The sequence below is a fragment of the Hemiscyllium ocellatum genome, chromosome 15 (assembly GCF_020745735.1).
Source record: "Hemiscyllium ocellatum isolate sHemOce1 chromosome 15, sHemOce1.pat.X.cur, whole genome shotgun sequence".
NCBI lineage: Eukaryota > Metazoa > Chordata > Chondrichthyes > Orectolobiformes > Hemiscylliidae > Hemiscyllium > Hemiscyllium ocellatum.
In genome coordinates, this window is record NC_083415.1 from 66,802,498 (window position 1) to 66,943,149 (window position 140,652).

The following is a 140,652-nucleotide window of genomic DNA, read 5'->3' on the forward strand; positions in this document are numbered from 1 at the left end:
GCTAATGGCTTACCACTGCCGGCAACAATCCATTTCCCTGAATATTTTCTCAGCCATTCATCTAATTTGTAGAATCAAATATTTATGTTGCCTCAATTAAAAGGTAATATTTGCCTTACAAAGGTTTTTTTTTTATGTTTCCATGCTCATTTATAGCTCGTTCCATTCAAACAGCAACTCAATACTGGTTAATATTCTTGGATCCAGTATTTAGCACCAACTCAAAAGTGATGCATTCAAGGAGAGTTTTACAGAATGGGTCGGATTGTTATAAAGGAAACACACACAGGGGAATCAACATGGCAGAATACCTCACCGGGACAATACTATTCTGAGGATCTTTACAGTGAACTGTTTCCAATTGTTAATATATCTGCATGAGCTGCTCAGCACAGGCAATGCGTTAGTGTATTGTCCCAAAATCAAAGTGTTCTTGATTCAAATCCCAATCCAGAACTTCAGCATAAATATCAGCAAGAATGTTTCACTGCAGAACTGTTAGAGGGTCAGTGCAGAGGGAGTGCCGCACTGTCGGAGGGTCAGTGCTGAGGGAGTGCCGCACTGTCAGAGGGTCAGTGCTGAGGGAGTGCCGCACTGTCAGAGGGTCAGTGCTAAGGGAGTACCGCACTGTCAGAGGGTCAGTGCTGAAGGAGTGCCGCACTGTCGGAGGGTCAGTGCTGAAGGAGTGCCGCACTGTCGGAGGGTCAGTGCTGAGGGAGTGCCGCACTGTCGGAGGGTCAGTGCTGAGGGAGTGCCGCACTGTCGGAGGGTCAGTGCTGAGGGAGTGCCGCACTGTCGGAGGGTCAGTGCTGAGGGAGTGCCGCACTGTCGGAGGGTCAGTGCTGAGGGAGTGCTGCACTGTCGGAGGGTCAGTGCTGAGGGAGTGCTGCACTGTCGGAGGGTCAGTGCTGAGGGAGTGCTGCACTGTCGGATGGTCAGTGCTGAGGGAGTGAGCACTGTCGGAGGGTCAGTGCTGAGGGAGTGCCGCACTGTCAGAGGTTCAGTGCTGAGGGAGTGCCGCACTGTCGGAGGGTCAGTGCTATGAGAGTACCGCACTGTCGCAGAGTCAGTGCTGAGTGAGTGAGCACTGTCGGAGGGTCAGTGCTGAGGGAGTGCCGCACTGTCGGAGGATCAGTGCTGAGCGAGTGAGCACTGTCGGAGGGTCGGTGCTGAGGGAGTGCCGCACTATCGGAGGGTCAGTGCTGAGGGAGTGCCGCACTGTCGGAGGGTCAGTGCTAAGGGAGTGGTGCACATTGTCAGAGGTTCAGTGCTGAGGGAGTGCTGCACTGTCGCAGAGTCAGTGCTGAGGGAGTGCTGCACTGTCGGATGGTCAGTGCTGAGGGAGTGAGCACTGTTGGAGGGTCAGTGCTGAGGGAGTGCTGCACTGTCGGATGGTCAGTGCTGAGGGAGTGCTGCACTGTCGGAGGGTCAGTGCTGAGGGAGTGCTGCACTGTCGGAGGGTCAGTGCTGAGGGAGTGCTGCACTGTCGGAGGGTCAGTGCAGAGGGAGTGCCGCACTGTCGGAGGGTCAGTGCTGAGGGAGTGCCGCACTGTCGGAGGGTCAGTGCTGAGGGAGTGCCGCACTGTCAGAGGGTCAGTGCTAAGGGAGTACCGCACTGTCGGAGGGTCAGTGCTGAAGGAGTGCCGCACTGTCGGAGGGTCAGTGCTGAAGGAGTGCCGCACTGTCGGAGGGTCAGTGCTGAGGGAGTGCCGCACTGTCGGAGGGTCAGTGCTGAGGGAGTGCCGCACTGTCGGAGGGTCAGTGCTGAGGGAGTGCCGCACTGTCGGAGGGTCAGTGCTGAGGGAGTGCCGCACTGTCGGAGGGTCAGTGCTGAGGGAGTGCTGCACTGTCGGAGGGTCAGTGCTGAGGGAGTGCTGCACTGTCGGAGGGTCAGTGCTGAGGGAGTGCTGCACTGTCGGATGGTCAGTGCTGAGGGAGTGAGCACTGTCGGAGGGTCAGTGCTGAGGGAGTGCCGCACTGTCGGAGGTTCAGTGCTGAGGGAGTGCCGCACTGTCGGAGGGTCAGTGCTATGAGAGTACCGCACTGTCGCAGAGTCAGTGCTGAGTGAGTGAGCACTGTCGGAGGGTCAGTGCTGAGGGAGTGCCGCACTGTCAGAGGGTCAGTGCTGAGGGAGTGCTGCACTGTCGGAGGATCAGTGCTGAGCGAGTGAGCACTGTCGGAGGGTCGGTGCTGAGGGAGTGCCGCACTATCGGAGGGTCAGTGCTGAGGGAGTGCCGCACTATCGGAGGTTCAGTGCTGAGGGAGTGCTGCACTGTCGCAGAGTCAGTGCTGAGGGAGTGCTGCACTGTCGGATGGTCAGTGCTGAGGGAGTGAGCACTGTTGGAGGGTCAGTGCTGAGGGAGTGCTGCACTGTCGGATGGTCAGTGCTGAGGGAGTGCTGCACTGTCGGAGGGTCAGTGCTGAGGGAGTGCCGCACTGTCGGAGGTTCAGTGCTGAGGGAGTGAGCACTGTCGGAGGGTCAGTGCTGAGGGAGTGCCGCATGTCAGAGGGTCAGTGCTGAGGGAGTGCCGCACTGTCGGAGGTTCAGTGCTAAGGGAGTACCTCACTGTCGCAAAGTCAGTGCTGAGGGAGTGCTGCACTGTCGGATGGTCAGTGCTGAGGGAGTGAGCACTGTCGGAGGGTCAGTGCTGAGGGAGTGCCGCACTGTCGGAGGGTCAGTGCTGAAGGAGTGCCACACTGTCGGAGGGTCAGTGCTGAAGGAGTGCCGCACTGTCGGAGGGTTAGCTCCTTTATTCTTCCTGCCAAAGTGTCTCACATAACATTTCTACACATTATGTTGCCTTTGCCAAATTTTCATCCATTCATTTAACTTGTTTATATTCCTTCTGCACTTGCCTCATCCTCTCCATTTGCGTTCCCACCTACTTTTTTATCATCCACTAACTAGGTGATAGTATGATCACTCCCCCAGTCATCCCCCGAGTCAGTAATCGATGTGGTCAATAATCGTGGCCCAGTGCTGATTCCTGTAGCTCTCCACCAGTTACAGGTTGCCATCCTGAAAATGCACCCTTTGCCCTAACTCTGCATTCTATTGTTTAGCCAAGTCTCTATCCATGCTCATATACTACCCCCAACATCACGGGCTCTTCTGAAGTATCTGAATGTGGGATAATTTAGTGAACATTTTGAAAATGTAGATATCCTAGAGCTGTGGGACCCCTGGCTGGGCCAGCGTGTGTTGCTTATCCCTAACTGTTCTGAAGAGGTGACAGTGAGCTGCCTTCCTAAAACTCCTCTGTCCCTGTGCTGCAGCTACACTTGAGCTGCTGTGACTGAGGGAATATCAGCTTTGACTCAGCACACTGAAGGAACAGCGGTGTATTTCCAAGTCGGTATGGTGGGTAGTTTGGAGGGGAACTTGCAGGGAGTGGTGTTCCCATGCACCTGCTGCCCTTGTCCTTCTCGATAGAAGTGGTCAGGGGTTTGGAAGGTGCTGCCTGAGGATCTTTGGTGAATTTCTGCGATACATCTTGTGGATCTTGGGTCTATCGTCACATGTTGGTCTGGTTTGTATGACTGAATCTTAAAGAGCATCAGTGAAACAGGTGACAATTGACAGCCATCATCATTAAACTTCTAATTCAAATTTCACCTTCTGCTGCAGTAGGACTTACAGCTGGTTCCCCAGAGCATTTGCTCGATCTGTGTGTTACTAAACCATGACAATACAACTAGGCCAACACCTCCTCATCACACCAACAAATAATTCATTGACTACAGCTGCATCTTCAATGCTATAATTCCAACCAAACTAGTCTCCAAACTCCAAGACCTAGATCTCTACTCTGCCCTCTGCAACTCGAGCCGTGACTTCCTGACCCACAGACCGTAATGAGTGAGGACAGACAACAACAGATCCTTTGTGATCATCCTCAACACCAGCACCCACAAGGCTCTGTACTCAGCCCCTTACTGTACTCCCTGTACACACACAACTATGTGGCCAAATTCCGTCCTAACTCCATCCACAAACTTATTGGTGACACCAGCGATGTAGATTGAGTCTCAAACAATGATGAAACAGAATACAGGAAAGAGATAGAGTGCTTGGTGGTGTGGAGTAAAGATAACAATCTCTTCCTCAATGTCAGCTAAACAAGAGCTCCTAGTTGACTTCACCCAGTGGAATGGAGGACACACACCTGACTGCATCAATGGGCCTGAGGTGGAGATGATCGAGAGCATCATGTTGCTGGGAATGACAATCACCAACAATCTGTCCTGGTCCACCATCGTGGATGTGATGGTCAAGAAAACACACCAATCCCTCTATATCCTCAGGAGACTAAGGAAATTTGGTCTGTCTGTAAAGACTTCTCCAAATGTTTATAAATGCATTACAGAAGGTATTCCATGTGGATGCATCACAGCTTGGTATGGCAACTGCTCTGCCCAAGACTGCAAAAGACTAGAGAGGTGTGAACACAGCCCAGTCCATCACTGAAACCAGCCTTCCATCCATGGAATCCGTCTCCACTTCCCACTGCCTTGGGAAAGCAGCCAACGTCATCACAGACCCCTCCCACCCTCGTTTATATTCTCATCCAACCTCCTCCCCAGGGCAGAAGATACAAAAGCTTTAATGCATGGGCCAACAGATTCAAGAACAGCTTCTTCCCTGTCGGTATTAAACTTCTGAATGGACCTTTCAAACTGCAAATTTAAAGCTGACTTTGTTCTCTGTGCACCTTCTCTGTGGCTGTAACATTGTATTCCTCGCTCTGTTCTATTAACATAATGCTGTTTATATGGGTATGATCTGCCTGTACTCAATGCAAAGCAAAGCGTTTCACCATTCTGAGATTCGGGTGATAATAATAAATCCAATCCAATCAAAAGAAGACTATTTTGGATCTGCTAGTTGTCTCCGTGTTATAACACTTGGAATGGAGGACGGAAGCTTAGAGCTAGAACAAACAGAGCTTTTATCTCGGGTTTGTTGCCCGTGCTATGTGCTAGCGAGGTGAGGAATAGGGAGAGAGCAGTTGAACACGTGGGGATGGTGCAGGAGGGAGGGATCCAGATGCCTGGATAATTGGGGCTCATTCTGGAGTAGGTGGGACCTCTACAAACAGGATAGTCTTCACCTGAACCAGAGGGGTGTCAATATCCTGGGGATGTTATTTGCGAATGCTCTTCCGGAGAGTTTAAACTAATTCAGCTGGATATGAGAACCTGAATTGTAACATAGGGTTAAGAATAGTGAGGTCATGAATAAAGTCTCACGGTCACAGGAGTGTACCAGCAGGCAGGACGGCGGTTTGAAGTGTGTCCATTTCAAAGCCAGGAGCACCCGGAATAAAGTGGATGAACTTGTAACATGGGTTTGTACTCGGGACTTTGATGTTGTGGCAATTTTGGAGACATGGTTAGAGCATGGACAGGAATGGTTGCTGTAGGTTCTGAGAGTTAGATGTTTCAGTAAGTACAGGGAAGGTAGTAAAAGAGGGGGTGGTGTCTCATTGTTAGTCAAGGAAGGTATTACGGTGGCAGAAAGGACTTTTGATGAGAACTCGTCTACTGAGGTAGTCTGGGCTGAGGTTAGAAACAGGAAAGGAGAGGGCACCCTTTTGGGAGTTTTCTGTAAGCCTCCAAAAGTTACAGTGATGTTGAGGAAAGGATCGCAAAGATGATTCTGGATAGGAGTAAGAGTAACAGGGTAGTTGTTATAGGAGGCTTTGACTTTCCAAATATTGACTGGAAATGCTGTAGTTCAAGTACTTTGGGTAGGTCAGTTTTTGTCCAATGTCTGCAGGAGGGTTTCCTGACACAGTATGTAGACAGGCCAACAAGGGGCGAGGCCATATTGGATTTGGTACTGGGTGTTAGATTTGGAAGTAGGTGAGCACTTTGGTGATAGTGATCACAATTCTGTTATGACGTGGAGGAGCCGGTGTTGAACTGGGGTTTACAAAGTCAAAAATCACACAACGCAGGTTAGAGTCCAACAGGTTTATTTGAAAACATTAGCTTTCGGACCAGTGCTTCCAAATAAACCTGTTTGACTGTAACTTGGTGTTGTGTGATTTTTAACAATCCGGTTATGTTTACTTTAGCAATGGAAAGGGATAGGTACATAGAGCAGGGTAGGAGTTATAGCTGGGGAAAAGGCAATTATGATGCAATTAGGCAAGATTTAGGATGCATAGGATGGAGAAGGAAACAGCAAGGGATCGGCATAATTGAAATGTGGAGCTTATTCAAGGGCCAGCTACTGCATGTCCTTGATAAGTATGTACCGGTCAGGCAGGGAGGAAGTGGTCGAGTGAGGGAGCTGTGGTTTCCTAAAGAATCTCTTGCCAAGAGGAAGAAGACGGCTTATGTTAGGATGATCACGTGAAGATTCAATTAGGGCATTTAAGAGTTACAGGTTAGCCAGGAAAGACCTAAAGAGAGAGCTAAGAAGAGCCAGGAGGGGACATGAGAAGTTATTGGTGGATAGGATCAAGGAAAACCCTAAAGCTTTCTCTAGGTGTATCAGGAAGAAAAGAATGACTGGAGTAAGATTATGGTCTATCAAGGACAGTGTTGGGAAGTTGTGTGTGGATTCTGAGGAGATTGGAGATGTACATATATCCCTGAAAGTTGCCACCCAGGTTGATAGGGTTGTTAAGAAGCCATATGGAGTGTTAGCTTTTATTGGTAGAGGGATTGAGTTTCAGAGCCATGACGTTATGCTGCAGCTGTACAAAACTCTGGTGCGGGCGTACTTGGAGTATTGTGTAAGATTCTGGTCACCACATTATAGGAAGGATGTGGAAACATTGAAAAAGGTGCAGAGGAGACTTACCAAGATGTTGCCTGGTATGGAGGGAAGGTCTTATGAGGAAAGGCTGAGGGACATGAGGCTGTTTTCATTAGAGAGAATAAAATTGAGAAGTGACTTAGTAGAGACATACAAAATGATCAGAGGGTTAGATAGGGTGGCGAGTGAGAGCCTTTTCTCTCGGATGGCAATGGCTATCATGAGGGGGCATAGCTTTAAACTGAGGGGTGATAGATATAGGACAGTTGTCAGAGCTAGGTTCTTTATTCAGAGGGTAGAAAGGGTGTGGAACGCACTGCCTGCAACAGTAGTAGACTCACCAACTTTAAGAGCATTTAAATGGTTATTGGATAAACATATGGATGATAGTGGAATAGTGTAGATTAGGTAGGCTTCTGATTGGTTTCACAGGTTGGCGTAACATTGAGGGCTGAAGGGCCTGTACTGCGCTGTAATGTTCTGTGTTCTATGTTCCATTTGGTCACACGCCAAGAACAGGTTACTATACAGTTCGAGTGTAGCGAGGAATGGCTGATTTTCCAGCAGGTTTCCGCTGGGCTCTGACACACTGCCCTGCCAATCCACATTGGTTGTGAAATGATGTTGTGGAAATGCTTAACCTAATACTCAGTGATCGCCTGGTGGAAATGTTCTCCGCCACAGTGACCTCAGAACCTGAGCTGCGAAATGAGAAGGAACGTATTTCGTTGTTCGTGACGTCCTCATAGACTCGGGGCTCAGAATGCCTGAGTCATTTCTCTACGAAAGCCAAGAGGAGGTGAGTAACTATATGTGTAAATATTCCATCAGCATTTGAAACATGACCGCAGGTAACCCTTCACCTCCTCCTCTTCCTGCTGCCAAACCCATCACCAAACGTGGCACAGGGTAAGATACATAGATTTTTTGGAACGAATTTTGAAGAAATTGAAGTTTTGAGCAATTCAAGGAGAGGCAGAGTTTTTAACCATGTGACCTTTATAATGTAAAGGTCAAAATTGGAACTCTGCTTTGCTTTATTTAGTGCTTGCAAAAGGTCAAGTGACCTTTGGAAAAACAGAGCTGTTGAGAGAGATTGTTTTTTGTTAGATGAACCAGGGACACTGGGCTGCAGAGTGCGCAACAATTTTTGAACTAATAGTCCCTGTTTTGTTCACAAGGAACCTTACCAACTTTGACAGATGCACCATCGAAAGCATTCTATCCAGGTGCCTCACAGCTCGGTACAGTAACTGCTCTGCCCAGGGTCATGAGAAACTACAGAGAGTTGTGAACACAGCCCAGTCCATCACATAAACCCAACCTCCCATCCATGGAGTCCACCTACATGTCTCGCTGTTTCAGAAAGGCAGCCAACATCATCAAAGACCCCTCCCATCCCAGTTACAATATCTTCCATCAGGCAGCTTAAACACACGCACCAACAGGTTCAAGGACAGCTTCTTCCCCACTGTTATTAGATTGATGAATGGACTAATTTCAAATTTAATCATGATCTTATATCTGTGCACCTCCTGTGCAGCTGTAGACCTATAGCCCTCGCTCTGTCGAAGCTCCCTGTGATCTGTAGGTCCTTGTTTGCTATGATCTGCCTGTACTGCTCGCAAACCAAAGCTTTTCACTGTACTCAGTATATATGGCTATTATAAATCAAATCAAATCAAATCAAACATGATGCAGTTGAAAAGAGACCTCCAAAAACCTACATCCAACACATGATTCGTTCCCACCTGGAAGAGGAAGCAAAATCTTTAGTCAAGGAGAGGTTTGTAATGTAGTAGTGCTCTCTATCTCTCTCACTCACCCTCTGTCTCTGGGAATAAAAGACTATACTCAAAGACTCAGAAAACAGAACTGAAACTCATTAACAGACCTGGGTCTAACTGACCAGCCACCTGAACGGACGGTTTCCCACCAACCTGTGGCCAACAGCAATGTGGTCTTGTTGATGGAAACTAAACAAAGTGTGAGAGAGTCACCTTGTTCCACCCATGTGGGTTGTATTCCTGATATATATTCTCTCTTTGCCTATTTTATTCCCACACATAATAACTCTCCCAACATGTCCTGCTTATGTAGGAATGTGGGCTTAAACGTCGATTCTCCTGTCCTTTGATGCTGCCTGACCTGCTGCGCTTTTCCAGCAACACATTTTTAAGCTCTGATCCCCAGCATCTGCAGTCCTCACTTTCTCCGATGTAGGAATGTGTACTTGTATGGGTTTAAAGGGAATATAGTTTAAAGTTGCATAGTAAGAGTTAATAACCAGTTTTATCACTTAGTGAAGATTATGTCTGATCATGATAAATAAGAATTTATATTATTGTTGAATCTGTCACGAACTTCTGCCCTAAATAACAGTAAAACGTCCTCTTGTGGTACAGTGGTTATGTTCCTATCCCTGGACTGGGAGTGCCAGCTTCAAGTCCCTCCAGAGGTATGTAATAACATCTCTGAACAGGTTGATTAGAAAAACATGTTAAACTAAGTAAAAGCAAAGCAAATGAACATCTTGGTGATTTAAATCTTGGGGATATCTTGTGGATCTTGCTTTCCAGGAACCTCTAGATTTGGAGCATGGTGGAGAAAACAGGGGAACCATGAGTATCCCAAACTCCAGGGTAATTCAAGCGTATGCAAGACTTGAACCTGCTCCTTACGTATGTGGAGAACAAGTCCCTGTGTGTGAATGAGCAGAAGCATAATGAGGTTAATGATTCCAGCAGCCTGTTTGTCCTTTACACAGAAACGTAGAAACTAGAAGCAGGAGTAGGCCATTCGGTCCTTCGAGCCTGCGCCAGCATTTTTTATGACCATGATTCATCCTCCATCTCAGCACATCTTCTCACTTTCTCCCCAAACCCTGAAACATTTTAGAATATTTACACATCCATTCAGAAGAAAAGAAAGGTTGTTCTATATTCTACAAAACTTCTCGATGGCATTAAGGAATATTTGTACAGGATGACGAATGGCCACTGCAATCCATCAGGCCCGTCCCAGGAACGTCCTGGGAAAATGGGAACTAAGTTCTGATCAGCAGCAAGAATCCTGATTGATATTTCTCTTCAGGTTTGAGACTCACTGAGGTTAATTACAGCTTCCATCTAGTTACCAGTGGTGTGCCATAAGGATCTGTTTTGGGACCACTGCTGTTTATCATTTTTATAAATGACTTAGACTCAGGCATAGGTGGATGGGTCAGTAAGTTTGCAGATGACACTAAAGTCGGTGGAGTAGTGGATAGTGTGGAAGATTGTTACAGGTTGCAGGGGGACTTGGATAAACTGCAGAATTGGGCTGAGAGGTGGCAAATTGAGTTCAATGCAGCTAAATGTGAGGTGATTCACTTTGGGAAGAATAACAGGAAGGCAGAGTACTGGGTCAATGGAAATATTCTTGGTAGTGTGGATATGCAGAGGGATCTTGGAGTCCATGCACATAGATCCCTGAAAGTTGCCACCCAGGTGGATAGTGCTATTAAGAAGGCCTACGGTGTGCTAGATTTTATTGGTAGAGGGATTGAGTTCTGGAGCCATGATGACATGCTGCAACTGTACAAAACGCTAGTGTGATCGCACTTGGAATATTGTGTACAGTTCTGGTCGCCCCATTACAGGAAGGATGTGGAAGCATTGGAAAAGGTGCAGAGGAGATTTACCAGGATGTTGCCAGGTCTGGAGGGAAGGTCTTATAAGGAAAGGCTGAAGGACGTGGGTCTGTTCTCATTGGAGAGAAGAAGGCTTAGAGGGGATTTGATAGAGACATACAAGATGATCAGAGGATTAGATAGGGTGGACAGTCCTATTCCTAGGATGATGACGTCAGCGTGTACGAGGGGGCATAGCTACAAATTGAGGGGTGATAGATTTAAGACAGATGTCAGAGGCAGGTTCTTTACTCAGTGGTAAGGGCGTGGAATGCCCTGCCTGCCAATGTAGTTAACTCAGCCACATCAGGGAGATTTAAACAATCCTTGGATAAGCAGATGGATGATGATGGGATAGTGTAGGAGGACGGGCTCAGATTAGTTCATAAATCAGCATAACATCAAGGGCTGAAGGGCCTGTTCTGCGCTGTATTGTTCGATTTCATCTCAGTGTCTTGGCTAATCCTGAAGAAGGGCTTATGCCCGAAACATCGACTCTCCTGCTCCTTGGATGCTGCCTGACCTGCTGCACTTTTCCAGCAACACGTTTTTCAGCTCTGATCAGTGGGCAGGCAAAGCTTATATGAGTTATCTGTTTGTGTAGCAAACTGCTACTCCTTTCAAACATCATTCCATCCATGAAGGGCTTTGAGATTTGTATGTTGTGTAAAAGTGGAGGTATACATTCTTCTGGTAGGAGTTGGCCTGCATGTTAATGGTTTAGGTTAGACATTTTACACTGAGTTTTTGTTGAATGATTGGATGGTGATGGGAAGAGTATGTGGGACAGCTGACTGTATAACACAGTTACAATATCCGTGGTTAAGAGGGAAGATTCAGCAGTTACATGATCAGAGCTCTTTTCTCTCACATTGGGAAGGTTAATGGGTGACCTGGTAGAGACCTTTAAAATGATAAAAGGGTTTGATAGGGCTGATGTTGAAAGGATGTTCATCTTGTGAGGGATACCCTGAACCAGGGGCCAAAAATAGAAGGAATTGCGCTAAATATAATGGGAAATTCAAATCCTTACCCAGAGATGGAGGAATACTGCTCCCACATGGCAAGGTGAATAACATCGATGGATTTAAAGGAGATCTGGGGACAAACAAAAGGAGAGGGCAGGAGGCCACACTGAAGGAATGCAATCAGTTAGATCGATTCTGCCCGTTCCTACCTTGTAAATTAAGCGTCTTTTTATATATTTCACTAATGCTAGTCATTTTGTGTGAATTACAGTTCTCAGACATTTACACTGATTCTGACCCACTGATGTTTATAATAAAACAGAAATTGCTGGAGAAACTCAGCAGGTCTGGCAGCATCTGTGGAGAGAATCAGAGTTAATGTTTGGGGTCTAGTAACCCTTCCTCAGAACTTCTGCTGTTTATTAATTCCTTCATGAGATGACATTGATTAATATTCCTGAGAATATTGGAAACCCCACTTCTCTGGGGCTAGCCCTGTCAGACTGACATCTCCTTGTTCTTCCCAGTAGTCACCTTGTCGTTTATGTCAGATTAGAATTTGATAATTTGCTTTCTCTCAGATGGTCAGTTTCAGGTCTGACAGTGATGTGGTGTGTCACGGTTAATGAGGGAGACTGGAAGGTCATGTGTAATTAATGTTACCAACCCAGCATTTTCAATTTTAGATTAGACCCACATACCACAGCTTGTCATTTAAGGGAAATTGAGATGGTTTGGTGTCGATTCAGACTCTGTGCAATAAAGTGAAACCGGTGAGAGTGAATCAGCAATCTGGGTTCCACCCCTTCCCCCTTCCCACCAACCTCAATGGAAATCTGAAAGCAGAGAGCAGGAGACCGAGAGAATGTTGCAACTTTCTCAACATGATTTAGACATGGACAATAAGTGTAAGCATTGCTAACAAAGCCCATACTCCATGATCAAATCTGAAATTGTGAAACGGTTTGATTCACTGTCAATGTTTCCCATTACTATGGAGTTCACAGCTACCCTACCCTGCACCTTGACAATCTGACCATGGCAACCCTGGGCTGCTTGAGAAAGGAAAAGGTTAGTTTCAGTTACACGTGTCACACTGAATCACATGACAGCAAAACTATGTCATTGAAATAGGCCATTCATCCTGGCTATCTATGCTAGTCCTGATTCTGCAGCCGACCCATTGTCTCAGCATGCTCCTGCCCCACTGAACTTATCTCTACCCTCTGCCCTGATTCTGCCATATACCATATTCACTTACACAACTCCTCAGGCCCTGTTCTCTAACCCTGCTTTTCCTTCTCCTTCATGAATTTTCTTCTTTATTTGTTCATGAGATGCAGGTGTTCTGCTTCGGACTCTCTGAGCATTTGTTGACTCTAACTGAGTGCTTTGTTATGCTTGGGGCTTGGATAGATAGGGAGAAGCTGTTCCCACTCAGAAAAGGATCAACAAGGAGAGAACAATGTTAAAGGAATTTGAAAATGAAGTAAATGCAAGAGAAGAAAAGAAAATGCTTCAATGTAGTGGTTGGTTTGAGTTTGAAAATATAGTGGAGGCAGATTCAATTAAGGCATTGAAGAAGGAGGTGGGATGGTTATTTAAACAGGAACAATGGACAGGGTTATGGGCAAAAGGCAGGTGAGCTGCAAATGTGTTGCTGGTCAAAGCACAGCAGGCCAGGCAGCATCTCAGGAATAGAGAATTCGACGTTTCGAGCATAAGCCCTTCATCAGGAATAAGAGAGAGAGAGCCAAGCAGGCTGAGATAAAAGGTAGGGAGGAGGGACTAGGGGGAGGGGCGATGGAGGTGGGATAGGTGGAAGGAGGTCAAGGTGAGGGTGATAGGCCGGAGTGGGGTGGGGGCGGAGAGGTCAGGAAGAGGATTGCAGGTTAGGAGGGCGGTGCTGAGTTGAGGGAACCGACTGAGACAAGGTGGGGGGAGGGGAAATGAGGAAGCTGGAGGAGCCTCTTCGTAGGATATGTGGAGTTGCCATGGGCACCCGCATGGGCCCCAGCTATGCCTGCCTCTTCGTAGGATATGTGGAACAGTCCATCTTCCGCAACTACACTGGCACCACCCCCCACCTTTTCCTCCGCTACATCGATGACTGTATCGGCGCTGCCTCGTGCTCCCACGAGGAGGTTGAACAGTTCATCAACTTTACTAACACCTTCCATCCCGACCTGAAATTCACCTGGACTGTCTCAGACTCCTCCCTCCCCTTCCTAGACCTTTCCATTTCTATCTCGGGCGACCGACTCAACACAGACATCTATTATAAACCGACTGACTCCCACAGCTACCTGGACTACACCTCCTCCCACCCTGCCCCCTGTAAAAACGCCATCCCATATTCCCAATTCCTTCGTCTCCGCCGCATCTGCTCCCAGGAGGACCAATTCCAACACCGCACAACCCAGATGGCCTCCTTCTTCAAGGACCGCAGATTCCCCCCAGACGTGATCGACGATGCCCTCCACCGCATCTCCTCCACTTCCCGCTCCTCCGCCCTTGAGCCCCGCTCCTCCAACCGCCACCAAGACAGAACCCCACTGGTTCTCACCTACCACCCCACCAACCTGCGCATACAACGTATTATCCGCCGCCATTTCCGCCACCTCCAAACGGACCCCACCACCAAGGATATATTTCCCTCCCCTCCCCTATCAGCGTTCCGCAAGGACCACTCCCTTCGTGACTCCCTTGTCAGATCCACACCCCCCACCAACCCAACCTCCACCCCCGGCACCTTCCCCTGCAACCGCAGGAAATGTAAAACTTGCGCCCACACCTCCACACTCACTTCCCTCCAAGGCCCCAAGGGATCCTTCCATATCCGCCACAAGTTCACCTGTACCTCCACACACATCATCTATTGCATCCGCTGCACCCGATGTGGCCTCCTCTATATTGGTGAGACAGGCCGCTTACTTGCGGAACGCTTCAGAGAACACCTCTGGGCCGCCCGAACCAACCAACCCAATCACCCCGTGGCTCAACACTTTAACTCCCCCTCCCACTCCACCGAGGACATGCAGGTCCTTGGACTCCTCCACCGGCAGAACACAACTACACGACGGCTGGAGGAGGAGCGCCTCATCTTCCGCCTGGGAACCCTCCAACCACAAGGTATGAATTCAGATTTCTCCAGCTTCCTCATTTCCCCTCCCCCCACCTTGTCTCAGTCGGTTCCCTCAACTCAGCACCGCCCTCCTAACCTGCAATCCTCTTCCTGACCTCTCCGCCCCCACCCCACTCCGGCCTATCACCCTCACCTTGACCTCCTTCCACCTATCCCACCTCCATCGCCCCTCCCCCTAGTCCCTCCTCCCTACCTTTTATCTCAGCCGGCTTGGCTCTCTCTCTCTTATTCCTGATGAAGGGCTTATGCTCGAAACGTCGAATTCTCTATTCCTGAGATGCTGCCTAACCTGCTGTGCTTTGACCAGCAACACATTTGCAGCTGTGATCTCCAGCATCTGCAGACCTCATTTTTTACTAAAAGGCAGGTGAGTGCAGGCACTGAAACAGCATCAGGGTCATTTAGAGAATCAGTGTAGTCACAATGGGCCACATCCATCCTATTGAATCCCTTTTGAATTTTTACGAGTTCTATCTGATCTTCCCTTTAGCAAATGGAGAAATGCCCTGCCTGCTGAATTTTCCCTCTGAGTTGAATTGACTCAGTTGCAACAATGTCATTGTAAATTTTCCCTGCACCTTCTGCAGGATTTTAAATGATGCTAACTGAGGAGGACGGCCGTCTGAAAGAATCCCGCTGCACCGTTTTGAAGAAGAACTGAGTATTCTTCCTACTTCCCAACTGAGATGTTCCCTCCAGCATCAGGGCCAATCAACTGCTCAAACACCTGACTGTGGGATCCTGCTGTGCTTGGAATAAACGATAGTGACACTTCACAAGCAATCCAGAGTTGTAAGGCCATGAGGTGACATGATGTGTTTTACAAAAATTGTAAATTCTTCCTCCTTTTAATCCTCTCATGGAACATGTATTTATTGCCCGTCCCTAGTTGCCCCTGGAGAAGGTGGGGGGGGGGGGGAGCAGCAGACTGTGTGCTGTCGGCAGGTATTCCCTGACACTGAATGGTGTGACAGTGAATTGATGTGTTTGTCATAGAGGCATTGACATGTACAGCACCTCGATGGTGCGCCAACCTGTGGACCCAATCTGAAGCTCATCTAACCTACACTAATCCATTTTCATCCATATGCCTATCCAATGACCATTTAAATGCCCTTAAAGTTGGCGACTCTATTACCGTTGTAGACAGTGCGTTCCATGCTGCTACTACTCTCTGAGTAAAGAAACTACCTCTGACATCTGTCCTATATCTATCACTCCTCAATTTAAAGCTATGTCCCCTCATGCTAGCCATCACCATCCCAGGAAAAAGGTTCTCCCTGTCCACCCTATCTAACCCTCTGATTAGTCATCTCTCAACCTTCTTCTCTCTAATAAAAACAGCCTCAAGTCCCTCAGCCTTTCCTCGTAAGACCTTCCCTCCATACCAGGCAACATCCGAGTAAATCTCCTCTGAACCCTTTCCAAAGCTTCCACATCCTTCCTATAATGCGGTGACCAGAACTGTACACAATACTCCAAGTGTGACCGCCCCAGAGTTTTGTACAGCTGCAGCATGACCTCATGGTTCCGAAATTCAATCCCTCTACCAATAAAGGCTAACAACTGTAAGCCTTCTTAACAGCCCCATTAACCTGGGTGGCAACTTTCATCCATCTATGTACTGGACACAGAGTAGCGTACACTCTCTGCTCATCTACACTACCAAGAATCTTACCATTAGCCAAGTATTCTGTATTCCTGTTACTCCAAAATGAATTACCTCGCACTTTTCCACATTAAACTCCATTTTCCACCTCACAGCCCAGCTCTGCAGCTTATCTGTGTCCTTCTGTAACTTGCAACACGCTTCTGCATTATCCACAACTGTACTGATCTTAGTGCCATCCACAAATTTACTAACCCATCCTTCTATGCCCTTATCCAGGTCGTTTATAAAAATGACAAACAGTAGTGACTCCAAAACAGATCCTGCAGTACACCATAGTAAGTGAACTTCAGGATTAATATTTCCCATCAACCACCACCCTCTGTCTTCTTTCAGCTAGCCAACTTCTGATCCAAACCGCTAAATCCCCCTCAATCCCATGCCTCTGTATTTTGTGCAATAGCCTACCATGGGGAACCTTATCAAACCCCTTACTGAAACCCACATACACCACATCAACCACTTTACCCTCATCCACCTGTTTGGTCACCTTCTCAAAGAACTCAATAAGGTTTGTGAGGCATGACCTACCCTTCACAAAACCGTGTTGACTATCCCTAATCAACTTATTCCTTCCTAGATAATTATAAATACTATCTCTTAGAACCCTTTCCAAAACATTATCCACAACCGAAGTAAGTTTCACTGGTCTATAATTACCAGGGTTGTCTCTACTCTCCAGTTTTCTGGCACTATTCCTGTCGACAATGACAACATAAAGATCAAAGCCAAAGGCTCTGCAATCTCCTCCATGGTTTCCCGGAGAATCCCAGGATAAATCCCATCCAGCCCGGGGGACTTATCTATTTTTACACTTTCCAGAATTGCTAACACCTCCTCCTTGTGAACCTCAATCCCATCCAGTCTGGTAACCTGTATCTCAGTAATCCCCTCGACAACATTGGCTTTTTCCAGTTTGAACACTGATGAAAAATATTCATTTAGCACTTCCCTTATCTCCTCGGACTCCATGCACAACTTCCAATTACTATCCTTCATTGACCCCAATCCTACTCTCATAATTCTTTTATTCCTGATATACCTATAGAAGGCCGTAGGGTTTTCCTTGATCCTATCCACCAACGACTTCTCATGTCCTCTCCTGACCCTTTCATACCTTCCTCATTAATGCAATCGGATAAGGAGGAATGTTTTCTAAAATTGTAACTGTCAGAGAATTGAGTCCAACTGAACAGAGACCACACAAGTGCAAATCGGGTGAAATTGCCAGGTTGTTTATTACAAGCGATATTGATATCGCTGGAAGAGAAATTGACTCGGCTGACACAGGACTGACAGTCTGTATAGGGTTTCCTTCCCTGAACTGAGATTCAAGCCAGTTTTTATAGGAATACAGTACAATGATGCTAATTAAAACTAGTGAAAATACAATAGTTTTGATAGTCAAATAATCCAGTTACAATGATGATAATCACAAAGCAGTTATCGGAAGAATGTCCTGAATCTACATACAATGAAGCTTCCAGCAGCATCAATCAGTTCTTCATGAGATCAGGAGATTCCAGCTCTCTTCCAGGGGAGGTGAGAATGCCCTCTTTTCTTGGCAGTGAGGTGTTCCCATTGTTGCTCTTGTGTGAGCGAGGTATTCCGGTGCCTCTCCGTCTGACCTGAGCTTTCTGTGGCTTTAATATCACTGAGGCACGAGGCTGCCTTTAGGGCTTTGGGACAGCTGTGTTTATTGGGTCCAGGAGCTTATTGTCAGTTTGTCTTGGGAAGTGTATTCCATAGTCTGCGATTTGGGGATGTGGGTGTTAGATTGGGGTGTACAAAGTTAAAAATCACAGAACATCAGGTTATAGTCCAACAGGTTTAATTGGAAGCACTAGCTTTCGGAGCGACGCTCCTTCATCAGGTGGTTATGGAGGATACAATTGTAAGGCACAGAATTTATAGCAAAAGTCTACAGTGTGATGTAACTGAAATTAGACATTGAAAAATACCCTGACTGTCTGTTGAGTTTTTCATCTGTTTGAATACCATGATCGTTTCACTTCTTTCATGTGTAAATCACAATTTTTTTTTAAAAAGTTACATTCTCGGGTTAATTGTAACTATTGGTGTGAGCCAGATAAGATGTTGAAGGTGTTAGCCCCCTGTGTTCCCTGTCAGTGCCATAATGTTTAGGATGATTCTAATCTAAAAAGTGAGTTAACAGAGTCTTACATGGATTCATGCAGTTTTTGAGCAAAGTACAATGTAACTCTGCAAGGACAAATTTGGACAATGGCTTGAGCTGGACTCGAATCCTTCCCTGAGCTAATCGACAGACTGGGCTGTTGCTGATCGCAATGTTAGTGGAACCCGATTAATTTTAGTGTCTTATTGTTAATGCCACGATCAGAATAGGTCAGCCACTAACTGTGCTGTGCCCAAACTCCTCAGCTGTTTTAGTTCAATGTTAATTCCAACCATATTAGTGTTTATTCTATATCTCAAATACAAAATATTATTCCTTTACATTTGATCAGTAATAATGGTTTCAAGTATCAGGTGACTGACTCTCTTGCCAAGGTAACACAACAACAACTTGAACGCAGTTAGGAAGACAAATGTAATGTTAGCATTAATTCCGAGAGAGTTAGAATACAAGAGGAGGGGTGTGCGGCTGAAGCTATCTCAGGGTCTGGTCAGACCGTGTTTGGAATATTGGGAGCAGTTTTGATCCCCATATCTGAGGGGGGATTGTGCTGGACTTGGATGGAGTCAGGAGGAGATTTACAAGAATGATCCTGGAGATGATGGGCTTGTCATATGAGGAATGGCTGAGGACTCTGGGTCTGTAATCAATGGAATTTAGAAGGATGAGGGGGGGATCTGACTGAAACTTACAGAATACTGAGGACCCTGGATAGAGGGAACATGGAGAGGATGTTTCCACCAGGAGGAGAGACTAGGACCCGAGGGCACAGCCTCAGAATGAAGGAGATGACCCTCCAGAATGGAGATGAGGAGGAATCTCTTCAGCCAGAGGGTGGGGACTCTGTGGGACTCATTGCTGCAGAGGGTTGTGCAGGCCAAGTCATTCAGTGTGTATTTAAACCAGGGATTAATGTGGACTTCAACAGTTTCCTCATTTAACCCTACCTCCTGCAAAAATGCCATCCCGTATTCCCAATTCCTCCACCTCCACTGTATCTGCTCCCAGGACAATCAGTTCCACCACAGAACACACCAGATGGCCTCTTTCTTTAGAGACCACAATTTCCCTTCCCACCCAGTTAAAGATGCTCTCCAAAGCATCCATCAAAGTTTTATCTGCACATCCACCAATATCATTTATTGTATCTGTTGCTCCCGATGCGATCTCCTCTACATTGGGGAGACTGGACGCCTCCTGGCAGAGCGCTTTAGGGAACATCTCCGGGACACCCGCACCAATCAACCACACTGCCCCGTGGCCCAACATTTCAACTCTCCCTCCCACTCTGCCGAGAACATGGAGGTCCTGGGCCTCCTTCACCGCTGCTCCCTCACCACCCGACGCCTGGAGGAAGAATGCCTCATCTTCTGCCTTGGAACACTTCAACCCCAGGGCATCAATGTGGACTTCAACAGTTTCCTCATTTCCCCTTCCCCCACCTCACCCTAGTTCCAAACTTCCAGCTCAGCACTGTCCCCATGATCTGTCCTACCTGCCTATCGTCCTTTCCACCTATCCACTCCAGCCTCCTCTCTGACCTATCACTTTCATCCCCTCCCCCACTCACCCATTGTACTCTATGCTACTTTCTCCCCACCCCCACCCTCCTCTCATTTATCTCTCCACCCTGCAGGCTCTCTGCCTTTATTCCTGATGGAGGGCTTTTGCCCAAAATGTTGATTTCCCTGCTCCTTGGATGCTGCCTGAACTGCTGTGATTTTCCAGCACCACTGATCCAGAATCTGGTTTCCAGCATCTGCAGTCATTGTTTTTACCTAGTTGATTTGAACCCCATTGAGTGTGTATTTAAAGCAGAGGTAGATAGGGTCTTCATTAAAAAGTTGGGGGTGGGGATCAAGGGCTACAGGGAGAAGGCAAGAGAATGAGGTTGAGAAACATATCAGCCATGATGGAATGGAGATCAGACCCAATGGGCCAAATGGCCTCATCCTGCTCTTATATTTTATGGTCTTATGCTCTGATGGATTTATTTTGCGTTATATTCTGGATAAGACTTTACACTTAAGCACTGTCTGCGTTACTCGGTGAACAGAGAGCATTCAGTGAAATCTCTTCAGTAAGGGACATGCTCTGGCTAATTTTTATCCATCCACCTGCATCATAAAACTGCCAAGCTGCTCGGAAATCATCAAGCTTACTGTGGGAGCTTCCTGCACACCAATGCTTCCGTCCACCTGAAAAAAAGATCTGCATTTATATAGCATCTTGACGATTTCATGGCAGCACTGAGGGGTTTACAGCCAATTGAATAGGAAATATAACAGCCATTTTGTACACAGGAAGATGCCACAACTGAGATACTCGAGTGAGCAAACAATCTGTTCTGGGGATGTTGACTCAGTGATAAATATTGGCCCAGGGCACCTTTGAGAAAAATCTCGATTTTGTTGTCTGGCGTTGACCCTCTGACAGTGCAGTGCTCCCTCAGCACTGACCCTCCAACAGTGCAGCACTCCCTCAGCACTGACCCTCGGACAGTGCGTCACTCCCTCAGTACTGACCCTCAGACAATGTGGCACTGCCTCAGTGCTGACCTTTGGACAGAGTCGCACTCCCTCAGCACTGACCTTCTGAAAGTGCGGCACTCCATCAGCACTGACCCTCCGACAGTGCCCACTCCCTCAGCACTGACCCTCTGACAGTGCAGCACTCCCTCAGCACTGACCCTCCGACAATGCGGCACTCCCTCAGCAGTGACCGTCCGACAGTGCGGCACTCCCTCAGCACTGAACTTCCAACAGTGCGGCACTCCCTCAGCACTGAACCTCCGACAGTGCGGCACTCCCTCACCACTGACCCTCCGACAGTGCGGCACTCCCTCAGCACTGACCCTCTGACAGTGCCCACTCCCTCAGCACTGGCCCTCCGACAGTGCGGCACTCCCTCAGCACTGACCCTCCGGCAGTGCGGCGCTTCCTCAGCAATGTCCCTCCGACAGTGCAGCACTCCCTCAGCACTGACCCTCCGACAGTGCAGCACTCCCTCAGCATTGCTGGTGGAAATGCCGGCTTGGATATTTGTGTTGGAATCTCTGGAGTGAGACTTGAGCAGAGAATGCACTGACAGAGACAGGGGGCTACCCGTTTAGTCATGGCCGGCACCATTTTAAAGTACTTTATTGACTGAGACTGTGAAATGCAATATTTATATGCAATTTCTTTCCTCATATACACATTATACATAAATGAACATGTATCAATCAAAAGACACACACACATAAATGTAATTGTCCTGTTGTAAGAATCTTTCCAGATCTGTGCTGAATTCTGCAGCTGACATCTATTACTCACAGTCATTAGTTTGCATATGATTAATTATCCCCATTATAATTAACAGAGAAAAAGATATTTTTTCTTGGCAGCAACTAAGCATTAATCATACTGCAACAAACACAAATACAAATAGAATCAAGAAGACTTGTTTTTTTAATTTGTCGGAACATAATGAGAGGGGATTGGATTGTGAACGCCTGACACAAGATTTCTTTGTTCCTGTCAGTACAGGAACATGATAAACAATCTTGGCAAAGATTCACATGGCCTCCTGTTAATACATTAACGAGACACATTGGATGTGTGACTGAGAGTCAGTTGCTGCTGGTTTACAGGGAGTTTTCCCCCAATTTCTGGTTTTACAAAGCCATGAGGGAGGAGCTGGCCAGAGTTGATTGGGAAGGGGAGCCGAGCGGGGAAGATGGTGGAGCAGCAATGGCAGGAGTTTCTGGGCGTAATTCGGGAGGCCCAGCAGAAACTCATCCCGAGGAAGAAATAACACACTAAGGGGAGGATGAGGCAACTGTGGCTGTCAAAGGGAATCAGGGAGAGATAGAGGCGAAAGAGAAAGCATCCAACGTGATAAAGATTAGTGGGAAGCTAGAGGGTTGAGAAGTCTTTAAAAACCAGCAGAGGGTAACGAAAAAAAAGGAGAGAGAAGATGAAATATGAGAGTAAGCTAGCTAGTAATATAAAGGAAGATTGCAACTTTTTTAGATACATATAAAAGGTAAGAGAGAGGCGAGAGTTGACATTGGACCACTGGAAACTGAGGCTAGAGAAGTAATAATGGGCAACATAGAAATGCCGGGGGAACTGAATAAGTACTTTACAACAATCTTCACAGTGAAAGACACCTGAAGCATAGCAGACCATCAAGAGAGTCAGGGACAGAGGTGAGTGTAGTGTCCATCACTGAGGAGAAGGTGCTGGGGAAGCTGAAAGGTCTGAAGATGGATAAATCACCTGGACCAGACGGACTGTACCCCAGAGTTCTGAAGTAGATAGCTGAGGGGATGTAGAGGCATTGAGGGTGATCTTTCAGGAATTACAGGAGTCAGGGAGAATCCCAGAGGACTGGAAGATGGGTAATGAGACATCCCTGTTGAATGGAGGCAGAAGAATGGAAACCATACGCCAATTAGCCTGGCCTTGGTTGTTGGTAAGATTTTAGAATCTATTATTAAAGATGAAATTGTAAAGTACTTGGAAGTGCACGATAAAATAGGGCAGAGTCAGCATGGCTTCATCCAGGGGAAGTCATGTCTGACAAATCTGTTTGAATTCTTTGGGGGGGGTTAATGAGCAAGTTGGATGAAGGAGAGCCAGTGGGTGTGATATATTTGGATTTCCAATGGTCTTTGACAAGGTGCTGCAGAGGAGCCTATTCCACCATCAGTAAGGTCAGAGCTGACCTGATTATGGTCCTCTCTGTGGTTTCCTGCCTGCCTCCCCACCTCAGGCTACACCTTCCCAACCCCCCTTCCCAGATAATGCCTGACCCCCTTGTCAATCAAAAATCTGTCTAAAACAAACAAAAAGTGAAGGTGCTGGAGAAACTCAGCAGATCTGACCCTTCTGTTGAACAGAGGGAATTTCTGTCTGAGCCTGCACTGTTCTCTGGGGAACAGTGAGCTTTGGGACAGTTACAGACTACAGGATGAGGGTGGGTTTCCCTGATGAAAGGACTTTGGTGGCTTTTTTTAATAACAATCTGATAGCGTCACAATATTTGTGGACATTTGATATTTTCTCTCCATAAAAGGCTATTATTTGGTTGAGGTTTCACACCTGAGATGGATCAATTGATTTGCTTGCAGTGCCACACAGCACCGACAAAGTGGCACCACCCAGCGTGGGTTCAATTCCCACACCAGCTGGGGTTACTGTGAAGGGCACTCCTTCCCAACCTCTCCCCTCACCCTGAGTCACGGTGACCCTCAGGTTAAACCACCCCCCTGGGTTTGTCCTTGAGAGACAGCAGCTCAATGGCGCAGTAGGGACGTTGCTACTCTCACCCTAGAGGTGAGGTACAGATCAACCATGATCTAACTGAATAAACAACTGATGTTTCTATGTCCACAGCCACAAACCATTCAATTTTACAAAGAATTAATTCCACATGTTGCGATGTTGGGTATTGAACCCAGTCTGTCTTGCAAGTGCATACCCTGTGTGAGAATCTCTGGCTATGTCGAAGGCATCTTGAAACCCATTGTACAGAGGACCCCCAGGTTCTGTCACGACACTACAGATTTCTTAAAGAAAACTCAGCACCCACGAACTGGGAACATTTCTCGTCACAATGGATGTTTCCACACTCTACACCAGCATCCCCCACAATGACATCATCGCGACAACAGCCTCAGTACTCAACACCAACAACTGCCAAACTCCAAACACCATCCTACAGCTCATCTGCTTTATCGTCGATCACAACGTCTTCACCTTTGACAACCAGTTCTTCATCCAGACACATGGAACAGCCATGGGGACCAAATTTGTTCCCCAATATGCCAACATTTTTATGCACAGGTTCAAACAAGACTTATTCTCTACCCAGGACCTCCAACCAACATTGTACACCAGGTACATTGACAACATTTTCTTCCTCTGGATCCATGGCGAGGAGTCACTGAAACAACAACACAGTGATATCATCCCGCCATCATACTTACTATGGACTGCTCTCTAGTATTTGTCGCACTCTTGGACACATGCATCTCCATCAAGGACGGACACCTCAGCACCACACTCTACCGCAAACCCACAGACAACCTCACAATGCTACACTTCTCCAGCTTCCACCTGAAACATATTAAAACAGCCATTCCCTATAGACAAACCCTACACATATACCGGATCTGCTCAGATGAGGAGGAACGTGACGGACACCTGGAAGTACTCGGGGATGCCCTCATAAGAACGGGGTACGATGCTCAACTCATTGACCGCCAGTTACAGCGTGCCACAGTGAGGAACCGTAATGACCTCCTCAGGAGACAGACACGTGCTGCAACCAACAGGGTACCCTTCGTTGTTCAGCATTTCCCAGGAGCCGAAAAACTACACCATTTTCTTTGCAGCCTGCCACACATTATCAATGAGGCTGAGCACCTCAACAAGAGCTTCCCCACAACTCCACTTCTCACCTTTAAACAGCCACCTAACCTCAAACAGATCATTGTTTGTAGCAAACTACCTGGCTTACAGGACAACTCCATACAGCCCTGTCACGGTAAGCGTTGCAAGACGTGTCAGAGTGTGGACATGGATACCACCATTACACGTGGGGACACCTCCCACAATGTATGTGGCAGGTACTCATGTGACTCAGCCAACGTTGTCTATCTCATACACTGCAGGCAAGGATACCCTGAGGCATGGTACATTGGGGAAACCCAGCAAAGGCTACGGCAACAGATGAATGGGCACCACACAACAATCAACAGACAGGAGGGTTCCCCCCAGTTGGGGAACACTTCAGTGTCCAGGACATTCAACCTCGGACTTTCGGGTGACCATCCTCCAAGGCGGACTTTGGGACAGGCAACAACAAAAAGTGGCCGAGCAGAGACTGATAGCTGAGTTCGGTACCCATGGGAATGGCCTCAACCAGGACCTCGGGTTCATGTCACATTACAGGTGACCCCACTGCACTACACACACACACACAGACACACACACACACACACACACACACACACACACACAGAGACACACTTTATTTGCTCAAAACCTGCATGAATCCATTACGATTCTGTAAATCCATTTTAGATGAGAATCAGTCTGCCCATTGTGGTACAGACAGCCTCACACAGGACTGCTCACACCTTCAATGCATTATCTGGGCCGACATGACACCAATTGTTAAAGTTCACTTCAGAATGTAACTTTTTAGAAAGTTTTGTGATTTACATATGAAAGAACTGAAACCAACATGGTCATTCTAACAGATGAGAGACTTAACAAACAATCCAGATCCTTTTCAATATATAATTCCAGTTACATCACACTGTAAACATTTGCTATAAATTCTGTGTCTTACAATCTTATACTCCACAACCACCTGAAGGAGCAGCGTTCTGAAAACTAGTGCTTCCAAATAAACCTGTTGAACTTTAACCTGGTGTTGTGTTCATTTGGAGATGCCGGTATTGGACTGGGGTGGACAAAGTTAAAAATCACACAACACCAGGTTATAGTTCAACAGGTTTAATTGAAGCACTAGTTTTCAGAACATTGCTCCTTCAGGTGGTTGTGGAGTATAAGATTGTAAGACACAGAATTTATAGCAAATGTTTATACTGTGATGTAACTGGAATAATACATTGAAAAATAACCTGATTGTTTGTTGTCTTTTTTCTGTTCGAATACCATGATAGTTTCACTTCTTTCATGTGTAAATCACAAAACTTACATTCTCAGGTTAACTGTAACAATTGGTATTAGCCGGATAAGATGTTGAAGGTGTTAGCCCTGTGTTTTCTGTCGGTGTTGAGACTGATTCTAATCTAAAAAGTGAGATAACAGAGTCTTACATAGATTCATGCAGTTTTTGAGCAAAGTACAATGTAACTCTGCAAGGCGTATATGTATATGTGTGCATATGGATCTTTGTGTGTGTGTGTCTGTCTGTCTGGGGGGGCGGAGGGGTGGGGGGGAAGGAGGGTTGTGAGTGTGAGAGAGAGTGTATATGTGTAGAGTCTCTAAGTCTGTGAGGTGGTGCATTTGTGAGTGTAGGAGTGTGTGTCTGTAGGAGTATATGTGTGCTTGCGTGTGGCTGGAGTGGGGGATTGTGAGTGTCTGTCAGACAGTGTACATGCATGCGCATGAGTGTAGAGTGGACTAAGTCTCTGAAAGGATGCATGTGTGAGTGTGGGAGTGTGTGTGTCTGGGGTGGGGGGTTGTGAGTGTCTGTGAGAGAGAGTATATAAGTGTGTGCATGAGTGTAGACTGGTCTAAGTCTCTGAGAGGATGCATGTGTGAGTGTGGGCGTTTATGGCACAGACAGAGAACTGAGGGGGCTAACACCTTCAACATCTTATCTGGCTAACACCAATTGTTACAGTTAACCTGAGAATGTAACTTTTTTTGAAAAAAGTTTTGTGATTTACACATGAAAGAAGTGAAACTATCATGGTATTCGAACAGATGAAAGACTCAACAAACAATCAGGGTATTTTTCAATGTATTATTCTAGTTACATCACACTGTAAACTTTTGCTATAAATTCTGTATTTTACAATTGTGTCCTCCACAACCACCTGATGAAGGAGTGACGCTCCAAAAGCTAGTGCTTCCAATTAAACTTGTTGGACTATAACCTGGTGTTGCGTGATTTTTAACTCTGTACACCCAGTACATACTCATTGATTAAAATCTAACTTGCTGCTCACAATTCAAACTAGGATTACACTACAGATTATGAAAGTTGCCTTAATTTAACCTGACAGGTATCCACTCTTCTTAAATATTTTAATGGGAACGCAGTCTGTTTGCTTTGTGATGGATGTAATTTAATATCAAGCTGTGATATTTCCCTTTCTTTCTGCTGCCCCTGAGTTATTGGAGACCAACCCCCTGATCCTGCCCCCTCCAACTCACCCTGACAATTAAAACCCATTCTTCCGTTACTGAGGGACAGCATTGAATGTTCTCTGCATGCATTGTTTTGGAGGCAATTTGTTATCACCTTGGGATGGCATCCCTAACACATGCAAATGTCAGTTGTTTCCTGCGCTTTGTAATCCCATTGGCACCTAGCAGAGCTTTTATTTCTTTGCTAATATGTCTTTTCATTTTTGTGGATTGAGTTTTGTTTGCAGTCTGTGGGGTTGATGTAGATTGGCACTGACTGGCTGCTAATCTGATAGAGCACCACCTCTAGCTTTATAGATCCTGCTCTATTAACAATCCATGGCATGGCCCTCACCAGGTCACTGTCCTAACAGTGACGATTTGGAGCAACATGAGCATCATCATCACCTGACTACTCTCCCTGTGTAAATCTGAGCAGACAGCCTCAGCAAACTCTTATCTTTGGATAGAATATTGGATTTCCTCCGGGTGCTCCGCGTTCCTCACACAATCCACAGATGTGCAGGTCAGGTGAATTGGCCATGCTAAATTGCCCATAGTGTTAGGTGCATTAGTCAGGGTTAAATATGGGGAATGGGTTTGGGCATGGGTTTCTCTTCAGAGGGTCGGTGTGGACTTGTTGGGCTGAAGGTAAAAAAAACAATGACTGCAGATGCTGGAAACCAGATTCTGGATCAGTGGTGCTGGAAGAGCACAGCAGTTCAGGCAGCATCCAAGGAGCAGCGAAATTTCCATACTATAGGGAATCTAATCTAATCTAATCTAATAGGATGCTCACTGAGACAGCACTCACACCACAGGCAGCTTGGTGACTCAGTGGTCAGCACAGCTGCTTCACAGCACCAGGGACCGGGGTTCAATCCTACCCTTGGCTGACTCTCTATGTAGAGTTTGTTTATGGAGTGCGGCCCCTTCGTCAGCAGTTCTCTGAAAGCCACTGTGCTTCCAATTAAACCTGTTGGACTATAACCTGGTGTTGTGTGATTTTTAACTTTGTACACCCCAATCCAACACCGGCATCTCCACAACATGTGTGGGGTTTGCACATTCTCCCCGTGTCTGTGTGGGTTTCCTCCGGGTGCTCCAGTTTTCTCCCACAGTCCAAAGATGAGCAGGTCAGGTGAACTGACCATGCTAGGTGGGTTAACCATGGGAAATGCAGGGATAAGGTGGAGGGGCTGGGTCTGGGTGGCAGGCTCTTCAGAGAGTCAGTGTGGACTCGATGGGCCCAATGGCCCATGGTTTAAAAGAAAAAGGGAACAAAAACTAAGGGAGCTCTGACTGGCCCTGACATACTCATTGGGATTATCACTGGGCCAGGAATGATGTGGGTTAGAGATTTAAATCTTGTCATGTCAGATGGTGATATTTGAATTCAATAAAGAAAATCTGGAATTTAATAGAAGCTACTCTCATTGTGGCCACGTAACCACTTGTGGTTCAAAACCTACCTAGGTGACCAATGCACTTTAGGGAAGAGCATCTTCCAACTTTATCCAGGCTGGCCTATGTATAACTCAAGACCTATAGGAATGTGGCTGACTCTCAACTGATTTAGGGATGGACAATATATACTGACCCAGATAACATGAACAAATTTGTAAAAATGGTAATGATAAAAGATGTCATTATTAATCATCTCCGAAGCTGAATTGATTCATGCATTCCTCCATAATTCCTATTTGGGAAGCTCAGTTACTGAGTACAGGTCATACTGGGAACACATCATCTCTCCCCTGGGGTTGGCCAGAGATGGTGAGAATATATTTACTAACTCACATTGTCAAACCCAGGGTTAGAGCTCATTCATTTGTAACCGTTTAAAAGTAATCATTTACAAAATCTTTTACTGGCTTGGTGACTTTATTGTCAGACATAAATAAATCAAGTTAGAACATAGAACATAGACATAGAAAAGTACAGCACACAACTTTGGCCCACAACTTTGTGCCGAGGATTATTCATAATCTAAAATAAAATAACCTAACCGACGCACCCCTCAATTCACTGCTGTTCTTCAATATTTCCCATTGTCACAGCTGGGATGAGGAGAATCTCAGATTTAATGTCCAGACCATTACTGAGCTTGGGAGCAAATCCACAATTCTGACCATTACCCCAGGAATCTCCACTAGACAACGTGTGAAGCTTTTAGTTTGTTCATGGGATGTGAAGGGGTCACTGGCTGGACCAGCATGTGTTGTCCAGAGGACTGTAACTGCATTGCTGTGGGTCTGGAGTCACGTGTAGGCCAGTCAGGGTAAGGAAGGCAGATTTCTTTTCCCTAAAGGGTCATTGGTGGACCAGATGAGTAGGTACAGCAGACTCAAGGTGCTCGATGGCCTACTGCTGTATGTTCTTGTTTACTCAAACTGTGAAGAACACAGCAACAACACGAGGCAGTATCCCCCTGGGTGGGAGAAGATTAAAAGTGCAAGCACACATGCATCACTGTGAAGTTTCCAAACTTTTCACGGAATGATTTCTGATATAAACCAGGGTTAGAATGCCTGATCTTGTGAAACTTTTCAGTGAAAACAAAAACAAACAAACCTGGTGAAACAATTCATCTCCAGCACAGATCCAGATGATGAGCTGAGTAGGCACACTGCAGAACCAGAGAAATCAATACAATGGTCAGGTTCGGATGAGTTTTACAGCTGCAGGCATCCATAATATATCAGTTCAGTGTCCAGAAATAGCCTCAGTGGCATTCATTAAAATGGAATAGTAAGGTGCAAAGTACCTTCAGTCGAAAGCACTGCCCCTCCCTAGGCTGGATTATTAACAAGAAAAACACAAACAGAGACTACTTTTGTTTCTCTTCTTCAAAACAGGCCTGAAGGAGAGGCTGGTTGGCATGTGCCCCAGAGAGAAAGCTCTCTCCCTCTCTGTCTCTCCCTTTCTGTCTCTCTCTCTCTCTCTCTTTCCCTCTCTGTCTCTCTCCCTCTCTGTCTCTCTCTTTCTCTCTCTGTCTCTTTCCCTCTCTGTCTCTCTTCCTCTCTCCCTCTATCTCTGTCTCTCTCCCTGTCTCTCTTCCTCTCTCCCTCTCTCTACCTCTCTGTCTTTCTCCCTCTCTATCTCTCTCTCTCTCCTTCTCTGTCTGTCTCTCTCTCTGTTTCTTTCCCTCTCTGTCTCTCTCCCTCTCTCCCTCTCTGTCTCTCTCCCTCTCTCCCTCTCTCTCTCTGTCTCTCTCTCTCTCTCTCTCTGTCTCTCTCCCTCTCTGTCTCTCTTCCTCTCTCCCTCTCTCTCTCTGTCTCTCTCTCTCCCTCTCTGTCTCTCTCCCTCTCTATCCCTCTCTGTCTCTCTTGCTCAGTCTAGTTATATTACTGGGCTAATAATGCACAGAATATAGGAATTCACGTCCTGACAGCACAGTGTAAAAAAGTGAACTCTCTTTTAAAAAATGTTGCCATGTGTTGATTGTCATAAAAACTAAACTGTTTCATTTATGTCGTTTCCTGATTATTTCTCTATCCGATGCTACACCAATCCGGTTCACTCTGAACGGGTCACTGAAGTTGCCAAGAGAGGCATTGGGGCCCAGTGCCAGCGCAAACAGAAACTAGCAGGAGGCTGGAAAGGCCAATTTGCTGATCTCTGAGCACGGTCAAATTGAGGGATCTTCACTTGTCCAAGAATTACAAAAAGGTTAACCAGGAGGAAGAAATGAGAGGTGAGAGGAAGCCCACCAGGAATATTAAAATGGAACACATCTTTAAACACGATAGAGTGAGTGAGTGAGTGTTGAGAATGGGGAATGGAGAGTGAGAATGGGGAATCAATAGCAGATAATCTGAAAATAGTAGATGAAGTGTTTATAAATCTTGCTTCTGACTCTGCCATCTTACCTCAGTTGTAGTTGGCAGGTATTGTCTGGTGCTCTAGGACCTGGGGGGCTCTGCCTATTGTGCTCTTCTACATATCTCTTCATCCTGAACTAATGGAGGTGATTCACAGAGAGGGAGGGGGAAAGGATGGGCACCCTCAGAGTGCCCCGATATACCAATCCTTGAGTGGTTGGATTCTCTCCCTGTCAGTGTGTGATGACCCCTCCCTCACCTGGTCAAGTAGATGAAAGGTGAAAATAGGAAAATGTGTGACTGAGATATTTGTGTTACATTTATAGTGAAGCCACGTTTTGTGGTTGTGTCCAAGGCTTTGGTGAGAATCTGACGGAGGTGTACATTCCCCTGGTTATGATGAGTGGTGAGTGTAGGAGCTGATGAGAGTTGAAGCACTTCTCAGTGTTGGAGTGTGAACCCTGGCAGTTGTGCAAAAGACAGTGCCGCTGTGGTACCAGTTGTGTCACCCGCAATGAAGCGTTGATTGTACAAGAGGCAACTGATGGAGCTGCCTGGCACTAACCTCATGCCTGACAGTCCTTTCAGTGCCAACGTTACAGTGTTAACTCACCCTGATAGGGACATGAAACATTGGGTAGACGGTGGGACAGACCCTGGCAGATCATTCAATCTCTTGGACGTTACCCGCAGACGCTGACCTCCACAGCCTCCTGTGTCCAGGCTGGCTCCATCAGTCAGGGTCACACCTTGTGGATGTCCTGAAGGAAGGAAGTATCATTAAACTGTTTGGTATCTGACCTCTCCAGGGTAGGGTAGAGGAGGAGGAGTAGATGTGGGGGTAACAGCTGGAGTTGAAACATGAAGCAGGCATTTTAAAGCCCTGAGTGAAACGTGTTCTACACAGAAGTCAAGAGTGTGTTGCTGGAAAAGCACAGCAGGTCAGGCAGCATCCGAGGAGCAGGAGAATCGACATTTCGCACAAAAATCCTTCATTAGGAAGGGCTTCCTGATGAAGGACTTTTGCCTGAAAAGTCAATTCTCCTGCTCCTCGGATGCAGCCTGACCTGCTGTGCTTTTCCAGCACCACACTCTCGACTCTGATCTCCAGCATCTGCAGTGTTCACTTTCTACCTATTATACACAGAAACCTGTTATACCCAGAAACTAGTGTCACCTCCATCAAACCCAAATATTCCCCATACAATAAACTGTTTTCCATTTTGTTTTGCTTCATCTCATTAAAACAGGAGGGACAGGCCTTTGTTCCACTGCTTCCCATTCAACAATTTGAGCAGCTACACATTTTCCCATGCTGCAACTCTCTATATATCTGGAATGATAAGAGCAAAGTAATTTATTTTGCTCATGTAGCAGATTGCTTCTTTCATGTGGCTGTTTTCGTTATGGCTGTAACAGAAGGACTGCACTGATAATCAAACCCTGCTACTCCTCCATTTGGGTAAAGTTGTACATTCAGTCCTAAAATTGCCAATTGCTTCTCAAATGTATGACTATCAAAAATAAAATAAATATCATCAGGCCTCTTTAATGAACTCAAAATAATCCAATCATTATGAACAAAATCTGTTCTTAAAGCAAGTGACTGACTCTGGTTAAGGCTTAATGTATCATCCAGAATTAAAATGGATTCTCTTAATCCCTTACACTCACAAAGACAAGACAAGTTTCTGCAGATAAGATTCTTTTAAAATAAAATGGGGGAAAATAACAACTCCTGTGGGACAAAGGTCTGGAAACAAAGGATAAAATATGATGATTTGTCACATCCACTGAACTTCCTGTTGAAAAAGTGAAATTGCTGGCAGCTGTAATTTATTGATAGATGTCCAGTTCAGATTTTGTAGGTAAGACAGAAAGACTGATATTTGCAAACTATCATAAAAACATCTTCTAAGAAACAGGATTCAGGAAAGCAACTCCACTTCCGGGGTTGCCTTCCTCACTGTCAGAACGTTGAGACTACAAGACAGAATTCTCAGAACAGAGGGGTTGCATTAACCCTGAGGTGTTTCAAAGCCAGGTTTCTTTTCAATAATTACAGCAATGTCTTTCATCCTTGAAAACTTCATTGAGCAGATTTTCCAAAGTCCCTGTTTCCCTGAGGAATGAGGGCTTACAGCACTCCTTAAACCATGAGCTTCATTTCCAAGAAATCACATGACTCACCCTCTATGCACATCGTATCCAAATAGTCCAAAATCTTTCAGTATTTCTTGGATGGTCTTTAATTATAGTTGTGTTCCTAGCAGTCTCCCCATCATCATTGAAGATTGAATGTTAAACCTGGAGAATTCCCACCATGGGGTGTGTCCTGCCAATGACATCAGAAATGGAGTCAAGCTGAAAACCATCACTATCAGCTTCCCTTGGTCACCAGCGGCCAACTTCATCCCTTTAATGTGAAGAGGTGAATCAATCTCAGTCATAGTAGATGAAAATAGTAGATGAAGTGAATATAAATCTTGCTTCTGACTCTGCCATCTTACCTGTAGTTGGCAGGTATCGTCTGGTGCTCTAGGACCTGGAGGGCTCTGCCTATTCAGCACACCATGTCTACATACATCCCATTAGGCCCATAGCTTTAAATCGTATAACACCTCAAGTGCCCATCCAAGTGTTTTTTAAAGGGTTCCCTCTTCAACTACCCTCCCAGGTCCTAACTATGTTCTGGGTGAGGGGAAATCACAGTTTGATTAAATCACAAGTACAGTGACAGACTGGCACTGTCTGTCAGTCTGGTTCCTGGGCCTTGGAGCTCAGGAAAGCATGGGGAGGCAGGAAAGCCAAGGTTCTGGAAACGCTGCAGTGTCAGAGCCTTCCTCTTTCCACACTGAGCCGGGTGTTTGATGTGCTGGCATCAGCTGTCACTGTGGAAAATGCTCTGTGAAGAATTAATATTACATTATCATTATGTGAAAAATCATCAGAATTAATGAGCAGAAAATAATTCAGCAATTAGATGGCTCGCTCTATTGTTTGTATGTAAACCCCACCTGGACTTTCAGACTGGACTTTGTCTATATTGAACAAAGAAGAAAGAACAGCACACACAGGAACAGGCCCTTCGGCCCATTAAGACTGCACCAATACACGATGCCTTTCAAAAATAAAAACCTCTTGCCTCTACACGATCCATATCCCTCTCTTCCCTGTATCCCTCCCTTCCCTGTATCCCTCTATTCCCTGTATCCCTCTGTTCCTGTATCCCTCTATTCCCCGTGTCCCTCTGTTCCTGTATCCCTCTGTTCCTGTATCCCTCTATTCCCTGTATCCCTCTATTCCCTGTATCCCTCTGTTCCTGTATCCCTCTATTCCCTGTATCCCTCTATTCCCTGTATCCCTCTGTTCCTGTATCCATCTGTTCCTGTATCCCTCTGTTCCTGTATCCCTCTATTCCCTGTATCCCTCTATTCCCTGTATCCCTCTGTTCCTGTATCCCTCTATTCCCTGTATCCATCTGTTCCTGTATCCCTCTGTTCCTGTATCCCTCTATTCCCTGTATCCCTCTGTTCCTGTATCCCTCTGTTCCCTGTATCCCTCTATTCCCTGTATCCCTCTGTTCCTGTATCCCTCTGTTCCTGTATCCATCTGTTCCTGTATCCCTCTGTTCCCTGTATCCCTCTGTTCCCTGTATCCCTCTATTCCCTGTATCCCTCTGTTCCTGTATCCCTCTATTCCCTGTATCCCTCTGTTCCTGTATCCCTCTGTTCCTGTATCCCTCTATTCCCTGTATCCCTCTGTTCCCTGTATCCCTCTGTTCCTGTATCCATCTGTTCCCTGTATCCCTCTGTTCCCTGTATCCCTCCCTTCCCTGCATCCCTCTGTTCCCTGTATCCCTCTATTCCCTGTATCCATCTGTTCCCTGTATCCCTCTGTTCCCTGTACCCCTCTGTTCCCTGTATCCATCGGTTCCCTGTATCCCTCTGTTCCCTGTACCCCTCTGTTCCCTGGATCCCTCTATTCCCTGTATCCCTCTGTTCCTGTATCCCTCTGTTCCCCGTATCCCTCCCTTCCCTGTATCCATCTGTTCCCTGTATCCCTCCCTTCCCTGTATCCCTCTGTTCCCTGTATCCCTCTGTTCCCTGTATCCCTCCCTTCCCTGTATCCCTCCCTTCCCTGTATCCATCTGTTCCCTGTATCCCTCCCTTCCCTGTATCCCTCTATTCCCTGTATCCATCTGTTCCCTGTATCCCTCCCTTCCCTGTATCCCTCCCTTCCCTGTATCCCTCTGTTCCCTGTATCCCTCTGGTCCCTGTACCTCTCTGTTCCCCGTATCCCTGTGTTCCCTGTATCCATCTATTCCCTGTATTCCTCTGTTCCTCGTATCCCTCTATTCCCCATATCCCTCTGTTCCCTATATCCCTCTATAACTGTATCCCTCTCTTCCCCGTGTCCCTCTGTTCCCTGTATCCCTCTGTTCCCCGTATCCCTGTGTTCCCTGTATCCCGCTGTTCCTGTATCCCTCTGTTCCCTGTATCCCTTTGTTCCCTGTATCCCTCTGTTCCCCGTATCCCTGTGTTCCCTGTATCCCTTTGTTCCCTGTACCCCTCTGTTCCCTGTATCCCTCTGTTCCCCGTATCCCTTTGTTCCCTGTACCCCTCTGTTCCCTGTATCCCTCTGTTCCCTGTATCCCTCTGTTCCCCGTATCCCTGTGTTCCCTGTATCCCTGTGTTCCCTGCCTATTCCTGTATCTGTCCGACTGCCCCTTAAACATTCTGATTGTACCCACCCCCCTCACGTCCTCTGGCAGTGCATTCCTGGCACTTACCGCTCTCTGTGTTAAAATAACACACCTCTCACCTCTCCTTTAAACTTTCCCCTTTTACCTTAGATCTATGTCCCCCAGTGATTGACTTTTTTACCGTGGGGAAAAGACTTGAACAATCCATACTGTCCCAGCCTTTCATTATTTTGTAAACTTCTATCAGGCCCCCCCCCCTTATCTTTTGACATTCAAGTGAAATCAAACCAAGTTTATCCAATCTCTCTCATATCTTAATAAATTAATAACTGTGAACAGTCACAGAGTTCAATTACTTGATAGAGGTGTACAAGATGATTAGGGGTTTAGATAGGGTTGACCATGAGAACCTTTTTCCACGTATGGAGTCAGCTATTACGAGGGGGCATAGCTTTAAATTAAGGGGTGGTAGGTATAGGACAGATGTTAGGGGTAGATTCTTTACTCAGCGAGTCGTGAGTTCATGGAATGCCCTGCCAGTAACAGTGGTGGACTCTCCCTCTTTATGGTCATTTAAACGGGCATTGGATAGGCATATGGAGGATAGTGGGCTAGTGTAGGTTAGGTGGGCTTGGATCGGCGCAACATCGAGGGCCGAAGGGCCTGTACTGCACTGTAATTTTCTTTGTTCTATGTTCTATGTTCTCAGTATTGCAGCCACAGAAAATCTTGACAGAGACTGGGTTTTATTTTGAAGGTAAGCAGCTAAATTCCCCACTGTCAAAGCGAATTGTTGCTTTTACCGTGAATGGAGTTTGGGCCAATACCAGCAGGGCACTTCCTTCATCCTCACCTCCCTCAGCAACTAACTGCCTCAATCTGTGAAGACCCCATGGAACACTGTGCAAGTGAATCTTTCAGGTCAGGCTACACCTGCCCTCTGAGCTGGATGGAAACATTTGGGAAATTCTTCTCTAGTGCATGTTGTGAATTATTAAAACTGCTCAAAATATGGAAACCGGAGAATTATGCTTGTGCACAATGGTCAGTTTGAATGCACTGTCAGTGAATTGTAACACTCTACGACTCAGTAAAAGACTATTAGATATTTCTTACTGCATTATCAACAACAATGACTTGCAATTATGTAGTGTCTTTAACGTGCAAATCGTTCCAACATGTTCGAAGGAGGGATTATTAAACAAGGGGCAGTATGGTGGCTCAGTGGTTAGCACTGCTGCCTCACAGCACCAGGAACCCAGGTTCGATTCCAGCCTCAGGTGACTGTCTGTGTGGAGTTTGCACATTCTCCCCGTGTCTGCGTGGGTTTACTTCGGGTGCTCCGGTTTCCTCTCACAGTCCAAAGATGTGCGGGTCAGAGTGGATTGACCATGGGAAATTGCCCAGTGTCCAGGCATGTGCAGACTAGATGAATTAGCCATGGGAAATGCAGGGTTACAGGAATAAGGTCAGGGGATATATCTGAGTGGGATGCTCTTTGAAGGGGTAATGCAGACTCGATGGGCCAAACGACCTCTTTCCACACTGTGTGGACTCAATGATTCTAAAATGAGACCCAAAGTCACACAAAGAGATCTTGCAGCAGGAAGCTAAAAGTGTGATCACAGCACAGTGTAAGAATGGTTCTAATGCAGGGGACACAGGTTGAGAGCATGGAGGGAAGTGATGGGTGAACAAGGTCTCTGCGTGAGTTCAGACAGCAGCAGGAGAGTTTCGGATAAGGTCAAATTTGCAGATGTAGAAAGTGGGAGGTCAGCCTGGGGACATTCAGAATAGTTGAAAAGTGTGGTGCTGGAAAAGCACAGCAGGTCAGGCAGCGTCCGAGGAGCAGGAGAATCGACATTTCAGGCAGTAGCCCTTCAGCAGGAGCAGTCAAGCTAAGCTATAAGAAGCAGGAGAAGATTTGATTCAGCAGGTGGGCGAGCTGAGGGAGGGGTAAAGTCAGCTGACCTTAGTGATGGTGCACACGGTACCAGCTGACCTTAGTGATGGTGCACACGGTACCAGCAACTCATCCTGAGGTCACCCATGACACCAAGATCACCAACAGCCTGGCTCAGCCTTCTACAATTAGACAGAGAAACAATAAAAGTAAGTGTTGTGTACATATTACACTGTATTAACAAGAAAGTGGCTGTATTTCAAAAAGTACTCTATTAGCTGAATTAACCAATGGTTTATCATCACATGTATTTTACAATGAGACATAAAACTTAATACAGTGAAAAGCTTTCACTTGTCACCATAATCCAGTGCCATTTTGATCATTTCAGAATAAGAGAAAATGAAATGAAATACCTTCAGGAGAATCCAGCTCCATCCACGATCCGAGCAGGGTCAGACCACCACCGCCTCACTGCCAGGCCCAGGCCCAACCAACACTGATGTCACTGATCCTCACTGCCAGGCCCAGGCCCAACCAACACTGATGTCACTGATCCTCACTGCCAGGCCCAGGCCCAACCAACACTGATGTCACTGATCCTCACCGCTAGGCTGACATCCTATATGTTTGATATGTTCGATATTCTATATGTTCCTTAGGCATGTGTTCCTGTTGTAGCCACATTAAGACAGTGTCACACAGTGTGTGGGTGGGGAAGAGGCTGACTTACATGAGATCCCAATGGGGACAAATGTAACACCTCAATGTAACATATACCTACCATGCAATAAATTACATCTGGTCACGCAAGGCAAGGACAACTTCTCATTAAGACTTATTAGTGGTTTATTGTCTATCTGTACTAAGTACATAGGACATTAGATTCAGTAACGAAAGGGGAGCAATACGTAGGGCTCTTGTGGCCCAGTGGTACTGTCCCTATCTCTGAGCTAGAAGGTCTGGCTCCATATTTCATCTGCCAATGTTGAGTATGTTGATTAAAAGCCTGGACAGGGGGAGCTGCCTTTAGAGACTGGTGGGCTACGAGAAGCAGTTATGTACACAATCACTTCCACCCCCAAACCCCCCCAGCCCCACTCCCCTACCCCCTCACCAACAATGATGTTTTGGTTTGGTGTCTCGTTAGTTTCCACTCTAGTTTTATAAGTTTCCACTGACCATTACATTTTGTTTTGGTTATGATGCCTCACTAGGGGTTGTTTCACTTAAAGATTGTTTCCTTGAACACAGTAGAAAGGCATGGTCTTTAGTCACTTGTAGGACAGGATAATGTCCCCACCTCTGGGCCAGGAGGTGTGAGTTTAAATCCTACCTGCCCTACAGAAGGGGCATAATATTTCTGAGCAGATTAATTAAAAGTATTTAGAAAGAGGGAGCATTAGGGAGCAGTGGGCACCACAGGAACAGGACTGCACTGTTAATTCAGACACTGACCCTTTGATACATTCACGTTGCAGTCTGCAAGTTCCCATTAACCGCTTGCTGTCTGTTTTTGTTACTGTCGCACTCTGTGTGCGTATGTGTGTGTGTGTGTGTGCACATGTGTGTGAGTATGTGTGTGTGAGTATGTGTGTCTGTGTGCGCGTGTGTGAGTGTGAGTGTGTGTGTGTGTGCATGTGCGTTTGTGTGAGCATGTGGGTGTGAGTGTGTATGTGTCTGTGCGCGTGTGTGTGTGTGCACGTGTGCGTGAGTATGTGTGTGAGTGTGTGTATGTGTATGTGTGCGTGTGTGTGTGTGCGTATGTGTATGTGTGCATGTGTGAGTGAGTATGTGTGTGTGAGTGTGTGTGCGCGTGTGTGAGTGTGTGTGTATGTGTGTGTGCGTGCGTGAGTGTGTGTGTGTGAGTATGTGTGTGTGAGTGTGAGTGTGTGTGTATGTGTGAGTGTGTGCATGTGTGCGAGTATCTGTGTGTGCGTATGTGTGTGTGCATGTGTGTGTGTGAGTGTGTGTGTATGTGTGAGTGTGTGTGTGTGTGTGCGCGCGCGTGTGTGTGAGTATCTGTGTGTGCGTGAGTGTGTGTGTATGTGTGAGTGTGTGTGTGTGTGCACGCGCGCGTGTGTGTGTGTGAGTGTGTTTGTTTGTGTGTTTGGGGGAGGAGGGGGGATAGCTGGGGATGTTGCTTAAGCCACTTGTTTAAGATTTACTTAAGAGAATTAGTGGTGGCAAACTGCCCCAACCGTAAATCCCTCCATGTGTAACATAAAGGCAAGACAAGGAGATGAAAATCCATGGATTTATATAAAGATAAAATCATAAAGGAAACTGCATGACAATTTTGGTTGGAATTAAGTCAGTTAAAATAAAAGTGGTCTTGATGTAGTAACACAACATAACCCTCAAACAAAAGTGGGAAACAAAGCCCCAGAAAAGCTCAGTTTTGTCCCTGGATCTTTATTCAAAGTCTCCAATATTACTAATGATAGGCTGTTCTTTTAATGTAATGGATGTAATGTTATTGCACCATGGCCTCTACAGTAATATACTGGTCACTGCCCTGAGGGCTGAGTATTGGTGCTCACAGGAAGACAGTAATTATGTGTGAAAAATCTTGCTGAATGTAATATTGGCTGTGAAATTACTGCCCAGGGTTCAGCAATATTATCTTCACTCCATATTGTTTCTGTGATCACACTCATCCTGCCATCCCTCCAAACCAATTAGCTTCTAGAGTCTACAGATGTGAGGTTGTCATGGCAATGGCTTGCGTTCTCAAAAAAAGAGAAGACAAAGGTTGAATACAATTAGTAGCTGCGAGACTGAAGGAAACGCAACGAGTGTCTCAGCGAGACTGGGTAGCTGTTAGCCGTCTGATTCAAATGCTGCAGTTTACAGCAAAACAATTGCCAGGAAAATCCAATTGAATCAGTCAATTAGTCAAAAAGGATAATTTCCACAGGAACATTCTGGAACTCGGATACGTTCACTATGTCCAGGACGATTATTTCTGTGGATTTTTAAAACTGTTTCCAAAATTTATTTCAAACGAAGGCCAATTGCCATTTTCCCTCACAATTTCCTTCCACTCACTCACACCCTCACTCACTCACTCACACTCTCACACCCTCACTCCCTCACTCACCCACTCACTCACTCCCTCCCTCCCTCCCTCACTCACTCCCTCACTCACTCCCTCACGCAGTCAGTCACTCCCTCACTCAGTCAGTCACTCCCTCACTCAGTCACTCAGTCACTCCCTCCCTCACTCACTCAGTCACTCCCTCCCTCACTCACTCACTCAGTCACTCACTCAGTCAGTCACTCCCTCACTCACTCAGTCACTCCCTCACTCACTCACTCAGTCACTCCCTCACTCACCCCCTCCCTCACTCACTCACTCAGTCACTCACTCACCCACTCACTCATTCGGACCCCTTCATTGACAGGCACACCTCACCTCACTACCCTCACCTCACTACACTCAACTCACTACTCAACTCACTACACTCATCTCACTACACTCACCTCACTACACTCACTTCACTACGCACACCTCACTGCGCACATCTCACTACACTCATCCCAATACACTCACCTCACTACACCTCACCTCACTACACCTCACCTCAATACACTCACCTCAATACACTCACCCCAATACACCTCACTACACTCTCGCCAACACACTCTCCTCAACACACTCACCTCACTACACACACCTCACTACACTCACCAACTCTGCTTAGTTGTTTATTACAACAACTTTATTTTTTGCCCTTTTGTATTCAGCAATTTTGCTCTAATTATTGAAGTCAAAGATCACACAACACCAGGTTATAGTGCAATGTGTTTATTTGGCATCACACGCTTTCAGAGAGTTGCTCCTTCATCTGTCAAAGGGACAGCTTTCCAAAGCCATGCAATTTCTAATAAACCTGTTGGACTCCAACCTGGTGTTGAGTGACCTCTGACCCTGTCTACCCCAGTCCAACACCAGCACCTGCACATCATTTAAATTGGCATAAAACCGCTGGCATTGATTAGCAATTAATGCTTTTTAAATTTACTGATGGGATGTACACATCATTGGTTCAGCCAATCATATTGCCTTCCCTAGTTGCCCTCAAGAAGGGCTTTGATAAAACCTACCTCAATGCACTTTCACGCACAAACCTCCCTCCCATGGATAGATGACATTGTGGCCAAATGGTCTCAAACACAGCCACTGCATCTCAAATAATTCACAGTCTGTGAGATGTTATAGGGTGCTAATACTTAAACACAAAATATATAAATCATTATTAGATTACTTACAGTGTGGAAACAGGCCTTTCGGCCCAACAAGTCCACACTGACCCGCCGAAGCGCAACCCACCCATTCCCCTACATTTACCCCTTAACTAACACTACGGGCAATTTAGCATGGCCAATTCACCTGACCCGCACATCTTTGGACTGTGGGAGGAAACCAGAGCACCCGGAGGAAACCCACGCAGACACGGGGAGAACGTGCAAACTCCACACAGTCAGTCGCCTGAGTCGGGAATTGAACCCGGGTCTCAAGTGCTGTGAGACAGCAGTGCTAACCACTGTGCCACCGTGCCGCCCACAAACAAAACTGCTCAGCATTGAGTTCTCCAATTGACAATGGTCATTAAGATTGCATCCATTATATTCCTTTCCACCCCCACTGTCCCATTTAGTAGCTCCTAAATTTCTGCAGTTTTCAGCTTGACACTCTTCCCTCATTTGCAAAGAATTCATTGCCTCAGTGACCTCTCCCCTTCCTGGTTCCCAGGTAACTGGGTACAGTATTCAGGTTTCCATTGTTGAAAGGTTTAAACTGGGTCCCTTCCCTTCACAAACTCTCTCTCTCCAGAGAGACCCCTTGCTCCCCTTGCAGATTCCTCATATAGACGGTCTCCCCAAGTGTAGACGCTCTCCACCCCCCAGTGTAACCTCTCTTGTCCCATTTCACCCCTGAGAATCCCAATATTGACCACTCATCATCCTGACACATTCAGCATGACCAGGCGACCTTACTCGAAGGTGAGGTAAAAGTGTTTTCTGGATGCAATACTTGGAATCAAGGATGGCATTCCCTTAAGAGCTTTGTCAACAGCTTGCTCTACCTACAGACTAACCTTCAGTGGTTCACTCAGTTGAACACCTAGATCCTTCTAATGTTCGGAACTCTACAAGCATTCATTATTTAAATAATTCACTGCTTTTTCATTCTTCCTGTAACGTGACACTCCATCTCTGAGATTAGCCTCCTGGAAATCCAGAGACAGTACATTAATGACCTCCCCTTGTTCGACAGCACAACTGTTCCTTCAGAGACAGTACATCAACAGGATTTCCCTTTCACAAACTCAGACTTATTCTCCATGATTTTCTTGAGTTTTTCCAAGAGCCCAGACATAATCTCTTTCATGTTCAATTCTAACACCTTCACCAAAAAGACACCAAGCTAATTGACCTGCTGTTTCCTGTTTTCTGCCTCTCTGCCTCCCTTATTGAATAGTGGGTGATATTTGCTAATTCCCAGTTTGATAGACACTTTCCAGAATCTCACGAATTTTGGAAAATTATACCAATGTATCTGCTACTTTATTAACATCTCTTTTCAGTCCGAGAGTCCATCAGGACTCAGAGACTTCTTTACCCAGAACTCTTTCAGTACGTTCAGTGCCACTTCCCTGGTGAATGTAATTACAGTAAGCTTCACTTTTCCTTTAACCTCCTGATTTACAGCTGTTACTGGGTAATATGCAGTGACAATTTTAGGGAGCACAGTTGCTCAGTGGTTAGCACTGCTGCCTCACAGCGCCAGAGATCCGGGTTCAATTCCTGACTCAGGTGACTGTCTGTGTGGAGTTTGCACATTCTCCCCGTGTCTGCGTGGGTTTCCTCCAGGTGCTCCGGTTTCCTCCCACAGTCACAGATGTGCAGGGTAGGTGAATTGGCCATGCTAAATTGCCCGTAGTGTTAGGTGTGTTAGCCAGGGGTAAATATAGGATAGGGAAATGGGTTTGGGTGGGTTTCTCTTCAGAGGGTTAGAGTGGATTTGTTGGGCTGAAGGGCCCGTTTCTATACTGTAGGGATTCTATGATACCAGCTTATTCATTGATGTACTACTAGAGGAAGCCATCAACAATCTAATTGATTTGTAAATGGTATGTTTGTCATATGTAAATCTAAAGCTGCATATAAGAATTCCTTTACATGTCTTTAATGGATTCCATTCCGTCCTTGTGTCAAATGAGCTCCCTTTTCCACGCAGGCCGGCTGTGAAATCAGCTAATGGTCTCTCTCCTACAGTCGACTGCACTCCTGCCTTGACTGGCCAGTCAGCACACAGGGATTCCTACCGTTGTATGTACGTTAAGACTGGGTTTTTTTGGGTACTTCATGAATGAGACTCAAGCCATTTGCTCACCCACACAAGTTTAATGCAGAAATAGAGTACAGCTTGGAAGGATGTTATTAAACTGGAAAGGGTGTAAAGAAGATTTACAAGGATGTTAATGAGATGGGAGGGTTTGAGTTATAAGGAGGGGCTGGATAGGTTGGACCTTTCTTCCCTAGAGCATAACAGACTGAGGGGTGATGTATAAAAGTTTGTAAAATCATGAGGAGCATGGATAGGGTGAATAGCTGAGGTCTTTTCCCCAGGGCAGGGGAGACCAAATCTAGATGGCATAGGTTTAAGGTCGGGGGGGGGGGAAGGCATTCAAGAAAGACCTGAGGGGCAGCTTTTCACACAGAAGATAGTGCGTGTATGGAACGAGCGCCAAGGGAAGTGGTAAAGGTGGGTACGATTACAATATTTGAACAACATTGGACAGGTATAGAGAAAGGGAAGATTTACAAAGTTATGGGCCAAACACAGGTAAATGAGACAAATTCAGTTTACAAAAACCTGGCTAGCATTGATGATTTATACTGAAGGCTCTGTTTCTGTGCTGAATAACTCTTATAATTCTATGACATCAAAGCTATCCTGTGGGATAATGTCTACACTGATTAGATCATTCCTTACCGTGTATCAACATGACCTGGTCAGTTGCTGAGGACAAATTTCCAGAAAAGTGCTCCATCTGCCTCACATTAACTTGGAAAGGGAATGTATCTCCAAAGTTTAAGCTTGGACAAAAATAGTTTGGATAAAATATGTCTTTTTCAGCAATACTCAACTTGATAATACTGAACGATCATTTGCTCATTAGCTTATGGAACCCTTTATGCATCATTCTGCTCTCCATCCATTTCTAACGTAGACCATTCCGACTGATTAGATTCTGGTGTGTACCTCTGTGGGGGGGTTTTTAACAAAGCATAGCTTCATCCTAACACCCTTCAGATTGTGTGGGGGTCGCATTGAAGAAACTAATTTCCAACCAATGAGCTTCAACATCACAAACCATTTAAAGACAGAACAAATCACAAGACATCTAAACGTTGTAAGGAGAGGAATGGCAGTGTAAAGGGAGCACAGCTCGACAAACAGCTGAACAATATTTTAGCTGTCCATTGTCAAGTTAACTTCTCTCATCCGATACGGTGTTGTGAATGTATTAGCAATTTCCATGATGCCATATGATTCATGTCATTCAGAAAATGCAACATGACATATTTCAGACTGTTTTTAAAAATTTCTGAATTACTCTCCACTCAATTTAGGAGAAAGTGAAACTTAACTGGAAATGCCCTGAGTTTTAGCAGGTAACGCCTGTAACTGGGAGTGCCCTGAGTTTTAGCAGGTAACGCCTGTAACTGGGAGTGCCCTGAGGTTTAGCTGGTAACGCCTGTAACTGGGAGTGCCCTGAGTTTTAGCTGGTAACGCCTGTAACTGGAAGTGCCCTGAGTTTTAGTTGGTAACGCCTGTAACTGGAACTGCCCTGAGTTTTAGTTGGTAACACCTGTAACTGGAAGTGCCCTGAGTTTTAGTTGGTAACGCCTGTAACTGGAAGTGCCCTGAGTTTTAGCTGGTAACGCCTGTAACTGGGAGTGCCCTGAGATTTAGCTGGTAACGCCTGTAACTGGGAGTGCCCTGAGTTTTAGCTGGTAACGCCTGTAACTGGAACTGCCCTGAGTTTTAGTTGGTAACGCCTGTAACTGGGAGTGCCCTGAGTTTTAGCTGGTAACGCCTGTAACTGGAACTGCCCTGAGTTTTAGTTGGTAACGCCTGTAACTGGAACTGCCCTGAGTTTTAGTTGGTAATGCCTGTAACTAGAACTGCCCTGAGTTTTAGTTGGTAACGCCTGTAACTGGAAGTGCCCTGAGTTTTAGCTGGTAACGCCTGTAACTGGGAGTGCCCTGAGTTTTAGCTGGTAACGCCTGTAACTGGAAGTGCCCTGAGTTTTAGCTGGTAATGCCTGTAACTGGGAGTGCCCTGAGTTTTAGCTGGTAACGCCTGTAACTGGAAGTGCCCTGAGTTTTAGCTGGTAACGCCTGTAACTGGAAGTGCCATGAGTTTTGGTTGGTAACACCTGTAACTGGAAGTGCCCTGTGTTTTAGCTGGTAATGCCTGTAACTGGAAGTGCCCTGAGTTTTAGCTGGTAACGCCTGTAACTGGAACTGCCCTGAGTTTTAGCTGGTAACGCCTGTAACTGGAACTGCCCTGAGTTTTAGCTGGTAACGCCTGTAACTGGAAGTGCCCTGAGTTTTAGTTGGTAACGCCTGTAACTGGAAGTGCCCTGAGTTTTAGCTGGTAACGCCTGTAACTGGAAGTACCCTGAGTTTTAGCTGGTAACGCCTGTAACTGGGAGTGCCCTGAGTTTTAGCTGGTAACGCCTGTAACTGGGAGTGCCCTGAGTTTTAGCTGGTAACGCCTGTAAATGGGAGTGCCCTGAGTTTTAGCTGGTAACGCCTGTAACTGGGAGTGCCCTGAGTTTTAGCTGGTAACGCCTGTAACTGGAAGTGCCCTGAGGTTTGGTTGGTAACACCTGTAACTGGAAGTGCCCTGAGTTTAGCTGGTAACGCCTGTAACTGGAAGTGCTCTGAGTTTTAGTAGGTAACGCCTGTAATTGGCAGTGCCCTGAGTTTTAGCTGTTAATGCCTGTAACTGGCAGTGCTCTGAGTTTTAGTAGGTAACGCCTGTAATTGGCAGTGCCCTGAGTTTTAGCTGTTAATGCCTGTAATTGGGAGTGCCCTGAGTTTTAGCTGTTAATGCCTGTAACTGGGAGTGCCCTGAGTTTTAGCTGTTAATGCCTGTAATTTGAAGTGACCTGAGTTTAAGCTGGTAACGCCTGTAACTGGAAGTGCCCTGAGTTTAAGCTGGTAACGCCTGTAACTGGAAATGCCCTGAGTTTTGGTTGGTAACACCTGTAACTGGAAGTGCCCTGTGTTTTAGCTGGTAACGCCTGTAACTGGGAGTGTCCTGAGTTTTAGCTGGTAACGCCTGTAACTGGGAGTGCCCTGAGTTTTAGCTGTTAATGCCTTTAACTGGAAGTGCCCTGAGTTTTAGCTGTTAATGCCTGTAACTGGAAGTGCCCTGAGGGTTGTTTGGTAACGCTTGTAACTGGAAGTGCCCTGAGTTTTTGCTGTTAATGCCTATAACTGGAAGTGCCCTGAGTTTTTGCTGTTAATTCCTGTAACGGGAAGTGCCCTCAGTTTTAGCTGTTAATGCCTGTAACTGGAAGTGCCCTGAGTTTTAGCTGGTAACTCCTGTAACTGGGTGTGCCCTGATGGTTGGTTGGTAACGCCTGTAAGTGGAAGTACCCTGAGCGTTGGATGATAACACGTGTAACTGGAAGTGCCCTGAGGTTTAGTTGGTAACGCCTGTAACTGGAAGTGCCCTGAGTTTTAGCTGGTAACGCCTGTAACTGGAAGTGCCCTGAGTTTTAGCTGGTAACGCCTGTAACTGGAGGTGCCCTGAGTTTTAGCTGGTAACGCCTGTAACTGGAAGTGCCCTGAGTTTTTGCTGTTAATGCCTGTGACTGGAAGTGCACTGAGTTTTAGCTGGTAACGCCTGTAACTGGAAGTTCCCTGAGGTTTGGTTGGTAATGCCTGTGACTGGACGTGCCCTGAGTTTTAGCTGTTAATGCCTGTAACTGGAAGTGCCCTGAGTTTTAGTTGGTAAAGCCTGTAACTGGAAGTGCCCTGAGTTTTAGCTGTTAATGCCTGTAACTGGAAGTTTTCTGTGTTTTAGCTGGTAAAGCCTGTAACTGGAAGTGTTCTGAGTTTTAGTTGGTAACGCCTGTAACTGGAAGTGCCCTGAGTTTTAGCTGTTAATGCCTGTAATTGGGAGTGCCCTGAGTTTTAGCTGTTAATGCCTGTAACTGGCAGTGCCCTGAGTTTTAGCTGTTAATGCCTGTAATTGGGAGAGCCCTGAGTTTTAGTTGGTAATGACTGTAACTGGAAGTGCCCTGAGTTTTAGCTGGTAACGCCTGTAACTTGAAGTGCCCTGACGGTTGGTTGGTAACGCCTGTAACTGGAAGTCCTCTGTGTTTTAGCTGTTAATGCCTGTAATTGGAAGTGCCCTGAGTTTTAGCAGGTAACGCCGGTAACTGGGAGTGCCCTGAGTTTTAGCAGGTAACACCTGTAACTGGGATTGCCCTGAGTATTAGCTGGTAACGCCTGTAACTGGAAGTGCCCTGAGTTTTAGCTGGTAACGCCTGTAACTGGGAGTGCCCTGAGTTTTAGCTGGTAACACCTGTAACTGGGAGTGCCCTGAGTTTTAGCTGGTAACGCCTGTAACTGGAAGTGCCCTGAGTTTTAGCTGGTAACACCTGTAACTGGGAGTGCCCTGAGTTTTAGCTGGTAACGCCTGTAACTGGAAGTGCCCTGAGTTTTAGCTGGTAACGCCTGTAACTGGAAGTGCCCTGAGTTTTGGTTGGTAACACCTGTAACTGGAAGTGCCCTGTGTTTTAGCTGGTAACGCCTGTAACTGGGAGTGCCCTGAGTTTTAGCTGGTAACTCCTGTAACTGGATGTGCCCTGAGGTTTGGTTGGTAATGCCTGTAACTGGAAGTGCCCTGAGTTTGAGCTGGTAACGCCTGTAACTGGAAGTGCCCTGAGTTTTAGCTGGTAACGCCTGTAACTGGAAGTGCCCTGAGTTTTAGCTGGTAACGCCTGTAACTGGAAGTGCCCTGAGTTTTAGCTGGTAACGCCGGTAACTGGAAGTGCCCTGAGTTTTAGCTGGTAATGCCTGTAACTGGAAGTACCCTTAGTTTTAGCTGGAAATTCCTGTAACTGGAAGTGCCCTGAGATTTTGCTGGTAACTCCTGTAACTGGGAGTGCCCTGAATTTTAGCTGGTAACGCCTTTAACTGGAAGTACCCTTAGGTTCAGCTGGTAACGCCTGTAACAGGAAGTACCCTCAGGTTTCGCTGGTAACGCCTGTAACTGGAAGTGCCCTGAGATTTTGCTGGTAACTCCTGTAACTGGAAGTGCCCTGAGTTTTAGCTGTTAATGCCTGTAACTGGAAGTGCACTGAGTTTTAGCTGTTAATGCCTGTAACAGGAAGTGCCCTCAGTTTTAGCTGTTAATGCCTGTAACTGGAAGTGCCCTGAGTTTTAGCTGGTAACTCCTGTAACTGGATGTGCCCTGACGGTTGGTTGGTAACGCCTGTAACTGGAAGTACTCTGTGTTTTAGCTGTTAATGCCTGTAATTGGAAGTGCCCTGAGTTTTAGCAGGTAACGCCGGTAACTGGAAGTGCCCTGAGTTTTAGCTGGTAACGCCTGTAACTGGGAGTGCCCTGAGTTTTAGCTGGTAACACCTGTAACTGGGAGTGCCCTGAGTTTTAGCTGGTAACGCCTGTAACTGGAAGTACCCTTAGTTTTAGCTGGTAACGCCTGTAACTGGAAGTGACCTGAGTTTTTGCTGTTAATGCCTGTAACTGGAAGTGCCCTGAGTTTTAGCTGGTAACGCCGGTAACTGGAAGTGCCCTGAGTTTTAGCTGGTAATGCCTGTAACTGGAAGTACCCTTAGTTTTAGCTGGTAATGCCTGTAACTGGAAGTGCCCTGAGATTTTGCTGGTAACTCCTGTAACTGGGAGTGCCCTGAATTTTAGCTGGTAACGCCTTTAACTGGAAGTACCCTTAGGTTTAGCTGGTAACGCCTGTAACTGGGAGTGCCCTGAGTTTTAGCTGGTAACGCCTTTAACTGGAAGTACCCTCAGGTTTAGCTGGTAACGCCTGTAACTGGAAGTGCCCTGAGATTTTGCTGGTAACTCCTGTAACTGGAAGTGCCCTGAGTTTTAGCTGTTAATGCCTGTAACTGGAAGTGCCCTGAGTTTTAGCTGTTAATGCCTGTAACAGGAAGTGCCCTCAGTTTTAGCTGTTAATGCCTGTAACTGGAAGTGCCCTGAGTTTTAGCTGGTAACTCCTGTAAGTGGATGTGCCCTGACGGTTGGTTGGTAACGCCGGTAACTGGAAGTACTCTGTGTTTTAGCTGTTAATGCCTGTAATTGGAAGTGCCCTGAGTTTTAGCAGGTAACGCCTGTAACTGGGAGTGCCCTGAGTATTAGCTGGTAACGCCTGTAACTGGAAGTGCCCTGAGTTTTAGCTGGTAACGCCTGTAACTGGGAGTGCCCTGAGGTTTAGCTGGTAACACCTGTAACTGGGAGTGCCCTGAGTTTTAGCTGGTAACGCCTGTAACTGGAAGTGCCCTGAGTTTTAGTTGGTAACACCTGTAACTGGAAGTGCCCTGTGTTTTAGGTGGTAATGCCTGTAACTGGGAGTGCCCTGAGTTTTAGCAGGTAATGCCTGCAACTGGGAGTGCCCTGAGTTTTAGCTGGTAACTCCTGTAACTGGATGTGCCCTGAGGTTTGGTTGGTAATGCCTGTAACTGGAAGTGCCCTGAGTTTGAGCTGGTAACGCCTGTAACTGGAAGTGCCCTGAGTTTTAGCTGGTATCGCCTGTAACTGGAAGTGCCCTGAGTTTGAGCTGGTAACACCTGTAACTGGAAGTGCCCTGACTTTTAGCTGGTAACGCCTGTAACTGGGAGTCCCCTGAGTTTTAGCTGGTAACGCCTGTAACTGGAAGTACCCTTAGTTTTAGCTGGTAACGCCTGTAACTGGAAGTGCCCTGAGTTTTAGCTGGTAACGCCGGTAACTGGAAGTGCCCTGAGTTTTAGCTGGTAATGCCTGTAACTGGAAGTACCCTTAGTTTTAGCTGGTAATGCCTGTAACTGGAAGTGCCCTGAATTTTAGCTGGTAACGCCTTTAACTGGAAGTACCCTTAGGTTTAGCTGGTAACGCCTGTAACTGGAAGTGCCCTGAGATTTTGCTGGTAACTCCTGTAACTGGAAGTGCCCTGAGTTTTAGCTGTTAATGCCTGTAACTGGAAGTGCCCTGAGTTTTAGCTGTTAATGCCTGTAACAGGAAGTGCCCTCAGTTTTAGCTGTTAATGCCTGTAACTGGAAGTGCCCTGAGTTTTAGCTGGTAACTTCTGTAAGTGGATGTGCCCTGACGGTTGGTTGGTAACGCCTGTAACTGGAAGTACTCTGTGTTTTAGCTGTTAATGCCTGTAATTGGAAGTGCCCTGAGTTTTAGCAGGTAACGCCGGTAACTGGAAGTGCCCTGAGTTTTAGCAGGTAACACCTGTAACTGGGAGTGCCCTGAGTATTAGCTGGTAACGCCTGTAACTGGAAGTGCCCTGAGTTTTAGCTGGTAACGCCTGTAACTGGGAGTGCCCTGAGTTTTAGCTGGTAACACCTGTAACTGGGAGTGCCCTGAGTTTTAGCTGGTAACGCCTGTAACTGGAACTGCCCTGAGTTTTAGCTGGTAATGCCTGTAACTGGGAGTGCCCTGAGTTTTAGCTGGTAACACCTGTAACTGGAAGTGCCCTGAGTTTTGGTTGGTAACACCTGTAACTGGAAGTGCCCTGTGTTTTAGCTGGTAATGCCTGTAACTGGGAGTGCCCTGAGTTTTAGCTGGTAACACCTGTAACTGGAAGTGCCCTGAGTTTTGGTTGGTAACGCCTGTAACTGGAAGTGCCCTGAGTTTTAGCTGGTAACACCTGTAACTGGGAGTGCCCTGAGTTTTAGCTGGTAACGCCTGTAACTGGAAGTGCCCTGAGTTTTAGCTGGTAACGCCTGTAACTGGAAGTGCCCTGAGTTTTGGTTGGTAACACCTGTAACTGGAAGTGCCCTGTGTTTTAGCTGGTAACGCCTGTAACTGGGAGTGCCCTGAGTTTTAGCTGGTAACTCCTGTAACTGGATGTGCCCTGAGGTTTGGTTGGTAATGCCTGTAACTGGAAGTGCCCTGAGTTTGAGCTGGTAACGCCTGTAACTGGAAGTGCCCTGAGTTTTAGCTGGTAACGCCTGTAACTGGAAGTGCCCTGAGTTTTAGCTGGTAACGCCTGTAACTGGAAGTGCCCTGAGTTTTAGCTGGTAACGCCGGTAACTGGAAGTGCCCTGAGTTTTAGCTGGTAATGCCTGTAACTGGAAGTACCCTTAGTTTTAGCTGGAAATTCCTGTAACTGGAAGTGCCCTGAGATTTTGCTGGTAACTCCTGTAACTGGGAGTGCCCTGAATTTTAGCTGGTAACGCCTTTAACTGGAAGTACCCTTAGGTTCAGCTGGTAACGCCTGTAACAGGAAGTACCCTCAGGTTTCGCTGGTAACGCCTGTAACTGGAAGTGCCCTGAGATTTTGCTGGTAACTCCTGTAACTGGAAGTGCCCTGAGTTTTAGCTGTTAATGCCTGTAACTGGAAGTGCACTGAGTTTTAGCTGTTAATGCCTGTAACAGGAAGTGCCCTCAGTTTTAGCTGTTAATGCCTGTAACTGGAAGTGCCCTGAGTTTTAGCTGGTAACTCCTGTAAGTGGATGTGCCCTGACGGTTGGTTGGTAACGCCTGTAACTGGAAGTACTCTGTGTTTTAGCTGTTAATGCCTGTAATTGGAAGTGCCCTGAGTTTTAGCAGGTAACGCCGGTAACTGGAAGTGCCCTGAGTTTTAGCAGGTAACACCTGTAACTGGGAGTGCCCTGAGTATTAGCTGGTAACGCCTGTAACTGGAAGTGCCCTGAGTTTTAGCTGGTAACGCCTGTAACTGGGAGTGCCCTGAGTTTTAGCTGGTAACACCTGCAACTGGGAGTGCCCTGAGTTTTAGCTGGTAACGCCTGTAACTGGAAGTACCCTTAGTTTTAGCTGGTAACGCCTGTAACTGGAAGTGACCTGAGTTTTTGCTGTTAATGCCTGTAACTGGAAGTGCCCTGAGTTTTAGCTGGTAACGCCGGTAACTGGAAGTGCCCTGAGTTTTAGCTGGTAATGCCTGTAACTGGAAGTACCCTTAGTTTTAGCTGGTAATGCCTGTAACTGGAAGTGCCCTGAGATTTTGCTGGTAACTCCTGTAACTGGGAGTGCCCTGAATTTTAGCTGGTAACGCCTGTAACTGGAAGTACCCTTAGGTTTAGCTGGTAACGCCTGTAACTGGGAGTGCCCTGAGTTTTAGCTGGTAACGCCTTTAGCTGGAAGTACCCTCAGGTTTAGCTGGTAACGCCTGTAACTGGAAGTGCCCTGAGATTTTGCTGGTAACTCCTGTAACTGGAAGTGCCCTGAGTTTTAGCTGTTAATGCCTGTAACTGGAAGTGCCCTGAGTTTTAGCTGTTAATGCCTGTAACAGGAAGTGCCCTCAGTTTTAGCTGTTAATGCCTGTAACTGGAAGTGCCCTGAGTTTTAGCTGGTAACTCCTGTAAGTGGATGTGCCCTGACGGTTGGTTGGTAACGCCGGTAACTGGAAGTACTCTGTGTTTTAGCTGTTAATGCCTGTAATTGGAAGTGCCCTGAGTTTTAGCAGGTAACGCCTGTAACTGGGAGTGCCCTGAGTATTAGCTGGTAACGCCTGTAACTGGAAGTGCCCTGAGTTTTAGCTGGTAACGCCTGTAACTGGGAGTGCCCTGAGGTTTAGCTGGTAACACCTGTAACTGGGAGTGCCCTGAGTTTTAGCTGGTAACGCCTGTAACTGGAAGTGCCCTGAGTTTTAGTTGGTAACACCTGTAACTGGAAGTGCCCTGTGTTTTAGGTGGTAATGCCTGTAACTGGGAGTGCCCTGAGTTTTAGCAGGTAATGCCTGCAACTGGGAGTGCCCTGAGTTTTAGCTGGTAACTCCTGTAACTGGATGTGCCCTGAGGTTTGGTTGGTAATGCCTGTAACTGGAAGTGCCCTGAGTTTGAGCTGGTAACGCCTGTAACTGGAAGTGCCCTGAGTTTTAGCTGGTATCGCCTGTAACTGGAAGTGCCCTGAGTTTGAGCTGGTAACACCTGTAACTGGAAGTGCCCTGACTTTTAGCTGGTAACGCCTGTAACTGGGAGTCCCCTGAGTTTTAGCTGGTAACGCCTGTAACTGGAAGTACCCTTAGTTTTAGCTGGTAACGCCTGTAACTGGAAGTGCCCTGAGTTTTAGCTGGTAACGCCGGTAACTGGAAGTGCCCTGAGTTTTAGCTGGTAATGCCTGTAACTGGAAGTACCCTTAGTTTTAGCTGGTAATGCCTGTAACTGGAAGTGCCCTGAATTTTAGCTGGTAACGCCTTTAACTGGAAGTACCCTTAGGTTTAGCTGGTAACGCCTGTAACTGGAAGTGCCCTGAGATTTTGCTGGTAACTCCTGTAACTGGAAGTGCCCTGAGTTTTAGCTGTTAATGCCTGTAACTGGAAGTGCCCTGAGTTTTAGCTGTTAATGCCTGTAACAGGAAGTGCCCTCAGTTTTAGCTGTTAATGCCTGTAACTGGAAGTGCCCTGAGTTTTAGCTGGTAACTCCTGTAAGTGGATGTGCCCTGACGGTTGGTTGGTAACGCCTGTAACTGGAAGTACTCTGTGTTTTAGCTGTTAATGCCTGTAATTGGAAGTGCCCTGAGTTTTAGCAGGTAACGCCGGTAACTGGAAGTGCCCTGAGTTTTAGCAGGTAACACCTGTAACTGGGAGTGCCCTGAGTATTAGCTGGTAACGCCTGTAACTGGAAGTGCCCTGAGTTTTAGCTGGTAACGCCTGTAACTGGGAGTGCCCTGAGTTTTAGCTGGTAACACCTGCAACTGGGAGTGCCCTGAGTTTTAGCTGGTAACGCCTGTAACTGGAAGTACCCTTAGTTTTAGCTGGTAACGCCTGTAACTGGAAGTGACCTGAGTTTTTGCTGTTAATGCCTGTAACTGGAAGTGCCCTGAGTTTTAGCTGGTAACGCCGGTAACTGGAAGTGCCCTGAGTTTTAGCTGGTAATGCCTGTAACTGGAAGTACCCTTAGTTTTAGCTGGTAATGCCTGTAACTGGAAGTGCCCTGAGATTTTGCTGGTAACTCCTGTAACTGGGAGTGCCCTGAATTTTAGCTGGTAACGCCTGTAACTGGAAGTACCCTTAGGTTTAGCTGGTAACGCCTGTAACTGGGAGTGCCCTGAGTTTTAGCTGGTAACGCCTTTAGCTGGAAGTACCCTCAGGTTTAGCTGGTAACGCCTGTAACTGGAAGTGCCCTGAGATTTTGCTGGTAACTCCTGTAACTGGAAGTGCCCTGAGTTTTAGCTGTTAATGCCTGTAACTGGAAGTGCCCTGAGTTTTAGCTGTTAATGCCTGTAACAGGAAGTGCCCTCAGTTTTAGCTGTTAATGCCTGTAACTGGAAGTGCCCTGAGTTTTAGCTGGTAACTCCTGTAAGTGGATGTGCCCTGACGGTTGGTTGGTAACGCCGGTAACTGGAAGTACTCTGTGTTTTAGCTGTTAATGCCTGTAATTGGAAGTGCCCTGAGTTTTAGCAGGTAACGCCTGTAACTGGGAGTGCCCTGAGTATTAGCTGGTAACGCCTGTAACTGGAAGTGCCCTGAGTTTTAGCTGGTAACGCCTGTAACTGGGAGTGCCCTGAGGTTTAGCTGGTAACACCTGTAACTGGGAGTGCCCTGAGTTTTAGCTGGTAACGCCTGTAACTGGAAGTGCCCTGAGTTTTAGTTGGTAACACCTGTAACTGGAAGTGCCCTGTGTTTTAGGTGGTAATGCCTGTAACTGGGAGTGCCCTGAGTTTTAGCAGGTAATGCCTGCAACTGGGAGTGCCCTGAGTTTTAGCTGGTAACTCCTGTAACTGGATGTGCCCTGAGGTTTGGTTGGTAATGCCTGTAACTGGAAGTGCCCTGAGTTTGAGCTGGTAACGCCTGTAACTGGAAGTGCCCTGAGTTTTAGCTGGTATCGCCTGTAACTGGAAGTGCCCTGAGTTTGAGCTGGTAACACCTGTAACTGGAAGTGCCCTGACTTTTAGCTGGTAACGCCTGTAACTGGGAGTCCCCTGAGTTTTAGCTGGTAACGCCTGTAACTGGAAGTACCCTTAGTTTTAGCTGGTAACGCCTGTAACTGGAAGTGCCCTGAGTTTTAGCTGGTAACGCCGGTAACTGGAAGTGCCCTGAGTTTTAGCTGGTAATGCCTGTAACTGGAAGTACCCTTAGTTTTAGCTGGTAATGCCTGTAACTGGAAGTGCCCTGAATTTTAGCTGGTAACGCCTTTAACTGGAAGTACCCTTAGGTTTAGCTGGTAACGCCTGTAACTGGAAGTGCCCTGAGATTTTGCTGGTAACTCCTGTAACTGGAAGTGCCCTGAGTTTTAGCTGTTAATGCCTGTAACTGGAAGTGCCCTGAGTTTTAGCTGTTAATGCCTGTAACAGGAAGTGCCCTCAGTTTTAGCTGTTAATGCCTGTAACTGGAAGTGCCCTGAGTTTTAGCTGGTAACTTCTGTAAGTGGATGTGCCCTGACGGTTGGTTGGTAACGCCTGTAACTGGAAGTACTCTGTGTTTTAGCTGTTAATGCCTGTAATTGGAAGTGCCCTGAGTTTTAGCAGGTAACGCCGGTAACTGGAAGTGCCCTGAGTTTTAGCAGGTAACACCTGTAACTGGGAGTGCCCTGAGTATTAGCTGATAACGCCTGTAACTGGAAGTGCCCTGAGTTTTACTTGGTAACGCCTGTAACTGGGAGTGCCCTGAGTTTTAGCTGGTAACACCTGTAACTGGGAGTGCCCTGAGTTTTAGCTGGTAACGCCTGTAACTGGAACTGCCCTGAGTTTTAGCTGGTAATGCCTGTAACTGGGAGTGCCCTGAGTTTTAGCTGGTAACACCTGTAACTGGAAGTGCCCTGAGTTTTGGTTGGTAACACCTGTAACTGGAAGTGCCCTGTGTTTTAGCTGGTAATGCCTGTAACTGGGAGTGCCCTGAGTTTTAGCAGGTAATGCCTGCAACTGGGAGTGCCCTGAGTTTTAGCTGGTAACTCCTGTAACTGGATGTGCCCTGAGTTTTAGCTGGTATCGCCTGTAACTGGAAGTGCCCTGAGTTTGAGCTGGTAACGCCTGTAACTGGAAGTGCCCTGACTTTTAGCTGGTAAAGCCTGTAACTGGAAGTGCCCTGAGTTTTAGCTGGTAACGCCTGTAACTGGAAGTACCCTTAGTTTTAGCTGGTAACGCCTGTAACTGGAAGTGACCTGAGTTTTTGCTGTTAATGCCTGTAACTGGAAGTGCCCTGAGGGTTGTTTGGTAACGCCTATAACTGGAAGTGCCCTGAGGGTTGTTTGGTAACGCCTGTAACTGGAAGTGCCCTGAGTTTTAGCTGTTAATGCCTATAACTGGAAGTGCCCTGAGTTTTTGCTGTTAATGCCTGTAACTGGAAGTGCCCTGAGGGTTGTTTGGTAACGCCTGTAACTGGAAGTGCCCTGAGTTTTTGCTGTTAATGCCTGTAACTGGAAGTGCCCTGAGTTTTAGCTGTTAATGCCTATAACTGGAAGTGCCCTGAGTTTTTGCTGTTAATGCCTGTAACTGGAAGTGCCCTCAGTTTTAGCTGGTAACGCCTGTAACTGGAAGTGCCCTGAGGGTTGTTTGGTAACGCCTGTAACTGGAAGTGCCCTGAGTTTTAGCTGTTAATGCCTATAACTGGAAGTGCCCTGAGGTTTGGTTGGTAACACCTGTAACTGGAAGTGCCCTGAGTTTAGCTGGTAACGCCTGTAACTGGAAGTGCTTTGATTTTTAGTAGGTAACGCCTGTAATTGGCAGTGCCCTGAGTTTTAGCTGTTAATGCCTGTAACTGGCAGTGCTCTGAGTTTTAGTAGGTAACGCCTGTAATTGGCAGTGCCCTGAGTTTTAGCTGTTAATGCCTGTAATTGGGAGTGCCCTGAGTTTTAGCTGTTAATGCCTGTAACTGGGAGTGCCCTGAGTTTTAGCTGTTAATGCCTGTAATTTGAAGTGACCTGAGTTTAAGCTGGTAACGCCTGTAACTGGAAGTGCCCTGAGTTTAACCTGGTAACGCCTGTAACTGGAAATGCCCTGAGTTTTGGTTGGTAACACCTGTAACTGGAAGTGCCCTGTGTTTTAGCTGGTAACGCCTGTAACTGGGAGTGTCCTGAGTTTTAGCTGGTAACGCCTGTAACTGGGAGTGCCCTGAGTTTTAGCTGTTAATGCCGGTAACTGGAAGTGCCCTGAGTTTTTGCTGGTACCTCCTGTAACTGGATGTGCCCTGATGGTTGGTTTGTAACGCCTGTAACTGGAAGTACTCTGTGTTTTAGCTGTTAATGCCTGTAACTGGAAGTGCCCTGAGTTTGAGCTGGTAACGCCTGTAACTGGAAGAGCCCTGAGTTTGAGCTGGTAACGCCTGTAACTGGAATTGCCCTGAGTTTTAGCTGGTAAAGCGTGTAACTGGAAGTGCCCTGAGTTTTAGCTGGTAACGCCTGTAACTGGAAGTGCCCTGAGATTTTGCGGGTAACTCCTGTAACTGGAAGTGCCCTGAGTTTTAGCTGTTAATGCCTGTAACTGGAAGTGCCCTCAGTTTTAGCTGTTAATGCCTGTAACTGGAAGTGCCCTGAGTTTTAGCTGGTAACTCCTGTAAGTGGATGTGCCCTGACGGTTGGTTGGTAACGCCTGTAACTGGAAGTACTCTGTGTTTTAGCTGTTAATGCCTGTAATTGGAAGTGCCCTGAGTTTTAGCAGGTAACGCCGGTAACTGGGAGTGCCCTGAGTTTTAGCTGTTAATGCCTGTAACTGGAAGTGCACTGAGTTTTAGCTGGTAATGCCTGTAACTGGAAGTGCCCTGAGTTTTAGCTGGTAACGCCTGTAACGGGAAGTGCCCTCAGTTTTAGCTGTTAATGCCTGTAACTGGAAGTGCCCTGAGTTTTAGCTGGTAACTCCTGTAACTGGAAGTGCCCTGATGGTTGGTTGGTAACGCCTGTAAGTGGAAGTACCCTGAGCGTTGGATGATAACACGTGTAACTGGAAGTGCCCTGAGGTTTAGTTGGTAACGCCTGTAACTGGAAGTGCCCTGAGTTTTAGCTGGTAACGCCTGTAACTGGAAGTGCCCTGAGTTTTAGCTGGTAATGCCTGTAACTGGAAGTGCCCTGAGTTTTAGATGGGAACGCCTGTAACTGGAAGTACCCTGAGTTTTAGCTGGTAACGCCTGTAACTGGAGGTGCCCTGAGTTTTAGATGGTAACGCCTGTAACTGGAAGTGCCCTGAGTTTTTGCTGTTAATGCCTGTGACTGGAAGTGCACTGAGTTTTAGCTGGTAAGGCCTGTAACTGGAAGTTCCCTGAGGTTTGGTTGGTAATGCCTGTGACTGAACGTGCCCTGAGTTTTAGCTGTTAATGCCTGTAACTGGAAGTGCCCTGAGTTTTAGTTGGTAAAGCCTGTAACTGGAAGTGCCCTGAGTTTTAGCTGTTAATGCCTGTAACTGGAAGTTTTCTGTGTTTTAGCTGGTAAAGCCTGTAACTGGAAGTGTTCTGAGTTTTAGTTGGTAACGCCTGTAACTGGAAGTGCCCTGAGTTTTAGCTGTTAATGCCTGTAATTGGGAGTGCCCTGAGTTTTAGCTGTTAATGTCTGTAACTGGCAGTGCCCTGAGTTTTAGCTGTTAATGCCTGTAATTGGGAGAGCCCTGAGTTTTAGTTGGTAATGATTGTAACTGGAAGTGCCCTGAGTTTTAGTTGGTAACGCCTGTAACTTGAAGTGCCCTGACGGTTGGTTGGTAACGCCTGTAACTGGAAGTCCTCTGTGTTTTAGCTGTTAATGCCTGTAATTGGAAGTGCCCTGAGTTTTAGCAGGTAACGCCGGTAACTGGGAGTGCCCTGAATTTTAGCAGGTAACACCTGTAACTGGGATTGCCCTGAGTATTAGCTGGTAACGCCTGTAACTGGAAGTGCCCTGAGTTTTAGCTGGTAACGCCTGTAACTGGGAGTGCCCTGAGTTTTAGCTGGTAACACCTGTAACTGGGAGTGCCCTGAGTTTTAGCTGGTAACGCCTGTAACTGCAAGTGCCCTGAGTTTTAGCTGGTAACGCCTGTAACTGGAAGTGCCCTGAGTTTTGGTTGGTAACACCTGTAACTGGAAGTGCCCTGTGTTTTAGCTGGTAACGCCTGTAACTGGGAGTGCCCTGAGTTTTAGCAGGTAATGCCTGCAACTGGGAGTGCCCTGAGTTTTAGCTGGTAACACCTGTAACTGGGAGTGCCCTGAGTTTGAGCTGGTAACGCCTGTAACTGGAAGTGCCCTGAGTTTTAGCTGGTAACTCCTGTAACTGGATGTGCCCTGAGGTTTGGTTGGTAATGCCTGTAACTGGAAGTGCCCTGAGTTTGAGCTGGTAACGCCTGTAACTGGAAGTGCCCTGAGTTTTAGCTGGTAACGCCTGTAACTGGAACTGCCCTGAGTTTGAGCTGGTAACGCCTGTAACTGGAAGTGCCCTGAGTTTTAGCTGGTAAAGCCGGTAACTGGAAGTGCCCTGAGATTTAGCTGGTAACGCCTGTAACTGGAAGTACCCTTAGTTTTAGCTGGTAATGCCTGTAACTGGAAGTGCCCTGAGATTTTGCTGGTAACTCCTGTAACTGGGAGTGCCCTGAATTTTAGCTGGTAACGCCTTTAACTGGAAGTACCCTTAGGTTTAGCTGGTAACGCCTGTAACTGGGAGTGCCCTGAGTTTTAGCTGGTAACGCCTTTAACTGGAAGTACCCTTAGGTTTAGCTGGTAACGCCTGTAACTGGAAGTGCCCTGAGATTTTGCTGGTAACTCCTGTAACTGGAAGTGCCCTGAGTTTAAGCTGTTAATGCCTGTAACTGGAAGTGCCCTGAGTTTTAGCTGTTAATGCCTGTAACAGGAAGTGCCCTCAGTTTTAGCTGTTAATGCCTGTAACTGGAAGTGCCCTGAGTTTTAGCTGGTAACTCCTGTAAGTGGATGTGCCCTGACGGTTGGTTGGTAACGCCAAAACTGGAAGTACTCTGTGTTTTAGCTGTTAATGCCTGTAATTGGAAGTGCCCTGAGTTTTAGCAGGTAACGCCGGTAACTGGAAGTGCCCTGAGTTTTAGCAGGTAACACCTGTAACTGGGAGTGCCCTGAGTATTAGCTGGTAACGCCTGTAACTGGGAGTGCCCTGAGTTTTAGCTGGTAACACCTGTAACTGGGAGTGCCCTGAGTTTTAGCTGGTAACACCTGTAACTGGAAGTGCCCTGAGTTTTAGCTGTTAACGCCTGTAACTGGGAGTGCCCTGAGGTTTAGCTGGTAACACCTGTAACTGGGAGTGCCCTGAGTTTTAGCTGGTAACGCCTGTAACTGGAAGTGCCCTGAGTTTTGGTTGGTAACACCTGTAACTGGAAGTGCCCTGTGTTTTAGGTGGTAATGCCTGTAACTGGGAGTGCCCTGAGTTTTAGCAGGTAATGCCTGCAACTGGGAGTGCCCTGAGTTTTAGCTGGTAACTCCTGTAACTGGGAGTGCCCTGAGGTTTGGTTGGTAATGCCTGTAACTGGAAGTGCCCTGAGTTTGAGCTGGTAACGCCTGTAACTGGAAGTGCCCTGAGTTTTAGCTGGTATCGCCTGTAACTGGAAGTGCCCTGAGTTTTAGCTGTTAATGCCTGTAACAGGAAGTGCCCTCAGTTTTAGCTGTTAATGCCTGTAACTGGAAGTGCCCTGAGTTTTAGCTGGTAACTCCTGTAAGTGGATGTGCCCTGACGGTTGGTTGGTAACACCTGTAACTGGAAGTCTCCTGTGTTTTAGCTGGTAATGCCTGTAACTGGGAGTGCCCTGAGTTTTAGCTGGTAATGCCTGCAACTGGGAGTGCCCTGAGTTTTAGCTGGTAACTCCTGTAACTGGGAGTGCCCTGAGGTTTGGTTGGTAATGCCTGTAACTGGAAGTGCCCTGAGTTTTAGCTGGTAACACCTGTAACTGGGAGTGCCCTGAGTTTGCGCTGGTAACGCCTGTAACTGGAAGTGCCCTGAGTTTTAGCTGGTAACTCCTGTAACTGGATGTGCCCTGAGGTTTGGTTGGTAATGCCTGTAACTGGAAGTGCCCTGAGTTTGAGCTGGTAACGCCTGTAACTGGAAGTGCCCTGAATTTTAGCTGGTAACGCCTGTAACTGGAAGTGCCCTGTGTTTTAGCTGGTAATGCCTGTAACTGGGAGTGCCCTGAGTTTTAGCTGGTAACGCCTGTAACTGGAAGTACCCTTAGTTTTAGCTGGTAACGCCTGTAACTGGAAGTGACCTGAGTTTTTGCTGTTAATGCCTGTAACTGGAAGTGCCCTGAGGGTTGTTTGGTAACGCCTGTAACTGGAAGTGCCCTGAGTATTAGCTGTTAATGCCTATAACTGGAAGTGCCCTGAGGGTTGTTTGGTAACGCCTAAAACTGGAAGTGCCCTGAGGGTTGTTTGGTAACGCCTGTAACTGGAAGTGCCCTGAGTTTTAGCTGTTAATGCCTATAACTGGAAGTGCCCTGAGTTTTTGCTGTTAATGCCTGTAACTGGAAGTGCCCTGAGGGTTGTTTGGTAACGCCTGTAACTGGAAGTGCCCTGAGTTTTAGCTGTTAATGCCTATAACTGGAAGTGCCCTGAGTTTTTGCTGTTAATGCCTGTAACTGGAAGTGCCCTCAGTTTTTGCTGGTAACGCCTGTAACTGGAAGTGCCCTGAGGGTTGTTTGGTAACGCCTGTAACTGGAAGTGCCCTGAGTTTTAGCTGTTAATGCCTATAACTGGAAGTGCCCTGAGGTTTGGTTGGTAACACCTGTAACTGGAAGTGCCCTGAGTTTAGCTGGTAACGCCTGTAACTGGAAGTGCTCTGAGTTTTAGTAGGTAACGCCTGTAATTGGCAGTGCCCTGAGTTTTAGCTGTTAATGCCTGTAACTGGCAGTGCTCTGAGTTTTAGTAGGTAACGCCTGTAATTGGCAGTGCCCTGAGTTTTAGCTGTTAATGCCTGTAATTGGGAGTGCCCTGAGTTTTAGCTGTTAATGCCTGTAACTGGGAGTGCCCTGAGTTTTAGCTGTTAATGCCTGTAATTTGAAGTGACCTGAGTTTAAGCTGGTAACGCCTGTAACTGGAAGTGCCCTGAGTTTAAGCTGGTAACGCCTGTAACTGGAAATGCCCTGAGTTTTGGTTGGTAACACCTGTAACTGGAAGTGCCCTGTGTTTTAGCTGGTAACGCCTGTAACTGGGAGTGTCCTGAGTTTTAGCTGGTAACGCCTGTAACTGGGAGTGCCCTGAGTTTTAGCTGTTAATGCCGGTAACTGGAAGTGCCCTGAGTTTTTGCTGGTACCTCCTGTAACTGGATGTGCCCTGATGGTTGGTTTGTAACGCCTGTAACTGGAAGTACTCTGTGTTTTAGCTGTTAATGCCTGTAACTGGAAGTGCCCTGAGTTTGAGCTGGTAACGCCTGTAACTGGAAGAGCCCTGAGTTTGAGCTGGTAACGCCTGTAACTGGAATTGCCCTGAGTTTTAGCTGGTAAAGCGTGTAACTGGAAGTGCCCTGAGTTTTAGCTGGTAACGCCTGTAACTGGAAGTACCCTTAGTTTTAGCTGGTAATGCCTGTAACTGGAAGTGCCCTGAGATTTTGCGGGTAACTCCTGTAACTGGAAGTGCCCTGAGTTTTAGCTGTTAATGCCTGTAACTGGAAGTGCCCTGAGTTTTAGCTGTTAATGCCTGTAACAGGAAGTGCCCTCAGTTTTAGCTGTTAATGCCTGTAACTGGAAGTGCCCTGAGTTTTAGCTGGTAACTCCTGTAAGTGGATGTGCCCTGACGGTTGGTTGGTAACGCCTGTAACTGGAAGTACTCTGTGTTTTAGCTGTTAATGCCTGTAATTGGAAGTGCCCTGAGTTTTAGCAGGTAACGCCGGTAACTGGGAGTGCCCTGAGTTTTAGCTGTTAATGCCTGTAACTGGAAGTGCACTGAGTTTTAGCTGGTAATGCCTGTAACTGGAAGTGCCCTGAGTTTTAGCTGGTAACGCCTGTAACGGGAAGTGCCCTCAGTTTTAGCTGTTAATGCCTGTAACTGGAAGTGCCCTGAGTTTTAGCTGGTAACTCCTGTAAGTGGATGTGCCCTGACGGTTGGTTGGTAACGCCTGTAACTGGAAGTACTCTGTGTTTTAGCTGTTAATGCCTGTAATTGGAAGTGCCCTGAGTTTTAGCAGGTAACGCCGGTAACTGGGAGTGCCCTGAGTTTTAGCTGTTAATGCCTGTAACTGGAAGTGCACTGAGTTTTAGCTGGTAATGCCTGTAACTGGAAGTGCCCTGAGTTTTAGCTGGTAACGCCTGTAACGGGAAGTGCCCTCAGTTTTAGCTGTTAATGCCTGTAACTGGAAGTGCCCTGAGTTTTAGCTGGTAACTCCTGTAACTGGAAGTGCCCTGATGGTTGGTTGGTAACGCCTGTAAGTGGAAGTACCCTGAGCGTTGGATGATAACACGTGTAACTGGAAGTGCCCTGAGGTTTAGTTGGTAACGCCTGTAACTGGAAGTGCCCTGAGTTTTAGCTGGTAACGCCTGTAACTGGAAGTGCCCTGAGTTTTAGCTGGTAATGCCTGTAACTGGAAGTGCCCTGAGTTTTAGATGGGAACGCCTGTAACTGGAAGTACCCTGAGTTTTAGCTGGTAACGCCTGTAACTGGAGGTGCCCTGAGTTTTAGATGGTAACGCCTGTAACTGGAAGTGCCCTGAGTTTTTGCTGTTAATGCCTGTGACTGGAAGTGCACTGAGTTTTAGCTGGTAACGCCTGTAACTGGAAGTTCCCTGAGGTTTGGTTGGTAATGCCTGTGACTGGACGTGCCCTGAGTTTTAGCTGTTAATGCCTGTAACTGGAAGTGCCCTGAGTTTTAGTTGGTAAAGCCTGTAACTGGAAGTGCCCTGAGTTTTAGCTGTTAATGCCTGTAACTGGAAGTTTTCTGTGTTTTAGCTGGTAAAGCCTGTAACTGGAAGTGTTCTGAGTTTTAGTTGGTAACGCCTGTAACTGGAAGTGCCCTGAGTTTTAGCTGTTAATGCCTGTAATTGGGAGTGCCCTGAGTTTTAGCTGTTAATGTCTGTAACTGGCAGTGCCCTGAGTTTTAGCTGTTAATGCCTGTAATTGGGAGAGCCCTGAGTTTTAGTTGGTAATGATTGTAACTGGAAGTGCCCTGAGTTTTAGTTGGTAACGCCTGTAACTTGAAGTGCCCTGACGGTTGGTTGGTAACGCCTGTAACTGGAAGTCCTCTGTGTTTTAGCTGTTAATGCCTGTAATTGGAAGTGCCCTGAGTTTTAGCAGGTAACGCCGGTAACTGGGAGTGCCCTGAATTTTAGCAGGTAACGCCGGTAACTGGAAGTGCCCTGAGTTTTAGGAGGTAACACCTGTAACTGGGATTGCCCTGAGTATTAGCTGGTAACGCCTGTAACTGGAAGTGCCCTGAGTTTTAGCTGGTAACACCTGTAACTGGGAGTGCCCTGAGTTTTAGCTGGTAACGCCTGTAACTGCAAGTGCCCTGAGTTTTAGCTGGTAACGCCTGTAACTGGAAGTGCCCTGAGTTTTGGTTGGTAACACCTGTAACTGGAAGTGCCCTGTGTTTTAGCTGGTAACGCCTGTAACTGGGAGTGCCCTGAGTTTTAGCAGGTAATGCCTGCAACTGGGAGTGCCCTGAGTTTTAGCTGGTAACACCTGTAACTGGGAGTGCCCTGAGTTTGAGCTGGTAACGCCTGTAACTGGAAGTGCCCTGAGTTTTAGCTGGTAACTCCTGTAACTGGATGTGCCCTGAGGTTTGGTTGGTAATGCCTGTAACTGGAAGTGCCCTGAGTTTGAGCTGGTAACGCCTGTAACTGGAAGTGCCCTGAGTTTTAGCTGGTAACGCCTGTAACTGGAAGTGCCCTGAGTATGAGCTGGTAACGCCTGTAACTGGAAGTGCCCTGAGTTTTAGCTGGTAAAGCCGGTAACTGGAAGTGCCCTGAGATTTAGCTGGTAACGCCTGTAACTGGAAGTACCCTTAGTTTTAGCTGGTAATGCCTGTAACTGGAAGTGCCCTGAGATTTTGCTGGTAACTCCTGTAACTGGGAGTGCCCTGAATTTTAGCTGATAACGCCTTTAACTGGAAGTACCCTTAGGTTTAGCTGGTAACGCCTGTAACTGGGAGTGCCCTGAGTTTTAGCTGGTAACGCCTTTAACTGGAAGTACCCTTAGGTTTAGCTGGTAACGCCTGTAACTGGAAGTGCCCTGAGATTTTGCTGGTAACTCCTGTAACTGGAAGTGCCCTGAGTTTAAGCTGTTAATGCCTGTAACTGGAAGTGCCCTGAGTTTTAGCTGTTAATGCCTGTAACAGGAAGTGCCCTAAGTTTTAGCTGTTAATGCCTGTAACTGGAAGTGCCCTGAGTTTTAGCTGGTAACTCCTGTAAGTGGATGTGCCCTGACGGTTGGTTGGTAACGCCTGTAACTGGAAGTACTCTGTGTTTTAGCTGTTAATGCCTGTAATTGGAAGTGCCCTGAGTTTTAGCAGGTAACACCTGTAACTGGGAGTGCCCTGAGTATTAGCTGGTAACGCCTGTAACTGGGAGTGCCCTGAGTTTTAGCTGGTAACACCTGTAAATGGGAGTGCCCTGAGTTTTAGCTGGTAACACCTGTAACTGGAAGTGCCCTGAGTTTTAGCTGTTAACGCCTGTAACTGGGAGTGCCCTGAGGTTTAGCTGGTAACACCTGTAACTGGAAGTGCCCTGAGTTTTAGCTGTTAACGCCTGTAACTGGGAGTGCCCTGAGGTTTAGCTGGTAACACCTGTAACTGGGAGTGCCCTGAGTTTTAGCTGGTAACGCCTGTAACTGGAAGTGCCCTGAGTTTTGGTTGGTAACACCTGTAACTGGAAGTGCCCTGTGTTTTAGCTGGTAACGCCTGTAACTGGGAGTGCCCTGAGTTTTAGCAGGTAATGCCTGTAACTGGGAGTGCCCTGAGTTTTAGCTGGTAACTCCTGTAACTGGAGTGCCCTGAGGTTTGGTTGGTAATGCCTGTAACTGGAAGTGCCCTGAGTTTGAGCTGGTAACGCCTGTAACTGGAAGTGCCCTGAGTTTTAGCTGGTATCGCCTGTAACTGGAAGTGCCCTGAGTTTTAGCTGTTAATGCCTGTAACTGGAAGTGCCCTGAGTTTTAGCTGGTAACTCCTGTAAGTGGATGTGCTCTGACGGTTGGTTGGTAACGCCTGTAACTGGAAGTACTCTGTGTTTTAGCTGTTAATGCCTGTAACTGGGAGTGCCCTGAGTTTTAGCAGGTAACGCCTGTAACTGGAAGTGCCCTGAGTTTTAGCTGGTAACACCTGTAACTGGGAGTGCCCTGAGTATTAGCTGGTAACGCCTGTAACTGGAAGTGCCCTGAGTTTTAGCTGGTAACGCCTGTAACTGGGAGTGCCCTGAGTTTTAGCTGGTAACACCTGTAACTGGGAGTGCCCTGAGTTTTAGCTGGTAACACCTGTAACTGGGAGTGCCCTGAGTTTTAGCTGGTAACGCCTGTAACTGGGAGTGCCCTGAGTTTTAGCTGGTAACACCTGTAACTGGGAGTGCCCTGAGTTTTAGCTGGTAACACCTGTAACTGGGAGTGCCCTGAGTTTTAGCTGGTAACGCCTGTAACTGGGAGTGCCCTGAGTTTTAGCTGGTAACGCCTGTAACTGGGAGTGCCCTGAGTTTTAGCTGGTAACACCTGTAACTGGGAGTGCCCTGAGTTTTAGCTGGTAACACCTGTAACTGGGAGTGCCCTGAGTTTTAGCTGGTAACACCTGTAACTGGGAGTGCCCTGAGTTTTAGCTGGTAACGCCTGTAACTGGAAGTGCCCTGAGTTTTGGTTGGTAACACCTGTAACTGGAAGTCTCCTGTGTTTTAGCTGGTAATGCCTGTAACTGGGAGTGCCCTGAGTTTTAGCAGGTAATGCCTGCAACTGGGAGTGCCCTGAGTTTTAGCTGGTAACTCCTGTAACTGGAGTGCCCTGAGGTTTGGTTGGTAATGCCTGTAACTGGAAGTGCCCTGAGTTTTAGCTGGTAACACCTGTAACTGGGAGTGCCCTGAGTTTGCGCTGGTAACGCCTGTAACTGGAAGTGCCCTGAGTTTTAGCTGGTAATGCCTGTAACTGGGAGTGCCCTGAGTTTGCGCTGGTAACGCCTGTAACTGGAAGTGCCCTGAGTTTTAGCTGGTAACTCCTGTAACTGGATGTGCCCTGAGGTTTGGTTGGTAATGCCTGTAACTGGAAGTGCCCTGAGTTTGAGCTGGTAACGCCTGTAACTGGAAGTGCCCTGAGTTTTAGCTGGTAACTCCTGTAACTGGATGTGCCCTGAGGTTTGGTTGGTAATGCCTGTAACTGGAAGTGCCCTGAGTTTGAGCTGGTAACGCCTGTAACTGGAAGTGCCCTGAGTTTTAGCTGGTAACGCCTGTAACTGGAAGTGCCCTGAGTTTGAGCTGGTAACGCCTGTAACTGGAAGTGCCCTGAGTTTTAGCTGGTAAAGCCTGTAACTGGAAGTGCCCTGAGATTTAGCTGGTAACGCCTGTAACTGGAAGTACCCTTAGTTTTAGCTGGTAATGCCTGTAACCGGAAGTGCCCTGAGATTTTGCTGGTAACTCCTGTAACTGGGAGTGCCCTGAATTTTAGCTGGTAACGCCTTTAACTGGAAGTACCCTTAGGTTTAGCTGGTAACGCCTGTAACTGGGAGTGCCCTGAGTTTTATCTGGTAACGCCTTTAACTGGAAGTACCCTTAGGTTTAGCTGGTAACGCCTGTAACTGGAAGTGCCCTGAGATTTTGCTGGTAACTCCTGTAACTGGAAGTGCCCTGAGTTTAAGCTGTTAATGCCTGTAACTGGAAGTGCCCTGAGTTTTAGCTGTTAATGCCTGTAACAGGAAGTGCCCTCAGTTTTACCTGTTAATGCCTGTAACTGGAAGTGCCCTGAGTTTTAGCTGGTAACTCCTGTAAGTGGATGTGCCCTGACGGTTGGTTGGTAACGCCTGTAACTGGAAGTACTCTGTGTTTTAGCTGTTAATGCCTGTAATTGGAAGTGCCCTGAGTTTTAGCAGGTAACGCCGGTAACTGGAAGTGCCCTGAGTTTTAGCAGGTAACACCTGTAACTGGGAGTGCCCTGAGTATTAGCTGGTAACGCCTGTAACTGGGAGTGCCCTGAGTTTTAGCTGGTAACACCTGTAACTGGGAGTGCCCTGAGTTTTAGCTGGTAACACCTGTAACTGGAAGTGCCCTGAGTTTTAGCTGTTAACGCCTGTAACTGGGAGTGCCCTGAGGTTTAGCTGGTAACACCTGTAACTGGGAGTGCCCTGAGTTTTAGCTGGTAACGCCTGTAACTGGAAGTGCCCTGAGATTTGGTTGGTAACACCTGTAACTGGAAGTGCCCTGTGTTTTAGCTGGTAATGCCTGTAACTGGGAGTGCCCTGAGTTTTAGCAGGTAATGCCTGCAACTGGGAGTGCCCTGAGTTTTAGCTGGTAACTCCTGTAACTGGGAGTGCCCTGAGGTTTGGTTGGTAATGCCTGTAACTGGAAGTGCCCTGAGTTTGAGCTGGTAACGCCTGTAACTGGAAGTGCCCTGAGTTTTAGCTGGTATCGCCTGTAACTGGAAGTGCCCTGAGTTTTAGCTGTTAATGCCTGTAACAGGAAGTGCCCTCAGTTTTAGCTGTTAATGCCTGTAACTGGAAGTGCCCTGAGTTTTAGCTGGTAACTCCTGTAAGTGGATGTGCCCTGACGGTTGGTTGGTAACGCCTGTAACTGGAAGTACTCTGTGTTTTAGCTGTTAATGCCTGTAATTGGAAGTGCCCTGAGTTTTAGCAGGTAACACCTGTAACTGGGAGTGCCCTGAGTATTAGCTGGTAACGCCTGTAACTGGAAGTGCCCTGAGTTTTAGCTGGTAACGCCTGTAACTGGAGTGCCCTGAGTTTTAGCTGGTAACACCTGTAACTGGGAGTGCCCTGAGTTTTAGCTGGTAACGCCTGTAACTGGAAGTGCCCTGAGTTTTGGTTGGTAACACCTGTAACTGGGAGTGCCCTGAGTTTTAGCTGGTAACGCCTGTAACTGGAAGTGCCCTGAGTTTTAGTAGGTAACGCCTGTAACTGGCAGTGCCCTGAGTTTTAGCTGTTAATGCCTGTAACTGGCAGTGCTCTGAGTTTTAGTAGGTAACGCCTGTAATTGGCAGTGCCCTGAGTTTTAGCTGTTAATGCCTGTAATTGGGAGTGCCCTGAGTTTTAGCTGTTAATGCCTGTAACTGGGAGTGCCCTGAGTTTTAGCTGTTAATACCTGTAATTTGAAGTGACCTGAGTTTAAGCTGGTAACGCCTGTAACTGGAAGTGCCCTGAGTTTAAGCTGGTAACGCCTGTAACTGGAAATGCCCTGAGTTTTGGTTGGTAACACCTGTAACTGGAAGTGCCCTGAGTTTTAGCTGTAATGCCTGTAACTGGAAGTGCCCTGAGTTTTAGCTGTTAATGCCTGTAACAGGAAGTGCCCTGAGTTTTAGCTGTTAATGCCTGTAACTGGAAGTGCCCTGAGTTTTAGCAGGTAACGCCGGTAACTGGGAGTGCCCTGAGTTTTAGCTGTTAATGCCTGTAACTGGAAGTGCACTGAGTTTTAGCTGGTAATGCCTGTAACTGGAAGTGCCCTGAGGTTTGGTTGGTAACACCTGTAACTGGAAGTGCCCTGAGTTTAGCTGGTAACGCCTGTAACTGGAAGTGCCCTGAGGTTTGGTTGTTAACACCTGTAACTGGAAGTGCACTGAGTTTAGCTGGTAACGCCTGTAACTGGAAGTGCTCTGAGTTTTAGTAGGTAACGCCTGTAATTGGGAGTGCCCTGAGTTTTAGCTGTTAATGCCTGTAACTGGAAGTGCCCTGAGTTTTAGCTGTTAATACCTGTAATTTGAAGTGACCTGAGTTTAAGCTGGTAACGCCTGTAACTGGAAGTGCCCTGAGTTTAAGCTGGTAACGCCTGTAACTGGAAATGCCCTGAGTTTTGGTTGGTAACACCTGTAACTGGAAGTGCCCTGAGTTTTAGCTGGTAACGCCTGTAACTGGGAGTGTCCTGAGTTTTAGCTGGTAACGCCTGTAACTGGGAGTGCCCTGAGTTTTAGCTGTTAATGCCGGTAACTGGAAGTGCCCTGAGGTTTTGCTGGTACCTCCTGTAACTGGATGTGCCCTGATGGTTGGTTGGTAACGCCTGTAACTGGAAGTACTCTGTGTTTTAGCTGTTAATGCCTGTAACTGGAAGTGCCCTGAGTTTGAGCTGGTAACGCCTGTAACTGGAAGAGCCCTGAGTTTGAGCTGGTAACGCCTGTAACTGGAAGTGCCCTGAGTTTTAGCTGGTAACGCCTGTAACTGGAAGTACCCTTAGTTTTAGCTGGTAATGCCTGTAACTGGAAGTGCCCTGAGATTTTGCGGGTAACTCCTGTAACTGGAAGTGCCCTGTGTTTTAGCTGGTAACGCCTGTAACTGGGAGTGTCCTGAGTTTTAGCTGGTAACGCCTGTAACTGGGAGTGCCCTGAGTTTTAGCTGTTAATGCCGGTAACTGGAAGTGCCCTGAGGTTTTGCTGGTACCTCCTGTAACTGGATGTGCCCTGATGGTTGGTTGGTAACGCCTGTAACTGGAAGTACTCTGTGTTTTAGCTGTTAATGCCTATAACTGGAAGTGCCCTGAGTTTGAGCTGGTAACGCCTGTAACTGGAAGAGCCCTGAGTTTGAGATGGTAACGCCTGTAACTGGAAGTGCCCTGAGTTTTAGCTGGTAACGCGTGTAACTGGAAGTGCCCTGAGTTTTAGCTGGTAACGCCTGTAACTGGAAGTAACCTTAGTTTTAGCTGGTAATGCCTGTAACTGGAAGTGCCCTGAGATTTTGCGGGTAACTCCTGTAACTGGAAGTGCCCTGAGTTTTAGCTGTTAATGCCTGTAACTGGAAGTGCCCTGAGTTTTAGCTGTTAATGCCTGTAACAGGAAGTGCCCTCAGTTTTAGCTGTTAATGCCTGTAACTGGAAGTGCCCTGAGTTTTAGCTGGTAACTCCTGTAAGTGGATGTGCCCTGACGGTTGGTTGGTAACGCCTGTAACTGGAAGTACTCTGTGTTTTAGCTGTTAATGCCTGTAATTGGAAGTGCCCTGAGTTTTAGCAGGTAACGCCGGTAACTGGGAGTGCCCTGAGTTTTAGCTGTTAATGCCTGTAACTGGAAGTGCACTGAGTTTTAGCTGGTAATGCCTGTAACTGGAAGTGCCCTGAGGTTTGGTTGGTAAAACCTGTAACTGGAAGTGCCCTGAGTTTAGCTGGTAACGCCTGTAACTGGAAGTGCCCTGAGCTTTGGTTGGTAACACCTGTAACTGGAAGTGCCCTGAGTTTAGCTGGTAACGCCTGTAACTGGAAGTGCTCTGAGTTTTAGTAGGTAACGCCTGTAATTGGGAGTGCCCTGAGTTTTAGCTGTTAATGCCTGTAACTGGGAGTGCCCTGAGTTTAAGCTGTTAATACCTGTAATTTGAAGTGACCTGAGTTTAAGCTGGTAACGCCTGTAACTGGAAGTGCCCTGAGTTTAAGCTGGTAACGCCTGTAACTGGAAATGCCCTGAGTTTTGGTTGGTAACACCTGTAACTGGAAGTGCCCTGTGTTTTAGCTGGTAACGCCTGTAACTGGGAGTGTCCTGAGTTTTAGCTGGTAACGCCTGTAACTGGGAGTGCCCTGAGTTTTAGCTGTTAATGCCGGTAACTGGAAGTGCCCTGAGGTTTTGCTGGTACCTCCTGTAACTGGATGTGCCCTGATGGTTGGTTGGTAACGCCTGTAACTGGAAGTACTCTGTGTTTTAGCTGTTAATGCCTGTAACTGGAAGTGCCCTGAGTTTGAGCTGGTAACGCCTGTAACTGGAAGTGCCCTGAGTTTGTGCTGGTAACGCCTGTAACTGGAAGTGCCCTGAGTTTTAGCTGGTAACGCGTGTAACTGGAAGTGCCCTGAGTTTTAGCTGGTAACGCCTGTAACTGGAAGTACCCTTAGTTTTAGCTGGTAATGCCTGTAACCGGAAGTGCCCTGAGATTTTGCGGGTAACTCCTGTAACTGGAAGTGCCCTGAGTTTTAGCTGTTAATGCCTGTAACTGGAAGTGCCCTGAGTTTTAGCTGTTAATGCCTGTAACAGGAAGTGCCCTCAGTTTTAGCTGTTAATGCCTGTAACTGGAAGTGCCCTGAGTTTTAGCTGGTAACTCCTGTAAGTGGATGTGCCCTGACGGTTGGTTGGTAACGCCTGTAACTGGAAGTACTCTGTGTTTTAGCTGTTAATGCCTGTAATTGGAAGTGCCCTGAGTTTTAGCAGGTAACGCCGGTAACTGGGAGTGCCCTGAGTTTTAGCTGTTAATGCCTGTAACTGGAAGTGCACTGAGTTTTAGCTGGTAATGCCTGTAACTGGAAGTGCCCTGAGTTTTAGCTGGTAACGCCTGTAACGGGAAGTGCCCTCAGTTTTAGCTGTTAATGCCTGTAACTGGAAGTGCCCTGAGTTTTAGCTGGTAACTCCTGTAACTGGAAGTGCCCTGATGGTTGGTTGGTAACGCCTGTAAGTGGAAGTACCCTGAGCGTTGGATGATAACACGTGTAACTGGAAGTGCCCTGAGGTTTAGTTGGTAACGCCTGTAACTGGAAGTGCCCTGAGTTTTAGCTGGTAACGCCTGTAACTGGAAGTGCCCTGAGTTTTAGCTGGTAATGCCTGTAACTGGAAGTGCCCTGAGTTTTAGATGGGAACGCCTGTAACTGGAAGTACCCTGAGTTTTAGCTGGTAACGCCTGTAACTGGAAGTGCCCTGAGTTTTTGCTGTTAATGCCTGTGACTGGAAGTGCACTGAGTTTTAGCTGGTAACGCCTGTAACTGGAAGTTCCCTGAGGTTTGGTTGGTAATGCCTGTGACTGGACGTGCCCTGAGTTTTAGCTGTTAATGCCTGTAACTGGAAGTGCCCTGAGTTTTAGTTGGTAAAGCCTGTAACTGGAAGTGCCCTGAGTTTTAGCTGTTAATGCCTGTAACTGGAAGTTTTCTGTGTTTTAACTGGTAAAGCCTGTAACTGGAAGTGTTCTGAGTTTTAGTTGGTAACGCCTGTAACTGGAAGTGCCCTGAGTTTAAGCTGTTAATGCCTGTAATTGGGAGTGCCCTGAGTTTTAGCTGTTAATGCCTGTAACTGGCAGTGCCCTGAGTTTTAGCTGTTAATGCCTGTAATTGGGAGGGCCCTGAGTTTTAGTTGGTAATGATTGTAACTGGAAGTGCCCTGAGTTTTAGTTGGTAACGCCTGTAACTTGAAGTGCCCTGACGGTTGGTTGGTAACGCCTGTAACTGGAAGTCCGCTGTGTTTTAGCTGTTAATGCCTGTAATTGGAAGTGCCCTGAGTTTTAGCAGGTAACGCCGGTAACTGGAAGTGCCCTGAGTTTTAGCAGGTAACACCTGTAACTGGGATTGCCCTGAGTATTAGCTGGTAACGCCTGTAACTGGAAGTGCCCTGAGTTTTAGCTGGGAACGCCTGTAACTGGGAGTGCCCTGAGTTTTAGCTGGTAACGCCTGTAACTGCAAGTGCCCTGAGTTTTAGCTGGTAACGCCTGTAACTGGAAGTGCCCTGAGTTTTGGTTGGTAACACCTGTAACTGGAAGTGCCCTGTGTTTTAGCTGGTAACGCCTGTAACTGGGAGTGCCCTGAGTTTTAGCAGGAAATGCCTGCAACTGGGAGTGCCCTGAGTTTTAGCTGGTAACACCTGTAACTGGGAGTGCCCTGAGTTTGCGCTGGTAACGCCTGTAACTGGAAGTGCCCTGAGTTTTAGCTGGTAACTCCTGTAACTGGATGTGCCCTGAGGTTTGGTTGGTAATGCCTGTAACTGGAAGTGCCCTGAGTTTGAGCTGGTAACGCCTGTAACTGGAAGTGCCCTGAGTTTTAGCTGGTAACGCCTGTAACTGGAAGTGCCCTGAGTTTGAGCTGGTAACGCCTGTAACTGGAAGTGCCCTGAGTTTTAGCTGGTAAAGCCGGTAAGTGGAAGTGCCCTGAGATTTAGCTGGTAACGCCTGTAACTGGAAGTACCCTTAGTTTTAGCTGGTAATGCCTGTAACTGGAAGTGCCCTGAGATTTTGCTGGTAACTCCTGTAACTGGGAGTGCCCTGAATTTTAGCTGGTAACGCCTTTAACTGGAAGTACCCTTAGGTTTAGCTGGTAACGCCTGTAACTGGGAGTGCCCTGAGTTTTAGCTGGTAACGCCTTTAACTGGAAGTACCCTTAGGTTTAGCTGGTAACGCCTGTAACTGGAAGTGCCCTGAGATTTTGCTGGTAACTCCTGTAACTGGAAGTGCCCTGAGTTTAAGCTGTTAATGCCTGTAACTGGAAGTGCCCTGAGTTTTAGCTGTTAATGCCTGTAACTGGAAGTGCCCTGAGTTTTAGCTGGTAACTCCTGTAAGTGGATGTGCCCTGACGGTTGGTTGGTAACGCCTGTAACTGGAAGTACTCTGTGTTTTAGCTGTTAATGCCTGTAATTGGAAGTGCCCTGAGTTTTAGCAGGTAACGCCGGTAACTGGAAGTGCCCTGAGTTTTAGCTGGTAACACCTGTAACTGGGAGTGCCCTGAGTATTAGCTGGTAACGCCTGTAACTGGAAGTGCCCTGAGTTTTAGCTGGTAACGCCTGTAACTGGGAGTGCCCTGAGTTTTAGCTGGTAACACCTGTAACTGGAAGTGCCCTGAGTTTTAGCTGGTAACGCCTGTAACTGGAAGTACCCTTAGTTTTAGCTGGTAACGCCTGTAACTGGAAGTGACCTGAGTTTTTGCTGTTAATGCCTGTAACTGGAAGTGCCCTGAGTTTTAGCTGGTAACGCCTGTAACTGGAAGTGCCCTGAGTTTTAGCTGGTAATGCCTGTAACTGGAAGTACCCTGAGTTTTAGCTGGTAATGCCTGTAACTGGAAGTGCCCTGAGTTTTAGCTGGTAAAGCCTGTAACTGGAAGTGCCCTGAGATTTAGCTGGTAACGCCTGTAACTGGAAGTACCCTGAGTTTTAGCTGGTAATGCCTGTAACCGGAAGTGCCCGAGATTTTGCTGGTAACTCCTGTAACTGGGAGTGCCCTGAGTTTTAGCTGGTAACGCCTTTAACTGGAAGTGCCCTGAGGTTTAGCTGGTAACGCCTGTAACTGGAAGTGCCCTGAGTTTTAGCTGGTAACGCCTGTAACTGGAAGTGCCCTGAGATTTTGCTGGTAACTCCTGTAACTGGAAGTGCCCTGAGTTTAAGCTGTTAATGCCTGTAACTGGAAGTGCCCTGAGTTTTAGCTGTTAATGCCTGTAACAGGAAGTGCCCTCAGTTTTAGCTGTTAATGCCTGTAACTGGAAGTGCCCTGAGTTTTAGCTGGTAACTCCTGTAAGTGGATGTGCCCTGACGGTTGGTTGGTAACGCCTGTAACTGGAAGTACTCTGTGTTTTAGCTGTTAATGCCTGTAATTGGAAGTGCCCTGAGTTTTAGCAGGTAACGCCTGTAACTGGAAGTGCCCTGAGTTTTAGCAGGTAACACCTGTAACTGGGAGTGCCCTGAGTATTAGCTGGTAACGCCTGTAACTGGGAGTGCCCTGAGTTTTAGCTGGTAACACCTGTAACTGGAGTGCCCTGAGTTTTAGCTGGTAACACCTGTAACTGGAAGTGCCCTGAGTTTTAGCTGTTAACGCCTGTAACTGGGAGTGCCCTGAGTTTTAGCTGGTAACACCTGTAACTGGGAGTGCCCTGAGTTTTAGCTGGTAACGCCTGTAACTGGAAGTGCCCTGAGTTTTGGTTGATAACACCTGTAACTGGAAGTGCCCTGTGTTTTAGCTGGTAATGCCTGTAACTGGAAGTGCCCTGAGTTTGGTTGGTAACGCCTGTAACTGGAAGTGCCCTGAGATTTAGCTGGTAACGCCTGTAACTGGAAGTGCCCTGAGTTTTAGTAGGTAACGCCTGTAACTGGGAGTGCCCTGAGTTTTAGCTGTTAATGCCTGTAACTGGGAGTGCCCTGAGTTTAAGCTGTTAATACCTGTAATTTGAAGTGCCCTGAGTTTAAGCTGGTAACGCCTGTAACTGGAAGTGCCCTGAGTTTAAGCTGGTAACGCCTGTAACTGGAAATGCCCTGAGTTTTGGTTGGTAACACCTGTAACTGGAAGTGCCCTGAGTTTTAGCTGGTAACGCCTGTAACTGGGAGTGTCCTGAGTTTTAGCTGGTAACGCCTGTAACTGGAAGTGCCCTGAGTTTTAGCTGTTAATGCCGGTAACTGGAAGTGCCCTGAGGTTTTGCTGGTACCTCCTGTAACTGGATGTGCCCTGATGGTTGGTTGGTAACGCCTGTAACTGGAAGTGCCCTGAGTTTTAGCTGGTAACGCCTGTAACTGGGAGTGCCCTGAGTTTTAGCTGGTAAAACCTGTAACTGGAAGTGCCCTGAGTTTAGCTGGTAACGCCTGTAACTGGAAGTGCCCTGAGCTTTGGTTGGTAACACCTGTAACTGGAAGTGCCCTGAGTTTAGCTGGTAACGCCTGTAACTGGAAGTGCCCTGAGTTTTAGTAGGTAACGCCTGTAATTGGGAGTGCCCTGAGTTTTAGCTGTTAATGCCTGTAACTGGGAGTGCCCTGAGTTTAAGCTGTTAATACCTGTAATTTGAAGTGACCTGAGTTTAAGCTGGTAACGCCTGTAACTGGAAGTGCCCTGAGTTTAAGCTGGTAACGCCTGTAACTGGAAATGCCCTGAGTTTTGGTTGGTAACACCTGTAACTGGAAGTGCCCTGTGTTTTAGCTGGTAACGCCTGTAACTGGGAGTGTCCTGAGTTTTAGCTGGTAACGCCTGTAACTGGGAGTGCCCTGAGTTTTAGCTGTTAATGCCGGTAACTGGAAGTGCCCTGAGGTTTTGCTGGTACCTCCTGTAACTGGATGTGCCCTGATGGTTGGTTGGTAACGCCTGTAACTGGAAGTACTCTGTGTTTTAGCTGTTAATGCCTGTAACTGGAAGTGCCCTGAGTTTGAGCTGGTAACGCCTGTAACTGGAAGTGCCCTGAGTTTGTGCTGGTAACGCCTGTAACTGGAAGTGCCCTGAGTTTTAGCTGGTAACGCGTGTAACTGGAAGTGCCCTGAGTTTTAGCTGGTAACGCCTGTAACTGGAAGTACCCTTAGTTTTAGCTGGTAATGCCTGTAACCGGAAGTGCCCTGAGATTTTGCGGGTAACTCCTGTAACTGGAAGTGCCCTGAGTTTTAGCTGTTAATGCCTGTAACTGGAAGTGCCCTGAGTTTTAGCTGTTAATGCCTGTAACAGGAAGTGCCCTCAGTTTTAGCTGTTAATGCCTGTAACTGGAAGTGCCCTGAGTTTTAGCTGGTAACTCCTGTAAGTGGATGTGCCCTGACGGTTGGTTGGTAACGCCTGTAACTGGAAGTACTCTGTGTTTTAGCTGTTAATGCCTGTAATTGGAAGTGCCCTGAGTTTTAGCAGGTAACGCCGGTAACTGGGAGTGCCCTGAGTTTTAGCTGTTAATGCCTGTAACTGGAAGTGCACTGAGTTTTAGCTGGTAATGCCTGTAACTGGAAGTGCCCTGAGTTTTAGCTGGTAACGCCTGTAACGGGAAGTGCCCTGAGTTTTAGCTGTTAATGCCTGTAACTGGAAGTGCCCTGAGTTTTAGCTGGTAACTCCTGTAACTGGAAGTGCCCTGATGGTTGGTTGGTAACGCCTGTAACTGGAAGTACCCTGAGCGTTGGATGATAACACCTGTAACTGGAAGTGCCCTGAGTTTTAGTTGGTAACGCCTGTAACTGGAAGTGCCCTGAGTTTTAGCTGGTAACGCCTGTAACTGGAAGTGCCCTGAGTTTTAGCTGGTAATGCCTGTAACTGGAAGTGCCCTGAGTTTTAGATGGTAACGCCTGTAACTGGAAGTGCCCTGAGTTTTAGCTGGTAACGCCTGTAACTGGAAGTGCCCTGAGTTTTTGCTGTTAATGCCTGTGACTGGAAGTGCACTGAGTTTTAGCTGGTAACGCCTGTAACTGGAAGTTCCCTGAGGTTTGGTTGGTAATGCCTGTAACTGGAAGTGCCCTGAGTTTTAGCTGTTAATGCCTGTAACTGGAAGTGCCCTGAGTTTTAGTTGGTAAAGCCTGTAACTGGAAGTGCCCTGAGTTTTAGCTGTTAATGCCTGTAACTGGAAGTTTTCTGTGTTTTAGCTGGTAAAGCCTGTAACTGGAAGTGTTCTGAGTTTTAGTTGGTAACGCCTGTAACTGGAAGTGCCCTGAGTTTTAGCTGTTAATGCCTGTAATTGGGAGTGCCCTGAGTTTTAGCTGTTAATGCCTGTAACTGGCAGTGCCCTGAGTTTTAGCTGTTAATGCCTGTAATTGGGAGTGCCCTGAGTTTTAGTTGGTAATGCCTGTAACTGGAAGTGCCCTGAGTTTTAGCTGGTAACGCCTGTAACTTGAAGTGCCCTGACGGTTGGTTGGTAACGCCTGTAACTGGAAGTCCGCTGTGTTTTAGCTGTTAATGCCTGTAATTGGAAGTGCCCTGAGTTTTAGCAGGTAACGCCGGTAACTGGGAGTGCCCTGAATTTTAGCAGGTAACGCCGGTAACTGGAAGTGCCCTGAGTTTTAGCAGGTAACACCTGTAACTGGGATTGCCCTGAGTATTAGCTGGTAACGCCTGTAACTGGAAGTGCCCTGAGTTTTAGCTGGGAACGCCTGTAACTGGGAGTGCCCTGAGTTTTAGCTGGTAACGCCTGTAACTGGAAGTGCCCTGAGTTTTAGCTGGTAACGCCTGTAACTGGAAGTGCCCTGAGTTTTAGTTGGTAACACCTGTAACTGGAAGTGCCCTGAGTTTTAGCTGGTAACGCCTGTAACTGGAGTGCCCTGAGTTTTAGCAGGTAATGCCTGTAACTGGGAGTGCCCTGAGTTTTAGCTGGTAACACCTGTAACTGGGAGTGCCCTGAGTTTTAGCTGGTAACGCCTGTAACTGGAAGTGCCCTGAGTTTTAGCTGGTAACTCCTGTAACTGGATGTGCCCTGAGGTTTGGTTGGTAATGCCTGTAACTGGAAGTGCCCTGAGTTTGAGCTGGTAACGCCTGTAACTGGAAGTGCCCTGAGTTTTAGCTGGTAACGCCTGTAACTGGAAGTGCCCTGAGTTTGAGCTGGTAACGCCTGTAACTGGAAGTGCCCTGAGTTTTAGCTGGTAAAGCCTGTAACTGGAAGTGCCCTGAGATTTAGCTGGTAACGCCTGTAACTGGAAGTACCCTTAGTTTTAGCTGGTAATGCCTGTAACTGGAAGTGCCCTGAGATTTTGCTGGTAACTCCTGTAACTGGCAGTGCCCTGAATTTTAGCTGGTAACGCCTGTAACTGGAAGTACCCTTAGGTTTAGCTGGTAACGCCTGTAACTGGGAGTGCCCTGAGTTTTAGCTGGTAACGCCTTTAACTGGAAGTGCCCTGAGTTTAGCTGGTAACGCCTGTAACTGGAAGTGCCCTGAGATTTTGCTGGTAACTCCTGTAACTGGAAGTGCCCTGAGTTTTAGCTGTTAATGCCTGTAACTGGAAGTGCCCTGAGTTTTAGCTGTTAATGCCTGTAACTGGAAGTGCCCTGAGTTTTAGCTGGTAACTCCTGTAAGTGGATGTGCCCTGACGTTTGGTTGGTAACGCCTGTAACTGGAAGTACCCTGTGTTTTAGCTGTTAATGCCTGTAATTGGAAGTGCCCTGAGTTTTAGCAGGTAACGCCTGTAACTGGAAGTGCCCTGAGTTTTAGCTGGTAACACCTGTAACTGGGAGTGCCCTGAGTTTTAGCTGGTAACGCCTGTAACTGGAAGTGCCCTGAGTTTTAGCTGGTAACGCCTGTAACTGGGAGTGCCCTGAGTTTTAGCTGGTAACACCTGTAACTGGAAGTGCCCTGAGTTTTAGCTGGTAACGCCTGTAACTGGAAGTGCCCTTAGTTTTAGCTGGTAACGCCTGTAACTGGAAGTGCCCTGAGTTTTTGCTGGTAATGCCTGTAACTGGAAGTGCCCTGAGTTTTAGCTGGTAACGCCTGTAACTGGAAGTGCCCTGAGTTTTAGCTGGTAATGCCTGTAACTGGAAGTGCCCTTAGTTTTAGCTGGTAATGCCTGTAACTGGAAGTGCCCTGAGTTTTAGCTGGTAAAGCCTGTAACTGGAAGTGCCCTGAGATTTAGCTGGTAACGCCTGTAACTGGAAGTGCCCTTAGTTTTAGCTGGTAATGCCTGTAACCGGAAGTGCCCTGAGTTTTAGCTGGTAACTCCTGTAACTGGAAGTGCCCTGAATTTTAGCTGGTAACGCCTGTAACTGGAAGTGCCCTTAGTTTTAGCTGGTAACGCCTGTAACTGGGAGTGCCCTGAGTTTTAGCTGGTAACGCCTTTAACTGGAAGTGCCCTGAGATTTTGCTGGTAACTCCTGTAACTGGAAGTGCCCTGAGTTTTAGCTGTTAATGCCTGTAACTGGAAGTGCCCTGAGTTTTAGCTGTTAATGCCTGTAACTGGAAGTGCCCTGAGTTTTAGCTGTTAATGCCTGTAACTGGAAGTGCCCTGAGTTTTAGCTGGTAACTCCTGTAACTGGAAGTGCCCTGACGGTTGGTTGGTAACGCCTGTAACTGGAAGTGCCCTGAGTTTTAGCTGTTAATGCCTGTAACTGGAAGTGCCCTGAGTTTTAGCTGGTAACGCCTGTAACTGGAAGTGCCCTGAGTTTTAGCTGGTAACGCCTGTAACTGGGAGTGCCCTGAGTTTTAGCTGGTAACGCCTGTAACTGGGAGTGCCCTGAGTTTTAGCTGGTAACGCCTGTAACTGGAAGTGCCCTGAGTTTTAGCTGGTAACGCCTGTAACTGGAAGTGCCCTGAGTTTTAGCTGGTAACGCCTGTAACTGGAAGTGCCCTGAGTTTTAGCTGGTAACGCCTGTAACTGGGAGTGCCCTGAGTTTTAGCTGGTAACGCCTGTAACTGGAAGTGCCCTGAGTTTTAGCTGGTAACGCCTGTAACTGGAAGTGCCCTGAGTTTTAGCTGGTAATGCCTGTAACTGGAAGTGCCCTGAGTTTTAGCTGGTAACGCCTGTAACTGGAAGTGCCCTGAGTTTTAGCTGGTAACGCCTGTAACTGGAAGTGCCCTGAGTTTTAGTAGGTAACGCCTGTAACTGGAAGTGCCCTGAGTTTTAGCTGTTAATGCCTGTAACTGGAAGTGCCCTGAGTTTTAGCTGTTAATGCCTGTAACTGGAAGTGCCCTGAGTTTAAGCTGGTAACGCCTGTAACTGGAAGTGCCCTGAGTTTAAGCTGGTAACGCCTGTAACTGGAAATGCCCTGAGTTTTAGTTGGTAACGCCTGTATCTGGAAGTGCCCTGAGTTTTAGCTGGTAACGCCTGTAACTGGAAGTGCCCTGAGTTTTAGCTGGTAACGCCTGTAACTGGAAGTGCCCTGAGTTTTAGCTGTTAATGCCTGTAACTGGAAGTGCCCTGAGGTTTTGCTGGTACATCCTGTAACTGGATGTGCCCTGATGGTTGGCTGGTAACGCCTGTAACTGGAAGTGCCCTGAGTTTTAGCTGGTAACGCCTGTAACTGGAAGTGCCCTGAGTTTTAGCTGGTAACGCCTGTAACTGGAAGTGCCCTGAGTTTTAGCTGGTAACGCCTGTAACTGGAAGTGCCCTGAGTTTTAGGTGGTAACGCCTGTAACTGGAAGTGCCCTGAGTTTAGCTGGTAACGCCTGTAACTGGAAGTGCCCTGAGTTTTAGCTGGTAACGCCTGTAACTGGGAGTGCCCTGAGTTTTAGCTGTTAATGCCTGTAACTGGGAGTGCCCTGAGTTTTAGCTGTTAATGCCTGTAACTGGAAGTGCCCTGAGTTTTAGCTGGTAACGCCTGTAACTGGAAGTGCCCTGAGTTTTAGCTGGTAACGCCTGTAACTGGAAGTGCCCTGAGTTTTAGCTGGTAACGCCTGTAACTGGAAGTGCCCTGAGTTTTAGCTGGTAACGCCTGTAACTGGAAGTGCCCTGAGTTTTAGCTGGTAACGCCTGTAACTGGAAGTGCCCTGAGTTTTAGCTGTTAATGCCTGTAACTGGAAGTGCCCTGAGTTTTAGCTGGTAACTCCTGTAACTGGAAGTGCCCTGAGTTTGGTTGGTAACGCCTGTAACTGGAAGTGCTCTGAGTTTTAGCTGTTAATGCCTGTAACTGGAAGTGCCCTGAGTTTGAGCTGGTAACGCCTGTAACTGGAAGAGCCCTGAGTTTTAGCTGGTAACGCCTGTAACTGGAAGTGCCCTGAGTTTTAGCTGGTAACGCGTGTAACTGGAAGTGCCCTGAGTTTTAGCTGGTAACGCCTGTAACTGGAAGTGCCCTGAGTTTTAGCTGGTAATGCCTGTAACCGGAAGTGCCCTGAGTTTTGCTGGTAACGCCTGTAACTGGAAGTGCCCTGAGTTTTAGCTGTTAATGCCTGTAACTGGAAGTGCCCTGAGTTTTAGCTGTTAATGCCTGTAACTGGAAGTGCCCTCAGTTTTAGCTGTTAATGCCTGTAACTGGAAGTGCCCTGAGTTTTAGCTGGTAACTCCTGTAAGTGGATGTGCCCTGACGGTTGTTTGGTAACGCCTGTAACTGGAAGTACTCTGTGTTTTAGCTGTTAATGCCTGTAATTGGAAGTGCCCTGAGTTTTAGCAGGTAACGCCGGTAACTGGGAGTGCCCTGAGTTTTAGCTGTTAATGCCTGTAACTGGAAGTGCACTGAGTTTTAGCTGGTAATGCCTGTAACTGGAAGTGCCCTGAGTTTTAGCTGGTAACGCCTGTAACGGGAAGTGCCCTCAGTTTTAGCTGTTAATGCCTGTAACTGGAAGTGCCCTGAGTTTTAGCTGGTAACTCCTGTAACTGGAAGTGCCCTGATGGTTGGTTGGTAACGCCTGTAACTGGAAGTACCCTGAGCGTTGGATGATAACACGTGTAACTGGAAGTGCCCTGAGGTTTAGTTGGTAACGCCTGTAACTGGAAGTGCCCTGAGTTTTAGCTGGTAACGCCTGTAACTGGAAGTGCCCTGAGTTTTAGCTGGTAATGCCTGTAACTGGAAGTGCCCTGAGTTTTAGATGGTAACGCCTGTAACTGGAAGTGCCCTGAGTTTTAGCTGTTAAAGCCTGTAACTGGAAGTGCCCTGAGTTTTTGCTGTTAATGCCTGTAACTGGAAGTGCCCTGAGTTTTAGCTGGTAACGCCTGTAACTGGAAGTTCCCTGAGTTTTAGTTGGTAATGATTGTAACTGGAAGTGCCCTGAGTTTTAGTTGTTAATGCCTGTAACTTGAAGTGCCCTGAGTTTTAGTTGGTAAAGCCTGTAACTGGAAGTGCCCTGAGTTTTAGCTGTTAATGCCTGTAACTGGAAGTTTTCTGTGTTTTAGCTGGTAAAGCCTGTAACTGGAAGTGCCCTGAGTTTTAGTTGGTAACGCCTGTAACTGGAAGTGCCCTGAGTTTTAGCTGTTAATGCCTGTAATTGGGAGTGCCCTGAGTTTTAGCTGTTAATGCCTGTAACTGGCAGTGCCCTGAGTTTTAGCTGTTAATGCCTGTAATTGGGAGTGCCCTGAGTTTTAGTTGGTAATGCCTGTAACTGGAAGTGCCCTGAGTTTTAGCTGGTAACGCCTGTAACTGGAAGTGCCCTGACGGTTGGTTGGTAACGCCTGTAACTGGAAGTCCGCTGTGTTTTAGCTGTTAATGCCTGTAATTGGAAGTGCCCTGAGTTTTAGCAGGTAACGCCGGTAACTGGGAGTGCCCTGAATTTTAGCTGGTAACGCCGGTAACTGGAAGTGCCCTGAGTATTAGCAGGTAACACCTGTAACTGGGATTGCCCTGAGTATTAGCTGGTAACGCCTGTAACTGGAAGTGCCCTGAGTTTTAGCTGGGAACGCCTGTAACTGGGAGTGCCCTGAGTTTTAGCTGGTAACGCCTGTAACTGGAAGTGCCCTGAGTTTTAGCTGGTAACGCCTGTAACTGGAAGTGCCCTGAGTTTTGGTTGGTAACACCTGTAACTGGAAGTGCCCTGAGTTTTAGCTGGTAACGCCTGTAACTGGGAGTGCCCTGAGTTTTAGCAGGAAATGCCTGCAACTGGGAGTGCCCTGAGTTTTAGCTGGTAACACCTGTAACTGGGAGTGCCCTGAGTTTTAGCTGGTAACGCCTGTAACTGGAAGTGCCCTGAGTTTTAGCTGGTAACTCCTGTAACTGGATGTGCCCTGAGGTTTGGTTGGTAATGCCTGTAACTGGAAGTGCCCTGAGTTTGAGCTGGTAACGCCTGTAACTGGAAGTGCCCTGAGTTTTAGCTGGTAACGCCTGTAACTGGAAGTGCCCTGAGTTTGAGCTGGTAACGCCTGTAACTGGAAGTGCCCTGAGTTTTAGCTGGTAAAGCCTGTAACTGGAAGTGCCCTGAGATTTAGCTGGTAACGCCTGTAACTGGAAGTACCCTTAGTTTTAGCTGGTAATGCCTGTAACTGGAAGTGCCCTGAGATTTTGCTGGTAACTCCTGTAACTGGGAGTGCCCTGAATTTTAGCTGGTAACGCCTTTAACTGGAAGTACCCTGAGGTTTAGCTGGTAACGCCTGTAACTGGGAGTGCCCTGAGTTTTAGCTGGTAACGCCTGTAACTGGAAGTGCCCTGAGGTTTAGCTGGTAACGCCTGTAACTGGAAGTGCCCTGAGATTTTGCTGGTAACTCCTGTAACTGGAAGTGCCCTGAGTTTAGCTGTTAATGCCTGTAACTGGAAGTGCCCTGAGTTTTAGCTGTTAATGCCTGTAACTGGAAGTGCCCTGAGTTTTAGCTGGTAACTCCTGTAAGTGGATGTGCCCTGACGGTTGGTTGGTAACGCCTGTAACTGGAAGTACTCTGTGTTTTAGCTGTTAATGCCTGTAATTGGAAGTGCCCTGAGTTTTAGCAGGTAACGCCTGTAACTGGAAGTGCCCTGAGTTTTAGCAGGTAACACCTGTAACTGGGAGTGCCCTGAGTATTAGCTGGTAACGCCTGTAACTGGAAGTGCCCTGAGTTTTAGCTGGTAACGCCTGTAACTGGGAGTGCCCTGAGTTTTAGCTGGTAACACCTGTAACTGGAAGTGCCCTGAGTTTTAGCTGGTAACGCCTGTAACTGGAAGTGCCCTGAGTTTTAGCTGGTAACGCCTGTAACTGGAAGTGCCCTGAGTTTTAGCTGTTAATGCCTGTAACTGGAAGTGCCCTGAGTTTTAGCTGGTAACGCCTGTAACTGGAAGTGCCCTGAGTTTTAGCTGGTAATGCCTGTAACTGGAAGTGCCCTTAGTTTTAGCTGGTAATGCCTGTAACTGGAAGTGCCCTGAGTTTTAGCTGGTAAAGCCTGTAACTGGAAGTGCCCTGAGTTTTAGCTGGTAACGCCTGTAACTGGAAGTGCCCTGAGTTTTAGCTGGTAATGCCTGTAACTGGAAGTGCCCTGAGTTTTGCTGGTAACGCCTGTAACTGGAAGTGCCCTGAGTTTTAGCTGGTAACGCCTGTAACTGGAAGTGCCCTTAGTTTTAGCTGGTAACGCCTGTAACTGGGAGTGCCCTGAGTTTTAGCTGGTAACGCCTTTAACTGGAAGTGCCCTGAGATTTTGCTGGTAACGCCTGTAACTGGAAGTGCCCTGAGTTTAAGCTGTTAATGCCTGTAACTGGAAGTGCCCTGAGTTTTAGCTGTTAATGCCTGTAACTGGAAGTGCCCTGAGTTTTAGCTGTTAATGCCTGTAACTGGAAGTGCCCTGAGTTTTAGCTGGTAACTCCTGTAACTGGATGTGCCCTGACGGTTGGTTGGTAACGCCTGTAACTGGAAGTGCCCTGAGTTTTAGCTGTTAATGCCTGTAACTGGAAGTGCCCTGAGTTTTAGCTGGTAACGCCTGTAACTGGAAGTGCCCTGAGTTTTAGCTGGTAACGCCTGTAACTGGAAGTGCCCTGAGTTTTAGCTGGTAACGCCTGTAACTGGGAGTGCCCTGAGTTTTAGCTGGTAACGCCTGTAACTGGAAGTGCCCTGAGTTTTAGCTGGTAACGCCTGTAACTGGAAGTGCCCTGAGTTTTAGCTGGTAACGCCTGTAACTGGAAGTGCCCTGAGTTTTAGCTGGTAACGCCTGTAACTGGAAGTGCCCTGAGTTTTAGCTGGTAACGCCTGTAACTGGAAGTGCCCTGAGTTTTAGCTGGTAACACCTGTAACTGGAAGTGCCCTGAGTTTTAGCTGGTAATGCCTGTAACTGGAAGTGCCCTGAGTTTTAGCTGGTAACGCCTGTAACTGGAAGTGCCCTGAGTTTTAGCTGGTAACGCCTGTAACTGGAAGTGCCCTGAGTTTTAGTAGGTAACGCCTGTAACTGGAAGTGCCCTGAGTTTTAGCTGGTAATGCCTGTAACTGGGAGTGCCCTGAGTTTTAGCTGTTAATGCCTGTAACTGGAAGTGCCCTGAGTTTTAGCTGGTAACGCCTGTAACTGGAAGTGCCCTGAGTTTTAGCTGGTAACGCCTGTAACTGGAAGTGCCCTGAGTTTTGTTGGTAACGCCTGTAACTGGAAGTGCCCTGAGTTTTAGCTGGTAACGCCTGTAACTGGAAGTGCCCTGAGTTTTAGCTGGTAACGCCTGTAACTGGAAGTGCCCTGAGTTTTAGCTGTTAATGCCTGTAACTGGAAGTGCCCTGAGGTTTTGCTGGTAACTCCTGTAACTGGATGTGCCCTGATGGTTGGTTGGTAACGCCTGTAACTGGAAGTGCCCTGAGTTTTAGCTGTTAATGCCTGTAACTGGAAGTGCCCTGAGTTTTAGCTGGTAACGCCTGTAACTGGAAGTGCCCTGAGTTTTAGCTGGTAACGCCTGTAACTGGAAGTGCCCTGAGTTTTAGCTGGTAACGCGTGTAACTGGAAGTGCCCTGAGTTTTAGCTGGTAACGCCTGTAACTGGAAGTGCCCTTAGTTTTAGCTGGTAATGCCTGTAACTGGAAGTGCCCTGAGATTTTGCGGGTAACTCCTGTAACTGGAAGTGCCCTGAGTTTTAGCTGTTAATGCCTGTAACTGGAAGTGCCCTGAGTTTTAGCTGTTAATGCCTGTAACTGGAAGTGCCCTGAGTTTTAGCTGTTAATGCCTGTAACTGGAAGTGCCCTGAGTTTTAGCTGGTAACTCCTGTAACTGGATGTGCCCTGACGGTTGTTTGGTAACGCCTGTAACTGGAAGTACTCTGTGTTTTAGCTGTTAATGCCTGTAACTGGAAGTGCCCTGAGTTTTAGCAGGTAACGCCTGTAACTGGAAGTGCCCTGAGTTTTAGCTGTTAATGCCTGTAACTGGAAGTGCACTGAGTTTTAGCTGGTAATGCCTGTAACTGGAAGTGCCCTGAGTTTTAGCTGGTAACGCCTGTAACTGGAAGTGCCCTGAGTTTTAGCTGTTAATGCCTGTAACTGGAAGTGCCCTGAGTTTTAGCTGGTAACTCCTGTAACTGGAAGTGCCCTGATGGTTTGCTGGTAACGCCTGTAACTGGAAGTGCCCTGAGTTTTAGCTGGTAACGCCTGTAACTGGAAGTGCCCTGAGTTTTAGTTGGTAACGCCTGTAACTGGAAGTGCCCTGAGTTTTAGCTGGTAACGCCTGTAACTGGAAGTGCCCTGAGTTTTAGCTGGTAATGCCTGTAACTGGAAGTGCCCTGAGTTTTAGCTGGTAACGCCTGTAACTGGAAGTGCCCTGAGTTTTAGCTGGTAACGCCTGTAACTGGAAGTGCCCTGAGTTTTAGCTGGTAACGCCTGTAACTGGAAGTGCCCTGAGTTTTAGCTGTTAATGCCTGTAACTGGAAGTGCCCTGAGTTTTAGCTGGTAACGCCTGTAACTGGAAGTGCCCTGAGGTTTGGTTGGTAATGCCTGTAACTGGAAGTGCCCTGAGTTTTAGCTGTTAATGCCTGTAACTGGAAGTGCCCTGAGTTTTAGTTGGTAAAGCCTGTAACTGGAAGTGCCCTGAGTTTTAGCTGTTAATGCCTGTAACTGGAAGTGCCCTGAGTTTTAGCTGGTAAAGCCTGTAACTGGAAGTGCCCTGAGTTTTAGCTGGTAACGCCTGTAACTGGAAGTGCCCTGAGTTTTAGCTGGTAATGCCTGTAACTGGAAGTGCCCTGAGTTTTAGCTGTTAATGCCTGTAACTGGAAGTGCCCTGAGTTTTAGCTGTTAATGCCTGTAACTGGGAGTGCCCTGAGTTTTAGCTGGTAATGCCTGTAACTGGAAGTGCCCTGAGTTTTAGCTGGTAACGCCTGTAACTTGAAGTGCCCTGAGTTTTAGTTGGTAACGCCTGTAACTGGAAGTGCGCTGTGTTTTAGCTGTTAATGCCTGTAATTGGAAGTGCCCTGAGTTTTAGCTGGTAACGCCGGTAACTGGGAGTGCCCTGAATTTTAGCTGGTAACGCCGGTAACTGGAAGTGCCCTGAGTATTAGCTGGTAACGCCTGTAACTGGAAGTGCCCTGAGTTTTAGCTGGTAACGCCTGTAACTGGGAGTGCCCTGAGTTTTAGCTGGTAACGCCTGTAACTGGTAGTGCCCTGAGTTTTAGCTGGTAACGCCTGTAACTGGAAGTGCCCTGAGTTTTAGCTGGTAACGCCTGTAACTGGAAGTGCCCTGAGTTTTAGCTGGTAACGCCTGTAACTGGAAGTGCCCTGAGTTTTAGCTGGTAACGCCTGTAACTGGAAGTGCCCTGAGTTTTAGCTGGTAACGCCTGTAACTGGAAGTGCCCTGAGTTTTAGCTGGTAACGCCTGTAACTGGGAGTGCCCTGAGTTTTAGCAGGTAACACCTGTAACTGGTAGTGCCCTGAGTTTTAGCTGGTAACGCCTGTAACTGGAAGTGCCCTGAGTTTTAGCTGGGAACGCCTGTAACTGGGAGTGCCCTGAGTTTTAGCTGGTAACGCCTGTAACTGGAAGTGCCCTGAGTTTTAGCTGGTAACGCCTGTAACTGGAAGTGCCCTGAGTTTTAGCTGGTAACGCCTGTAACTGGAAGTGCCCTGAGTTTTAGCTGGTAACGCCTGTAACTGGGAGTGCCCTGAGTTTTAGCTGGTAATGCCTGTAACTGGGAGTGCCCTGAGTTTTAGCTGGTAACGCCTGTAACTGGAGTGCCCTGAGTTTTAGCTGGTAACGCCTGTAACTGGAAGTGCCCTGAGTTTTAGCTGGTAACTCCTGTAACTGGAAGTGCCCTGAGTTTGGTTGGTAATGCCTGTAACTGGAAGTGCCCTGAGTTTGAGCTGGTAACGCCTGTAACTGGAAGTGCCCTGAGTTTTAGCTGGTAACGCCTGTAACTGGAAGTGCCCTGAGTTTTAGCTGGTAACGCCTGTAACTGGAAGTGCCCTGAGTTTTAGCTGGTAAAGCCTGTAACTGGAAGTGCCCTGAGATTTAGCTGGTAACGCCTGTAACTGGAAGTGCCCTTAGTTTTAGCTGGTAATGCCTGTAACTGGAAGTGCCCTGAGATTTTGCTGGTAACTCCTGTAACTGGGAGTGCCCTGAATTTTAGCTGGTAACGCCTTTAACTGGAAGTGCCCTTAGTTTTAGCTGGTAACGCCTGTAACTGGGAGTGCCCTGAGTTTTAGCTGGTAACGCCTTTAACTGGAAGTGCCCTTAGTTTTAGCTGGTAACGCCTGTAACTGGAAGTGCCCTGAGATTTAGCTGGTAACTCCTGTAACTGGAAGTGCCCTGAGTTTAAGCTGTTAATGCCTGTAACTGGAAGTGCCCTGAGTTTTAGCTGTTAATGCCTGTAACTGGAAGTGCCCTGAGTTTTAGCTGGTAACTCCTGTAACTGGAAGTGCCCTGAGTTTGGTTGGTAACGCCTGTAACTGGAAGTGCCCTGTGTTTTAGCTGTTAATGCCTGTAATTGGAAGTGCCCTGAGTTTTAGCAGGTAACGCCGGTAACTGGAAGTGCCCTGAGTTTTAGCAGGTAACGCCTGTAACTGGAGTGCCCTGAGTTTTAGCTGGTAACGCCTGTAACTGGAAGTGCCCTGAGTTTTAGCTGGTAACGCCTGTAACTGGAGTGCCCTGAGTTTTAGCTGGTAACGCCTGTAACTGGAAGTGCCCTGAGTTTTAGCTGGTAACGCCTGTAACTGGAAGTGACCTGAGTTTTTGCTGTTAATGCCTGTAACTGGAAGTGCCCTGAGTTTTAGCTGGTAACGCCTGTAACTGGAAGTGCCCTGAGTTTTAGCTGGTAATGCCTGTAACTGGAAGTGCCCTTAGTTTTAGCTGGTAATGCCTGTAACTGGAAGTGCCCTGAGTTTTAGCTGGTAAAGCCTGTAACTGGAAGTGCCCTGAGTTTTAGCTGGTAACGCCTGTAACTGGAAGTGCCCTTAGTTTTAGCTGGTAATGCCTGTAACCGGAAGTGCCCTGAGATTTTGCTGGTAACTCCTGTAACTGGGAGTGCCCTGAGTTTTAGCTGGTAACGCCTGTAACTGGAAGTGCCCTTAGTTTTAGCTGGTAACGCCTGTAACTGGGAGTGCCCTGAGTTTTAGCTGGTAACGCCTTTAACTGGAAGTGCCCTGAGTTTTTGCTGGTAACTCCTGTAACTGGAAGTGCCCTGAGTTTAAGCTGTTAATGCCTGTAACTGGAAGTGCCCTGAGTTTTAGCTGTTAATGCCTGTAACTGGAAGTGCCCTGAGTTTTAGCTGTTAATGCCTGTAACTGGAAGTGCCCTGAGTTTTAGCTGGTAACTCCTGTAACTGGAAGTGCCCTGACGGTTGGTTGGTAACGCCTGTAACTGGAAGTGCCCTGTGTTTTAGCTGTTAATGCCTGTAACTGGAAGTGCCCTGAGTTTTAGCTGGTAACGCCTGTAACTGGAAGTGCCCTGAGTTTTAGCTGGTAACGCCTGTAACTGGGAGTGCCCTGAGTTTTAGCTGGTAACGCCTGTAACTGGGAGTGCCCTGAGTTTTAGCTGGTAACGCCTGTAACTGGGAGTGCCCTGAGTTTTAGCTGGTAACGCCTGTAACTGGAAGTGCCCTGAGTTTTAGCTGTTAACGCCTGTAACTGGAGTGCCCTGAGGTTTAGCTGGTAACACCTGTAACTGGGAGTGCCCTGAGTTTTAGCTGGTAACGCCTGTAACTGGAAGTGCCCTGAGTTTTAGTTGGTAACACCTGTAACTGGAAGTGCCCTGAGTTTTAGCTGGTAATGCCTGTAACTGGGAGTGCCCTGAGTTTTAGCAGGTAATGCCTGTAACTGGAGTGCCCTGAGGTTTGGTTGGTAATGCCTGTAACTGGAAGTGCCCTGAGTTTTAGCTGGTAACGCCTGTAACTGGAAGTGCCCTGAGTTTTAGCTGGTAACGCCTGTAACTGGAAGTGCCCTGAGTTTTAGCTGTTAATGCCTGTAACTGGAAGTGCCCTGAGATTTAGCTGTTAATGCCTGTAACTGGAAGTGCCCTGAGTTTTAGCTGGTAACTCCTGTAACTGGAAGTGCCCTGACGGTTGGTTGGTAACGCCTGTAACTGGAAGTGCCCTGAGTTTTAGCTGTTAATGCCTGTAACTGTAAGTGCCCTGAGTTTTAGCAGGTAACACCTGTAACTGGGAGTGCCCTGAGTATTAGCTGGTAACGCCTGTAACTGGAAGTGCCCTGCGTTTTAGCTGGTAACGCCTGTAACTGGGAGTGCCCTGAGTTTTAGCTGGTAACACCTGTAACTGGGAGTGCCCTGAGTTTTAGCTGGTAACGCCTGTAACTGGAAGTGCCCTGAGTTTTGGTTGGTAACACCTGTAACTGGAAGTGCCCTGAGTTTTAGCTGGTAATGCCTGTAACTGGGAGTGCCCTGAGTTTTAGCAGGTAATGCCTGTAACTGGGAGTGCCCTGAGTTTTAGCTGGTAACTCCTGTAACTGGAGTGCCCTGAGGTTTGGTTGGTAATGCCTGTAACTGGAAGTGCCCTGAGTTTTAGCTGGTAACGCCTGTAACTGGAAGTGCCCTGAGTTTTAGCTGGTAACGCCTGTAACTGGAAGTGCCCTGAGTTTGAGCTGGTAACGCCTGTAACTGGAAGTGCCCTGAGTTTTAGCTGGTAACGCCTGTAACTGGAAGTGCCCTGAGTTTTAGCTGGTAACGCCTGTAACTGGAAGTGCCCTGAGATTTTGCTGGTAACTCCTGTAACTGGAAGTGCCCTGAGTTTGGTTGGTAACGCCTGTAACTGGAAGTGCCCTGTGTTTTAGCTGTTAATGCCTGTAACTGGAAGTGCCCTGAGTTTTAGCTGGTAACGCCTGTAACTGGGAGTGCCCTGAATTTTAGCTGGTAACGCCTGTAACTGGAAGTGCCCTGAGTTTTAGCTGGTAACACCTGTAACTGGGAGTGCCCTGAGTTTTAGCTGGTAACGCCTGTAACTGGAAGTACCCTTAGGTTTAGCTGGTAACGCCTGTAACTGGAAGTGCCCTGAGATTTTGCTGGTAACTCCTGTAACTGGAAGTGCCCTGAGTTTTAGCTGTTAATGCCTGTAACTGGAAGTGCCCTGAGTTTTAGCTGTTAATGCCTGTAACAGGAAGTGCCCTCAGTTTTAGCTGTTAATGCCTGTAACTGGAAGTGCCCTGAGTTTTAGCTGGTAACTCCTGTAAGTGGATGTGCCCTGACCGTTGGTTGGTAACGCCTGTAACTGGAAGTACTCTGTGTTTTAGCTGTTAATGCCTGTAATTGGAAGTGCCCTGAGTTTTAGCAGGTAACGCCTGTAACTGGAAGTGCCCTGAGTTTTAGCTGGTAACACCTGTAACTGGGAGTGCCCTGAGTTTTAGCTGGTAACGCCTGTAACTGGGAGTGCCCTGAGTTTTAGCTGGTAACGCCTGTAACTGGGAGTGCCCTGAGTTTTAGCTGGTAACACCTGTAACTGGAAGTGCCCTGAGTTTTAGCTGTTAACGCCTGTAACTGGGAGTGCCCTGAGGTTTAGCTGGTAACACCTGTAACTGGAAGTGCCCTGAGTTTTAGCTGGTAACGCCTGTAACTGGAAGTGCCCTGAGTTTTGGTTGGTAACACCTGTAACTGGAAGTGCCCTGTGTTTTAGCTGGTAATGCCTGTAACTGGAGTGCCCTGAGTTTTAGCTGGTAATGCCTGTAACTGGAGTGCCCTGAGGTTTAGCTGGTAATGCCTGTAACTGGAAGTGCCCTGAGTTTGAGCTGGTAACGCCTGTAACTGGAAGTGCCCTGAGTTTTAGCTGGTATCGCCTGTAACTGGAAGTGCCCTGAGTTTTAGCTGTTAATGCCTGTAACTGGAAGTGCCCTGAGTTTTAGCTGTTAATGCCTGTAACTGGAAGTGCCCTGAGTTTTAGCTGGTAACTCCTGTAACTGGATGTGCCCTGACGGTTGGTTGGTAACGCCTGTAACTGGAAGTACCCTGTGTTTTAGCTGTTAATGCCTGAAATTGTAAGTGCCCTGAGTTTTAGCAGGTAACACCTGTAACTGGGAGTGCCCTGAGTATTAGCTGGTAACGCCTGTAACTGGAAGTGCCCTGCGTTTTAGCTGGTAACGCCTGTAACTGGGAGTGCCCTGAGTTTTAGCTGGTAACACCTGTAACTGGGAGTGCCCTGAGTTTTAGCTGGTAACGCCTGTAACTGGAAGTGCCCTGAGTTTTGGTTGGTAACACCTGTAACTGGAAGTGCCCTGAGTTTTAGCTGGTAATGCCTGTAACTGGAGTGCCCTGAGTTTTAGCAGGTAATGCCTGTAACTGGGAGTGCCCTGAGTTTTAGCTGGTAACTCCTGTAACTGGAAGTGCCCTGAGGTTTGGTTGGTAATGCCTGTAACTGGAAGTGCCCTGAGTTTGAGCTGGTAACGCCTGTAACTGGAAGTGCCCTGAGTTTTAGCTGGTAACGCCTGTAACTGGAAGTGCCCTGAGTTTTAGCTGGTAACGCCTGTAACTGGAAGTGCCCTGAGTTTTAGCTGGTAACGCCTGTAACTGGAAGTGCCCTGAGTTTTAGCTGGTAACGCCTGTAACTGGAAGTGCCCTGAGATTTTGCTGGTAACTCCTGTAACTGGATGTGCCCTGACGGTTGGTTGGTAACGCCTGTAACTGGAAGTACCCTGTGTTTTAGCTGTTAATGCCTGTAATTGGAAGTGCCCTGAGTTTTAGCAGGTAACGCCTGTAACTGGGAGTGCCCTGAATTTTAGCTGGTAACGCCTGTAACTGGAAGTGCCCTGAGTTTTAGCTGGTAACACCTGTAACTGGGAGTGCCCTGAGTTTTAGCTGGTAACGCCTGTAACTGGAAGTACCCTTAGGTTTAGCTGGTAACGCCTGTAACTGGAAGTGCCCTGAGATTTTGCTGGTAACTCCTGTAACTGGAAGTGCCCTGAGTTTTAGCTGTTAATGCCTGTAACTGGAAGTGCCCTGAGTTTTAGCTGTTAATGCCTGTAACAGGAAGTGCCCTCAGTTTTAGCTGTTAATGCCTGTAACTGGAAGTGCCCTGAGTTTTAGCTGGTAACTCCTGTAAGTGGATGTGCCCTGACGGTTGGTTGGTAACGCCTGTAACTGGAAGTACTCTGTGTTTTAGCTGTTAATGCCTGTAATTGGAAGTGCCCTGAGTTTTAGCAGGTAACGCCTGTAACTGGAAGTGCCCTGAGTTTTAGCTGGTAACGCCTGTAACTGGAAGTGCCCTGAGTTTTAGCTGGTAATGCTTGTAATTGGGAGTACCCTGAGTTTTAGCTGGTAATGCCTGTAACTGGAAGTGCCCTGTGTTTTAGCTGGTAACGCCTGAAACTGGAAGTGCCCTGAGTTTTAGCTGGTAACGCCTGTAATTGGGAGTACCCTGAGTTTTAGCTGGTAATGCCTGTAACTGGAAGTGCCCTGAGGTTTAGCTGGTAACTCCAGTAACTGGAAGTGCCCTGAGGTTTAGCTGTTAATGCCTGTAATTGGGAGTGCCCTGAGTTTTAGTTGTTAACGCCTGTAACTGGAAGTACTCTGTGTTTTAGCTGTTAATGCCTGTAATTGGAAGTGCCCTGAGTTTTAGCTGGTAATGACTGTAACTGGAAATTTTCCGAGTTTTAGTTGGTAACGCCTGTAACTGGAAGTGCACTGAGTTTTAGCTGTTAATGCCTGTAACTGGAAGTGCCCTGAGTTTTAGCTGGTAACACCTGTAACTGGAAGTGCCCTGAGTTTTAGCTGGTAATGCCTGTAACTGAAAGTGCCCTGAGTTTTAGTTGGTAATGCCTGTAACTGGAAGTGCCCTGAGTTTTAGTAGGTAACGCCTGTAACTGGAAGTGCCCTGAGTTTTAGCTGGTAATGCCTGTAACTGGAAGTGCCCTGAGTTTTAGCTGTTAATGCCTGTAACTGGGAGTGCCCTGAGTTTTAGCTGTTAATGCCTGTAACAGGAAGTGCCCTGAGTTTTAGCTGTTAATGCCTGTAACTGGAAGTGCCCTGAGTTTTAGCTGGTAACTCCTGTAACTGGATGTGCCCTGACGGTTGGTTGGTAACGCCTGTAACTGGAAGTACTCTGTGTTTTAGCTGTTAATGCCTGTAATTGGAAGTGCCCTGAGTTTTAGCTGGTAACGCCTGTAACTGGGAGTGCCCTGAGTTTTAGCTGGTAACGCCTGTAACTGGAAGTGCCCTGAGTTTTAGCTGGTAACACCTGTAACTGGGAGTGCCCTGAGTTTTAGCTGGTAACGCCTGTAACTGGAAGTGCCCTTAGTTTTAGCTGGTAACGCCTGTAACTGGAAGTGCCCTGAGATTTTGCTGGTAACTCCTGTAACTGGAAGTGCCCTGAGTTTTAGCTGTTAATGCCTGTAACTGGAAGTGCCCTGAGTTTTAGCTGTTAATGCCTGTAACTGGAAGTGCCCTGAGTTTTAGCTGTTAATGCCTGTAACTGGAAGTGCCCTGAGTTTTAGCTGGTAACTCCTGTAAGTGAATGTGCCCTGACGGTTGGTTGGTAACGCCTGTAACTGGAAGTGCCCTGTGTTTTAGCTGTTAATGCCTGTAATTGGAAGTGCCCTGAGTTTTAGCAGGTAACGCCTGTAACTGGAAGTGCCCTGAGTTTTAGCTGGTAATGCCTGTAACTGGGAGTGCCCTGAGTTTTAGCTGGTAATGCCTGTAACTGGAAGTGCCCTGAGTTTTAGCTTGTAACGCCTGTAACTGGAAGTGCCCTGAGTTTTAGCTGGTAATGCCTGTAACTGGGAGTGCCCTGAGTTTTAGCTGGTAATGCCTGTAACTGGAAGTGCCCTGAGTTTTAGCTGGTAACGCCTGTAACTGGAAGTGCCCTGAGTTTAGCTGTTAATGCCTGTAATTGGTAGTGCCCTGAGTTTTAGTTGTTAATGCCTGTAACTGGAAGTGCCCTGAGTTTTAGCTGTTAATGCCTGTAACTGGAAGTGCCCTGAGTTTTAGCTGGTAATGCCTGTAACTGGAAGTGCCCTGAGTTTTAGTTGGTAACGCCTGTAACTAGAAGTGCCCTGAGTTTTATCTGTTAATGCCTGTAACTGGAAGTGCCCTGAGTTTTAGATGTTAACGCCTGTAACTGGAAGTACCCTGAGGTTTCGTTGGTAACGCCTGTAACTGTAAGTGCCCTGAGGTTTGGTTGGTAATGCCTGTAACTGGAATTGCCCTGAGTTTTAGCTGTTAGTGCCTGTAACTGGAAGTGCCCTGAGTTTTAGCTGGTAACGCCTGTAACTGGAAGTGCCCTGAGTTTTAGCTGGTAATGCCTGTAACTGGAAGTGCCCTGAGTTTTAGCTGGTAATGCCTGTAACTGGAAGTGCCCTGAGTTTTAGTAGGTAACGCCTGTAACTGGAAGTGCCCTGAGTTTTAGCTGTTAATGCCTGTAATTGGAAGTGCCCTGAGTTTTAGCTGGTAATGCCTGTAACTGGAAGTGCCCTGAGTTTTAGCTGGTAATGCCTGTAACTGGAAGTGCCCTGAGTTTTAGCTGTAAATGCCTGTAACTGGAAGTGCCCTGAGTTTTAGCTGGTAACGCCTGTAACTGGAAGTGCCCTGAGTTTTAGCTGGTAATGCCTGTAACTGGAAGTGCCCTGAGTTTTAGCTGGTAACGCCTGTAACTGGAAGTGCCCTGAGGTTTAGTTGGTAATGCCTGTAACTGGAAGTGCCCTGAGTTTTAGCTGTTAATGCCTGTAACTGGAAGTGCCCTGAGTTTTAGCTGGTAACGCCTGTAACTGGAAGTGCCCTGAGTTTTAGCTGGTAATGCCTGTAACTGGAAGTGCCCTGAGTTTTAGCTGGTAATGCCTGTAACTGGAAGTGCCCTGAGTTTTAGTAGGTAACGCCTGTAACTGGAAGTGCCCTGAGTTTTAGCTGGTAATGCCTGTAACTGGAAGTGCCCTGAGTTTTATCTGTTAATGCCTGTAATTGGGAGTGCCCTGAGTTTTAGCTGTTAATTCCTGTAACTGGAAGTGACCTGAGTTTTAGCTGGTAACGCCTGTAACTGGATGTGCCCTGAGCTTTAGTTGGTAACACCTGCAACTGGAAGTACCCTGTGTTTTAGCTGTTAATGCCTGTAATTGGAAGTGCCCTGAGCTTTAGCTGGTAACGCCTGTAACTGGGAGTGCCCTGAGTTTTAGCTGTTAACGCCTGTAACTGGAAGTGCCCTGAGTTTTAGCTGGTAACGCCTGTAACTGGAAGTGCCCTGAGTTTTATCTGGTAACGCCTGTAAATGGAAGTTCCCTGAGTTTTAGCTGGTAACGCCTGTAACTGGGAGTGCCCTGAGTTTTAGCTGGTAACGCCTGTAACTGGGAGTGCCCTGAGTTTTAGCTGGTAACGCCTGTAACTGGGAGTGCACTGAGTTTTAGCTGGTAATGCCTGTAACTGGAAGTGCCCTGAGTTTTAGCTGGTAACGCCTGTAACTGGAAGTGCCCTGAGTTTTAGCTGGTAATGCCAGTAACTGGAAGTGCCCTGAGTTTTAGCTGGTAACGCCTGTAACTGGAAGTGCCCTGAGTTTTAGCTGGTAACGCCTGTAACTGGGAGTGCCCTGAGTTTTAGCTGGTAATGCCTGTAACTGGAAGTGCCCTGAGTTTTAGCTGGTAACGCCTGTAACTGGAAGTGCCCTGAGTTTTAGCTGGTAACGCCTGTAACTGGAAGTGCCCTGAGTTTTAGCTGGTAACGCCTGTAACTGGAAGTGCCCTGAGTTTTAGCTGGTAACGCCTGTAACTGGAAGTGCCCTGAGTTTTAGCTGGTAACGCCTGTAACTGGAAGTGCCCTGAGTTTTAGCTGGTAACGCCTGTAACTGGAGTGCCCTGAGTTTTAGCTGGTAACGCCTGTAACTGGAAGTGCCCTGAGTTTTAGCTGGTAACGCCTGTAACTGGAAGTGCCCTGAGTTTTAGCTGGTAATGCCTGTAACTGGAAGTGCCCTGAGTTTTAGCTGGTAATGCCTGTAACTGGAAGTGCCCTGAGTTTTAGCTGGTAATGCCTGTAACTGGAAGTGCCCTGAGTTTTAGCTGGTAACGCCTGTAACTGGAAGTGCCCTGAGTTTTAGCTGGTAACGCCTGTAACTGGGAGTGCCCTGAGTTTTAGCTGGTAACGCCTGTAACTGGCAGTGCCCTGAGTTTTAGCTGGTAATGCCTGTAACTGGAAGTGCCCTGAGTTTTAGCTGGTAACGCCTGTAACTGGGAGTGCCCTGAGTTTTAGCTGGTAACGCCTGTAACTGGGAGTGCCCTGAGTTTTAGCTGGTAATGCCTGTAACTGGAAGTGCCCTGAGTTTTAGCTGGTAATGCCTGTAACTGGGAGTGCCCTGAGTTTTAGCTGGTAACGCCTGTAACTGGAAGTGCCCTGAGTTTTAGCTGGAAACGCCTGTAACTGGAAGTGCCCTGAGTTTTAGCTGGTAACGCCTGTAACTGGGAGTGCCCTGAGTTTTAGCTGGTAACGCCTGTAACTGGGAGTGCCCTGAGTTTTAGCTGGTAACGCCTGTAACTGGAAGTGCCCTGAGTTTTAGCTGGTAACGCCTGTAACTGGGAGTGCCCTGAGTTTTAGCTGGTAACGCCTGTAACTGGAAGTGCCCTGAGTTTTAGCTGGTAATGCCTGTAACTGGAGTGCCCTGAGTTTTAGCTGGTAACGCCTGTAACTGGAAGTGCCCTGAGTTTTAGCTGGTAACGCCTGTAACTGGAAGTGCCCTGAGTTTTAGCTGGTAATGCCTGTAACTGGAAGTGCCCTGAGTTTTAGCTGGTAATGCCTGTAACTGGAAGTGCCCTGAGTTTTAGCTGGTAACGCCTGTAACTGGAAGTGCCCTGAGTTTTAGCTGGTAATGCCTGTAACTGGAAGTGCCCTGAGTTTTAGCTGGTAACGCCTGTAACTGGAAGTGCCCTGAGTTTTAGCTGTTAATGCCTGTGACTGGAAGTGCCCTGAGTTTTAGCTGGGAACGCCTGTAACTGGAAGTTCCCTGAGGTTTGGGTGGTAATGCCTGTAACTGGACATGCCCTGAGTTTCAGCTGGTAATGCCTGTAACTGGAAGTGCCCTGATTTTTGTTGGGAATGCCTGTAGCTGGAAGTGCCCAGAGTTTTAGCTGTTAATGCCTGTAACTGGAGTGCCCTGAGTTTTAGTTGGTAACGCCTGTAACTGGCAGTGCCCTGAGTTTTAGTTGTTAATGCCTGTAACTGGAAGTGCCCTGAGTTTTAGTTGGTAACGCCTGTAACTGGAAGTGCCCTGAGTTTTAGCTGGTAATGCCTGTAACTGGAAGTGACCTGAGTTTTAGCTGGTAACGACTGTAACTGGAAGTGCCCTGATTTTTTGCTGTTAATGCCTGTAACTGGAAGTGCCCTGAGTTTTAGATGTTAACGCCTGTAACTGGAAGTGCCCTGAGGTTTCGTTGGTAATGCCTGTAACTGGAAGTGCCCTGAGTTTTGGTTGGTAATGCCTGTAACTGGAATTGCCCTGAGTTTTAGCTGTTAATGCCTGTAACTGGAAGTGTCCTGAGTTTTAGCTGGTAACACCTGTAACTGGAAGTGTCCTGAGTTTTAGCTGGTAATGCCTGTAACTGAAAGTGCCCTGAGTTTAAGCTGGTAACGCCTGTAACTGTAAGTGCCCTGAGTTTTGCTGGTAATGCCTGTAACTGGAAGTGCCCTGAGTTTTAGCTGTTAATGCCTGTAACTGGAAGTGTCCTGAGTTTTAGCTGGTAACACCTGTAACTGGAAGTGTCCTGAGTTTTAGCTGGTAATGCCTGTAACTGGAAGTGCCCTGAGTTTTAGTTGGTAATGCCTGTAACTGGAAGTGCCCTGAGTTTTAGCTGGTAATGCCTGTAACTGGACGTGCCCTGAGTTTTATCTGTTAATGCCTGTAACTGGAGTGCCCTGAGTTTTAGCTGTTAATTCCTGTAACTGGAAGTGACCTGAGTTTTAGATGTTAACGCCTGTAACTGGAAGTGTTCTGAGTTTTAGCTGGTAATGCCTGTAACTGGACGTGCCCTGAGTTTTATCTGTTAATGCCTGTAACTGGAGTGCCCTGAGTTTTAGCTGTTAATTCCTGTAACTGGAAGTGACCTGAGTTTTAGCTGGTAACACCTGTAACTGGAAGTGCCCTGAGTTTTAGCTGGTAACGCCTGTAACTGGAAGTGCCCTGTGTTTTAGCTGTTAATGCCTGTAACTGGAAGTGCCCTGAGCTTTACCTGGTAACGCCTGTAACTGGGAGTGCCCTGAGTTTTAGATGTTAACGCCTGTAACTGGAAGTGCCCTGAGTTTTAGTTGGTAACGCCTGTAACTGGAAGTGCCCTCAGTTTTATCTGGTAACGCCTGTAAATGGAAGTTCCCTGAGTTTTAGCTGGTAACGCCTGTAACTGGAAGTGCCCTGAGTTTTAGCTGGTAACGCCTGTAACTGGAAGTGCCCTGAGTTTTAGCTGGTAACGCCTGTAACTGGAAGTGCCCTGAGTTTTAGCTGGTAACGCCTGTAACTGGAAGTGCCCTGAGTTTTAGCTGGTAACGCCTGTAACTGGAAGTGCCCTGAGTTTTAGCTGGTAACGCCTGTAACTGGAAGTGCCCTGAGTTTTAGCTGGTAACGCCTGTAACTGGGAGTGCCCTGAGTTTTAGCTGGTAACGCCTGTAACTGGAAGTGCCCTGAGTTTTAGCTGGTAACGCCTGTAACTGGAAGTGCCCTGAGTTTTAGCTGGTAACGCCTGTAACTGGAAGTGCCCTGAGTTTTAGCTGGTAACGCCTGTAACTGGAAGTGCCCTGAGTTTTAGCTGGTAACGCCTGTAACTGGAAGTGCCCTGAGTTTTAGCTGGTAACGCCTGTAACTGGAAGTGCCCTGAGTTTTAGCTGGTAACGCCTGTAACTGGAAGTGCCCTGAGTTTTAGCTGGTAACGCCTGTAACTGGAAGTGCCCTGAGTTTTAGCTGGTAACGCCTGTAACTGGAAGTGCCCTGAGTTTTAGCTGGTAATGCCTGTAACTGGAGTGCCCTGAGTTTTAGCTGGTAACGCCTGTAACTGGAAGTGCCCTGAGTTTTAGCTGGTAACGCCTGTAACTGGAAGTGCCCTGAGTTTTAGCTGGTAACGCCTGTAACTGGAAGTGCCCTGAGTTTTAGCTGGTAACGCCTGTAACTGGAAGTGCCCTGAGTTTTAGCTGGTAACGCCTGTAACTGGAAGTGCCCTGAGTTTTAGCTGGTAACACCTGTAACTGGAAGTGCCCTGAGTTTTAGCTGGTAACACCTGCAACTGGAAGTACCCTGAGTTTTAGCTGTTAATGCCTGTAATTGGAAGTGCCCTGAGCTTTACCTGGTAACGCCTGTAACTGGGAGTGCCCTGAGTTTTAGATGTTAACGCCTGTAACTGGAAGTGCCCCGAGTTTTAGCTGGTAACGCCTGTAACTGGAAGTGCCCTGAGTTTTAGCTGGTAACGCCTGTAAATGGAAGTGCCCTGAGTTTTAGCTGGTAACGCCTGTAACTGGAAGTGCCCTGAGTTTTAGCTGGTAACGCCTGTAACTGGGGGTGCCCTGAGTTTTAGCTGGTAACGCCTGTAACTGGGAGTGCACTGAGTTTTAGCTGGTAATGCCTGTAACTGGAAGTGCCCTGAGTTTTAGCTGGTAACGCCTGTAACTGGAAGTGCCCTGAGTTTTAGCTGGTAATGCCAGTAACTGGAAGTGCCCTGAGTTTTAGCTGGTAACGCCTGTAACTGGAAGTGCCCTGAGTTTTAGCTGGTAACGCCTGTAACTGGAAGTGCCCTGAGTTTTAGCTGGTAATGCCTGTAACTGGAAGTGCCCTGAGTTTTAGCTGGTAACGCCTGTAACTGGAAGTGCCCTGAGTTTTAGCTGGTAACGCCTGTAACTGGAAGTGCCCTGAGTTTTAGCTGGTAACGCCTGTAACTGGAAGTGCCCTGAGTTTTAGCTGGTAACGCCTGTAACTGGAAGTGCCCTGAGTTTTAGCTGGTAACGCCTGTAACTGGAAGTGCCCTGAGTTTTAGCTGGTAACGCCTGTAACTGGAAGTGCCCTGAGTTTTAGCTGGTAACGCCTGTAACTGGAAGTGCCCTGAGTTTTAGCTGGTAATGCCTGTAACTGGAGTGCCCTGAGTTTTAGCTGGTAATGCCTGTAACTGGAAGTGCCCTGAGTTTTAGCTGGTAACGCCTGTAACTGGAAGTGCCCTGAGTTTTAGCTGGTAACGCCTGTAACTGGAAGTGCCCTGAGTTTTAGCTGGTAACGCCTGTAACTGGGAGTGCCCTGAGTTTTAGCTGGTAACGCCTGTAACTGGCAGTGCCCTGAGTTTTAGCTGGTAATGCCTGTAACTGGAAGTGCCCTGAGTTTTAGCTGGTAACGCCTGTAACTGGAAGTGCCCTGAGTTTTAGCTGGTAACGCCTGTAACTGGAAGTGCCCTGAGTTTTAGCTGGTAACGCCTGTAACTGGAAGTGCCCTGAGTTTTAGCTGGTAATGCCTGTAACTGGAAGTGCCCTGAGTTTTAGCTGGTAACGCCTGTAACTGGAAGTGCCCTGAGTTTTAGCTGGTAACGCCTGTAACTGGAAGTGCCCTGAGTTTTAGCTGGTAACGCCTGTAACTGGAGTGCCCTGAGTTTTAGCTGGTAACGCCTGTAACTGGAAGTGCCCTGAGTTTTAGCTGGTAACGCCTGTAACTGGAAGTGCCCTGAGTTTTAGCTGGTAACACCTGTAACTGGAAGTGCCCTGAGTTTTAGTTGGTAACGCCTGTAACTGGAAGTGCCCTGAGTTTTAGCTGTTAATGCCTGTAACTGGAAGTGCCCTGAGTTTTAGCTGGTAACGCCTGTAACTGGGAGTGCCCTGAGTTTTAGCTGTTAACGCCTGTAACTGGAAGTGTTCCGAGTTTTAGCTGGTAACGCCTGTAACTGGAAGTGCCCTCAGTTTTATCTGGTAACGCCTGTAAATGGAAGTTCCCTGAGTTTTAGCTGGTAACGCCTGTAACTGGGAGTGCCCTGAGTTTTAGCTGGTAACGCCTGTAACTGGAGTGCCCTGAGTTTTAGCTGGTAACGCCTGTAACTGGGAGTGCACTGAGTTTTAGCTGGTAATGCCTGTAACTGGAAGTGCCCTGAGTTTTAGCTGGTAACGCCTGTAACTGGAAGTGCCCTGAGTTTTAGCTGGTAATGCCAGTAACTGGAAGTGCCCTGAGTTTTAGCTGGTAACGCCTGTAACTGGAAGTGCCCTGAGTTTTAGCTGGTAACGCCTGTAACTGGGAGTGCCCTGAGTTTTAGCTGGTAATGCCTGTAACTGGAAGTGCCCTGAGTTTTAGCTGGTAACGCCTGTAACTGGAAGTGCCCTGAGTTTTAGCTGGTAACGCCTGTAACTGGAAGTGCCCTGAGTTTTAGCTGGTAACGCCTGTAACTGGAAGTGCCCTGAGTTTTAGCTGGTAACGCCTGTAACTGGAAGTGCCCTGAGTTTTAGCTGGTAACGCCTGTAACTGGGAGTGCCCTGAGTTTTAGCTGGTAACGCCTGTAACTGGAAGTGCCCTGAGTTTTAGCTGGTAACGCCTGTAACTGGAAGTGCCCTGAGTTTTAGCTGGTAATGCCTGTAACTGGGAGTGCCCTGAGTTTTAGCTGGTAATGCCTGTAACTGGAAGTGCCCTGAGTTTTAGCTGGTAACGCCTGTAACTGGAAGTGCCCTGAGTTTTAGCTGGTAACGCCTGTAACTGGAAGTGCCCTGAGTTTTAGCTGGTAACGCCTGTAACTGGAAGTGCCCTGAGTTTTAGCTGGTAACGCCTGTAACTGGAAGTGCCCTGAGTTTTAGCTGGTAATGCCTGTAACTGGAAGTGCCCTGAGTTTTAGCTGGTAACGCCTGTAACTGGAGTGCCCTGAGTTTTAGCTGGTAACGCCTGTAACTGGAAGTGCCCTGAGTTTTAGCTGGTAATGCCTGTAACTGGGAGCGCCCTGAGTTTTAGCTGGTAACGCCTGTAACTGGGAGTGCCTTGAGTTTTAGCTGGTAATGCCTGTAACTGGGAGTGCCCTGAGTTTTAGCTGGTAACGCCTGTAACTGGAAGTGCCCTGAGTTTTAGCTGGAAACGCCTGTAACTGGAAGTGCCCTGAGTTTTAGCTGGTAACGCCTGTAACTGGAAGTGCCCTGAGTTTTAGCTGGTAACGCCTGTAACTGGGAGTGCCCTGAGTTTTAGCTGGTAACGCCTGTAACTGGAAGTGCCCTGAGTTTTAGCTGGTAACGCCTGTAACTGGAAGTGCCCTGAGTTTTAGCTGGTAACGCCTGTAACTGGAAGTGCCCTGAGTTTTAGCTGGTAATGCCTGTAACTGGGAGTGCCCTGAGTTTTAGCTGGTAACGCCTGTAACTGGAAGTGCCCTGAGTTTTAGCTGGTAACGCCTGTAACTGGAAGTGCCCTGAGTTTTAGCTGGTAATGCCTGTAACTGGAAGTGCCCTGAGTTTTAGCTGGTAATGCCTGTAACTGGAAGTGCCCTGAGTTTTAGCTGGTAACGCCTGTAACTGGAAGTGCCCTGAGTTTTAGCTGGTAATGCCTGTAACTGGAAGTGCCCTGAGTTTTAGCTGGTAACGCCTGTAACTGGAAGTGCCCTGAGTTTTAGCTGTTAATGCCTGTAACTGGAAGTGCCCTGAGTTTTAGCTGGTAACGCCTGTAACTGGAAGTGCCCTGAGTTTTAGTTGGTAATGCCTGTAACTGGACATGCCCTGAGTTTCAGCTGGTAATGCCTGTAACTGGAAGTGCCCTGATTTTTAGCTGGTAATGCCTGTAGCTGGAAGTGCCCAGAGTTTTAGCTGTTAATGCCTGTAACTGGAGTGCCCTGAGTTTTAGCTGGTAACGCCTGTAACTGGAAGTGCCCTGAGTTTTAGCTGTTAATGCCTGTAACTGGGAGTGCCCTGAGTTTTAGCTGGTAACGCCTGTAACTGGAAGTGCCCTGAGTTTTAGCTGGTAATGCCTGTAACTGGAAGTGCCCTGAGTTTTAGTTGGTAACGCCTGTAACTGGAAGTGCCCTGATTTTTTGCTGTTAATGCCTGTAACTGGAAGTGCCCTGAGTTTTAGCTGGAAACGCCTGTAACTGGAAATGCCCTTAGTTTTGGTTGTTAACACCTGTAACTGGAAGTGCCCTGAGTTTTAGCTGGTAACGCCTGTAACTGGAAGTGCCCTGAGTTTTAGCTGTTAATGCCTGTAACTGGAAGTGCCCTGAGTTTTAGCTGTTAATGCCTGTAACTGGAAGTGCCCTGAGGTTTGTTTGGTAACGCCTGTAACTGGAAGTGCCCTGAGTTTTAGCTGTTAATGCCTGTAACTGGAAGTGCCCTGAGGGTTGTTTGGTAACGCCTGTAACTGGAAGTGCCCTGAGTTTTAGCTGTTAATGCCTGTAACTGGAAGTGCCCTGAGTTTTAGCTGTTAATGCCTATAACTGGAAGTGCCCTGAGTTTTAGCTGGTAACGCCTGTAACTGGAAGTGCCCTGAGTTTTAGCTGGTAACGCCTGTAACTGGGAGTGCCCTGAGTTTTAGCTGGTAACGCCTGTAACTGGAAGTGCCCTGAGTTTTAGCTGGTAACGCCTGTAACTGGGAGTGCCCTGAGTTTTAGCTGGTAACGCCTGTAAATGGAAGTGCCCTGAGTTTTAGCTGGTAATGCCTGTAACTGGAGTGCCCTGAGTTTTAGCTGGTAACGCCTGTAACTGGAAGTGCCCTGAGTTTTAGCTGGTAACGCCTGTAACTGGAAGTGCCCTGAGTTTTAGCTGGTAATGCCTGTGACTGGAAGTGCCCTGAGTGTTAGCTGGTAATGCCTGTAACTGGAAGTGCCCTGAGTTTTAGCTGGTAACGCCTGTAACTGGAAGTGCCCTGAGTTTTAGCTGGTAATGCCTGTAACTGGAAGTGCCCTGAGTTTTAGCTGGTAACGCCTGTAACTGGAAGTGCCCTGAGTTTTAGCTGGTAATGCCTGTAACTGGAAGTGCCCTGAGTTTTAGCTGGTAACGCCTGTAACTGGAAGTGCCCTGAGTTTTAGCTGGTAATGCCTGTAACTGGACATGCCCTGAGTTTCAGCTGGTAATGCCTGTAACTGGAAGTGCCCTGAGTTTTAGCTGTTAATGCCTGTAACTGGAAGTGCCCTGAGTTTTAGCTGTTAATGCCTGTAACTGGGAGTGCCTTGAGTTTTAGTTGGTAACGCCTGTAACTGGCAGTGCCCTGAGTTTTAGTTGTTAATGCCTGTAATTGGGAGTGCCCTGAGTTTTAGTTGGTAACGCCTGTAACTGGAAGTGCCCTGAGTTTTAGCTGGTAATGCCTGTAACTGGAAGTGCCCTGAGTTTTAGCTGGTAACGCCTGTAACTGGAGTGCCCTGAGTTTTAGCTGTTAATGCCTGTAACTGGAAGTGCCCTGAGTTTTAGCTGGAAACGCCTGTAACTGGAAGTGCCCTGAGTTTTGCTGGTAACGCCTGTAACTGGAAGTGCCCTGAGTTTCAGCTGTTAATGCCTGTAACTGGAAGTGCCCTGAGTTTTAGCTGTTAATGCCTGTAACTGGAAGTGCCCTGAGTTTTAGCTGGTAACGCCTGTAACTGGAAGTGCCCTGAGTTTTAGCTGGAAACGCCTGTAACTGGAAATGCCCTTAGTTTTGGTTGTTAACACCTGTAACTGGAAGTGCCCTGATGTTTAGTTGGTAACGCCTGTAACTGGAAGTGCCCTGAGTTTTAGCTGGTAACGCCTGTAACTGGAAGTGCCCTGAGTTTTAGATGGTAACGCCTGTAACTGGAAGTGCCCTGAGTTTTAGCTGGTAACGCCTGTAACTGGAGGTGCCCTGAGTTTTAGATGGTAACGCCTGTAACTGGAAGTGCCCTGAGTTTTGCTGTTAATGCCTGTAACTGGGAGTGCCCTGAGTTTTAGCTGGTAATGCCTGTAACTGGAAGTGCCCTGAGTTTTAGCTGGTAACTCCTGTAACTGGAAGTGCCCTGAGTTTTAGCTGGTAATGCCTGTAACTGGAAGTGCCCTGAGTTTTAGCTGGTAACGCCTGTAACTGGAAGTGCCCTGAGTTTTAGCTGTTAACGCCTGTAACTGGAAGTGCCCTGATTTTAGCTGGTAACGCCTTTAACTGGAAGTACCCTAGGTTTAGCTGGTAACGCCTGTAACTGGAAGTGCCCTGAGTTTTAGCTGGTAACGCCTTTAACTGGAAGTACCCTTAGATTTAGCTGGTAACGCCTGTAACTGGAAGTGCCCTGAGTTTTTGCTGGTAACGCCTGTAACTGGAAGTGCCCTGAGTTTTAGCTGTTAATGCCTGTAACTGGAAGTGCCCTGAGTTTTAGCTGTTAATGCCTGTAACTGGAAGTGCCCTGAGTTTTAGCTGGTAACTCCTGTAAGTGGATGTGCCCTGACGGTTGGTTGGTAACGCCTGTAACTGGAAGTGCCCTGTGTTTTAGCTGTTAATGCCTGTAATTGGAAGTGCCCTGAGTTTTAGCAGGTAACGCCGGTAACTGGAAGTGCCCTGAGTTTTAGCAGGTAACACCTGTAACTGGAGTGCCCTGAGTTTTAGCTGGTAACGCCTGTAACTGGAAGTGCCCTGAGTTTTAGCTGGTAACGCCTGTAACTGGAAGTGCCCTGAGTTTTAGCTGGTAACACCTGTAACTGGGAGTGCCCTGAGTTTTAGCTGGTAACGCCTGTAACTGGAAGTGCCCTGAGTTTTAGCTGGTAACACCTGTAACTGGAAGTGCCCTGAGTTTTAGTAGGTAACGCCTGTAACTGGAAGTGCTCTGAGTTTTAGTAGGTAACGCCTGTATTTGGCAGTGCCCTGAGTTTTAGCTGGTAATGCCTGTAACTGGCAGTGCCCTGAGTTTTAGTAGGTAACGCCTGTAACTGGCAGTGCCCTGAGTTTCAGCTGTTAATGCCTGTAATTGGGAGTGCCCTGAGTTTTAGCTGTTAATGCCTGTAACTGGGAGTGCCCTGAGTTTTAGCTGGTAATGCCTGTAATTTGAAGTGACCTGAGTTGAAGCTGGTAACGCCTGTAACTGGAAGTGCCCTGAGTTTTTGCTGGTAACGCCTGTAACTGGAAGTGCCCTGAGTTTTGGTTGGTAACGCCTGTAACTGGAAGAGCCCTGAGTTTGAGCTGGTAACGCCTGTAACTGGAAGTGCCCTGAGTTTAAGCTGGTAACGCGTGTAACTGGAAGTGCCCTGAGTTTTAGCTGGTAACGCCTGTAACTGGAAGTACCCTTAGTTTTAGCTGGTAATGCCTGTAACTGGAAGTGCCCTGAGATTTTGCTGGTAACTCCTGTAACTGGAAGTGCCCTGAGTTTTAGCTGTTAATGCCTGTAACTGGAAGTGCCCTGAGTTTTAGCTGTTAATGCCTGTAACAGGAAGTGCCCTCAGTTTTAGCTGTTAATGCCTGTAACTGGAAGTGCCCTGAGTTTTAGCTGGTAACTCCTGTAAGTGGATGTGCCCTGACGGTTGGTTGGTAACGCCTGTAACTGGAAGTACTCTGTGTTTTAGCTGTTAATGCCTGTAATTGGAAGTGCCCTGAGTTTTAGCAGGTAACGCCAGTAACTGGGAGTGCCCTGAGTTTTAGCTGTTAATGCCTGTAACTGGAAGTGCCCTGAGTTTTAGCTGGTAACGCCTGTAACTGGAAGTGCCCTGAGTTTTAGCTGGTAACGCCTGTAACTGGAAGTGCCCTGAGTTTTAGCTGTTAATGCCTGTAACTGGAAGTGCCCTGAGTTTTAGCTGTTAATGCCTGTAACTGGAAGTGCCCTGAGGTTTAGCTGGTAACTCCTGTAACTGGAAGTGCCCTGATGGTTGGTTGGTAACGCCTGTAACTGGAAGTGCCCTGAGCGTTGGATGATAACACGTGTAACTGGAAGTGCCCTGATGTTTAGTTGGTAACGCCTGTAACTGGAAGTGCCCTGAGTTTTAGCTGGTAACGCCTGTAACTGGAAGTGCCCTGAGTTTTAGATGGGAACGCCTGTAACTGGAAGTACCCTGAGTTTTAGCTGGTAACGCCTGTAACTGGAGGTGCCCTGAGTTTTAGATGGTAACGCCTGTAACTGGAAGTGCCCTGAGTTTTTGCTGTTAATGCCTGTGACTGGAAGTGCACTGAGTTTTAGCTGGTAACGCCTGTAACTGGAAGTTCCCTGAGGTTTGGTTGGTAATGCCTGTGACTGGACGTGCCCTGAGTTTTAGCTGTTAATGCCTGTAACTGGAAGTGCCCTGAGTTTTAGTTGGTAAAGCCTGTAACTGGAAGTGCCCTGAGTTTTAGCTGTTAATGCCTGTAACTGGAAGTTTTCTGTGTTTTAGCTGGTAAAGCCTGTAACTGGAAGTGTTCTGAGTTTTAGTTGGTAACGCCTGTAACTGGAAGTGCCCTGAGTTTTAGCTGTTAATGCCTGTAATTGGGAGTGCCCTGAGTTTTAGCTGTTAATGCCTGTAACTGGCAGTGCCCTGAGTTTTAGCTGTTAATGCCTGTAATTGGGAGAGCCCTGAGTTTTAGTTGGTAATGACTGTAACTGGAAGTGCCCTGAGTTTTAGCTGGTAACGCCTGTAACTTGAAGTGCCCTGACGGTTGGTTGGTAACGCCTGTAACTGGAAGTCCTCTGTGTTTTAGCTGTTAATGCCTGTAATTGGAAGTGCCCTGAGTTTTAGCAGGTAACGCCGGTAACTGGGAGTGCCCTGAATTTTAGCTGGTAACGCCGGTAACTGGAAGTGCCCTGAGTTTTAGCAGGTAACACCTGTAACTGGGATTGCCCTGAGTATTAGCTGGTAACGCCTGTAACTGGAAGTGCCCTGAGTTTTAGCTGGTAACGCCTGTAACTGGGAGTGCCCTGAGTTTTAGCTGGTAACGCCTGTAACTGGGAGTGCCCTGAGTTTTAGGTGGTAACGCCTGTAACTGGAAGTGCCCTGAGTTTTAGCTGGTAACGCCTGTAACTGGAAGTGCCCTGAGTTTTAGTTGGTAACACCTGTAACTGGAAGTGCCCTGTGTTTTAGCTGGTAACGCCTGTAACTGGGAGTGCCCTGAGTTTTAGCAGGTAATGGCTGCAACTGGGAGTGCCCTGAGTTTTAGCTGGTAACTCCTGTAACTGGATGTGCCCTGAGGTTTGGTTGGTAATGCCTGTAACTGGAAGTGCCCTGAGTTTGAGCTGGTAACGCCTGTAACTGGAAGTGCCCTGAGTTTTAGCTGGTAACGCCTGTAACTGGAAGTGCCCTGAGTTTGAGCTGGTAACGCCTGTAACTGGAAGTGCCCTGAGTTTTAGCTGGTAACGCCGGTAACTGGAAGTGCCCTGAGTTTTAGCTGGTAACGCCTGTAACTGGAAGTACCCTTAGTTTTAGCTGGTAATGCCTGTAACTGGAAGTGCCCTGAGATTTTGCTGGTAACTCCTGTAACTGGGAGTGCCCTGAATTTTAGCTGGTAACGCCTTTAACTGGAAGTACCCTTAGGTTTAGCTGGTAACGCCTGTAACTGGGAGTGCCCTGAGTTTTAGCTGGTAACGCCTTTAACTGGAAGTACCCTTAGGTTTAGCTGGTAACGCCTGTAACTGGAAGTGCCCTGAGATTTTGCTGGTAACTCCTGTAACTGGAAGTGCCCTGAGTTTTAGCTGTTAATGCCTGTAACTGGAAGTGCCCTGAGTTTTAGCTGTTAATGCCTGTAACAGGAAGTGCCCTGAGTTTTAGCTGTTAATGCCTTTAACTGGAAGTGCCCTGAGTTTTAGCTGGTAACTCCTGTAAGTGGATGTGCCCTGACGGTTGGTTGGTAACGCCTGTAACTGGAAGTACTCTGTGTTTTAGCTGTTAATGCCTGTAATTGGAAGTGCCCTGAGTTTTAGCAGGTAACGCCGGTAACTGGAAGTGCCCTGAGTTTTAGCAGGTAACACCTGTAACTGGGAGTGCCCTGAGTATTAGCTGGTAACGCCTGTAACTGGAAGTGCCCTCAGTTTTAGCTGGTAACGCCTGTAACTGGGAGTGCCCTGAGTTTTAGCTGGTAACGCCTGTAACTGGAAGTGCCCTGAGTTTTAGTTGGTAACACCTGTAACTGGAAGTGCCCTGTGTTTTAGCTGGTAATGCCTGTAACTGGGAGTGCCCTGAGTTTTAGCTGGTAATGCCTGTAACTGGGAGTGCCCTGAGTTTTAGCTGGTAACTCCTGTAACTGGAAGTGCCCTGAGTTTTAGTTGGTAATGCCTGTAACTGGAAGTGCCCTGAGTTTTAGCTGGTAACGCCTGTAACTGGAAGTGCCCTGAGTTTTAGCTGGTATCGCCTGTAACTGGAAGTGCCCTGAGTTTTAGCTGGTAACGCCTGTAACTGGAAGTGCCCTGAGTTTTAGCTGTTAACGCCTGTAACTGGAAGTGCCCTGAGTTTTAGCTGGTAACGCCTGTAACTGGAAGTGCCCTGACGGTTGGTTGGTAACGCCTGTAACTGGAAGTCCTCTGAGTTTTAGCTGTTAATGCCTGTAACTGGAAGTGCCCTGAGTTTTAGCTGGTAACGCCTGTAACTGGGAGTGCCCTGAATTTTAGCTGGTAACGCCTGTAACTGGAAGTGCCCTGAGTTTTAGCTGGTAACGCCTGTAACTGGGAGTGCCCTGAGTTTTAGCTGGTAACGCCTGTAACTGGAAGTGCCCTGAGTTTTAGCTGGTAACGCCTGTAACTGGAGTGCCCTGAGTTTTAGCTGGTAACACCTGTAACTGGGAGTGCCCTGAGTTTTAGGTGGTAACGCCTGTAACTGGAAGTGCCCTGAGTTTTAGCTGGTAACGCCTGTAACTGGAAGTGCCCTGAGTTTTGGCTGGTAACACCTGTAACTGGAAGTGCGCTGTGTTTTAGCTGGTAACGCCTGTAACTGGGAGTGCCCTGAGTTTTAGCTGGTAATGCCTGTAACTGGGAGTGCCCTGAGTTTTAGCTGGTAACTCCTGTAACTGGATGTGCCCTGAGTTTTGGTTGGTAATGCCTGTAACTGGAAGTGCCCTGAGTTTGAGCTGGTAACGCCTGTAACTGGAAGTGCCCTGAGTTTTAGCTGGTAACGCCTGTAACTGGAAGTGCCCTGAGTTTTAGCTGGTAACGCCTGTAACTGGAAGTGCCCTGAGTTTTAGCTGGTAACGCCTGTAACTGGAAGTGCCCTGAGTTTTAGCTGGTAACGCCTGTAACTGGAAGTGCCCTTAGTTTTAGCTGGTAATGCCTGTAACTGGAAGTGCCCTGAGTTTTGCTGGTAACGCCTGTAACTGGGAGTGCCCTGAGTTTTAGCTGGTAACGCCTTTAACTGGAAGTGCCCTGAGGTTTAGCTGGTAACGCCTGTAACTGGAAGTGCCCTGAGTTTTAGCTGGTAACGCCTGTAACTGGAAGTACCCTTAGGTTTAGCTGGTAACGCCTGTAACTGGAAGTGCCCTGAGATTTTGCTGGTAACTCCTGTAACTGGAAGTGCCCTGAGTTTTAGCTGTTAATGCCTGTAACTGGAAGTGCCCTGAGTTTTAGCTGTTAATGCCTGTAACTGGAAGTGCCCTGAGTTTTAGCTGTTAATGCCTGTAACTGGAAGTGCCCTGAGTTTTAGCTGGTAACGCCTGTAACTGGAAGTGCCCTGAGGTTTAGCTGGTAACTCCTGTAACTGGATGTGCCCTGATGGTTGGTTGGTAACGCCTGTAACTGGAAGTACCCTGAGCGTTGGATGATAACACCTGTAACTGGAAGTGCCCTGATGTTTAGTTGGTAACGCCTGTAACTGGAAGTGCCCTGAGTTTTAGCTGGTAACGCCTGTAACTGGAAGTGCCCTGAGTTTTAGATGGTAACGCCTGTAACTGGAAGTGCCCTGAGTTTTAGCTGGTAACGCCTGTAACTGGAGGTGCCCTGAGTTTTAGATGGTAACGCCTGTAACTGGAAGTGCCCTGAGTTTTTGCTGTTAATGCCTGTAACTGGAAGTGCACTGAGTTTTAGCTGGTAACGCCTGTAACTGGAAGTGCCCTGAGTTTGGTTGGTAATGCCTGTGACTGGACGTGCCCTGAGTTTTAGCTGTTAATGCCTGTAACTGGAAGTGCCCTGAGTTTTAGTTGGTAAAGCCTGTAACTGGAAGTGCCCTGAGTTTTAGCTGTTAATGCCTGTAACTGGAAGTTTTCTGTGTTTTAGCTGGTAAAGCCTGTAACTGGAAGTGCCCTGAGTTTTAGTTGGTAACGCCTGTAACTGGAAGTGCCCTGAGTTTTAGCTGTTAATGCCTGTAACTGGGAGTGCCCTGAGTTTTAGCTGTTAATGCCTGTAACTGGAAGTGCCCTGAGTTTTAGCTGTTAATGCCTGTAATTGGGAGTGCCCTGAGTTTTAGTTGGTAATGCCTGTAACTGGAAGTGCCCTGAGTTTTAGCTGGTAACGCCTGTAACTTGAAGTGCCCTGACGGTTGGTTGGTAACGCCTGTAACTGGAAGTCCTCTGTGTTTTAGCTGTTAATGCCTGTAATTGGAAGTGCCCTGAGTTTTAGCAGGTAACGCCTGTAACTGGGAGTGCCCTGAATTTTAGCTGGTAACGCCTGTAACTGGAAGTGCCCTGAGTTTTAGCTGGTAACACCTGTAACTGGGAGTGCCCTGAGTTTTAGCTGGTAACGCCTGTAACTGGAAGTGCCCTGAGTTTTAGCTGGTAACGCCTGTAACTGGGAGTGCCCTCAGTTTTAGCTGGTAACGCCTGTAACTGGGAGTGCCCTGAGTTTTAGGTGGTAACGCCTGTAACTGGAAGTGCCCTGAGTTTTAGCTGGTAACGCCTGTAACTGGAAGTGCCCTGAGTTTTGGTTGGTAACACCTGTAACTGGAAGTGCGCTGTGTTTTAGCTGGTAACGCCTGTAACTGGGAGTGCCCTGAGTTTTAGCAGGTAATGGCTGCAACTGGGAGTGCCCTGAGTTTTAGCTGGTAACTCCTGTAACTGGATGTGCCCTGAGGTTTGGTTGGTAATGCCTGTAACTGGAAGTGCCCTGAGTTTGAGCTGGTAACGCCTGTAACTGGAAGTGCCCTGAGTTTTAGCTGGTAACGCCTGTAACTGGAAGTGCCCTGAGTTTGAGCTGGTAACGCCTGTAACTGGAAGTGCCCTGAGTTTTAGCTGGTAACGCCTGTAACTGGAAGTGCCCTGAGTTTTAGCTGGTAACGCCTGTAACTGGAAGTACCCTTAGTTTTAGCTGGTAATGCCTGTAACTGGAAGTGCCCTGAGATTTTGCTGGTAACTCCTGTAACTGGGAGTGCCCTGAATTTTAGCTGGTAACGCCTGTAACTGGAAGTACCCTGAGTTTTAGCTGGTAACGCCTGTAACTGGGAGTGCCCTGAGTTTTAGCTGGTAACGCCTTTAACTGGAAGTACCCTTAGGTTTAGCTGGTAACGCCTGTAACTGGAAGTGCCCTGAGATTTTGCTGGTAACTCCTGTAACTGGAAGTGCCCTGAGTTTTAGCTGTTAATGCCTGTAACTGGAAGTGCCCTGAGTTTTAGCTGTTAATGCCTGTAACAGGAAGTGCCCTCAGTTTTAGCTGTTAATGCCTTTAACTGGAAGTGCCCTGAGTTTTAGCTGGTAACTCCTGTAAGTGGATGTGCCCTGACGGTTGGTTGGTAACGCCTGTAACTGGAAGTACTCTGTGTTTTAGCTGTTAATGCCTGTAATTGGAAGTGCCCTGAGTTTTAGCAGGTAACGCCTGTAACTGGAAGTGCCCTGAGTTTTAGCAGGTAACACCTGTAACTGGGAGTGCCCTGAGTATTAGCTGGTAACGCCTGTAACTGGAAGTGCCCTCAGTTTTAGCTGGTAACGCCTGTAACTGGGAGTGCCCTGAGTTTTAGCTGGTAACGCCTGTAACTGGAAGTGCCCTGAGTTTTGGTTGGTAACACCTGTAACTGGAAGTGCCCTGAGTTTTAGCTGGTAATGCCTGTAACTGGGAGTGCCCTGAGTTTTAGCAGGTAATGCCTGTAACTGGAGTGCCCTGAGTTTTAGCTGGTAACTCCTGTAACTGGAGTGCCCTGAGGTTTGGTTGGTAATGCCTGTAACTGGAAGTGCCCTGAGTTTGAGCTGGTAACGCCTGTAACTGGAAGTGCCCTGAGTTTTAGCTGGTATCGCCTGTAACTGGAAGTGCCCTGAGTTTGAGCTGGTAACGCCTGTAACTGGAAGTGCCCTGACTTTTAGCTGTTAACGCCTGTAACTGGAAGTGCCCTGAGTTTTAGCTGGTAACGCCTGTAACTGGAAGTGCCCTGAGGGTTGGTTGGTAACGCCTGTAACTGGAAGTCCTCTGTGTTTTAGCTGTTAATGCCTGTAACTGGAAGTGCCCTGAGTTTTAGCTGGTAGCGCCTGTAACTGGAAGTGCCCTTAGTTTTAGCTGGTAACGCCTGTAACTGGAAGTGCCCTGAGATTTTGCTGGTAACTCCTGTAACTGGAAGTGCCCTGAGTTTTAGCTGTTAATGCCTGTAACTGGAAGTGCCCTGAGTTTTAGCTGGTAATGCCTGTAACTGGAAGTGCCCTGAGTTTTAGCTGTTAATGCCTGTAACTGGAAGTGCCCTGAGTTTTAGCTGGTAACGCCTGTAACTGGAAGTGCCCTGAGTTTTAGCTGGTAACACCTGTAACTGGGAGTGCCCTGAGTTTTAGCTGGTAACGCCTGTAACTGGAAGTGCCCTGAGTTTTAGCTGGTAACGCCTGTAACTGGAAGTGCCCTGAGTTTTAGCTGGTAACGCCTGTAACTGGAAGTGCCCTGAGTTTTGGTTGGTAACGCCTGTAACTGGAAGTGCCCTGTGTTTTAGCTGGTAATGCCTGTAACTGGGAGTGCCCTGAGTTTTAGCAGGTAATGCCTGTAACTGGAAGTGCCCTGAGTTTTAGCTGGTAACTCCTGTAACTGGAGTGCCCTGAGTTTTAGCTGGTAATGCCTGTAACTGGAAGTGCCCTGAGTTTTAGCTGGTAACGCCTGTAACTGGAAGTGCCCTGAGTTTTAGCTGGTATCGCCTGTAACTGGAAGTGCCCTGAGTTTTAGCTGGTAACGCCTGTAACTGGAAGTGCCCTGACTTTTAGCTGGTAACGCCTGTAACTGGAAGTGCCCTGAGTTTTAGCTGGTAACGCCTGTAACTGGAAGTGCCCTTAGTTTTAGCTGGTAACGCCTGTAACTGGAAGTGCCCTGAGTTTTTGCTGTTAATGCCTGTAACTGGAAGTGCCCTGAGGGTTGTTTGGTAACGCCTGTAACTGGAAGTGCCCTGAGTTTTAGCTGTTAATGCCTATAACTGGAAGTGCCCTGAGTTTTGTTGGTAACGCCTGTAACTGGAAGTGCCCTGAGTTTTTGCTGTTAATGCCTGTAACTGGAAGTGCCCTGAGGTTTGTTTGGTAACGCCTGTAACTGGAAGTGCCCTGAGTTTTAGCTGTTAATGCCTGTAACTGGAAGTGCCCTGAGTTTTAGCTGGTAATGCCTGTAACTGGAAGTGCCCTGAGTTTTAGCTGTTAATGCCTGTAACTGGAAGTGCCCTGAGGGTTGTTTGGTAATGCCTGTAACCGGAAGTGCCCTGAGTTTTAGCTGTTAATGCCTGTAACTGGAAGTGCCCTGAGTTTTTGCTGTTAATGCTTGTAACTGGAAGTGCCCTGAGTTTTAGCTGTAACGCCTGTAACTGGATGTGCCCTGAGGTTTGGTTGGTAATGCCTGTAACTGGAAGTGCCCTGAGTTTGAGCTGGTAACGCCTGTAACTGGAAGTGCCCTGAGTTTTAGCTGGTAACGCCTGTAACTGGAAGTGCCCTGAGTTTTAGCTGGTAACGCCTGTAACTGGAAGTGCCCTGAGTTTTAGCTGGTAACGCCTGTAACTGGAAGTGCCCTGAGTTTTAGCTGGTAACGCCTGTAACTGGAAGTGCCCTGAGTTTTAGCTGGTAACGCCTGTAACTGGAAGTGCCCTGAGTTTTAGCTGGTAACGCCTGTAACTGGAAGTGCCCTGAGTTTTAGCTGGTAATGCCTGTAACTGGGAGTGCCCTGAGTTTTAGCTGGTAACGCCTGTAACTGGAAGTGCCCTGAGGTTTAGCTGGTAACGCCTGTAACTGGGAGTGCCCTGAGTTTTAGCTGGTAACGCCTGTAACTGGAAGTGCCCTGAGGTTTAGCTGGTAACGCCTGTAACTGGAAGTGCCCTGAGATTTTGCTGGTAACTCCTGTAACTGGAAGTGCCCTGAGTTTTAGCTGTTAATGCCTGTAACTGGAAGTGCCCAGAGTTTTAGCTGTTAATGCCTGTAACAGGAAGTGCCCTCAGTTTTAGCTGTTAATGCCTGTAACTGGAAGTGCCCTGAGTTTTAGCTGGTAACTCCTGTAAGTGGATGTGCCCTGACGGTTGGTTGGTAACGCCTGTAACTGGAAGTACTCTGTGTTTAGCTGTTAATGCCTGTAATTGGAAGTGCCCTGAGTTTTAGCAGGTAACGCCTGTAACTGGAAGTGCCCTGAGTTTTAGCAGGTAACACCTGTAACTGGGAGTGCCCTGAGTATTAGCTGGTAACGCCTGTAACTGGAAGTGCCCTGAGTTTTGGCTGGTAACGCCTGTAACTGGGAGTGCCCTGAGTTTTAGCTGGTAACACCTGTAACTGGGAGTGCCCTGAGTTTTAGCTGGTAACGCCTGTAACTGGAAGTGCCCTGAGTTTTGGTTGGTAACACCTGTAACTGGAAGTGCCCTGAGTTTTAGCTGGTAACGCCTGTAACTGGGAGTGCCCTGAGTTTTAGCAGGTAATGCCTGTAACTGGGAGTGCCCTGAGTTTTAGCTGTTAACTCCTGTAACAGGATGTGCCCTGAGGTTTGGTTGGTAATGCCTGTAACTGGAAGTGCCCTGAGTTTGAGCTGGTAACGCCTGTAACTGGAAGTGCCCTGAGTTTTAGCTGGTATCGCCTGTAACTGGAAGTGCCCTGAGTTTGAGCTGGTAACGCCTGTAACTGGAAGTGCCCTGAGATTTTGCTGGTAACTCCTGTTACTGGAAGTGCCCTGAGTTTTAGCTGTTAATGCCTGTAACTGGAAGTGCCCTGAGTTTTAGCTGTTAATGCCTGTAACTGGAAGTGCCCTGAGTTTTAGCTGTTAATGCCTGTAACTGGAAGTGCCCTGAGTTTTAGCTGTTAATGCCTGTAACTGGAAGTGCCCTGAGTTTTAGCTGGTAACTCCTGTAACTGGATGTGCCCTGACGGTTGGTTGGTAACGCCTGTAACTGGAAGTACTCTGTGTTTTAGCTGTTAATGCCTGTAATTGGAAGTGCCCTGAGTTTTAGCAGGTAACGCCTGTAACTGGGAGTGCCCTGAATTTTAGCTGGTAACGCCTGTAACTGGAAGTGCCCTGAGTTTTAGCTGGTAACACCTGTAACTGGGAGTGCCCTGAGTTTTAGCTGGTAACGCCTGTAACTGGAAGTGCCCTTAGGTTTAGCTGGTAACGCCTGTAACTGGAAGTGCCCTGAGATTTTGCTGGTAACTCCTGTAACTGGAAGTGCCCTGAGTTTTAGCTGTTAATGCCTGTAACTGGAAGTGCCCTGAGTTTTAGCTGTTAATGCCTGTAACAGGAAGTGCCCTGAGTTTTAGCTGTTAATGCCTGTAACTGGAAGTGCCCTGAGTTTTAGCTGGTAACTCCTGTAACTGGATGTGCCCTGACGGTTGGTTGGTAACGCCTGTAACTGGAAGTACTCTGTGTTTTAGCTGTTAATGCCTGTAATTGGAAGTGCCCTGAGTTTTAGCTGGTAACGCCTGTAACTGGAAGTGCCCTGAGTTTTAGCTGGTAACGCCTGTAACTGGAAGTGCCCTGAGTTTTAGCTGGTAATGCCTGTAATTGGGAGTACCCTGAGTTTTAGCTGGTAATGCCTGTAACTGGAAGTGCCCTGAGTTTTAGCTGGTAACGCCTGTAACTGGAAGTGCCCTGAGGTTTAGCTGGTAACTCCTGTAACTGGAAGTGCCCTGAGGTTTAGCTGTTAATGCCTGTAATTGGGAGTGCCCTGAGTTTTAGTTGTTAATGCCTGTAACTGGAAGTGCTCTGAGTTTTAGCTGGTAATGCCTGTAACTGGAAGTGCCCTGAGTTTTAGCTGGTAACACCTGTAACTGGAAGTGTTCCGAGTTTTAGTTGGTAACGCCTGTAACTGGAAGTGCCCTGAGTTTTAGCTGTTAATGCCTGTAACTGGAAGTGCCCTGAGTTTTAGCTGGTAACACCTGTAACTGGAAGTGCCCTGAGTTTTAGCTGGTAATGCCTGTAACTGAAAGTGCCCTGAGTTTTAGTTGGTAATGCCTGTAACTGGAAGTGCCCTGAGTTTTAGTTGGTAATGCCTGTAACTGGAAGTGCCCTGAGTTTTAGCTGGTAACGCCTGTAACTGGGAGTGCCCTGAGTTTTAGCTGGTAACACCTGTAACTGGGAGTGCCCTGAGTTTTAGCTGGTAACGCCTGTAACTGGAAGTGCCCTGAGTTTTAGTTGGTAACACCTGTAACTGGAAGTGCCCTGAGTTTTAGCTGGTAACGCCTGTAACTGGGAGTGCCCTGAGTTTTAGCAGGTAATGCCTGTAACTGGGAGTGCCCTGAGTTTTAGCTGGTAACTCCTGTAACTGGATGTGCCCTGAGGTTTGGTTGGTAATGCCTGTAACTGGAAGTGCCCTGAGTTTGAGCTGGTAACGCCTGTAACTGGAAGTGCCCTGAGTTTTAGCTGGTATCGCCTGTAACTGGAAGTGCCCTGAGTTTGAGCTGGTAACGCCTGTAACTGGAAGTGCCCTGAGATTTTGCTGGTAACTCCTGTTACTGGAAGTGCCCTGAGTTTTAGCTGTTAATGCCTGTAACTGGAAGTGCCCTGAGTTTTAGCTGTTAATGCCTGTAACAGGAAGTGCCCTGAGTTTTAGCTGTTAATGCCTGTAACTGGAAGTGCCCTGAGTTTTAGCTGGTAACTCCTGTAAGTGGATGTGCCCTGACGGTTGGTTGGTAACGCCTGTAACTGGAAGTACTCTGTGTTTTAGCTGTTAATGCCTGTAATTGGAAGTGCACTGAGTTTTAGCAGGTAACGCCTGTAACTGGGAGTGCCCTGAATTTTAGCTGGTAACGCCGGTAACTGGAAGTGCCCTGAGTTTTAGCAGGTAACACCTGTAACTGGGAGTGCCCTGAGTTTTAGCTGGTAACGCCTGTAACTGGAAGTACCCTTAGGTTTAGCTGGTAACGCCTGTAACTGGAAGTGCCCTGAGATTTTGCTGGTAACTCCTGTAACTGGAAGTGCCCTGAGTTTTAGCTGTTAATGCCTGTAACTGGAAGTGCCCTGAGTTTTAGTTGTTAATGCCTGTAACAGGAAGTGCCCTCAGTTTTAGCTGTTAATGCCTGTAACTGGAAGTGCCCTGAGTTTTAGCTGGTAACTCCTGTAAGTGGATGTGCCCTGACGGTTGGTTGGTAACGCCTGTAACTGGAAGTACTCTGTGTTTTAGCTGTTAATGCCTGTAATTGGAAGTGCCCTGAGTTTTAGCAGGTAACGCCGGTAACTGGAAGTGCCCTGAGTTTTAGCTGGTAACGCCTGTAACTGGAAGTGCCCTGAGTTTTAGCTGGTAATGCTTGTAATTGGGAGTACCCTGAGTTTTAGCTGGTAATGCCTGTAACTGGAAGTGCCCTGTGTTTTAGCTGGTAACGCCTATAACTGGAAGTGCCCTGAGTTTTAGCTGGTAACGCTTGTAATTGGGAGTACCCTGAGTTTTAGCTGGTAATGCCTGTAACTGGAAGTGCCCTGAGGTTTAGCTGATAACTCCAGTAACTGGAAGTGCCCTGAGGTTTAGCTGTTAATGCCTGTAATTGGGAGTGGCCTGAGTTTTAGTTGTTAATGCCTGTAACAGGAAGTACTCTGTGTTTTAGCTGTTAATGCCTGTAATTGGAAGTGCCCTGAGTTTTAGCTGGTAATGACTGTAACTGGAAGTGTTCCGAGTTTTAGTTGGTAACGCCTGTAACTGGAAGTGCCCTGAGTTTTAGCTGTTAATGCCTGTAACTGGAAGTGACCTGAGTTTTAGCTGGTAACACCTGTAACTGGAAGTGTCCTGAGTTTTAGCTGGTAATGCCTGTAACTGAAAGTGCCCTGAGTTTTAGTTGGTAATGCCTGTAACTGGAAGTGCCCTGAGTTTTAGTAGGTAATGCCTGTAACTGGAAGTGCTCTGAGTTTTAGCTGGTAATGCCTGTAACTGGACGTGCCCTGAGTTTTATCTGTTAATGCCTGTAATTGGGAGTGCCCTGAGTTTTAGCTGTTAATGCCTGTAACAGGAAGTGCCCTCAGTTTTAGCTGGTAATGCCTGTAACTGGAAGTGACCTGAGTTTTAGCTGGTAACACCTGTAACTGGATGTGCCCTGAGCTTTAGTTGGTAACGTCTGTAACTGGAATTACCCTGTGTTTTAGCTGTTAATGCGTGTAATTGGAAGTGCCCTGAGTTTTAGCTGGTAACTCCTGTAACTGGGGGTGCCCTGAGTTTTAGCTGGTAATGCCTGTAACTGGAAGTGCCCTGAGTTTTAGCTGGTAACATCTGTAAATGGAAGTCCCCTTAGTTTTAGCTGATTTCGCCTGTAACTGGATGTGCCCTGAGTTTTAGCTGGTAACACCTGTAACTGGATGTGCCCTGAGCTTTAGCTGATAACGCCTGTAACTGGAAGTCCCCTGAGTTTTAGCTGGTAACGCTTGTAATTGGGAGTACCCTGAGTTTTAGCTGGTAATGCCTGTAACTGGACGTGCCCTGAGTTTTAGCTGGTAACGCCTGTAACTGGAAGTGCCCTGATTTTCGTTGGTAATGCCTGTAACTGGAAGTGCCCTGTGTTTTAGCTGATTTCACCTGTAATTGGAAGTGCCCTGAGTTTTAGTTGGTAATGCCTGTAACTGGAAGTGCCATGAGTTTTAGATGTTAACGCCTGTAATTGGAAGTGCCCTGAGCTTTAGTTGGTAATGCCTGTAACTGGAAGTGCCATGAGTTTTAGATGTTAACGCCTGTAATTGGAAGTGCCCTGAGCTTTAGTTGGTAACGCCTGTAACTGGAAGTTCCCTGAGTTTTTGCTGTTAATGCCTGTAATTGGGAGTGCCCTGAGTTTTATTTGGTAACGCCTGTAACTGGAAGTGCCCTGAGTTTTAGCTGTTAATGCCTGTAACTGGAAGTGCTCTGAGTTTTAGCTGTTAATGCCTGTAACTGGAAGCGCCCTGAGTTTTAGCTGGTAACGCCTGTAACTGGAAGTGCCCTGAGTTTTAGCTGTTAATGCCTGTAACTGGACGTGCTCTGAGTTTTAGCTGTTAATGCCTGTAACTGGAAGTGCCCTGAGTTTTAGCTGTTAATGCCTGTAACAGGAAGTGCCCTGAGTTTTAGCTGTTAATGCCTGTAACTGGAAGTGCCCTGAGTTTTAGCAGGTAACGCCGGTAACTGGAAGTGCCCTGAGTTTTAGCTGGTAACTCCTGTAAGTGGATGTGCCCTGACGGTTGGTTGGTAACGCCTGTAACTGGAAGTACTCTGTGTTTTAGCTGTTAATGCCTGTAATTGGAAGTGCCCTGAGTTTTAGCAGGTAACGCCGGTAACTGGAAGTGCCCTGAGTTTTAGCTGGTAACGCCTGTAACTGGAAGTGCCCTGAGTTTTAGCTGGTAATGCTTGTAATTGGGAGTACCCTGAGTTTTAGCTGGTAATGCCTGTAACTGGAAGTGCCCTGAGGTTTAGCTGGTAACTCCAGTAACTGGAAGTGCCCTGAGGTTTAGCTGTTAATGCCTGTAACAGGAAGTACTCTGTGTTTTAGCTGTTAATGCCTGTAATTGGAAGTGCCCTGAGTTTTAGTTGGTAATGACTGTAACTGGAAGTGTTCCGAGTTTTAGTTGGTAACGCCTGTAACTGGAAGTGCCCTGAGTTTTATCTGTTAATGCCTGTGACTGGAAGTGCCCTGAGTTTTAGATGTTAACGCCTGTAACTGGAAGTACCCTGAGGTTTCGTTGGTAATGCCTGTAACTGGAAGTGCCCAGAGTTTAAGCTTGTAACGCCTGTAACTGTAAGTGCCCTGAGGTTTGGTTGGTAATGCCTGTAACTGGAATTGCCCTGAGTTTTAGCTGTTAATGCCTGTAACTGGAAGTGACCTGAGTTTTAGCTGGTAACACCTGTAACTGGAAGTGCCCTGAGTTTTAGCTGGTAATGCCTGTAACTGAAAGTGCCCTGAGTTTTAGTTGGTAATGCCTGTAACTGGAAGTGCCCTGAGTTTTAGCTGGTAACGCCTGTAACTGGGAGTGCCCTGAGTTTTAGCAGGTAATGCCTGCAACTGGGAGTGCCCTGAGTTTTAGCTGGTAACTCCTGTAACTGGATGTGCCCTGAGGTTTGGTTGGTAATGCCTGTAACTGGGAGTGCCCTGAGTTTGAGCTGGTAACGCCTGTAACTGGAAGTGCCCTGAGTTTTAGCTGGTATCGCCTGTAACTGGGAGTGCCCTGAATTTTAGCTGGTAACGCCGGTAACTGGAAGTGCCCTGAGTTTTAGCAGGTAACACCTGTAACTGGGATTGCCCTGAGTATTAGCTGGTAACGCCTGTAACTGGAAGTGCCCTGAGTTTTAGCTGGTAACGCCTGTAACTGGGAGTGCCCTGAGTTTTAGCTGGTAACACCTGTAACTGGGAGTGCCCTGAGTTTTAGCTGGTAACGCCTGTAACTGGAAGTGCCCTGAGTTTTAGCTGGTAACGCCTGTAACTGGAAGTGCCCTGAGTTTTGGTTGGTAACACCTGTAACTGGAAGTGCCCTGTGTTTTAGCTGGTAACGCCTGTAACTGGGAGTGCCCTGAGTTTTAGCAGGTAATGCCTGCAACTGGGAGTGCCCTGAGTTTTAGCTGGTAACTCCTGTAACTGGATGTGCCCTGAGGTTTGGTTGGTAATGCCTGTAACTGGAAGTGCCCTGAGTTTGAGCTGGTAACGCCTGTAACTGGAAGTGCCCTGAGTTTGAGCTGGTAACGCCTGTAACTGGAAGTGCCCTGAGTTTTAGCTGGTAACGCCGGTAACTGGAAGTGCCCTGAGTTTTAGCTGGTAACGCCTGTAACTGGAAGTACCCTTAGTTTTAGTTGGTAATGCCTATAACTGGAAGTGCCCTGAGATTTTGCTGGTAACTCCTGTAACTGGGAGTGCCCTGAATTTTAGCTGGTAACGCCTTTAACTGGAAGTACCCTTAGGTTTAGCTGGTAACGCCTGTAACTGGGAGTGCCCTGAGTTTTAGCTGGTAACGCCTTTAACTGGAAGTACCCTTAGGTTTACCTGGTAACGCCTGTAACTGGAAGTGCCCTGAGATTTTGCTGGTAACTCCTGTAACTGGAAGTGCCCTGAGTTTTAGCTGTTAATGCCTGTAACTGGAAGTGCCCAGAGTTTTAGCTGTTAATGCCTGTAACAGGAAGTGCCCTCAGTTTTAGCTGTTAATGCCTGTAACTGGAAGTGCCCTGAGTTTTAGCTGGTAACTCCTGTAAGTGGATGTGCCCTGACAGTTGGTTGGTAACGCCTGTAACTGGAAGTACTCTGTGTTTTAGCTGTTAATGCCTGTAATTGGAAGTGCCCTGAGTTTTAGCAGGTAACGCCGGTAACTGGAAGTGCCCTGAGTTTTAGCAGGTAACACCTGTAACTGGGAGTGCCCTGAGTATTAGCTGGTAACGCCTGTAACTGGAAGTGCCCTGAGTTTTAGCTGGTAACGCCTGTAACTGGGATTGCCCTGAGTTTTAGCTGGTAACACCTGTAACTGGGAGTGCCCTGAGTTTTAGCTGGTAACGCCTGTAACTGGAAGTGCCCTGAGTTTTGGTTGGTAACACCTGTAACTGGAAGTGCCCTGAGTTTTAGCTGGTAATGCCTGTAACTGGGAGTGCCCTGAGTTTTAGCAGGTAATGCCTGCAACTGGGAGTGCCCTGAGTTTTAGCTGGTAACTCCTGTAACTGGATGTGCCCTGAGGTTTGGTTGGTAATGCCTGTAATTGGAAGTGCCCTGAGTTTTAGCTGGTAATGACTGTAACTGGAAGTGTTCCGAGTTTTAGTTGGTAACGCCTGCAACTGGAAGTGCCCTGAGTTTTAGCTGGTAATGCCTGTAACTGGAAGTGCCCTGAGTTTTAGCTGGTAACGCCTGTAACTGGGAGTGCCCTGAGTTTTAGCTGGTAACACCTGTAACTGGGAGTGCCCTGAGTTTTAGCTGGTAACGCCTGTAACTGGAAGTGCCCTGAGTTTTGATTGGTAACACCTGTAACTGGAAGTGCCCTGAGTTTTAGCTGGTAACGCCTGTAACTGGAAGTGCCCTGAGTTTTAGCAGGTAATGCCTGCAACTGGGAGTGCCCTGAGTTTTAGCTGGTAACTCCTGTAACTGGATGTGCCCTGAGGTTTGGTTGGTAATGCCTGTAACTGGAAGTGCCCTGAGTTTGAGCTGGTAACGCCTGTAACTGGAAGTGCCCTGAGTTTTAGCTGGTATCGCCTGTAACTGGAAGTGCCCTGAGTTTGAGCTGGTAACGCCTGTAACTGGAAGTGCCCTGAGATTTTGCTGGTAACTCCTGTTACTGGAAGTGCCCTGAGTTTTAGCTGTTAATGCCTGTAACTGGAAGTGCCCTGAGTTTTAGCTGTTAATGCCTGTAACAGGAAGTGCCCTGAGTTTTAGCTGTTAATGCCTGTAACTGGAAGTGCCCTGAGTTTTAGCTGGTAACTCCTGTAAGTGGATGTGCCCTGACGGTTGGTTGGTAACGCCTGTAACTGGAAGTACTCTGTGTTTTAGCTGTTAATGCCTGTAATTGGAAGTGCACTGAGTTTTAGCAGGTAACGCCTGTAACTGGGAGTGCCCTGAATTTTAGCTGGTAACGCCGGTAACTGGAAGTGCCCTGAGTTTTAGCAGGTAACACCTGTAACTGGGAGTGCCCTGAGTTTTAGCTGGTAACGCCTGTAACTGGAAGTGCCCTGAGATTTTGCTGGTAACTCCTGTAACTGGAAGTGCCCTGAGTTTTAGCTGTTAATGCCTGTAACTGGAAGTGCCCTGAGTTTTAGCTGTTAATGCCTGTAACAGGAAGTGCCCTCAGTTTTAGCTGTTAATGCCTGTAACTGGAAGTGCCCTGAGTTTTAGCTGGTAACTCCTGTAAGTGGATGTGCCCTGACGGTTGGTTGGTAACGCCTGTAACTGGAAGTACTCTGTGTTTTAGCTGTTAATGCCTGTAATTGGAAGTGCCCTGAGTTTTAGCAGGTAACGCCGGTAACTGGAAGTGCCCTGAGTTTTAGCTGGTAACGCCTGTAACTGGAAGTGCCCTGAGTTTTAGCTGGTAATGCTTGTAATTGGGAGTACCCTGAGTTTTAGCTGGTAATGCCTGTAACTGGAAGTGCCCTGTGTTTTAGCTGGTAACGCCTGTACCTGGAAGTGCCCTGAGTTTTAGCTGGTAACGCTTGTAATTGGGAGTACCCTGAGTTTTAGCTGGTAATGCCTGTAACTGGAAGTGCCCTGAGGTTTAGCTGGTAACTCCAGTAACTGGAAGTGCCCTGAGGTTTAGCTGTTAATGCCTGTAAATGGGAGTGCCCTGAGCTTTAGTTGTTAATGCCTGTAACAGGAAGTACTCTGTGTTTTAGCTGTTAATGCCTGTAATTGGAAGTGCCCTGAGTTTTAGCTGGTAATGACTGTAACTGGAAGTGTTCCGAGTTTTAGTTGGTAACGCCTGTAACTGGAAGTGCCCTGAGTTTTAGCTGGTAATGCCTGTAACTGGAAGTGCCCTGAGTTTTAGCTGGTAACGCCTGTAACTGGGAGTGCCCTGAGTTTTAGCTGGTAACACCTGTAACTGGGAGTGCCCTGAGTTTTAGCTGGTAACGCCTGTAACTGGAAGTGCCCTGAGTTTTGATTGGTAACACCTGTAACTGGAAGTGCCCTGAGTTTTAGCTGGTAACGCCTGTAACTGGAAGTGCCCTGAGTTTTAGCAGGTAATGCCTGTAACTGGGAGTGCCCTGAGTTTTAGCTGGTAACTCCTGTAACTGGATGTGCCCTGAGGTTTGGTTGGTAATGCCTGTAACTGGAAGTGCCCTGAGTTTGAGCTGGTAACGCCTGTAACTGGAAGTGCCCTGAGTTTTAGCTGGTATCGCCTGTAACTGGAAGTGCCCTGAGTTTGAGCTGGTAACGCCTGTAACTGGAAGTGCCCTGAGATTTTGCTGGTAACTCCTGTTACTGGAAGTGCCCTGAGTTTTAGCTGTTAATGCCTGTAACTGGAAGTGCCCTGAGTTTTAGCTGTTAATGCCTGTAACAGGAAGTGCCCTGAGTTTTAGCTGTTAATGCCTGTAACTGGAAGTGCCCTGAGTTTTAGCTGGTAACTCCTGTAAGTGGATGTGCCCTGACGGTTGGTTGGTAACGCCTGTAACTGGAAGTACTCTGTGTTTTAGCTGTTAATGCCTGTAATTGGAAGTGCACTGAGTTTTAGCAGGTAACGCCTGTAACTGGGAGTGCCCTGAATTTTAGCTGGTAACGCCGGTAACTGGAAGTGCCCTGAGTTTTAGCAGGTAACACCTGTAACTGGGAGTGCCCTGAGTTTTAGCTGGTAACGCCTGTAACTGGAAGTACCCTTAGGTTTAGCTGGTAACGCCTGTAACTGGAAGTGCCCTGAGATTTTGCTGGTAACTCCTGTAACTGGAAGTGCCCTGAGTTTTAGCTGTTAATGCCTGTAACTGGAAGTGCCCTGAGTTTTAGCTGTTAATGCCTGTAACAGGAAGTGCCCTCAGTTTTAGCTGTTAATGCCTGTAACTGGAAGTGGCCTGAGTTTTAGCTGGTAACTCCTGTAAGTGGATGTGCCCTGACGGTTGGTTGGTAACGCATGTAACTGGAAGTACTCTGTGTTTTAGCTGTTAATGCCTGTAATTGGAAGTGCCCTGAGTTTTAGCTGGTAATGACTGTAACTGGAAGTGTTCCGAGTTTTAGTTGGTAACGCCTGTAACTGGAAGTGCCCTGAGTTTTAGCTGTTAATGCCTGTAACTGGAAGTGACCTGAGTTTTAGCTGGTAACACCTGTAACTGGAAGTGTCCTGAGTTTTAGCTGGTAATGCCTGTAACTGAAAGTGCCCTGAGTTTTAGTTGGTAATGCCTGTAACTGGAAGTGCCCTGAGTTTTAGTAGGTAATGCCTGTAACTGGAAGTGCTCTGAGTTTTAGCTGGTAATGCCTGTAACTGGACGTGCCCTGAGTTTTATCTGTTAATGCCTGTAATTGGGAGTGCCCTGAGTTTTAGCTGTTAATGCCTGTAACAGGAAGTGCCCTCAGTTTTAGCTGTTAATGCCTGTAACTGGAAGTGCCCTGAGTTTTAGCTGGTAACTCCTGTAAGTGGATGTGCCCTGACGGTTGGTTGGTAACGCCTGTAACTGGAAGTACTCTGTGTTTTAGCTGTTAATGCCTGTAATTGGAAGTGCCCTGAGTTTTAGCAGGTAACGCCGGTAACTGGAAGTGCCCTGAGTTTTAGCTGGTAACGCCTGTAACTGGAAGTGCCCTGAGTTTTAGCTGGTAATGCTTGTAATTGGGAGTACCCTGAGTTTTAGCTGGTAATGCCTGTAACTGGAAGTGCCCTGTGTTTTAGCTGGTAACGCCTGTAACTGGAAGTGCCCTGAGTTTTAGCTGGTAACGCTTGTAATTGGGAGTACCCTGAGTTTTAGCTGGTAACTCCAGTAACTGGAAGTGCCCTGAGGTTTAGCTGTTAATGCCTGTAATTGGGAGTGCCCTGAGCTTTAGTTGTTAATGCCTGTAACAGGAAGTACTCTGTGTTTTAGCTGTTAATGCCTGTAATTGGAAGTGCCCTGAGTTTTAGCTGGTAATGACTGTAACTGGAAGTGTTCCGAGTTTTAGTTGGTAACGCCTGCAACTGGAAGTGCCCTGAGTTTTAGCTGGTAATGCCTGTAACTGGAAGTGCCCTGAGTTTTAGCTGGTAACGCCTGTAACTGGGAGTGCCCTGAGTTTTAGCTGGTAACACCTGTAACTGGGAGTGCCCTGAGTTTTAGCTGGTAACGCCTGTAACTGGAAGTGCCCTGAGTTTTGATTGGTAACACCTGTAACTGGAAGTGCCCTGAGTTTTAGCTGGTAACGCCTGTAACTGGAAGTGCCCTGAGTTTTAGCAGGTAATGCCTGCAACTGGGAGTGCCCTGAGTTTTAGCTGGTAACTCCTGTAACTGGATGTGCCCTGAGGTTTGGTTGGTAATGCCTGTAACTGGAAGTGCCCTGAGTTTGAGCTGGTAACGCCTGTAACTGGAAGTGCCCTGAGTTTTAGCTGGTATCGCCTGTAACTGGAAGTGCCCTGAGTTTGAGCTGGTAACGCCTGTAACTGGAAGTGCCCTGAGATTTTGCTGGTAACTCCTGTTACTGGAAGTGCCCTGAGTTTTAGCTGTTAATGCCTGTAACTGGAAGTGCCCTGAGTTTTAGCTGTTAATGCCTGTAACAGGAAGTGCCCTGAGTTTTAGCTGTTAATGCCTGTAACTGGAAGTGCCCTGAGTTTTAGCTGGTAACTCCTGTAAGTGGATGTGCCCTGACGGTTGGTTGGTAACGCCTGTAACTGGAAGTACTCTGTGTTTTAGCTGTTAATGCCTGTAATTGGAAGTGCACTGAGTTTTAGCAGGTAACGCCTGTAACTGGGAGTGCCCTGAATTTTAGCTGGTAACGCCGGTAACTGGAAGTGCCCTGAGTTTTAGCAGGTAACACCTGTAACTGGGAGTGCCCTGAGTTTTAGCTGGTAACGCCTGTAACTGGAAGTACCCTTAGGTTTAGCTGGTAACGCCTGTAACTGGAAGTGCCCTGAGATTTTGCTGGTAACTCCTGTAACTGGAAGTGCCCTGAGTTTTAGCTGTTAATGCCTGTAACTGGAAGTGCCCTGAGTTTTAGCTGTTAATGCCTGTAACAGGAAGTGCCCTCAGTTTTAGCTGTTAATGCCTGTAACTGGAAGTGCCCTGAGTTTTAGCTGGTAACTCCTGTAAGTGGATGTGCCCTGACGGTTGGTTGGTAACGCCTGTAACTGGAAGTACTCTGTGTTTTAGCTGTTAATGCCTGTAATTGGAAGTGCCCTGAGTTTTAGCAGGTAACGCCGGTAACTGGAAGTGCCCTGAGTTTTAGCTGGTAACGCCTGTAACTGGAAGTGCCCTGAGTTTTAGCTGGTAATGCTTGTAATTGGGAGTACCCTGAGTTTTAGCTGGTAATGCCTGTAACTGGAAGTGCCCTGTGTTTTAGCTGGTAACGCCTATAACTGGAAGTGCCCTGAGTTTTAGCTGGTAACGCTTGTAATTGGGAGTACCCTGAGTTTTAGCTGGTAATGCCTGTAACTGGAAGTGCCCTGAGGTTTAGCTGGTAACTCCAGTAACTGGAAGTGCCCTGAGGTTTAGCTGTTAATGCCTGTAATTGGGAGTGCCCTGAGTTTTAGTTGTTAATGCCTGTAACAGGAAGTACTCTGTGTTTTAGCTGTTAATGCCTGTAATTGGAAGTGCCCTGAGTTTTAGCTGGTAATGACTGTAACTGGAAGTGTTCCGAGTTTTAGTTGGTAACGCCTGTAACTGGAAGTGCCCTGAGTTTTAGCTGTTAATGCCTGTAACTGGAAGTGACCTGAGTTTTAGCTGGTAACACCTGTAACTGGAAGTGTCCTGAGTTTTAGCTGGTAATGCCTGTAACTGAAAGTGCCCTGAGTTTTAGTTGGTAATGCCTGTAACTGGAAGTGCCCTGAGTTTTAGTAGGTAATGCCTGTAACTGGAAGTGCTCTGAGTTTTAGCTGGTAATGCCTGTAACTGGACGTGCCCTGAGTTTTATCTGTTAATGCCTGTAATTGGGAGTGCCCTGAGTTTTAGCTGTTAATGCCTGTAACAGGAAGTGCCCTCAGTTTTAGCTGGTAATGCCTGTAACTGGAAGTGACCTGAGTTTTAGCTGGTAACACCTGTAACTGGATGTGCCCTGAGCTTTAGTTGGTAACGTCTGTAACTGGAATTACCCTGTGTTTTAGCTGTTAATGCGTGTCATTGGAAGTGCCCTGAGTTTTAGCTGGTAACTCCTGTAATTGGGGGTGCCCTGAGTTTTAGCTGGTAATGCCTGTAACTGGAAGTGCCCTAGATTTAGCTGGTAACATCTGTAAATGGAAGTCCCCTTAGTTTTAGCTGATTTCGCCTGTAACTGGATGTGCCCTGAGTTTTAGCTGGTAACACCTGTAACTGGATGTGCCCTGAGCTTTAGCTGATAACGCCTGTAACTGGAAGTCCCCTGAGTTTTAGCTGGTAACGCTTGTAATTGGGAGTACCCTGAGTTTTAGCTGGTAATGCCTGTAACTGGACGTGCCCTGAGTTTTAGCTGGTAACGCCTGTAACTGGAAGTGCCCTGATTTTCGTTGGTAATGCCTGTAACTGGAAGTACCCTGTGTTTTAGCTGATTTCACCTGTAACTGGAAGTGCCCTGAGTTTTAGATGTTAACCCCTGTAATTGGAAGTGCCCTGAGCTTTAGTTGGTAATGCCTGTAACTGGAAGTGCCATGAGTTTTAGATGTTAACGCCTGTAATTGGAAGTGCCCTGAGCTTTAGTTGGTAATGCCTGTAACTGGAAGTGCCATGAGTTTTAGATGTTAACGCCTGTAATTGGAAGTGCCCTGAGCTTTAGTTGGTAACGCCTGTAACTGGAAGTGCCCTGAGTTTTATCTGTTAATGCCTGTGACTGGAAGTGCCCTGAGTTTTAGATGTTAACGCCTGTAACTGGAAGTACCCTGAGGTTTCGTTGGTAATGCCTGTAACTGGAAGTGCCCAGAGTTTAAGCTTGTAACGCCTGTAACTGTAAGTGCCCTGAGGTTTGGTTGGTAATGCCTGTAACTGGAATTGCCCTGAGTTTTAGCTGTTAATGCCTGTAACTGGAAGTGACCTGAGTTTTAGCTGGTAACACCTGTAACTGGAAGTGTCCTGAGTTTTAGCTGGTAATGCCTGTAACTGAAAGTGCCCTGAGTTTTAGTTGGTAATGCCTGTAACTGGAAGTGCCCTGAGTTTTAGCTGGTAACGCCTGTAACTGGGAGTGCCCTGAGTTTTAGCAGGTAATGCCTGCAACTGGGAGTGCCCTGAGTTTTAGCTGGTAACTCCTGTAACTGGATGTGCCCTGAGGTTTGGTTGGTAATGCCTGTAACTGGAAGTGCCCTGAGTTTGAGCTGGTAACGCCTGTAACTGGAAGTGCCCTGAGTTTTAGCTGGTATCGCCTGTAACTGGGAGTGCCCTGAATTTTAGCTGGTAACGCCGGTAACTGGAAGTGCCCTGAGTTTTAGCAGGTAACACCTGTAACTGGGATTGCCCTGAGTATTAGCTGGTAACGCCTGTAACTGGGAGTGCCCTGAGTTTTAGCTGGTAACACCTGTAACTGGGAGTGCCCTGAGTTTTAGCTGGTAACGCCTGTAACTGGAAGTGCCCTGAGTTTTAGCTGGTAACGCCTGTAACTGGAAGTGCCCTGAGTTTTGGTTGGTAACACCTGTAACTGGAAGTGCCCTGTGTTTTAGCTGGTAACGCCTGTAACTGGGAGTGCCCTGAGTTTTAGCAGGTAATGCCTGCAACTGGGAGTGCCCTGAGTTTTAGCTGGTAACTCCTGTAACTGGATGTGCCCTGAGGTTTGGTTGGTAATGCCTGTAACTGGAAGTGCCCTGAGTTTGAGCTGGTAACGCCTGTAACTGGAAGTGCCCTGAGTTTGAGCTGGTAACGCCTGTAACTGGAAGTGCCCTGAGTTTTAGCTGGTAACGCCGGTAACTGGAAGTGCCCTGAGTTTTAGCTGGTAACGCCTGTAACTGGAAGTACCCTTAGTTTTAGTTGGTAATGCCTGTAACTGGAAGTGCCCTGAGATTTTGCTGGTAACTCCTGTAACTGGGAGTGCCCTGAATTTTAGCTGGTAACGCCTTTAACTGGAAGTACCCTTAGGTTTAGCTGGTAACGCCTGTAACTGGGAGTGCCCTGAGTTTTAGCTGGTAACGCCTTTAACTGGAAGTACCCTTAGGTTTACCTGGTAACGCCTGTAACTGGAAGTGCCCTGAGTTTTAGCTGTTAATGCCTGTAACTGGAAGTGCCCAGAGTTTTAGCTGTTAATGCCTGTAACAGGAAGTGCCCTCAGTTTTAGCTGTTAATGCCTGTAACTGGAAGTGCCCTGAGTTTTAGCTGGTAACTCCTGTAAGTGGATGTGCCCTGACAGTTGGTTGGTAACGCCTGTAACTGGAAGTACTCTGTGTTTTAGCTGTTAATGCCTGTAATTGGAAGTGCCCTGAGTTTTAGCAGGTAACGCCGGTAACTGGAAGTGCCCTGAGTTTTAGCAGGTAACACCTGTAACTGGGAGTGCCCTGAGTATTAGCTGGTAACGCCTGTAACTGGAAGTGCCCTGAGTTTTAGCTGGTAACGCCTGTAACTGGGATTGCCCTGAGTTTTAGCTGGTAACACCTGTAACTGGGAGTGCCCTGAGTTTTAGCTGGTAACGCCTGTAACTGGAAGTGCCCTGAGTTTTGGTTGGTAACACCTGTAACTGGAAGTGCCCTGAGTTTTAGCTGGTAATGCCTGTAACTGGGAGTGCCCTGAGTTTTAGCAGGTAATGCCTGCAACTGGGAGTGCCCTGAGTTTTAGCTGGTAACTCCTGTAACTGGATGTGCCCTGAGGTTTGGTTGGTAATGCCTGTAACTGGAAGTGCCCTGAGTTTGAGCTGGTAACGCCTGTAACTGGAAGTGCCCTGAGTTTTAGCTGGTAACGCCGGTAACTGGAAGTGCCCTGAGTTTTAGCAGGTAACACCTGTAACTGGGAGTGCCCTGAGTTTTAGCTGGTAACGCCTTTAACTGGAAGTACCCTTAGGTTTAGCTGGTAACGCCTGTAACTGGAAGTGCCCTGAGATTTTGCTGGTAACTCCTGTAACTGGAAGTGCCCTGAGTTTTAGCTGTTAATGCCTGTAACTGGAAGTGCCCTGAGTTTTAGCTGTTAATGCCTGTAACAGGAAGTGCCCTCAGTTTTAGCTGTTAATGCCTGTAACTGGAAGTGCCCTGAGTTTTAGCTGGTAACTCCTGTAAGTGGATGTGCCCTGACGGTTGGTTGGTAACGCCTGTAACTGGAAGTACTCTGTGTTTTAGCTGTTAATGCCTGTAATTGGAAGTGCCCTGAGTTTTAGCAGGTAACGCCGGTAACTGGAAGTGCCCTGAGTTTTAGCTGGTAACGCCTGTAACTGGAAGTGCCCTGAGTTTTAGCTGGTAATGCTTGTAATTGGGAGTACCCTGAGTTTTAGCTGGTAATGCCTGTAACTGGAAGTGCCCTGTGTTTTAGCTGGTAACGCTTGTAATTGGGAGTACCCTGAGTTTTAGCTGGTAATGCCTGTAACTGGAAGTGCCCTGAGGTTTAGCTGGTAACTCCAGTAACTGGAAGTGCCCTGAGGTTTAGCTGGTAACGCTTGTAATTGGGAGTACCCTGAGTTTTAGCTGGTAATGCCTGTAACTGGAAGTGCCCTGAGGTTTAGCTGGTAACTCCAGTAACTGGAAGTGCCCTGAGGTTTAGCTGTTAATGCCTGTAATTGGGAGTGCCCTGAGTTTTAGTTGTTAATGCCTGTAACAGGAAGTACTCTGTGTTTTAGCTGTTAATGCCTGTAATTGGAAGTGCCCTGAGTTTTAGCTGGTAATGACTGTAACTGGAAGTGTTCCGAGTTTTAGTTGGTAACGCCTGTAACTGGAAGTGCCCTGAGTTTTAGCTGTTAATGCCTGTAACTGGAAGTGACCTGAGTTTTAGCTGGTAACACCTGTAACTGGAAGTGTCCTGAGTTTTAGCTGGTAATGCCTGTAACTGAAAGTGCCCTGAGTTTTAGTTGGTAATGCCTGCAACTGGAAGTGCCCTGAGTTTTAGCTGGTAATGCCTGTAACTGGAAGTGCCCTGAGTTTTAGCTGGTAACGCCTGTAACTGGGAGTGCCCTGAGTTTTAGCTGGTAACACCTGTAACTGGGAGTGCCCTGAGTTTTAGCTGGTAACGCCTGTAACTGGAAGTGCCCTGAGTTTTGATTGGTAACACCTGTAACTGGAAGTGCCCTGAGTTTTAGCTGGTAACGCCTGTAACTGGAAGTGCCCTGAGTTTTAGCAGGTAATGCCTGCAACTGGGAGTGCCCTGAGTTTTAGCTGGTAACTCCTGTAACTGGATGTGCCCTGAGGTTTGGTTGGTAATGCCTGTAACTGGAAGTGCCCTGAGTTTGAGCTGGTAACGCCTGTAACTGGAAGTGCCCTGAGTTTTAGCTGGTATCGCCTGTAACTGGAAGTGCCCTGAGTTTGAGCTGGTAACGCCTGTAACTGGAAGTGCCCTGAGATTTTGCTGGTAACTCCTGTTACTGGAAGTGCCCTGAGGTTTAGCTGTTAATGCCTGTAACAGGAAGTGCCCTGAGTTTTAGCTGTTAATGCCTGTAACTGGAAGTGCCCTGAGTTTTAGCTGGTAACTCCTGTAAGTGGATGTGCCCTGACGGTTGGTTGGTAACGCCTGTAACTGGAAGTACTCTGTGTTTTAGCTGTTAATGCCTGTAATTGGAAGTGCACTGAGTTTTAGCAGGTAACGCCTGTAACTGGGAGTGCCCTGAATTTTAGCTGGTAACGCCGGTAACTGGAAGTGCCCTGAGTTTTAGCAGGTAACACCTGTAACTGGGAGTGCCCTGAGTTTTAGCTGGTAACGCCTGTAACTGGAAGTACCCTTAGGTTTAGCTGGTAACGCCTGTAACTGGAAGTGCCCTGAGATTTTGCTGGTAACTCCTGTAACTGGAACTGCCCTGAGTTTTAGCTGTTAATGCCTGTAACTGGAAGTGCCCTGAGTTTTAGTTGTTAATGCCTGTAACAGGAAGTGCCCTCAGTTTTAGCTGTTAATGCCTGTAACTGGAAGTGCCCTGAGTTTTAGCTGGTAACTCCTGTAAGTGGATGTGCCCTGACGGTTGGTTGGTAACGCCTGTAACTGGAAGTACTCTGTGTTTTAGCTGTTAATGCCTGTAATTGGAAGTGCCCTGAGTTTTAGCAGGTAACGCCGGTAACTGGAAGTGCCCTGAGTTTTAGCTGGTAACGCCTGTAACTGGAAGTGCCCTGAGTTTTAGCTGGTAATGCTTGTAATTGGGAGTACCCTGAGTTTTAGCTGGTAATGCCTGTAACTGGAAGCGCCCTGTGTTTTAGCTGGTAACGCCTATAACTGGAAGTGCCCTGAGTTTTAGCTGGTAACGCTTGTAATTGGGAGTACCCTGAGTTTTAGCTGGTAATGCCTGTAACTGGAAGTGCCCTGAGGTTTAGCTGGTAACTCCAGTAACTGGAAGTGCCCTGAGGTTTAGCTGTTAATGCCTGTAATTGGGAGTGCCCTGAGTTTTAGTTGTTAATGCCTGTAACAGGAAGTACTCTGTGTTTTAGCTGTTAATGCCTGTAATTGGAAGTGCCCTGAGTTTTAGCTGGTAATGACTGTAACTGGAAGTGTTCCGAGTTTTAGTTGGTAACGCCTGTAACTGGAAGTGCCCTGAGTTTTAGCTGTTAATGCCTGTAACTGGAAGTGACCTGAGTTTTAGCTGGTAACACCTGTAACTGGAAGTGTCCTGAGTTTTAGCTGGTAATGCCTGTAACTGAAAGTGCCCTGAGTTTTAGTTGGTAATGCCTGTAACTGGAAGTGCCCTGAGTTTTAGTAGGTAATGCCTGTAACTGGAAGTGCTCTGAGTTTTAGCTGGTAATGCCTGTAACTGGACGTGCCCTGAGTTTTATCTGTTAATGCCTGTAATTGGGAGTGCCCTGAGTTTTAGCTGTTAATGCCTGTAACAGGAAGTGCCCTCAGTTTTAGCTGGTAATGCCTGTAACTGGAAGTGACCTGAGTTTTAGCTGGTAACACCTGTAACTGGATGTGCCCTGAGCTTTAGTTGGTAACGTCTGTAACTGGAATTACCCTGTGTTTTAGCTGTTAATGCGTGTCATTGGAAGTGCCCTGAGTTTTAGCTGGTAACTCCTGTAATTGGGGGTGCCCTGAGTTTTAGCTGGTAATGCCTGTAACTGGAAGTGCCCTAGTTTTAGCTGGTAACATCTGTAAATGGAAGTCCCCTTAGTTTTAGCTGATTTCGCCTGTAACTGGATGTGCCCTGAGTTTTAGCTGGTAACACCTGTAACTGGATGTGCCCTGAGCTTTAGCTGATAACGCCTGTAACTGGAAGTCCCCTGAGTTTTAGCTGGTAACGCTTGTAATTGGGAGTACCCTGAGTTTTAGCTGGTAATGCCTGTAACTGGACGTGCCCTGAGTTTTAGCTGGTAACGCCTGTAACTGGAAGTGCCCTGATTTTCGTTGGTAATGCCTATAACTGGAAGTGCCCTGTGTTTTAGCTGATTTCACCTGTAACTGGAAGTGCCCTGAGTTTTAGATGTTAACCCCTGTAATTGGAAGTGCCCTGAGCTTTAGTTGGTAATGCCTGTAACTGGAAGTGCCATGAGTTTTAGATGTTAACGCCTGTAACTGGAAGTGCCCTGAGCTTTAGTTGGTAACGCCTGTAACTGGAAGTTCCCTGAGTTTTTGCTGTTAATGCCTGTAATTGGGAGTGCCCTGAGTTTTATTTGGTAACGCCTGTAACTGGAAGTGCCCTGAGTTTTAGCTGTTAATGCCTGTAACTGGAAGTGCTCTGAGTTTTAGCTGTTAATGCCTGTAACTGGAAGTGCCCTGAGTTTTAGCTGGTAACACCTGTAACTGGATGTGCCCTGAGCTTTAGTTGGTAACGCCTGTAACTGGAAGTACCCTGAGTTTTAGTTGGTAACGCCTGTAACTGGAAGTGCCCTGAGGTTTAGCTGGTAACGCCTGTATTTGGGGGTGCCCTGAGTTTTAGCTGGGAATGCCTGTAACTGGAAGTGCCCTGAGTTTTAGCTGTTAATGCCTGTAACTGGAAGTGCCCTAGTTTTAGCTGGTAATGCCTGTAACTGGATGTGCCCTGAGTTTTAGCTGGTAACGCCTGTAACTGGAAGTACACTGAGTTTTAGTTGGTAACGCCTGTAACTGGAAGTGCTCTGAGGTTTAGCTGGTAACGCCTGTATTTGGGGGTTCCCTGAGTTTTAGCTGGGAATGCCTGTAACTGGAAGTGCCCTGAGTTTTAGCTGTTAATGCCTGTAACTGGAAGTGCCCTAGTTTTAGCTGGTAATGCCTGTAACTGGAAGTGCCCTGATTTTGTTGGTAACGCCTGTAATTGGAAGTGCCCTGAGCTTTAGTTGGTAACGCCTGTAACTGGAAGTTCCCTGAGTTTTTGCTGTTAATGCCTGTAATTGGGAGTGCCCTGAGTTTTAGCTGGTAATGCCTGTAACTGGAAGTGCCCTGATTTTTATTGGTAATGCCTGTAACTGGAAATGCCCTGTGTTTTAGTTGGTAACGCCTGTAACTGGAAGTTCCCTGAGTTTTTGCTGTTAATGCCTGTAATTGGGAGTGCCCTGAGTTTTAGTTGGTAACGCCTGTAACTGGAAGTTCCCTGAGTCTTAGCTATTAATGCCTGTAATTGGAAGTGCTCTGAGTTTTATCTGTTAATGCCTGTAACTGGAAGTGACCTGAGTTTTAGCTGTTAATGTCTGTAACTGGAAGTGCACTAGATTTAGCTGGTAACGCCTGTAACTGGAAGTGCCCTGAGTTTTAGCTGGTAATGCCTGTAACTGGAAGTGCCCTGAGTTTTAGCTGTTAATGCCTGTAACTGGAAGTGCCCTGAGTTTTAGCTGTTAATGCCTGTAATTGGGGGTGCCCTGAGTTTTCGCTGGTAATGCCTGTAACTGGAAGTGCCCTGAGTTTTAGCTGTTAATGCCTGTAACTGGAAGTGCCCTAGTTTTAGCTGGTAACGCCTGTAACTGGAAGTGCCCTGAGTTTTAGCTGGTAACACCTGTAAGTGGAAGTACCCTGAGTTTTAGCTGTTAATGCCTGTAACTGGAAGTGTTCCGAGTTTTAGTTGGTAATGCTTGTAATTGGGAGTACCCTGAGTTTTAGCTATTAATGCCTGTAACTGGAAGTGCCCTGAGTTTTAGCTGTTAATGCCTGTAACTGGAAGTGTTCTGAGTTTTAGTTGGTAACGCCTATAACTGGAAGTGCCCTGAGTTTTCGTTGGCAACGCTTGTAATTGGGAGTACCCTGTGTTTTAGCTGTTAATGCCTGTAATTGGGAGTGCCCTGAGTTTTAGCTGGTAATGCCTGTAACTGGAAGTGCCCTAGTTTTAGCTGGTAACGCCTGTAACTGGAAGTGCCCTGAGTTTTAGCTGGTAACGCCTGTAACTGCAAGTGCCCTGAGTTTTAGTTGGTAATGCCTGTAACTGGAAGTGCCCTGATTTTGTTGGTAACGCCTGTAATTGGAAGTGCCCTGAGCTTTAGTTGGTAATGCCTGTAACTGGAAGTGCCCTGATTTTTATTGGTAATGCCTGTAACTGGAAATGCCCTGTGTTTTAGTTGGTAACGCCTGTAACTGGAAGTTCCCTGAGTTTTTGCTGTTAATGCCTGTAATTGGGAGTGCCCTGAGTTTTAGTTGGTAACGCCTGTAACTGGAAGTGCCCTGTGTCTTAGCTATTAATGCCTGTAATTGGAAGTGCTCTGAGTTTTATCTGTTAATGCCTGTAACTGGAAGTGACCTGAGTTTTAGCTGGTAACACCTGTAACTGGAAGTGCCCTGAGTTTTAGCTGGTAATGCCTGTAACTGGAAGTGCCCTGAGTTTTAGCTGTTAATGCCTGTAACTGGAAGTGCCCTGAGTTTTAGCTGTTAATGCCTGTAATTGGGGGTGCCCTGAGTTTTAGCTGGTAATGCCTGTAACTGGAAGTGCCCTGAGTTTTAGCTGTTAATGCCTGTAACTGGAAGTGCCCTAGTTTTAGCTGGTAACGCCTGTAACTGGAAGTGCCCTGAGTTTTAGCTGGTAACACCTGTAAGTGGAAGTACCCTGAGTTTTAGCTGTTAATGCCTGTAACTGGA